This window comes from Vitis riparia, chromosome 1 (genome assembly GCF_004353265.1).
Source record: "Vitis riparia cultivar Riparia Gloire de Montpellier isolate 1030 chromosome 1, EGFV_Vit.rip_1.0, whole genome shotgun sequence".
Classification (NCBI taxonomy): domain Eukaryota; kingdom Viridiplantae; phylum Streptophyta; class Magnoliopsida; order Vitales; family Vitaceae; genus Vitis; species Vitis riparia.
Genome location: NC_048431.1, coordinates 10,807,118 through 10,948,759, shown reverse-complemented (window position 1 = coordinate 10,948,759; position 141,642 = coordinate 10,807,118). Strand labels below are relative to the sequence as shown.

General features: G+C 34.6%; 9 protein-coding genes and 1 long non-coding RNA gene across 18 annotated transcripts; 5 read left to right on the top strand and 5 right to left on the bottom strand.

Annotated features, from left to right (window-relative positions):
* Positions 1-6,596: 6,596 nt before the first annotated feature.
* On the bottom strand, positions 6,597-11,456 carry LOC117919624 (TORTIFOLIA1-like protein 4). Its single transcript, XM_034836828.1, has 5 exons — positions 10,457-11,456; positions 10,070-10,178; positions 9,161-9,750; positions 7,953-8,380; positions 6,597-7,274 (listed from the first exon to the last, which is right to left on the bottom strand). Exons 1-5 carry the CDS (start codon positions 11,252-11,254, stop codon positions 7,262-7,264), a joined length of 1,938 nt encoding a protein of 645 aa, XP_034692719.1. The 5' UTR covers positions 11,255-11,456; the 3' UTR covers positions 6,597-7,261.
* A 16,576-nt stretch (positions 11,457-28,032) lies between these two features.
* Positions 28,033-43,024, top strand: LOC117915591 (paired amphipathic helix protein Sin3-like 4). 6 transcript variants are annotated; one of them, XM_034831210.1, is made up of 25 exons: positions 28,038-28,266; positions 28,385-28,415; positions 28,539-28,673; positions 29,250-29,402; positions 29,492-29,678; positions 29,758-29,856; positions 29,987-30,151; positions 30,231-30,570; positions 31,792-31,928; positions 33,605-33,680; positions 33,761-33,790; positions 33,990-34,270; positions 34,890-35,044; positions 35,357-35,484; positions 35,583-35,837; positions 37,681-38,376; positions 38,528-38,619; positions 39,857-40,501; positions 40,611-40,711; positions 40,799-40,937; positions 41,060-41,212; positions 41,330-41,490; positions 41,565-41,676; positions 41,844-42,025; positions 42,670-43,024. In XM_034831210.1, exons 3-24 carry the CDS (start codon positions 28,597-28,599, stop codon positions 42,012-42,014), a joined length of 4,353 nt encoding a protein of 1,450 aa, XP_034687101.1. In that variant the 5' UTR covers positions 28,038-28,266; positions 28,385-28,415; positions 28,539-28,596; the 3' UTR covers positions 42,015-42,025; positions 42,670-43,024. The 6 variants fall into 6 exon arrangements, with proteins under 6 accessions (XP_034687119.1, XP_034687101.1, XP_034687109.1 ...); XM_034831218.1 differs by having other exon boundaries at positions 30,228-30,570; positions 34,008-34,270; XM_034831203.1 differs by having other exon boundaries at positions 30,228-30,570; positions 42,729-43,024.
* LOC117915635 lies at positions 31,935-32,806 on the top strand. Its single transcript, XR_004651425.1, has 2 exons — positions 31,935-32,435; positions 32,526-32,806. It is a non-coding gene; the product is annotated as an uncharacterized LOC117915635 (long non-coding RNA).
* Positions 43,025-43,210: 186 nt separating the features above from the next.
* On the bottom strand, positions 43,211-57,673 carry LOC117915625 (DExH-box ATP-dependent RNA helicase DExH15 chloroplastic). The gene is made up of 16 exons (XM_034831239.1): positions 57,166-57,673; positions 56,871-57,046; positions 56,551-56,664; positions 55,971-56,079; positions 55,785-55,871; positions 54,927-55,045; positions 53,843-54,023; positions 53,067-53,666; positions 52,701-52,979; positions 52,003-52,209; positions 51,009-51,374; positions 50,433-50,669; positions 45,330-45,550; positions 44,928-45,027; positions 44,685-44,831; positions 43,211-44,546 (listed from the first exon to the last, which is right to left on the bottom strand). Exons 1-16 carry the CDS (start codon positions 57,643-57,645, stop codon positions 44,448-44,450), a joined length of 3,522 nt encoding a protein of 1,173 aa, XP_034687130.1. The 5' UTR covers positions 57,646-57,673; the 3' UTR covers positions 43,211-44,447.
* Positions 57,674-80,415: 22,742 nt separating this feature from the next.
* LOC117915666 (pyruvate dehydrogenase E1 component subunit alpha, mitochondrial) lies at positions 80,416-96,397 on the top strand. The gene is made up of 8 exons (XM_034831297.1): positions 80,416-81,245; positions 81,334-81,413; positions 83,942-84,019; positions 94,080-94,175; positions 94,280-94,351; positions 94,651-94,704; positions 94,856-94,921; positions 96,069-96,397. The coding sequence occupies exons 1-8, from the start codon at positions 80,540-80,542 to the stop codon at positions 96,111-96,113; spliced, it is 1,197 nt and encodes a 398-aa protein (XP_034687188.1). The 5' UTR covers positions 80,416-80,539; the 3' UTR covers positions 96,114-96,397.
* Positions 96,398-105,675: 9,278 nt separating this feature from the next.
* On the top strand, positions 105,676-107,511 carry LOC117922613 (probable galacturonosyltransferase-like 9). Its single transcript, XM_034840779.1, has one exon. It carries the CDS (start codon positions 105,998-106,000, stop codon positions 107,156-107,158), a length of 1,161 nt encoding a protein of 386 aa, XP_034696670.1. The 5' UTR covers positions 105,676-105,997; the 3' UTR covers positions 107,159-107,511.
* Positions 107,512-107,860: 349 nt separating this feature from the next.
* Positions 107,861-108,827, bottom strand: LOC117922621 (germin-like protein 3-1). Its single transcript, XM_034840790.1, has one exon. The coding sequence runs from the start codon at positions 108,758-108,760 to the stop codon at positions 108,095-108,097; it is 666 nt and encodes a 221-aa protein (XP_034696681.1). The 5' UTR covers positions 108,761-108,827; the 3' UTR covers positions 107,861-108,094.
* Positions 108,828-121,642: 12,815 nt separating this feature from the next.
* Positions 121,643-126,976, top strand: LOC117918413 (protein WVD2-like 7). 4 transcript variants are annotated; one of them, XM_034835053.1, is made up of 8 exons: positions 121,708-122,162; positions 122,358-123,026; positions 123,164-123,619; positions 123,750-123,814; positions 124,491-124,584; positions 124,687-124,758; positions 124,984-125,094; positions 126,292-126,976. In XM_034835053.1, exons 1-8 carry the CDS (start codon positions 122,121-122,123, stop codon positions 126,322-126,324), a joined length of 1,542 nt encoding a protein of 513 aa, XP_034690944.1. In that variant the 5' UTR covers positions 121,708-122,120; the 3' UTR covers positions 126,325-126,976. The 4 variants fall into 4 exon arrangements, with proteins under 4 accessions (XP_034690968.1, XP_034690959.1, XP_034690953.1 ...); XM_034835062.1 differs by lacking the exon at positions 124,687-124,758 and having other exon boundaries at positions 121,655-122,162; XM_034835068.1 differs by lacking the exons at positions 124,984-125,094; positions 126,292-126,976 and having other exon boundaries at positions 121,650-122,162; positions 124,486-124,584; positions 124,687-124,730.
* Positions 126,977-132,851: 5,875 nt separating this feature from the next.
* Positions 132,852-135,675, bottom strand: LOC117911230 (formin-like protein 4). Its single transcript, XM_034825516.1, has 2 exons — positions 134,436-135,675; positions 132,852-134,341 (listed from the first exon to the last, which is right to left on the bottom strand). The coding sequence occupies exons 1-2, from the start codon at positions 135,533-135,535 to the stop codon at positions 133,021-133,023; spliced, it is 2,421 nt and encodes an 806-aa protein (XP_034681407.1). The 5' UTR covers positions 135,536-135,675; the 3' UTR covers positions 132,852-133,020.
* Positions 135,676-139,465: 3,790 nt separating this feature from the next.
* Positions 139,466-141,380, bottom strand: LOC117911310 (two-component response regulator ARR6-like). The gene is made up of 5 exons (XM_034825633.1): positions 140,821-141,380; positions 140,638-140,714; positions 140,458-140,535; positions 140,197-140,267; positions 139,466-140,123 (listed from the first exon to the last, which is right to left on the bottom strand). Exons 1-5 carry the CDS (start codon positions 140,984-140,986, stop codon positions 139,850-139,852), a joined length of 666 nt encoding a protein of 221 aa, XP_034681524.1. The 5' UTR covers positions 140,987-141,380; the 3' UTR covers positions 139,466-139,849.
* Between the last annotated feature and the right edge of the window lie 262 nt (positions 141,381-141,642).

The window sequence follows — 141,642 nt, the reverse complement described above, 5'->3', positions numbered from 1 at the left end:
TGATAGGTTTGAAGAGGTGGGGCAATGTACTAATGGTGGGTCTAAAGAGGTTGGAGACTATATTGATGGTGGGTCTAATGACCTAATATGTTGTACTAATGATGGGTTTATAAAGTGTTAGGATAAAACTCTTAAAAGTATGACATAATGTAATAATAAAAGGATTTCATTAATGTTTATATTATGATTTTGGTTTTTATTTACTATTCTATTTATGCATTATTTTTATGTTAAGTGTTTAAGTTTTCATCACTTGCATTGTAGATGAATTGGTTGTATTAAGAGTTACATAGAAAACTCAAGTCATGAGTTACTTACAAGTCAATGAGTTGTTCATAACTGGTTTATGAACTTAAGCAATTCATGTAAAGTTGTAATATATAACCTCCTAATTAAATGTATGATTTGTTTTGGTCATTGGGATGAGTTTCTCATGATGAGTGCACTAGTGTGTATGATTACACATTGCATGAAACCTATAGTGAGTCATGAAATTGACTATCAAGTAATCATAACTTCACCAAACTACTATATTGTTTGAGTTTTCAATCTTGAGAGAATATTAAGTTTTACTAAAGTCTTTAGTGGATTTGACCTATAAGCAAAACTTTGAGAAGTTTATATATTCTATATGAATTGGCTTACTATTGTTTAAGGCAAGTGAAAACAAGTATTTTCAATATAGGCACCATGATATCTCATGGGTTTGAGACAATGTATCCCTTAGATGATCTTAAGGACTTCTGATTATAAAATTTATGGTCACAATAATTCTTGTAATGGAATTTGACACATGCTCTTAATGAGTTGGAACATATTAGTTGATCACATAATAAGATGATTCGAGACTCAAAGATGGTAGAGGTAATCTTGAGAAGATGGTAATTACACCTCATTAGATTACAAACACCAATTCGTAGGAACCTTGCATGCAGTGGTTAGTAGATCACAAACCTAAGAAATAAATTAGATTTAACTAATTTATTTCTCGAAATAATTTTCATCGGATAGTGGAGTGTAGTTGATTCTCTATGGTAAGATGTTAAGTTAGCTTTAGAATTAGATTATGGGGAAGCCAATATTTTTCTATGTCCTAATGGTCCTTGCTTGAGCTCATACCCCTTAGTGAGATGTTATTTTCAAGGATTTATAGGTTTTTATTCATATGTGTACATAAGGGTGTATTGGTAAAAACATAATATTATACAAGAGCTTATGAATGGTCTTTCTAGATTGAGTTAATTACTTAATTGGAGCCTAATGGGGATAATTAATTAAGACCGACCAAGTGGGATAGTGTAGACCCTCCATTTTGTCCTAGTAGCATATGTTATTTTGTGTCTTCCTTCATTTCTTGTTGTCTTATAATCATCCCACAGTAGCTCATTGTCACTTATTTGGTACTAATTTTTTTTTTTTTTTGTCACCTTTGGAAACTCGTTGTTGAAGGATTTTTATGGATCCCAAATGTAACCTTCAGTAATATTCTAGATTTAGCTCACTTAGTTACTTTTTACCTTCATTAACTTAATTACACTTTACCTTAGTTCACTTAGATGCACTTTAGTTTTGTTCAGTTAGATGCACTTTAGTTGACTCACTAAAATACACCTTAATTTAGCTCACTTAGATGCACATTAACTTAACTCAATTTAATTAGCCTAACTCACTTAGTTGCATTTTAAAAAATTTCTTAATTATATCTTAGTTTAGGTGCACTTTAGAATAGTTCATCTAAATGCATATTTAGTTCATTAAATTTAAATACATTTTAAGTTAGTTCATCTAGGTGTATTTTAGAATAGTTTATCTAGATGCTTTTAGGTTTTTTTTTTTTTCTTTTCTTTTTAGGTGTACTTTAGGATAGTATCTCTTGTCACCTTGCATGGCATGTGCATGGAGTTGTTTAGGAAATCAAAATTGGAGATTGAGAAGGATTTTCTAAGGTGCACACAGCTTGGAGAGTTGGAGATTGGCATTTGAGATTTTAAATAAGAAAGGAAAACTTATTGAAAAATGGCTTTTGGAATTTTAGGAAGGCTAGGACTCTAGGAGAATTCACGCATTAGCATTGAGATTGGAAGACATGGCTATTGAGTTGGAATTGAGTGTAGGACTCTTTTTAGATTGAGATTGACAAGACTTTTTTAGGAAAGATAGGAGACTTTAGATGGAAGGTGGATTTCCATAGAACTTTTGGACAGAAAAATTCACGCACTGGAAGAAAGAAGGAAAGATTGGAGACTTGGCCATTGAGGGAAAGATTCTTTATGATCATGACAATTTGATTTGAGAAGTGATATGTATGGTTAAAATTGAAATTTTAGATAAGGGAGGAAGGAGTCCACACCTTGGGGAGTTAGAGATCAAAGAAAAATTATGGATACTTTGAGGGAAAGGAAGATCACTCATGATTGGAGATTTTATTTGAGAGGGCTACCATATTGGCTGAGGATAAAGTTTCACGCCAAAGGAAAGAAGATATATATGGGCTACCATGTTTGATTTGGAAGGAAATTGACATTGGAGGAGAGAATTTTTAGAGAGTTGGACTACCATAAGAGTTCTTGATGATTGGAACTCATGGTTGGGGATTTTCGAGGAAAAAATAACCCAGCTGCCATATTAAGGAGGAATCCACAAATTGAGGAGATTGAGAGAGAGTAGGGAAGCTTTCTCATCATAAGTTGAACAATCTTCAATATTTTAGACATAACTTTTGCCGCAAATATTCAAATAAGTTGGTTTTTTAAGCTATGAAAGCTAACAGAAATGGCTACACTTCATCTGTTGACAAATTTTCCTAAATCAATCTTCATTGAAGAGTAACTTTTGTGACAAGGTTCGGGTGAACTTTCCCATCATATGTTGAACATGCTTCAGTATTTTGGGCATAACTGTTGCTACAGATATCCAAATAAGTTGATTTTTAAAGTTATGGAAAGTTAAAATAAAAGGCTACATTTTGTAACAAAATTCAGGTGTAAGATTAGCCTAAGGAAAATATCACGACCATTTAGAGATTTTAAGGAGAGGTAGGCTGCCATTAGAGACTTGGAGGAATGAGATCACACCATAAAGGGACTACAAATTAGATTTTTGGAGACTCGTATACGCATAGGAGAAAATGTGAAGTTTTGAAAGCTTTTTGGAGGAAGAAAGAGACATCAGACATTGAGAGAGGGACTTAAGGTTGCCACAAATTAATCTTGAAGAAAAAATGGAGCATCTTGAGAAGAAAAGTTGAAGTCTTGAAGATCAAGAAGGCAAGACTTAGGCATAGGAAAACAAGAAAGAAGTAAGCTTGTATCTTTGAAAGAGAGATATGTTTTTATTTTCTTGCATACCTTGATTGTGATTATCTCTTAATTTATCTCTTTTTTGTCTTACATCTTGATTAGGTATAGGAATTCTCTTGATTTAGGGAGGATAATAAAGGTCACTTTGATTGTTGATGATATATTGATGAAAAGTTGATGAATGGTTTATTGATCTCACGTTGATTGATGCTTATTAAAATTGAAATCATGATTATTTTCTTTGAAATTATTTTCACTTGATTGAGGTCTTTTGATAATATATGATAGGTGGCTAAGAAATCCTCTATTTGATTTTCATTGCCTTTGATCTTTTTTTCAATCTTTTTTTTTTTATTGTGATGTTTAGATTGTTCACTTTGTCGCGGTTTTGTTAGAATTGTTGAACTTCCATAATGAAAATTTTGATTTGGGTTATTTAAAGTCTTTCTAAAAATTTTCTTATCATCGCACGACATTTTAAACTTCCCAAATGTATTGATAGAATTTTGCTCAAGTCCAAAGTCATTTTCCATTAAAGAGATATAAACCAATCTTTCAATAGGCTCATTTTTCACTATGTTATAGAAACCCAAATTCGTTTTGTAAAATTAAATTATTTGATAACCTCTTTAATTTTATTTTATCTTTATATTTTTCCCTTAATCAAATTTCTTGAATTTAATTTTAGGACCATGTTTTGTTGAAGACCGATTCCCCCAAAGGGAGAGAAAAAAAAAATTCTACACGTGTTGCACTAACCCCATTTTGTAGTTAGGGGGATATTTGGCTTGTTTTAAAACTTCTCCTTGTGTGATTAAATCAAGTTGTTATTTTTTCTATAAGGTAGATATATTGAGGGTTTGTACATTTTTTTTTTTATTTTTATCATACTTCTAAATTAGTCAAATAAATCTATTTTGAGTTGCTATTGAAATCTACACTGTTTCTTATCAATGTGCTTGTAATTAAACATGATATTAAACTAGACATAATTTAATGATTTGGCCTTTTAGTTGTATTCTAGACACATAGTAGATGTTGTCCTTTTTTTATGATAAAATTTCATCTCTAGATATTTTTTTAGGATTTATTTTGCAAGTGTTTCGACCCGTGTTGATTATTCTGTAAAGTGTTTTTAATGTGAATTAATTTGGGATTGATTGACACATAGTTAAATATTTTGGCTTTTTAGGTTGTAATTTAGGCTTTTTTTTTTTTTTCATATTTATCTTGTATGCTCTCATGTTCCACCATGTTGAATGTTTTGAAGATGATGACAAATTTGATTTAATTTGGAGCGATGGATGATTGATTAAAGTATTTTTAACACTTGGATTACATTTTAGACACTTGGAGGATGATGTCTAATTTTTATTTTGATTAAATATCATCTCTAAATATTTTATTCTAATTTTTGTAAACACTTCATTTCTACCCTATCACTAAGTACTTTGTCCATTTCAAATAATTTTACTTTTCTTATGTATAATTGTGAGTTCTTTTAATGTTGACCTATATTTAGTATTGGACAATAAAGAATTGCGGGCAACTTGTGCCCTTCCATCTAGTTAAAATCACATACGACTATTACGTCCTATAAGAAACAGATTTCCTTCAAATAAATGGGATTTGATTCGAACTAGGAACCACAACCATCATGTGTTCCATCAATTACTCCTATGCAATGTTTAAAAAGTGGCTAATATCTATTAGCGTATTTGACTTTTTCAAAACCCTCTAAAGTGTGAATAGCATAATCTTATGAATTCAACAATTTATCACCAAGCCCATAACCTATTGTAATTAGAAAGATAACTATTGTTGGCATCTATCCTCTTAACGATTAGGAACTTCCTTTTGTAGCATATGGTTTTTAATCATTTCCTAAATGTCCGACAAGGTTCTTTATCTCTATTTCTATTTATACTATTTGCAATAAATGGGTTACATAAATTGGAATTAAAATTGAGCAAAACCTAAAATTATCTCCAATTTAAATATTGTCCACCCAACCCCATGAAGTCACAAAACAAACATCCCTTATGGGCTAGATAAACAAAGTCTCATGTCAAAGTCGAGAATCAAATGTAATATCATCTATAACAGTTCACTCATTCTCTATAAATGTTGTCCACTCTAAAGTCCAATGAACTCTCTTAACTTTAAAACGTATCAAGTCACTTAAAAGAAACTCACTTCTTCCCTCATTCAAAGTGGAATAACCATTAGATCATCTATATTAGAGCTCTCCTATGGATCATAATCCCAAGTAAGGCTAATAAATTTAACACAACTTGTAAATATGACTCAAACAACAACCCTAGGTTAGTTTAGATTTTGTTATAACTATTTCAACTCATTTAACAAATGAGTTATATTTAGAGTTTGATGCTCAACTTGTATAGTTAATGTGCTAATATGACTCAAAACACAATATGAAGTTAGCAATTTGGGTTGAATATAATTATCACCGTGCTCATAAACCGTATTTAATAAACTAATTGTATGTGAACTTGGATGTTCAAACCGTTTAACTAATTTAGTCAATTGTGTTAATATCATATAATTAGGGTCTAACATATTTACCTTTTTAATTAATCATATTAGAAATAATTACAACGATCTTTTAAAAATAACACTTTGTACATTTTAAATCTTAATTAAGTTAAATGTTAAAGAATTTAATGAGCAAGTATGACAAATGTTTCATATTTATGTAAAGTTATCTTACCACAACTATTAAATATGCCATGACTAAATTTTCAATACTTTATTTTTTTTACCCCAATATCATACAACTCATCCTCACCCTTGGTCCCAACATATTACTCGTTGATCCATTGCATTTTTATCCTCTCTTTTTTTTTGTTCTTTTAAGGAGAGGTTTGAACACTAAAAGCTTCCATTAAGATAAAAAATTTCTGCATGCCCGTTGTTTTTTCTCGTTATTTTTCATAGATGGATATTATGAATTATTTTTGGCTAAGGCCCAAACTTTTTGTTCTCATGCCGATTCCTAGCTATAGAACGGGCTCGCCAATTAGATATGTGGGCTAGTCCGGATTCTAATCTCAACCTGACGCATATATGTTTCATTGTATTTTTCAGAAATGTAAATCAACATAGGCCCGCTGGATCCACCTACCAAACGATTCTGTCAGCCAAAAGATTTTATATAACCTCCACTCGACTCGTACCCAAAAGGACAAAGAACACAGCCACAATTCCAGTCATCTCGAAGACGTCTTAATTGCAAGTCGTCAGAAGTCTGGGGGAGAAGATCCTCTGGACTCACTGTACTCATTTATTATTCATTTATTTATTTTTGGGTCAGCTACTTGAATATTTCCAATCAAGAGTACGCAGAAATACAGATGCAGGAGGCACATTGAAACATGACTGACAATTGGCACGGCACGCCTGTCAACTTTGCCCAAACAAGAAACGGAAGGGATTTTGATTTCCTCTGCCGTGTTAGCAGGGCAAAGCAGAGGATTGTCACATGCCTCTGACCGAAGCGGCATGATTTCATTGGCTACCACTCTACATGGTATTTTCGGGAAGCAGAATGGAACCAGTGGATCGAAATCCAAGTCCCACAAACTCAAATTTCATTAAAGACTACAGCAGAGACTACCAAGGAAAATAAAAAACTGCCTGAAAACTTTTCTCTGTGCAAATGCCCAATTTTTTCTCTAAGGGGAATGGGAGAACAAAATCAAATAAGGAATGGCTTGCTCTGGTATTGCACTTAAATTACTGATTTGCTTCCTCTAAACCAAGGATTATTGAATGGATAACCCTCCTACTCTAAGTACTGAAGAAGGAAGTCATGGCAGGGTTGATCTACCAGGCAGAAGCAGTTCATTTTCCTGTCGTGGTCAAGCGTCGCTGATCATGAGTCCATGACTGCCGTCTCTCGATAACACTAGTCATCGGAACATATTTCACTTCCATCTTATCTATGCAGCTAATCTGTTAGATGAAGAGGAAAATTGATCACTAAGTTGATTTGAAAAACCAGTTTCAAAAGCATGAGCAAGCAACTTAGAAAATTAGAGCAAGGAAAACAAATCAAGCAAATCTGGATACCAACAGGGTCCTCAGTATGATTTGAATTTAGGGTGTACAACACCCAACTACTCAAATAAGTGTGATAAGGACCTGCGTCAGGAGCTTTGACGTTTAACATCCGATCCTTGTATTCCATTGGGCTATGCATATAGTGATGGCAGGACATGATCACTGTGGGGCCTATGTTGGATTTAGCTCGCTTGACACTTTCTCAGATGTACATTAAATTAAAAGGGACCACCTTTTGCAACATAGGGTAGATATTCAGGATTGGGAAGAACGCGTTGGCAGAAATAATACTAATTTCAAGAAGTAATCAGGAAAATATTGAGCAAAAAATATGCAAACTAGTGCTATTTTCGACAAGAGTCTTAAGGATTCGTTTGTTTGACAAGAGTCTTAAGGACTCATTCCAAGAATGTTTGGAATCATTTGAGATATTCATGAAAGAGCTTAAGTTAGGTATTCCTGAAAACTAGCAAGAGCTTAAGTTAATGGAAAGGTTAGTTATTATACCAGATATCCTAACTTAAAGAATTTTGTTAAAAGGGATGCAAGAAGAAATATAAAAACAATTACCTGCGGCTAAGGTTCACTGGCATTGTTTGAGTAGCTGGAGATGCCCCCTCAATTAGAGTTCTTGAAGTGCCATGAATATCAGCTAATGGATTTGCAACAAATCCATCCAAATTTTGGTGCTGAAGCTTTTGTTCATCTACCATATTGCTGGCATATTTATTGGGCATATTATTTATGGTAGTTAATGCTTGGATGCTGCCAGTAGAAGAGAATCTTGAAGTGGTATGGCCTTCTGTTCTCTTCCAAAACTTAGAACTCAAGAATTCTGCTCCGGGCAGCTTGCAACATGTGTTCCCTGCAGAATCAGAGTTTGATACCCTTCCACTTGATATTGCCAAATCAAATGATATTTCATCCAGTACCATCTCCAGGCCATTTACACGGGTCTCCAGAGAGTTTATCCCACTTTGGGAGTTGCCAATAAACCTCTAAATTCAAGTATAAGAAGAGAAACTTGAAATCAGCATACATTTCTTCAACATAGAACATATTGACCAAAATGTTGGTGATGAAACATCTATAGAACACCTTTTTATATAGCCCAAAGAACGGAATAAGAAATTAAATACTCAATGCAAAGTTTTATGAAGAAAGTAGGTCAGTAGATGGCATTTACTATAAGCAGGAAAACAAAACAATATGCTTTGTTCTATGCAGGAGTGCACTAAAATGCAAACAAATCAAATAGATCAAAGGCAAGGGTTCACCTTCTGTACTTAGGAATTATATAAATGAAGATTAGTAGAAAAAGGCCATTAACAAGGCTAGGAAGAACTAAAGCATGTGAGAGGCACTGTCCATCACAGTTAATCAAATTGAACTCGAGAAATTAAAAAATGCAATAAAAAGCTTAAGGATACTACCAAAAACAGGATATAGGATGGCTAATTACATGATAGATAAGGGTGTTGTTTTGCCTAGCAATATATATATGGGGCGTTGTTTCAAAAGTTGTTTTAAAATTGTTTGATGATATTCTTCTGTTATTCTTTAAAAAAAAAATGTCAAGTGCATTAAGCCAAAAAAATTTAGCAGCACATGCCACAAAAATTCATAAACAAAAGAAATTAATTAACTTGTAAACCACATAAAGAAATGTATCAGCAACAGAGAAATGGCACCCAGTACTACATGCATGGATATGATTATAAAATGCAATTGACTTGCACCAACTAGAGAGCAAAGAGAATCAAGCTTCACTAACACACCTGGAGGAGATTTAACATACTGGATTGCTGGTTCTCAATCTGGATAAGCTGTTTGCGAATCAAAGACAGATCCTCTATGTCCTTTTGGTTCTCATAGATTTCTTCTTCAGTAGCATTGCTATCCACGACAGCTGACTCAGAATTATTATTCTCATGAAAGGGGACAATGCGAGACCCAGATCTCAAGCAACCAAATTTATGGATTTTTTCATTACTGATCTTGCTAAAGAGGACACGGTTTGTTTCTGGTCTTGAATCCCCACAGTTTCCATTCTCCTCCAAATCTGAAACTCCGAAGTACCTCCTTTTAAGATCATCTTCACAAGCCACTTTTGAAGAGGATGGACGGGGAACAGCAACTTCAACTTTCCAATCAGAGGGTTTCTTGCAGTCTAGCTTACGGAACATTGCAGTAGTCGATTTCCCATTATTACTACTCTGTAAAGGGCTTCTCTTTCTCGCAGTGGTTACTAATGAATTATCTGATGGAGGTGATCTTGTGGGGATTATTTTCTTTGGCTGAGGAGTCTCAAAACCAACATCACAGGGAATTTTGGAGGCAGAAGGGAAGCATCCACCAGCACCATTATCTGGTCCAATGAGAAATAAGAAGAATGTAAAATGAACAAATTAGAGCCATACTGAATTTTTTTTTCTTCTTCTGGAAAAAGGACCCTGTTCAGTTTAATGTCAAACAAATTCAATTAAAAAGAAAAAAATAAAAATAAAACTAAAATTGCCCATGCTGTTGTATGAGGCAACATAATTTTATTGCTAGTAAGCTATATTATTGAACAATTTGCATAACATGAGATAAATTATGAAGGTGCCTCCAATGATAAATTCACTAACTAAAGAATGAAACAATAAACCAAATAAACCAAAGGCAAGAAGCCGGAATTCACTTGCCTTTTGAAGAAGCTTTAGATGGAGACAGGGGCAAGAGGCCGTTGGAGTCACATGGAAGCTCCTTCCACAAATCCAAGGTGCGATTCATAGTGTCCCTGACCACCTTGACCTGCGCCATCCGCATTTAATCAGATTGAAGTTCCCAAATTTTCCACAAAACATACATCAAATAGACAATAATGCTCGTGTAATCACAGAGGAAGCAAAATGAAAAAACAAAAATAAAAATAAACTAAAACTTTGAATCTCCTTTTTTTTTTTGTGTGTGTGTTGTTTCACCTGCTGAATCATTTGTATTTTATCCATCCCGAACAAGTAAGAATTTCTTAAAAACGAAGCAGAGAGTAATAAATCACTCTGAAAGAAAAGAAAACAAAGAGAAAATACCTTATCAAATCTCCGACTCTCCAAAGAAGACAAAGACGAGGACTTGAACTCGGTTGCCAAATCTCTCTCCACGAGAGCTAATCTAGCCAACGCCTCCGCCGAAGCCTTCCTCGCTGCCCAGTCCTCACTACTCAAAAACTCAACCAAGCACGGAACCAGACTATTCAACACACCACGAGTGGACGCCCCACCGGCACCAATAATGCTACCGATGAGCGACAACAATGCCGGCTTCGCTCTGAAGCTCTCGCTCTTTGCTAACTTCAGTAGTCTCGGCAGGAGCTTCAGCAGCTGCTCCGGCTCTGGATCGGGCGCGGCCTCGATCGCTGCCGCAATGCAAAGCGCGGAACCGATTTGCAAATTATAATCTTGCTCAAGCAATATTGAATCAGTCAAGGGCTTCAAAAATGCGGAAAATGGTGGTTTCGTGATCTGCGACGACATAACACCGACGGCGTCAACGCAGGCCAATCGGACGGCGGAATCGGAGTCACGAAGGCGACGAACGACGTTGGATAGCATTTTGGAGAGGTGAGGAGAGAGAGAGTCGCCGTGAGTCTCCGAGAGCACACCTAAGAGACGAACGCATTGCTTCCTTACAGGCGATTTCTCGGAGGAATCGGTACCATAGAGGCATGAGAGGAAGGGAGAGAAGGAATCGTGCGTGAGATTCCGAGCGATGGATTCGAGCTCGGCCGTCCCGACAGCGAGGGTGTCCCGGTCGGAGAGCTTGTTGAGGCAGGTGATGACTCGGTGCTTCAGATCACGAGTTGAGACGGTTTTCTTTGAGAGAGACATGGGCGAAGAGCGACGGTTGTCAAGTTCGGTGTCTCAGTTTTTGGCATTGGCCAAGTCGCTAGAAACGAGAGGTGTTGAGCCACCCGTCTTGATGGTGGCGACACCGAAACTTTAAGGTGTTTCGGGCGGTTTTGCCGGGAGACCAAATCAGCAACCCACGGGGTTCCGCATGTTAGTTGGCAAATGCTCCTCAGACTATTTAAACGTCCGAGAGAGGCTCGCGGGGAATTATCATTCGCAACATCAATCAAGGCGGTTGTTTGTCACTTGTTTCCCCAGTTTACCTTTTCACTTATTTTCATTAAATTAAATTTGGAATTTTTACAGTTAAAAAGTCGGAAAAAGTAAATAATAAGTGAGATTAACGGTTCAAAATGGACCAAACCCACACAAATACTCCTTCCTGCCAACAATCTTTACTATGGAACACTAGTGAATTAGGTACCTGTCCAATTTATTCTTAGCCGTCCTAAGATGTCAAATATAGGGGGGGAACTTCTCTTCAAATCTAAGTCCAAATCAAACCTCTGATTGGATTTTACAAGATGATCACAAATATTAGTTTTGCTATTTGATTGTAATAAGGAAAAAAAACCCAAACAAATCAAATTGGAATGACTCTAAATTTGGAAATTAACTTTTCTCTTATGTAGTAATTTTCAAATACCAAGATATGTCTTTAAAAAGTAAAATAAAGCCTTGTAAAGGAATCCAATTTCAAAATGAGTTGGAGGGTGGTTTGGTAACATTTCATCACTCTATTTCTTCTTCAATAATTTTTATTTATTTATTTATTTATTTTTATTTTTTTTTTGGCTTGCTAAATATAAACAATGATTTGGTGAGTACGTAGAAGTTAGAACATGAGCTTCCCACTGAAAGAGGTCACAGCCTCACAGGGGGATGTGCAATGGTCCATCCAAGTAACGTTTCATATCCTTCCCCATCCACCATAGCATATTCTATTCATAAACTTCACGAAATTAATACTTTCGTATCACGCATCTTGTCACCCATGGTACATAAAATTTATAAATTTTCATTCGAGAATCTACTTTTTCTTCTTCTTCTTTTTTACCATAAAGATGTTAATAATATATCAATTTAATCGATAATGGGACTCATGTTATGATGTCACGAGAGAAGCATCTGTTCGTTTATGGAGAGCCCAATGCCCTGTTTGGTGACAAAAAATGAAAAAGCCGAAAAAAGGGGTATGCAAATTGTGGAAAAGGAAGCTAGTTAATTATTGTGAGCAACTAAACCAAGTAGTTCAATCTACAAGGAAGAGATAAAAATGTAGAGCATGTGAGGAAGACATGGGAGGGAGGGAGGGCGGCAGGAATGTGAAAGCGCTCCAAGCAACAGGCGTTCACGTGACGCCCTGGTTTTGCTATTGAATGACCTGCAAATTGGGGGTTAGATTTGGGGAGAGCGTAGAAGAACCAGAAGATGCTCTTCTTCTATTACATTTATTTTGACTGGCAGTAGAGCTAGGACCCACTCACACTGCCTTGTTGATCTCAGGGATCGTCGGATATGCATACTTTTCTCATTTGAAAATGTGAATCCATGTGATAACAATGATGAGGATGCTTGGAGGGTCCTACAAAATTCGGAGCTCTAAGCCTCCTATCAATCTACCCACCAACCTACTAGTTGATATATAGCGCAATTGGCCTTTAAGGCCTACACTTTTAACTGAAAGAAGAGCGTGGTTGGCGTAAAAGAATACACAAGGCCCGTGAATGGAGTTAAAACGCAGCGATCAATAATAGCAAGAAGAGGGAGTGGATAAAGCCATAAAGGTAGAAATTTAGAAGAAAGGCGCTATAATTGTGGATCCCCTCAAGTTGAAAGGCAATACAGTGACAAAAATAAGTTAGAAACCATGTGAGCTCTCTGGATTGATGGCAATCAGTTGGCAGGTTGGTCCTTGTGCTGTTGTTTTCATATAGAGTCACAATTGGTTGATATTGGATGATGAAGAAAATCCCCACAATCAGCCACTTGGGCTTAAAGCCCTTTCTTTTTCCCTCTCTTTGATTTTGCATACCGACAGTTTACAAGGAAGTATCACTTGCACATACATCCTATTTTGATAAGGCTTCCAAGCCAAAATATACATAAAGCTCAGTTGAGCTAATTACCATGCATTTTGCTTGAGCTTTGGCTTGAGGATGCGAACAAGCTGAAGTAGACTAAGAAATAACGTGTGGTTCTCAACAGCGTATGAGAATTATGAGAAATTAATGCTTACTTCAATCAAAATGGGCAACTACTTCCCCTGCTGTCCTCTTCTTCCCTTGTCTGGTACAAAATTCTTCTGAGAAAACAAACTTCAGCTATTGAATTCACTTTGCCCAGGGTAGCTGAAAGTAAATGATAACAGATAGGTCTCCTCAAGGGTGAAAACTTTTTGTTCTCCTAGGCTGCAGTCTTCACATCACAATTGTACATGACAAATACCTCCTCCTAAAAGTTCGATACACCGAACCCCAACAACCGCTTTGTAAACTAAATGAAAAATAATTGCTGAGTTCTAAACTAATGAGGCACAAACTGCCAACTTTCCCAGAAATGTTAGGAAACCAGTGATGATTTTATTCGAACCAAACTGCTTGGCTGCATCACATGGGGTCCCGTGGGTACACCATCGGAGGTTAGCCATCAATTTTTGTCCATGAAAGCCCGCTGCTGTTATGTCATTGCATCTGCCCTAACAACAATTTTTTGGTTTCTCATTTTGCAATAAATGCTTCATATGGGATGGGTGGGGAAGTTTATGTGGACGTTGTGTGTAATGGGAGCCTTGGGAATTCTAGTAATGGGGTCAATAGATCTCAGTGCCCTTATTATAATGGGACATTTTGCGAAGTCAATTTCCATGTAACGGAATTTCACAGGAAGTACCAATAAAAATAATAATAATAATACAACAATGAAGAAAAATTATTTGAAAATTGTTTGTAAAGTGGAGTCACATGAGAGGAGTCTGGTTTTAAGATCCATGAAAGTAAAAAAAAAAACTCACGTGAGAATGGTAACAAGATGATGATGGGACAAAATTTAAAATAAAAAGCCTGTGGGTAAGAGATTAATATAAGGAAGCAGGAAGAAGGGAACCGAAGATTGAAGAATCTGCATGCATTTGCTTTACATGATTTTTCTTTTCTTTTCTTTTCTGTTTATCTGATGCCCAGAGAAGTCCTGATGGGGTCCAAATTCCAGAATGTTAGCGATTTGGTTCGAAGGGAGGCCAATAATTCAAAGGATGTATGACAATCAAGAATTTCCGGCCATTGGAAAGTAGAATAAATGTTGAAATTTTGAGAAAAATTAGAAGGCTGATTCATTTCTTGATAAGAATAGAAATGAGGGAATGTTGTCTAATTCTGATACAAATCAATTATGTGTTTCAAAAAATCAGCGCTAGCAGTCAGTGGTGATAAGTGAAGATAAGAATATGAGGAGACAAAGGGAGAAGGGTGGAGAAGAAAGGTGGGATATGGGTTGCTATGGTCCACATTAATGTTGTTTGACTATGAGGCAAGTCCCATCTGATAAGCCTGTCATTGGAGTGCTAGGCGTTTCACATGGGGAGTCCAAAAATATGACTAGAACCATGGAATTTTTTCAATATTGTTGTATTGGTGCCATGTGCCTTTTCCTTCCTTGGAGACACCATCACATGTAGGCTTGTGGTGAATTGCAGAAATCCAAGAACAGAGTATGGGCCTTTATTTATTTTTGCTTGTGGAGAAGAAGATAAGCTCATTTGAGGCATCCTTACAAAGACATTCCTCTGGTTGGGGCAGAGGTTGGCACATGATGGTTGGCATTTCACTCAATGGAACAGCGTCATGTGTCTCTTTTATGATCCTATCTGCATAAAATGAATCAATCCTGTGAGGCTTCACCCTCACTGGTCATGGATCTTGCATTAAATCCTGTTAAACGAGGATACAAAATCAAAATCGGAAACGTTCATGAATCTTGCAACATGATGCTGACTTCACAATTTTATCCTGACCCTTCTGAGAAAATTTATGAAATCTTCAAAATATGTTTTTGAATGTTAAAATACTATGCAATATGTTTGATGCATTTTAAGATAGAAGAGGTCAGAAAAATTCTTCTTTACTTGAGCAAGGAATGGAGAAGCTGTGCCATGATGAGGCTTTGAAACCTGAAATATATTTAGATATGGAATAATAATCCATTCTCTACCTAATTCAACGATCTATTTTATTACTGATCTAATTTATGGAGGTAGAGGTCTTTCTTCTTCTTCTTTTTTAATAAATTGGAACAGGTATTTGGTTGGGAAATTTAGAGAGCAGACACCTGAACATAAAAATGATTGCAAAGAGTGAGTTGATAAGTATGGAAAAACCACATAGAGTACAAGGTGAGAGCCCAAAAACAAATAGAACAGAGGGGGCTTCTCCACTACTTAGATGATTGGGGCCATGTGGTGGACCTGTTCTGAAGTTAGAGCCTAGAGGACACTGCAACTGGTGGTGGGTCCATCCTTCTAAGGAGAAGGGTGGCTCTGCCATATGACTTCTATCTTCATGTTACACATGAAGTTAATTAGTACTATACGTATCATCAACCGTGATAATTCCACATGGAGGAAGCAGGACAATCATGGATTGGTCTTTGGCTTCACCTGTTGTAGGAAATTTCTTTATTTCAGTAACGAAAAAAGAATTGGCTCCCTTATCTGTCAGATACCTATATTTTCTGATAACCAATAAGCACTAATCACTCTGACCTAGACAACCCAACAATTCTCGGATAGTAATGGCTATACAGATGTTTATTGATTTCTTTTTTATGTCTATGTTTTTAATATGGTGAGGATAATAATAAATATTTAGTTATACAACCAAATGAGATTAGATGTCACCAATCCATTTAAATCAAAAGTAGTTTTAAATAGAAGAAAGGAACAAGATGCCAACCAGGGGAGCAATAGTGATTTGGTTCCTAAAATGATTAGGTAGTTAGATATGAAAAGCTCACCTACAATCCAATATATGATGGTTGGTTCTTCTTCTTCATCTTTTGTTTTTTCTCTGTTTGTGTGTGTGTTGGAGCTGGTTATGGTGGGGAGGCAGGTGGTGGTGTGTGGCCTGAGACATTTGAACAAGAATATGGAAGGATGGATAAATTACAAGACAAAAAGTGGGGAAATATAATGAACTGCCTTGAAATTGATTTGCCCTTGATGAATCCCTGATGCAATTCTTCAGTTTATTGTCTCATTTGTTGAAGCATGAAGATCTAGTTTTTAAGTTCCCATGTTGTAACAGCTGTGATGACCAATGAATAATGCAGTGAAGATTCTTAGTGTGTCCACTAATGAAATCTTTTGACTCTTGAGCCTTGACCACATGGGAGCAATGATAAGATGTAGCCTAGCCATAGCCTTGTGCACCATCTGAGAAAAGGATTTCACCCACCGGATGGTTTTGCCACTGTTTCCAATTGCTTGATATTATTTATGAGCTTAGTCTGCATTACCGATGGTCTCGTACCATAATCCATAATTGGGGCCCAATTCATTACAATAATGCTTCATTTCACGGATAAGGTGTTTGCCACTTGATTCAAGTTTAACACATGGGAATCTTTACTGTGTTTCATCGAATGGACTCTTACAATAAAGTCAATATTAGATTCTCTTACATGAAACATATGGTAAGGGTGGGCACTTTGTGCGCATCTTGACTCGAAAATCTAACTCATACGCATCTACCTGTCTGTTAATGCAGATATGAGTCACCAGATTGAATAAAAAGACCCACATTTCAACCGAGCATACACTCTTAAACTTCACCCAATTGAGCAATGACAACTATTCTTCCTTTGGATTAGTTTCCTTGGAGCCTAGTTTAGCAAAAGAAATAGACTTGGACAACAAAGTCTAATGTAAGCAGAGCACGCATCCCCTTAATTAGTCGCAAGATTCCATTTTTCATTTTCTTTTCCTCTGTTAGGGATGAAATTTTGAGGGCTTGTAGACTCTGGGGAAATTATTCCTCCTTTCACATCATGCCAGAAACATGGAGGGAAAAGAAAATTTGAGAGGAGGAAGGTCACCAACACGCTCATCTATGGTACAATGCATTTCGTAAAGGGTGAAAGGAGCCAACGGACAAAGCACGATAGGCATGCAAGTATGCATGATAGACAAAAACAAAATTAAGTGTATACAGTGCACTTTTGGCAATCATACAAATTTACGCTACAGGTTTTCTTAATGCTTCCAATTCTGCTAGGGACATATGTCTTCTTTCTTTTTTCTCTCTTCTTTTCTTCGGGTAAGTGAGCTGGCACAGAGAAACCCAAATCCATAGCTTGGCAAAATAAAACAACAGAGTCTGGACCAAATTGGAAGTCAAGTGCAATGTCATGAATGTTTTAATGAAATGAAAATGGGGAAGTCAGTCCGTGAATGGGTCTATATAGACTCTATGCCCATTTGAAAATGGCAAATATGGAGGGTGTGAAGTGTGAACTGAAGAGTGATATTCTTCTGTCACGCCTGATTCTTCGGATTCACATCATGAATAAAGAAAGAAAGCTATGGTAATCTGCCAGAGTGCCAGGTTCAGGCTTAGGCCGTCAAGTCATGCAGAGCTAGCTAGACCTTGGATACAGTTTCAGAGAGAGACAGAGAGGACAAGGGGATTAGAAAGGGAAAAAGGAAGGAAAATGGGACGTATTGAATTCAGCACAGCGCGATGGGTTGGACTCAAGCCTGAAGCAATATAGGCCCAGGGTCAGTTGGTCTTAGGACCGAACGGTTGTCTGAAGCAAATTTTAAGTCTTGTCATTTTAGCCTTTGTACCTAGGAGTAGGAGCACTCTCCATCGTCCAATGTCTCCAAACTTTGGGTCAAATCAGCCTTTTAAAGTTTGTCCCCAACAAAATATAGATTAAAACTGTTTTTAAAATTTTTTAATACAAAATAAATTTTAAAGAATAAATATAAATTATTTTTAACTATTTTTAAAAATAAAATAAAAATATAAATTTATTTCACCGTATTTTTTGAAAATTGATTTTAAATTAAAGAATGAAAAACAAAATTTAGAAAACATAATCTAAGAAGCTTATAGGTTTTGAAAGTGTAATTAAAAAAAAACCTAAATATAAGAGCTTCCTATTTTCAAGAATTATTTTTTGTTCTTAAAAACAAAAAACATAAAAAACTTGTTTGGGAAAAGGGGGGTGTTTTTGTTTTTTGTGTTTTCTGTGTTCTCAAAAACCATTTTTTTGAAAACAATAAAAAGATATTTTCATTATTTTTTCATTGTTCAAATAATAGATTGTTTTTCATGTTTTTTCTTCCTTCTTTTTGTGTTTTCTTAGTTATTTTTTGTATTTTCATAAAAGTCTGTTCCACCCAACCACTACACCCTCACCCGCAAACTCTTTCTTCTTCATTAAAGTATTGAAATTAATATATTTACACATGATGATAAATTCATCATTTGTTTAAGAAAATTATAATTGGTGTAAAAATTTCAAAATGAATTTTTTTTAAATTTAAATGAATTGTGCATATGAAAATTATTTATATATTTATAATATCGAATTAATAGAAAAAAAATACTTTATTCATTAAAAAAATAAATTTCAAATATGTTTTTTGTTTTACTTATTCTAAAAAACTTTTTTATTAACTCAACCAAACATGGTTTTTTTTTTTTTTAAAACAAAAATTGTTTTTTAGAATTCAGTTCCCAAACACAATTTTTTTTTTCCAAAAACACAAAAAATTGTTATTAAAAACTATTCTAAAAAGCTATTTCCTATAACAGTTTTCAAAAACAATAATCAAACATACCCTAAGTTTTCATATTAGAAAAAAGAAATGATTATCTTTATGGGTAAATAGGTTGTTTTGAACCCAGACTCTATTATCTCACTATCCCCATGTTTTTTAAATAATGAAGCATAAAAATTTGTATGTCATAGTTAAATTAACTAGAGTCCATTTGGCAATACTCATAGAAATGCTTTTAAATCAGTAAAAAATGTTATGAAGAAAAATAAGGCATTCGTTAAATTTTAGAAAACACACGTTTTATTATTTATAATATTTTCTAGATTAATACTTAATAATTCATTATTTATAAAAGAACACTTTTAAATAAAAACTGAAAATAAATTGCTTCCAATTAAAAGTTAAAAATCAAATACCCTCTAAGCTTGCTTTTGTCTCACCAAAAGAAATACCTAAATCCATATTGATAAAATTATTCAAACACACGTACAAATCTTTATCAACCTTGAAAGAGAGGTTTTGACTTCTTAAAAAGTCAATTCAAATATCTTACAATTATTTTTTATGCACACATAATTGCATAATAGCGTTAGATGCCATTAAACATGTGATTGGTATGGTTGGTGTGGTGTAAGGATTTAAAGAAGTTATACAAATTAGTAAGTAATTAAATAATGGAAATAATTAATATGATTAATTTTCATGGATTTTAGCCTCATTTGGGAAATTAGAGTTAAAGTGAAGTCATGATTTAAAAGAAGTATAAAATAATAATTGTTTTGTACGAGTAAAAGAAGAAAGACTCGTGATATTGTATTTAATTGTTTATTAAAGATTTTTTTAATTTCAAAGTTCCTTTAATAATGTCAATTAAATACATGCAAATTTTAAATTTATTGAATTTTTAAATATTATTTTCACTTATAAACACAAATCCAAACAAGATTTTTAATGCTGAATTGGGCCAAAGCTCCATCTAAACTCGGGCTATACTAGGCCCAGGGTTTTAGGACTTGAGCCCACCCCCCCAAGCCGGATTCTAGGCTAAGCCCAAAGTTAAAAAGATCTAAAAGGGTAAAAATAAAAATAACAAGGGAAAGATGAGACCAAAAGAAGCGGGAAAGAGGCTGACGAAAGATTGAGAGAATGGCAGTGCCGCAGTGCCTCATCTGGCAATTTCCATATTTGCAAGAAAATACCTTAATATCTTTATTTCCAAAACAAAATAAACTATAAAACTGATAATTACTATCCAACCTCATTGAATTTTTGACATGTGGCAAATTAAAATATGTACATGCCTTCACACGTGTATAATGTATTTGAAATAGTGCCTTTATTACCAGTTCTGATATTATATCGGTCTGGTTAATATCAGAACTGGTAATAGGGGAGATTTACAATGGTTGATAGCAGGCCAGCCCACATCACTGCATGCCTATAAGCCCGACAGGCCCTACTCATCAACCATGACCCAAAAAGCCTTCAAAGCCCAAGACCAAAGTAGCAAGCGGTGTCCAACTAGGGGTACAAATAACGTTGGTTTGGTCGGTTTTTGGTAAAAAAACTAAACCTAACTGATATCGGTTTTGTATGTGATAAAAATGTAATTGACCAGTTTTAAAGTAAAAAATTGAATCAAGTCAAACATTTTAAGGTCAATTTGATTCAGTTTTTGTAAATCTATTTCGACTCAACTTAATGATATTTTTTAATCTTTAATCCAGTCGTAAATTTATATTTTTTTTAAACCCAAAACCATTAATTTGAGTTTATATCACACCTAAGTCTAATTTGTTTTTAAAATGAATTAAAACCCAAATGTCTAACCTCGCAACAGTCATCTACTTTTCCTTCCAGGCTCGGATCCTTTTCATGTTTTGTCAAGCCCAAGAAGGCCTAGGAAGGGAGAGCATCTGACAGTCGTAGTTTGCGGGCCGTGGGCTCGCCATGTGTCGAAGTTTGTTGTATTGTACTTGGGCCCTACGTTTTTGGTACGGTGGTGATCTGGCGTCTGATGGGTTCTTGGAAAACGGTATTAGCGAGTACGGGTCGAGTCATTGCCAATGCCACACCAGTAGCAGTAAAGCCCGTTTCGGAGTGATGGACCGGCCCACTGAAATTGAGCCCGCATCTCCAAAGGGATACCCAACCCGATAAGGTGTCGGGCCGGGTGGAGTTTGTAATGTGCACGTTGCCTACCCATCCAGGCCCAACGTTGACATATTCAACGCCTTCTCCCTCCGCATGGAGCCTCAGAAGTCAACAGCTTTGGTGGGCCCACTGCATTGACTAAGTCACCTTAGTCGGAAATCCTAAAAGTAAACGTGGATCAAGCCATTTTACCTTATTACATCACTTAATTAATCCGAGTTTATTTTCTTTCCTTGTTAAACAAGTCATTAATAATTTAATATATGCCATTAATTAAATTAAACATATTTAATAAAATAATTTAATGTTACCATTTAAATTAAAATAACTTTAATATTAAGTTAAAATAATTTAACTCAAAATCAAATTAACAAATTAAATTATCAAATTTTACGAAACACACTAAATGACAATTTGTATCAATATTGGGTCTTTTAATTTGTAAATTTAAAAACAATTATTTTCAACCCTTACACTATGTTTGATTTTTAGAAAATTTTAAAAAAATACAAAAAAAAAATGAAGAATATGAATAATCAATAAATTATTTTTATATAATAATTTAAACTTATTTCACATTTTTTTTTCTATGACAAAATTAAATAATTTAAAATTTTAGAAAATTTTAAATAATTGCAATTGTATTTGATTTTATTTCATATTTTTTATAAATAAATTATATATGTTTCTTATTATTTATTTATTTATTTTTCACATTTCTCGAAAACTAAATATAATCGTAGTTTAAATCATATTTATTATCGGGTAACCCATCTATATCATCTTATTTTATTATTTAAATGGGGTGGAGGATGGGAAGTGAGTGAAAAAGAAGAGAGTAAGATAAGAAAGGAGGTTGGGTTGGGGTGGTGTTTTGAACGGGGGGTAGTTAGATGTTGAAAAAAAGTAGGAGTTAAAATAGACTTACAAAAAGTTGAGAGGAAAATAAATGTACCTACTACCTCTCAACTCTCCTTTCTTTTTTTTAAAAAAGGTCAAATGTGGTGTTTAATTCATATTTTATTCTTTATTTATAATAGATGTTATTGGAATGTAATAAATTGATTAATCGAATGATATCCCAATGAGTTTATCCATAATAATATGCATTAACAAGAATGACAATGGGGAGAAGGTTCATTCCTCTTTATTTACATCTATTCTTATATTTATCTATAAATAAATAAATTTAAATAGTATTTATCATATTCACTTTCTCTCGTTGAACCCTTTTTTTTAAAAAAAAAAAAATTATAGTTTTTTAAAATTTTCTTTACTTATAAAATTTTAAATTGTAATAAAATAAATATAATTTATAAATCAATAAATGTTTGCAATTTATTTTTATAAAAAGTAACATTTTTATATATTACAAAATTGAAAAAAAAAATCAATTAAACTAATTATTTTTAATATTATATGTAATCAAGCGGAATAAAGTCAACTTCAAAATGTTACAAGTTTGAAAAAAAAATTCAAACTCATTCCATTTGTTCACATTTTTTTCAAACTAATACATCCCTATATGTACGGAGCAATTGGTGTTTGTATATTAACATGTGAAAATGGTAGGAAGGTACAAAATCCAATCACATATTGGGTTAAAGGGTAAAACTTCTTCATATATTTATCATTATTATATAAATATGATGAAAGTCAACCCACTTTTTAGTATTTAATGTTGAAGATGGAGGAGACGCGTCATCATTAAGGCCTCAAGTGTCAAAAATGTTTTGGTCCATGGTAAGAATTTTTTTTAAAAAAAATAAATAAATTAAGTAAACAATAAATGAATACAAAAGTTTTTAAAAATAATTTCAATAGTACGATCCTCAAAAATATTTGGAAAAAAAATTTTAATTATTTCTAAATAAGCATTTTAAAATTTGAATACGATGCAAAAGTAAACATAAATATTGGATTTGTTGTTATGATATGTAGTATATTTTATTGACATGGATAATGATGATTGTGAGTGAGATGATAGATTTCTTTAATGATTCAAAGAGGTTTTTGGCCTATGAAGGGGTGTTGAAAAAGATATAAGACGTCACTAAAGCATGATTAATTCAAAGGGATTCAACAAATAATGATAACTTGTCATTCCCTTGGAAGATGATATTTATAAGTTATTTTATCATAAATTTTTTATAAACTTGTCTTTTTCTTTTTATAGATTTTTTTTTTTCTAGTGTTTAATGCATAGAAACTGTTAGACAATTATTTTCAATAGAAATATTTGATTAAAAATAATGAAATAATCATTAAATTGTGAATGAGTTGAATTTAATATTTCTCATATTTTTACTTGAAAAGTAACTAATTTTTAACATTTTTATCATTTTAAGTATTTAAATATAGATTAAAAAAAAACGATGACATTTTTTTCAAAATAAGTCAAAAAAAGGGACATAGGGTTAAATTTAAAAAATTGTTTTTCATTTACCTTTTTAATCAAAAAACCCTTTTCAATACTTGATTTGGGTTAGGTTAGATTTTTTCAACTCGAACTCAATTTAGGTTAAGTTTGGGCTAGGCTTCAGATAACTCAAGCCTAATTCGAACCTAATTTAATGTTTTTATAATATTTATAATACATATTATTTAATGCAATAATATTCATTTTTTTCTATTTTTAAGAAAAAAAATCAAATTATATTATATTATATATATTTTCACATTTTTAAATATATATATTTATTTATGTTTATTTTTTGGTTACTATGTTAAAATTTTATCCTATTTACTATTTAAAATTTTATATAAACATTTTACAAAAATGTTTTTTACAATATATAGATGAATTTTAAATTATGTAATTCGATCAACTTAAATTCAATTTGATTAATTCAAATCTAACTTAATCAGCTTGAGTATATTTTAAATAACTCAAACTCAATTCAATTTTAAAAAAATGAAATTGGATTGAACTTGAATTGAGTCTAGAGTTAGAGTTTGAGTTGATTATTTATTCATTTAAGTTGAGTTTAACTAGTCATAACCCGAAGAACCCAACCACACTACAACCCTAGTATTTGTTGATATCTTTTAATGGCCTGTACAATGTTTTTTTTTTTTAAGTAATAGATTTTTCTCAAATGAGAAATATGAATTGAATGTACTTCTTTTTCATTCGAGTTGATTCAAACTTTAATCCCTTTATCAAAGCAACTTTGTTCTTTGGTGTTTACAACTTTACACTGTCGGCCGAATGGACGGAGGATTGTGATAAACTTAGTCGAGTTTCACAAAAAAGAGGGCACTATTTTTATGTCATTTCAACTGCCTTGGGATAGAGTTTTGTCTCCTTGTGGTAATATTTTTGGAAGCAGTGACTTGGTAATAGTGGTTTCATTAATTTTGTTTTGTCACAGCAGTGACTTAACATTAAATTGTCAAGTCTAGTTGTGACAGTTTTATCTTCTAGTGCCAATAATTTTGACATACTTGATGAATTCTTCATCTCCTCTTGACCTTCTTATACTAAACTTTTTCTTATGGCTAAGCTTCATTTGATTTTTGATAGATTTTAAGGACAAATTATAATCATGCCAGTGTTGAAGTTATGCGTAAACTTTATATGTCCCTAACCCTTTAAGTTTCTTACATATATCTTATATATGTCTTTTATGATGTACATCACACGTCATGCCTAGCACATATGTTTGACATAATTTTGTATATACCTTATGTTTGGCACAATAAGCATAAATATATATAAATAAATAAATAATAAAGAAAATAATCTTTTTATTTTGCTTTACTATAAAAAAATAGTAGAGAATCAAATTTTAAATATTATAAGAAAATAAAAGTCTATTTGGCAGTTTTTTATATTTTTTAATATAAAACTATATTTAAAAACAATTTTTAAAAATAAAGTGAATAGATAATAATTTTTAAAAAATAAGTAAAAATTATCTTCATCAAATTTTAAAAATAAAAGGAAAATATAAGTTCGTTTAATCATATTTTTTAAAATTTGTTACATATTTTAAATGCTAGAGGATTAGTTGAATTTATAAAGGATAATATTTATATGGAAGAAAAGTCATCATAAATAACATAAATTCAATCCATCATTTTTTCAACTTGAGTTGAAGATTTTAAAATGGGGTTACATATTTTTAACGCAGGAGGATTAGTTAAATTTATAAAGGATAATATTTATATGGAAGAAAAGTCATCATAAATAACATAAATTCAATCCATGATTTTTTCAACTTGAGTTGAAGATTTTAAAACGGGGTTGACTTGGATTGTCAACCCAAATAACCTTGGAAAATAAATGGGCCAAATCGAAGTTTCATTTCCCATTTCCACTAACAAAATCCTAATTATACATGATTTTAAATCCCATGTCGAAACACCACTTTCAAAGAAGAAAATGTTTAATGTCTAATATCTATATTAACTCAAATTAGGAATTTTATGAAAAAAAATAATTTGTAATGACCTTTTTCTATACAAATTCCCAACCCTCCAAAAATAAAAACTACTTCTTCATAGACCGGGTTTAATACCATTTTACTTGAAGTGTTTTTAAGTTAAATTATTCTAGAAGCTTGCGTCAAATTCCATCAAAACTTTTTATGATGGCTCCTACATAGGAGCCTTTAGGTCTGGTCCTTTGTGAACTAGTGTAAGTCAGAAGGCAACTCGATGCCATTTTGTAGGAATCAATTAAAGGTTTGTCGGAGAAAAAAATGTGTAAATCAATATGGTAATTGGATCTCGATGGGACATAACAATGTAACGCTTGTTGGGCTTCATTTTAGAAAACATTTTTAAAATTTTGAAAGATCGGATATGATATTGAGAAATCACTTATAGTGTTTTTTTGGGAAACACTTTATAAATAATTATTGTAAAAACGTTTTTAAAGAAAATATTTCTATTGAAAACACTTTATAATTGATTCTTTAACATTATAAAAGATTTAAAAAAAATTTAAAAGTGCTTTTTAAATTTTACTAAATATTTAATTTTTTCAATACAATTTTTTGCTAAAAGGATATCCTAGAATCATTGTCTCAAACGTAATCATAATCCAATTATTGGCAAGAAAATCATTCACATAAGCATCAGTAATGGTTGTGTTTTATTCATATTGGAAAAAGAAAGAAAGAATTGGAAAAGGAAAGAAAGAAAAGGAGAAAGAAAGGAACAAAGAAAAAGAGAGAAAAAAAAGCTTTTATTTTAAAATTTAACTTTATTGCGCGCCTAGATGTTTTTGTTGCATGGAAATTCAGATTTCTGAACTAAAGGAGTTGAGAAGTCCAAGTAAAGGCAAGATTCTTCTGCGTGTAACGGAGAGATGCTTTAAGGAGATGACATGTCCAAACGCTGCCTTATCATCCGTTTTCAATGGGATAAGGTCAGCAGGTGGGTGCTGGAATTGGGCTACAAACATGGTCATTTCAATTAATTGGAGTCAATTCGTTAGAAAAATCACCCCCAACTAATTTTAAACTTAAAAAAAAAAAAGAAAAAAAAAAAGGAGAAATCCCTCGGGAGTTTCTGAACTTTCTTCGCCCGTGGGCGTATCCCAGTACGAATACGATCCATCTGCAAGCGGCCCAAATTGACTTGGACTGAAGAGCTACTCCTAATAAGAAGGAGAGGCCCAATTTGGGATGTGTTGAAGTACGACATGGATTTTGATGGAGCAGTTGTCCGTTTAGAACCGTTGCAAGTAACAAATTAAGGAGTACTTTATTCTATTTCACAAATAGAACGGTCCACCTTATTACATTGCAAAATAATTGGGTTTGGCTGCATGAATCTAATGATTAAATTTTGATTTCTTTTTATTGAATCCAACTATGGAAAATAAAGCTATGGTTGCTCTATCTACTGCGACATAACACTTACCACTACAATTCATAACAATGAGGGATTTATTTATTTATTTAAATAATTATATTTTATAAAATATTTATTATAATTTTCAATTTTTACGAAGTGCTGTATTTTTAAAAATAGATTTAAGCCTTAAGGTGCCCACACTCTAACCCCACACCAATCCGAAACTCGTGTTGCATAGCCGGCTTCGAATTTGAGGCCCAAATTGAAACACATTGTTACAGCAGAAGGCCCATTGTGGTCAGCGTCAGACTAGAGCCCCTCTACTTCGTAATTGGAACGGGCCGTACATATCGGCCTTGGAACAGGATTGTATCTTGGATTTTGTAGGTTTCAGTTTCCAGGTTAATTAGGCCAGGGCCCATCTGGTTTGTTGGACCTCGCTACTAACACCTAATTTAGAAACAATTATAAAGCTTAGAAGAAAATCATTTAAAAGCTAAATTATACAATTTCACCTCCCCGTTCGACAACTAATTTATTTTATAAAAACACTCCAGTTTTGACCTGGAGCCACTCAAACCAACTGCTAAAAAACCAAAAAGACCCCCATCGGGACACGCTTGCCCTAATCAGCAAAAGCATCACCCACAGAAATTGCTAATCCACGTACTCTCCGCAATTACGACCCAGTGACAAAATTACCCTTTTACGTCCATTATAATGTCGTTCTATTTTCAAAAAACACTCGTAAACTGACGACTTTACCCTCCATAATTGGACCGCCCGGGGCATCACCCATACCCAAATCGTGCCCTAATTAACCGGTAAGGCCGGTAACCATGCAGGGGGTGACCGGTAAACGGAGCTGAAAATTGCTGTCTCCACACCCTAATTCTCCGTCTCTCTCTTTTTTTTTTGGTTTTCTAATTAATTTTCTCTCTTGTGAGAGTGTTGCATATCCATCTCACCGGGTATATATTATGATAATATTTCACATATAAACTCTCTCTCTCTCTTCCTCTCTATATTTTGCATCCTCTGTTATTTTTTTTTCCTTTTTGTGTTTCTCTCTGAGAAAGTGTGGTTTGATTATCGTATTCCCTCGCTTCCTCAGACCATCTTGGTTACGAAACGTCACCGTATCGTGCGCAGAACACCTGTGAATCAACTCCTTGTTGCCGTGCTTCGAAAGCTTGTTTCTCCAAGATTTTGCTATTTCAAGACTGAACGATCTTTCTCGTTCTTCGTAATTTTCACCTTCACCTCTTATTTTTTTTTCTTTTTGTAATTTCTCTGCAATTATTTTACATTCCGTAATTTCCAAGTAATGTAATTTACTCCCTCTTTGTTGGTTTCTCCGGTAGGATTTGTTTTCTGAAGGTGATCTGCTTGAAGGTTTGGATTCAATTCTCTCATTATTTTATTTTATTTTTTCTATTTGTTGTTTTGGTTAGATCTGCTTTAGATATCTGGCTCTCGTGACGGTGAAGATTGTGAAGGAAGTTGTTGTGTTTGCAGAACTTTGATTTGTGCAGAGGATGATTTCGTGCTGAAAATAAAGGAGTTTGTTTCAGAGATGAAACGGTCAAGAGATGATGTTTACATGGGCTCGCAACTCAAACGCCCTGCCGTCTCGTCGCGCGGCGGCGAAGGGTAAGTTTATCTCTATTCTTCTTTTTCTTTTTTTCTTTTTAAATATTTTTTTCAAATATTTTTTTTTGGGATTTTTTTATGTGTTCTCTTTCCGTGATGTTTGATGCGTTCTTCGTTTTAGATTAGTGAATTTTGACGATTATTAGCAATGGGATTAAGCTCCTGAATCGTATGGTGGAAATTTGGGTAACTTTTTTTGGGGATTTGTTGAGCGTTTGTTAGTTTAGTAAATTTTATTTTCCCCTTATTTTGTTGTTTGGTTTGGGTGAAAGTTTATGAATCTCTTGTTAAAAAAAATATTTTGACTTGCTAAGAAAAGATCTAATTTTTATCAAAATTTTCTTTCAAAATTCCCTCAGAAGTTTATCATACAATATTGACATGACAATTGAAAGCAGTAATTCTTCTTCTTTGTATGCGTACATTGCCTATATATATCTCTTTCTTTTTATGTTTTAGTAGAGGTTTTTTGTTTAGCCTGAAAAATGGTTATCCAGGCACTGATCCATCTTTTAGTTTATCTTCTTTTTTTTTTTTTGGTAATATGTTTGCTTATTTAATGTTTGGGCAATGAAGGTCTGGCCAGCCCCAAATGATGGGAGGAGGTACCCAGAAACTAACAACAAACGATGCCTTAGCTTATCTCAAGGCGGTGAAGGACATATTTCAAGACAAAAGGGATAAGTATGATGATTTTCTTGAAGTCATGAAAGATTTCAAGGCTCAAAGGTTTGATCATGATACACTTTTTTTTTAGGTATTTTATCAATGTTTATGTTAAGTTGTTGACATGTCCCAATGTCTTTTGTCGATTGTAGAATTGACACTGCAGGTGTCATAGCAAGGGTGAAAGAGTTATTTAAGGGGCATAGGGATCTAATTTTGGGTTTCAATACCTTCTTGCCAAAGGGATATGAGATCACCCTCCCACTTGAGGATGAACAGCCTCCAGTTAAGAAGCCTGTTGAATTTGAAGAAGCCATCAATTTTGTGAACAAGATTAAGGTGAAAAGACTCTTGATAGTTAGTTTGAGATCTTAGTTTTGCTTGCTTGGGTTTTAATTTAATAATTTTTTATTTTCAGACACGGTTTCAAGGAGATGATCATGTTTATAAGTCATTTTTAGACATTTTGAACATGTATCGGAAGGAAAACAAGTCCATCACTGAGGTCTACCAAGAGGTTTGTTGCACCGTTTTGTGTTTTCCTTGTTATTTTCCGTTGTTTGTTTTTACCTCATAAATATTTCAGTTATTAGGGTATTGGAATTTCCTTTCAGCATCTTTGATGATTGAATTCGTTTCTTTTGCAGGTTGCTGCACTTTTCCATGATCACCCAGACCTGCTTGTGGAGTTCACTCATTTTCTGCCCGATACTTCAGCTGCCTCTACTCAATATGCGCCATCTGGTAGGAATCCTATGCACCGAGAGAGGGGCTCTCTCGTACCTCCATTACGACAGATTCTTACTGACAAGGTATGTTTTTCTCTGTTTTTTTTTTCTTTGGTCTTCTGATTTCTCGTTGATCATTGAGGGAACTTGTTGACACCAGAAGGAAAGGATTACTGCTTCACATGCTGACCGTGACCTCAGTGTCGACCGTCCTGACACAGACCATGATAGAATAATCATGAGAGCAGACAATCAACGGAGGGGTGGTGAAAAAGAAAAGGAGAGGAGAGATGACAGAGACCGGAGAGAGCGAGATGATAGAGACTTTGACCATGATGGCAATAGGGACTTTAATGGCATGCCACGTGTTCCCCACAAAAGGAAAGTTACCCGCAGAGTTGAAGACTCTGTTGCTGACCAAATAAACCAAGGTGGAGAAGGTGCTGAAAACTATGGAATGCGGCCAATGTCATCTTCTTATGATGATAAAAATGCCTTGAAAAGTGAGTTGCTAATTATGCTATTTGTGATTCCTGATCGTAATGTTTTGATTGTAGCACTATGGAAAGAGAAAAGGCAATGCATTGAATATACTATTGACTCTCCCAGCATGGAATATATTTTTGTCATTTTTTTTTTCATCATGGGGATATTATCTGCCAACACAGAGATTTTGTGGGACTTTGCCCCCCTTGTGTTAGTTGGATCTACTTTCCCATTTTTGGATATTTTCATTTACCTTTTTTTAAGAAGCTTTCTTCTTGGTAACTTCTAATCATATTCAAATTCTTGCAACTGATATTTCTGTCTTTATCATTTTTTTTGCATCCTGGAATCATGTTTGTGTATGAGTCTGCATTTAGGAATCTATACTTGCTACCCTTGGTAGGGCGATGCATCTACAAGGTCACTTTCTATTTCTAGAATCAGCTTTTAGTTTTGTAGTTTCTAATGTTCCAATACCATACATATAATTTTGCGTCTATTGTCATATTTCATTAGTCTAGCCTGGGGTGTCTATTCAGGGACATTGGAACACAAAATGCTGCTCTAGAAAGTTGTTGGTAAAGACGTGGCCAACCATTTATGTTCTTTATAATGTTTCAGGGTTCAGCTTGAAATGGCTTGAACGAGTACAGTTTTTAATAGTATGTCATTTGTCTCTACAATGAATTAGTTTTGGCCTAAAAACCTTGAATTTGTGATTTTGAGAACCAATTTTTAGTATGTCATTTATGTTTCCTTTTCTTTTTCCTCTTAAATCTTGAATTTTAAGTGGTCATTGAATCTTCCCCTTTTGTTTCTAGTCATATCTGTAAGACTGCAAGTAGCTAAATCTGAATGTCTTGTAATGCTTTTCATTTTGGAATATGCTCATGTGAAAACCGTGGTTTGGGTAGCTCTGTGTCAGAAATTACTTCTCCATTTCACTTGCTCCAGCACTTGCCATGTTCCTTGTAATTTCATTCCTTCAGGCTTTGAATTTTTTTTTTCCTGATGAAATTTATGTTCTCTTTTGTGAATTGAAGCTTTTATGGTTATAGTTAGTAACACCCCTCTCTCACCCTCTCTCTCTCAATATCTATCTATTTATCCATCCATCCATTGATCTATCTATCCATATATCCATTTATGTATGTATATATTACCTTAATAGTGTAGTTTTTCAGTCTCTTGTTTTTGTTTTTGGAGTTGCATGGTTGACTTGGTTTATGTAATGGCAGGTATGTACAACCAGGAGTTTGTTTTCTGTGAGAAAGTGAAGGAGAAATTACGACAGTCTGATAGCTACCAGGAATTTTTGAAATGCCTTCATATTTATAGCAAGGAAATAATTACTCGAACAGAATTGCAATCTCTGGTATGGTTTATATGTCCCCTGCTTTCTTTGTTTTGGTGGTTACTTGTTGTCTAGATTTTCCGAGGGCCTTTAATGTATTTGGTTGTATTGCTTGCATTGATTCTAGCACCAGTTTTCATTTCCATATTTTAATTTATTGAGATAGTTTTTTATAGTAGTAAATGTATTTTCTGTTGCCCTATGCAACAGGATACTAATATTGATTTGATATAATTATCCAATTCTTCAAGTGATGAAGCCTGCCAGGGTGGCTCAGTTGGTTAGGGCGAATGCTAGGATGTGCGATAGAGGTGCGGTCCCAGGTTCGAATCCTGCCGCTGGCTAAATACCCTTTTACCCAGTGTTGATTGTTTCAGGTGCAGTCATCCTGAGGTTTGGGTCCCCATGGAGACTCTCAAGTGCTTAGCCATGGAAGGTTCCTCGGTCATATTTAGAAAAAAAAAACTCCAAGTAATGAAATTTGGGCAGATCTATTAATGCATGAGTCATTGGGCTTACCATAGCTAGGTAGTCATATGCGTTGTTATGTGGCTTAATGATGCAAACAGGTTTCATATCTTCTCATATGTCATGTATTGAGCCTCATTCTGTGTGCAGCTTGTCCAGTTGCCCCAAGGCTGAAGAAGGGAGGATTGCAACAGATCCTACATTAAGCCTTTGGTTAAATCCTGATGGATATGGATCCCAAAAACCTTTATTCTCATATCCTGAAAGTTGATGTGATCCTCGATGGAGCATCTTTGTGCCTTGGAGTGAGACTTAGTTGAGTCAAATAAGCAGGATTATAGTTGTTGTAGATTATTCTAATATACATTGTATTTATGGAAGGCAGTGTCTTTTATTTGCTTCTCTGAGTAATATCTTAATTTTCTCTTTCATTCTCTCCTGCATTTTCTCTTATAAAGGAATATAAGTGATAGTACACTAAGATTTCTATATTTTGAAGTCACTTTGAAGTTAGACAAAATCAACTTAGGCATCTAACTAATGCAATTTTCTTGTTTGACAATATCAGGGAATGGAACAAAACCTGAAAATTTTTCCACAATTTTATTCTATAATAAGCAATTCTTTTTAAAACTTTTCTCTTTGTTCTAGTACTTTAAATGCATAAATCCCGTCAATAGCATTACTGGGAATTTGAGACTCAGTGGTACTTAATCATGGATCTACCTGGAGAGGTGATTATGATCAGTGCGTGTTTCAGAAAGATCTGCCCACATATTCAATGTGACCAGATAAGATCACATGAAAATGGACAGTTATAAATGCGTTAGCGCTGCATTAGCTTTACTGGGATTTTGGAGAATAGATGACATTTAATTATGGATCTACCTTGAAAGGTGATTAATGATCTATTCATGTTTCAGATAGATCTATATACATATTCAACAAGACCACATAACATCACTTGAGATGGGCCCTGCTGTCAAATTGTCGATGGAGGAGATGTCACTATTGTTACTATCAGATAAAATTTTAAGAAATTTCTTAGGTTTTCTGGAGTAGACACATTTCAAAGGCCTAACATCATTGAGAATTCCATTTTATTTCTGTTTTCAATTGACATCATAACCATAGACTCAATGGTAACACAACTTATTCAATTGATATATTTAGATAAATCTTATTAATGTGTGCTGGATCTGATTAGTGATTTTTTTCATTTCTGTCAGGTTGGAGATTTAATTGGAAAGTATCCTGATCTTATGGACGAGTTCAATGAATTTTTGACCCGTTGTGAGAAGATTGGTAACTATTGATACCATTTTCTTTTAAGTAATATGCTCTGAATTCTGAATCATTTTATCTAATTATGACCTTTCTTGCAGATGGATTTCTTGCTGGTGTTATGAGTAAAAGTACGTAAAAAAATTTTATTTTCTTTTTTGTGATCTTTAATTTAGTTGCCTCTTGTAGCCAGTGTGACAAATGTTCTAGAGTTGCTTTTATTACATTGTCACCTCATTACAAGAACTCGTTGTAAATCCCATTTCGAAATTCATTTTAAAATTTATGTGTTGTTGGCAAATTCTTAACAAGCTTTTTAACTAATCACAGAATCCTTGTGGAATGAAGGACATTTACCCAGATCAGTGAAGATAGAGGATAGGGATAGAGATCGAGATCGTGAAAGGGATGATAGGGACAAAGATAGAGACCGGGAAAATAGAGAGAGGGATAGACTTGATAAAAGTGGAGGCTTTGGCAATAAAGATGCAGTTAATCAAAAGATGTCTTTGTTCCAAAACAAGGAGAAGTATATGGCAAAGCCCATTCAAGAACTTGATCTCTCTAACTGTGAGCGCTGTACTCCCAGTTATCGACTTCTTCCAAAGAATGTATGCAATTATTTCTCTTAGCATTTTTGTCTTTGTTTTTTTGGAAGATTAGAATGTTGACAATTAGAAATATATCTCCATCCCGGTCCTGATCTCAAAGTAAGGCAGGGTAGGGAAACTGGATTCCCATATCTGCATGGCCCTGCCTTGGTTAAAAATTGCCTATTATATTAGAATAAATATAATTTATTAAGTTTTTCATAAATTTTTATATAAATTTGTTTAAGAGAATTTAACTTGCATTTTTATCTTTCGTGTGTTCAAAATTATTTTACATGCGTTTAAAAAGAAAAGAAAAACAATTGAAAATGGAATTAAATTTTATTTTATTCTCTCTGTTTTTACCTATCAAATTTTTTTTTTATTTTTTTATTTTTCATTTCATATGTGAACAACAGGGTGGGATGCTGTAAAACCCTAATCCGATCCTGGTTCTAAAATAAAACCCCTCCCAACTTGCCCCTACCTCAATTACACCTCCTCTAGACTCATCCTATCAGAAGCAGGGAGGATTGGATTCCGGAAAAAGACCAACCCTCTACCCCCAATTCCCAATGATAGATACATAAATCCTCTTACTAAGTTTTGTATTCATCTTGGTCTAATGTGTCTTATGCAGTATCCAATACCTTCTGCAAGCCAGAGAACAGAACTTGGTGCAGAAGTGTTGAATGACTATTGGGTGTCTGTCACTTCGGGAAGTGAGGATTATTCTTTTAAGCACATGCGCAAAAACCAATATGAAGAGAGTCTATTCCGATGTGAAGATGACAGGTAAGAGCTGGCTTGAGAATTTTAACATCATAACCTTTTTATCCTCACCTTCTTTGAGTACATATGTGAATTTTCACTGTGTTGTGCTTTCATTTTGTTTTAACCTCGTAATTGTAGTCGTCAACCATGTTCTCTGATGCTTGTGCATTTATCCAATGCTAAGCTTTTTTCAATGAAATATCTGATTTCAGTATAATGATGATAGTTCATTAAATTCTATTATATACAGATTTTTTTATTCTATCTTCCTTTTCTTCAGAGGTCCTGATCAGTTGCTTGAAATTATTTTGATTTTGCAATTTATGATGTTAGGTTTGAACTGGACATGCTGTTAGAGTCTGTAAATGTAACAACTAAGCGTGTGGAAGAATTGTTAGATAAGATCAACAATAATACTATCAAAACAGATAGTCCAATTCGTATTGAGGACTACTTCACAGGTGATAAGCTCGTTGATACATATTGAAATGTCAAGATATTGTTTCACTCAATGTGACCTCTCATTTAGCCATTTCCTTTTCTTTTCTGTGGTTTTCAGCTCTGAATCTTAGATGCATTGAACGTTTATATGGTGACCATGGGCTTGATGTGATGGACGTATTGAGGAAGAATGCAACTCTTGCTTTGCCAGTTATACTAACTCGCTTGAAACAGAAACAAGAGGAGTGGGCTAGGTGTCGTTCTGATTTTAATAAAGTTTGGGCAGAAATTTATGCCAAGAACTATCACAAATCTCTTGATCATCGCAGCTTCTATTTCAAGCAACAGGACTCAAAGAGCTCGAGCACAAAGGGTAATTTACAACGCTTTATTTTGGTATATACAGGGATTACAATATACTAAAATAATTTTTGCCAACTCCTGAATATCTTTCAAGGATAAAAGCGATTGCTCCTTCCCCTTCCCCCCTTATCTTTCAATCTCTTATTTCTTTCCAAATGTGCTGACCCGCTATTGAATATTCAGGCAATTCTACTTGTTTTCTTTTGAGGGAGAGTAGTACTTCTAAATTTCAGGAAACTTCAACTTTAAACAAATTAATTCAAGTTCTTGATTTGACTGAATCTGTTATGAAGTATTAAATTTATTCATGACTCAATCGTGTTTTGGTTTAAACTTGCTCAACTCCCGAAATTAGATGAGTGTTTGGTAAATCAATTTAATGACTTAATATGATTACATAATAACTTAATTTAAGTTATTATGTAGATTAAACATGTTAGATAAAACAACTTAATATTGCAATTTAAAGTTAAAACTAACGTTAAGTAATTAACTTATTTTAAATTCCAAATCTTTTTTGCCTATTTTGCTTGTATCTAATGAGAGTCTTCTTTATATTCATGAATCTACTTTCATAGATCATTATTATTATAGATATTTTATAGTTATTTTTTGTGTTTACAATGCTTTTAGTATGAATGTTTAACAAACAAATTTATTACTTAAGATTAGTAAAGGTAAATATTAGTTACACTTGATGAGAGTAAATATTAGTTATAATTAACGAGTGCAAATATGTTAGTTTGATAATTTGGAAAAAAATTAAATTAGCTTTACTAAACAACTTCAATGCTTAAAGTAAAAATTAAGTAATAAATTTTAAGTTAACAACTTAACAATAATTTAACTTAGAGTCAACTTAAATCATTAAATAATAACTATTAAGTTTTACCAAACACCTAATAGGTCTTGTGCTTAATTTTTTCCGAATATTTACTTGAATCCACGTTCAAAACCATTAGAGTTAATACCTATTTAGGGCTGATGTTGTCCATGTGATGCTTGAGAATATATTGTAAAAAAAATAAAATTACTACTTCAAATTTGTTGATAAGTGATTGCAGATTTCAATATAAAAAAAGGTTGTTAGCATGTAAAAAGATGTTTCTCATTATTATTAGAGGCAAACTGGTTTTTCTCTCTAGAAGTCAATTACACTGCCTAGATATCTCATATCTGTGAGATAGTGCCCATGAATAAGTTGATTCTAATTTGATGAAAGCACCTAATTTTGAGTATGTGTATGTGTGTCTATGTGTGTGCATGGTTGTGTTTTTGTTGACAGATTTTTTTTTTTTTAAATAATTATTATTGAGGTTTGTGGACTTCCCATGGGAATGAATCATTTGAACACTAACTTGGTTTTTTATGTAGTTCATCACATGATTATTAAAGTTAGACAGAAAATGATCTATTCTATCGTATTCAGTGAAATATGGTTTAGATCTCTGTACACTATTAAAATTTGTGCTATCATATGAAGCGAAATGTGGTTTTGACTACATGCCTCATTATGACGTTTTTGAAGATTATGTGCGTTCCACCTTGCATCCTCACTCCAAGTTTCCTGTCCTAGAAATATCCATCTATTCTCCTTTCCTCCACATTTGGGAATAAATTGCATGTGCATAACTGTGCCATTCCCTAGCTTTTGTTAACTTCCTAAATGTCTCTGTTTTAATCCAGTCTTGGAAAATAAAATAAATCAACTTATCCAAAATAACGATGAAAAGGAAACAATGTGAACTGACCAGATAATACTTGAAAGATGGTGGAATTATTTGAGTAGTGTCCAAATGCTCAGTATTTGCTTCAGTCCACTGTCTAATTTATCATGCTTTTTCACTGAGCAGCTTTATTGGCTGAGATTAAAGAAATTAGTGAGAAGAAGCGGAAGGAGGATGATGTGCTTCTTGCTATTGCTGCTGGAAATAGACGACCTATCATTCCAAACTTGGAATTTGAGTACCCTGATTCAGACATTCATGAAGATTTGTACCAGCTTATCAAATATTCCTGTGGAGAAGTTTGTACAACTGAACAGTTGGATAAAGTTATGAAAATTTGGACAACCTTCCTGGAACCTATGCTTGGGGTTCCTTCTCGGCCCCAGGGCGCAGAGGACTCTGAAGATGTTGTGAAGACTAAGAGTCATGCTGCCAAGAATGGTGCTGCAAGCATTGGAGAAAGTGACGGGAGTCCTGGTGGTGGTGCAAGTGCGACAAACACCAAACAGATTAATTCATCTAGAAATGGAGATGAAACTATTCCACCTGAGCAATCAAGTTCTTGCAGGGTTTGGATGGTAAATGGAGATAATGGGGTTAAAGAAGATGGTTCTCTTGATGCAGACCGTATGCCACGTAAGGCTGATACTTTTTGTGCTAGTACTCAACAAGGGAAAATGCAGACCAGTGCTGCTATGGCTGATGAAATGTCTGGGGTCAGCAAACAAGCTACTTGTAATGAACGGGTGACCAATTCAAATGCCTCCCTTGCTAGTGGAGCAGAGCAGAGTCATGGAAGAACCAACATGGAAAATACGTCAGGTTTGTAAAATGTTCTAAAACAGATGCAACTCATAGGCAAACCTTTATTTAGCTCATTTGAAGCTGAATGTTGCTAGTCTTTTTTCTTTTCTTTTTTTTTTTTCATTTTCTCAAAATGATGGCTGGAATTCTGGGACATTTTTCTTTGCAGGACTTAATGCTACTCCTTCCAGAGCTAGTAATACTGCTCTTGAGGGTGCGCTCGAATTGAGACCAAGTAATGAAATTTTACCTTCATCAGAGGTATGTTTAAAGTGTGGACATTACCTCTCTAAAGTTGACAGCCATTGTTTATCAAGATGAATGAATTTTCTCTTATTTTTTTTTTGTTGCTTTTCCCCACTATTTGCTGTTGTTGTTGTTGTGTTCTCTTTTTTTTCAGTTGTGTGTGTGCTGGAGGAGTGCTGGGTTTTGGGTTTGGGTCTGGAATGTATTTTTTTGGTTCCAAGTATATTTAAAAAACAAAAAGGAGGAACTGATCATATGGATTATTGAAAAAAAGACAGATGCTTTACAAATGTAGCAGGGGGATGGCATCCTTGTTTCATATGTGATAAATTTGGTGGATCGATTTCTTACTAATATCTTGGTATGGCTGCCTCATTCTATAAGCTAGTCGCTGCTCCTCAAAAGTTATTTGGAAAATTTATCTGTTTAATCTAATGATTTGAAACCAAAATTTGAAGGAATTAAAACTTGTCCATCAGGTAGCAAATGAGACCCTTGTACATTTTGACTTCAATAATAGATTATGAATGATTTCTTGATTGGTATCAGCTGACTACAGTACTTAGTTGAGACATCCAAAATGTTTGGAAGCTGAACTGACATGGGATTATCAGTACAGACCTTAATGTTGAGTCGTTGAAGAATTCATTTGATGTATTTTGGGTGAAGGGCTATTTTTAGTTATTTCTTGCCACCCAAAGTGTGTGGGGTACACATTAAGAAATAAATCAAAAATGAAAAATAAAAACCCAAATAAAAAACTTCACAATAAATCAGCCTATTCACATTTTTAGCTGTAAGCGAAATCATCAAGTATTAATTACATGCTACTGGCTAGCCATCAGCTGAATAGGCTATTGAAAGCTAGCAAAGTGCTATAAATTTTGTGTAACAGAAGACACTAATCAAAATATTGTTTATTTTTATTGATTTGAGATGCTACTAGTCCAGAAAGTTAATCAAAAGGTCAACCCTTGGATGGGCTGGTTAAAAGGTTTGGTGTATGTCATGTATTCTTGTTGACATTTTAATGTAAGTAGCTCATGTTTTCTGATTGTGTGCATTGAATAACATCTTTTCGCAATCAGAGATTCATGTAAGTAGAAATGGATAAATTATTGTGGAGTATTTGAACATTTGGGTGGTGGATTGATGGTCAAAATATTGACTGTTGTGCTTTCTGATGGTTGTTTTTTCGAAATGTTTTTGTTGTTTGTGATTCTTACTCTTAAATGTTTGCCTGTTCTGATAGGTTGGTGATTGTATCAGACCAACTATATCTACAAATGGTGTGATGACAGAAGGTGTCAAAGCTCACAGATATCATGAAGAATCTGCTGGGAACTCAAAAATTGAAAGAGAAGAGGGTGAGTTATCTCCAAATGGAGATTTTGAGGAGGATAATTTTGCAGTCTATGGGGATGCCGGTGTTGAAGGTAAATCAAAGGATACTGCTGCAAGCAGGCAATATCAAACCAGACATGGAGTGGAAGAAATATGTTGTGGAGAAGCTGGGGGAGAAAATGATGCTGATGCTGATGATGAAGGTGAGGAAAGTGCTCAGAGGTCATCAGAAGACAGTGAGAACGCTTCTGAGAATGGTGATGTTTCAGGAAGTGAATCAGGTGAGGGTGAGGAATGCTCTCGTGAAGAGCATGAGGAAGATGGGGATCATGATGAGCATGATAACAAGGCTGAGAGTGAAGGTGAGGCTGAAGGAATGGCTGATGCACATGATGTTGAAGGAGATGGAACATTGTTACCATTTTCAGAACGTTTTCTACTAACTGTGAAGCCTCTTGCAAAGCATGTTCCTCCATCTTTACAGGACAAAGAGAAAAACTCTCGGGTTTTTTATGGAAATGATTCTTTTTATGTGCTTTTTAGGCTTCATCAAGTAAGGCTTGCTTCATTGTGATTTACATTTCAGATTGTATTTTTGCTGGCTTTTTTGAGTTATTTATATGGTTGTTTTCACTCATTTCTTTTTTCCTCTAATGTGATAGACACTGTATGAGAGAATGCAGTCAGCAAAGCTCAATTCATCTTCAGGTGAAAGGAAATGGAGAGCTTCAAGTGACACAAATTCTACTGATTTGTATGCCAGGTGGTTTAGCTTCACAAGTTGTGCCTTTTGAACCACTTCAAAGTTATCACTGGATATTAACTTGGGACTCCTTTGCTTTTGGTACAGATTCATGAATGCACTTTACAATTTACTTGATGGTTCTTCTGACAATACAAAATTTGAGGATGATTGCCGAGCAATCATAGGAACTCAGTCATATGTTCTATTTACATTAGATAAGCTGATATATAAACTTGTCAAGCAGGTAAGAGTCTTATTACTACTTTTTTCCTGTTGTGTTTTTTTTTTCCAATTATTATTTCCTTTAGTTGTCCTACCGTTTTCCTCTTATCTCCTAACGTTGTATCTTCCTGGTATTTGCCTCAGCTGCAAACAGTTGCAACAGATGAGATGGACAACAAGCTCCTCCAACTTTATGCATATGAAAAATCAAGAAAGCCTGGGAGATTTGTCGATATGGTTTATTACGAAAACTCCCGTGTTCTTCTTCATGACGAGAACATTTATCGCATTGAGTGTGTATGTAATCAATTGTTTTTCTTTCCTTTTCTGTTTTGGATAGAGTTTATTGGATGTTAGAAAGGAAATCTCTTAAATATGGTCTTATATGTAAATATGTTTTCTGTTTTGTTGCAGTCGTCTGCTCCCACTCATTTGACCATTCAGCTTATGGACAATGGGCATGATAAGCCTGAAGTGACTGCTGTTTCCATGGACCCTAATTTTGCAGCTTATCTTAACAGTGATTTCCTTTCAGTTGTTAATGAAAAAAAGAAATCTGGAATTTTTTTGAGGAGGTGTGTATGAAATTGATAAAGTTGTTCTTGTTCTGTATTTGATATACATGACTAATACCAGCTTGTATTTGCAGAAACAAGCGCAAATATGCACGAGGAGACGAGTTTTCTGTTGCATGCCAGGCCATGGAAGGACTTCAAGTTGTTAATGGTCTTGAATGTAAGATAGCATGCAGTTCATCCAAGGTATCACATGTTTTATACAAGTCAATTGCTGTCAGCAATATTTTGTAGATATCGTAGTAAATTTACAGGATTGTTTGTGAAGCTTGAAGTATATCTACATGTTTGTTCTGCTTGTATAATTTGGACCATTACTTCTTTCTGTCAAATCACTGATCTGGATGTGGCAGGTATCGTATGTTTTAGACACAGAAGATTTCTTGTTCCGAGTGAGGAAGAAACGGAAAACTTCAGTGAGGAAGAGTTCATGCCATGACCAGGCAAAGTCTTCAAATGGCTGTTCAGTTAATGGATTCACAGATTGCTTTCTTCCTCCTAATCTGCCCTGCTGTGACTCTTAAAAGTAGATACGGTATGTTCTGATCTTTATTGCTAAAGCTCATTATCGGGAATCCTTACTTTCAAAAACAAGCATATGGAATATTAGATGAGTTTCGTATCAGTTTACCCTATCAAAAGCAGTGTATAAAAACCAAACCATAGCATTGGTCTAACTTGGTTTGACCTGAACTTGCCGGTCCTAAGATCCAGCCTAGTCAAGAAACTGAAGTACTAAAACCATAGATCTTTGGTTTTTTCAATTGAACCTGCCACTTTTAGTGGTCTGAAAGTTCAGTTGATTTGAGAAGAAATATAAAGTTAAAAATTTGACAGCAGTCTTATCAGACATGAGCACTGTGTTGTCCATGGCATATGACACATGTCATACATTTGGTGTGGATCAGTGGACTCCAACAAATTGGAAAATGGATAAACCTTTCTGACAGATGAATCCAAATCCTTTCAACTAGAATAATTTTTCTAGCTTCTGTTTTTGTATTATTATTATTTTGGCCAGACCATAATCCAAAATCCTTTTATTTTAGGAACGTTTTGGTTTACTGGATTGCTGGATGAACATTTTTTCTTTTGTTTTTGGCAATTATTATTAGTTTTTAATTCAGGGTAAACAACATGCTGATATTTGTGTTTTCTGTTTCTTGTGTTTTTCAATAGCCTTTCTCTCACACATTGGATACACTGGCTCTGAAAGTGGAAAGTCATTGGTGCTGCAGGTGTAAAAGACATCTTGGAGCTACTTTAATGTACTCTTTTATTTCTCACCGACCAAATAAAGAATGAAGGGAAGGGAAAGTGAAATGGCTCAAAAGATTGTAGTATACTGTAAGTTTTGTGGCTGGCATTTTGAGCCACAGTCTTGTAAATAGGAGGGGTATTTGTGATGTAAAACCTGAGATATATGTTCATTCAATTCATCAACTTTTCTTTATTAGTCTTTTTGCTTATAAACACAAACACAAGGCCCGCCCTTTTTAGTGCAATTCATGTTGACCCTTTCTGGTCCTTTAAATCTTCTTATGTAGTTAAACATTTTTGAATGTTCATACTAAGGATCTTTGAATGGGGTATACCACAGGAATACCCAAAAAGGGTGACTCCCTACTTGAACAGTGGCAGCCAAGAATGATTATCTCGATCAATATTTAATCTTGTTTTTCTCATATTTATGGTTCTAAATTTTAATAAAAATAACGAATGATAGACTGGGACTTGTCTGAATATCAAGAATTATACAACAGACCATCATCGTGAGCATTGGCAAATAAAATATCTCCTCTAACATACAGGGTGTTAATGGTCCCTTTGACATGAAAGCATCGAGAACAAGACATGGGACCCTGAAACAAAATACAAATCGGTGATGACGTCAATTTGTCTTTGTATCCTTGGGATTTGGGACATTGAACTCCTGCTGTTTCTAGGCCATCTTAGGTTTACTGACCTTCAGAGGCACGAAGCTGTTACAAATGTTTTGCATTTTAGGTTCTTCGACCCAATGAACCAAAAACCCACTTATTATATTTCTGCAGTCATCTAATTTATCCTTAAGAAGGAAAAATCTTCCCTGGTTGGCGTTTTTGCTTGGATCAAACATGTTATGAGGTCAGGAATACAAAAAAATGACGTTAACGGCCCTGCATCTCCAAAGAATTCCATATTTACAGATGGAGACCTGCAAAAGACCACCAATCCTTGCCACTGGATCTCCAGGTACACCTTTCAGAGAATTATTTCCAGTAGCTTTCAGGAGACTGATGAAGCTGCAGAGAGTGGGCTTGTATCAAGTTACTGGAATTTTGTTATGTAGCTTTCCAATGCCCCTGGGGATATTAGAAGTCAACTTTGTGGTAGATTTTGACTCCCTTCTGGTTCTCGTAAAAGCATGCCTTTATCCAACCAGGCCAAAATTTTCTAACCAACAATGGGTTGACTAAAGGCTTCAGGAAACGAGAATCCACCCCACTAGCTCCCCTCAAATTGCAAACCTATCAGAAGCATGAAACCTGGCAAAAGCCTCAAGCAACAGCATAAAAAGTCTTTGACAGTTTTCAAATTACAGAAAAATGATGTTTCTAACATTCTTAACATTCAAATGTTCAAGAGGTACATAAAACTAAAGCTAAACTGGGTGATCCAAAAAGTTGGGGGCAAAACTAATTAAAATTACAACTTTTTATTGTTTAAAAAAATAAAAATAATAAATCAGGGCAAAACTAATAAAACTAATAGTTTAACCGTTTACATTTGACAGAGAACTGAACAAATTGTGTGGTAATTTAACAAGGTTTTTGTAAGAGTTGCAAAAGGTTGAATTCCCAAATTTTGGTGGTTAAAGCTTAATTGAGTTGAGTTATATCAAATGCTATAAACACTGTGGATCTAATGTGCCAATTATACAACCTTTATGAAAACCTGTGGTGTTATTTACAATTTCATCCAGCCAGCTCACTTATTGGAGGGCGGTCCATCACATTGGATGCAGTCATTGCGTTGCTTTGCAGCGATGGGTCAATATCAGGCAATTTGGGAATCTGGCATTGAAAGTAAAGGGTGAGATAAGCAACACCATGGATTCAATTAGAAAGATAAGCTATTATAGAAGATATTTAGTTGTCATATCTAGCCCATGTTAAAATCAAACTAGTGAGGAGGTGTATGCAATATTGTACCTGAGCCAATATATCAATTGTACGCCGTAAGAGGCGAGCTAGGTCTCCCTCATCCATTGCACAATCCATCATAATTTCCCTCCAAGTTAAACCAGATGCCCAGGCTTCAACCATTCCAGAAAATTGGCTATCCAAACAGCAAGGTATCTGTATCCACAGGACAAGCTTATCTTGCTATAGTAACTAAAGCATTATACCAAGTGTTGTAAGACTAAATTTGCTTAATCCCACCAGTAGACTCACCTGTACATCATGTTTTTCTTGAAGTTGCAAAAGGGAGTTTCTTTGCTCATCCAAAAGACTGATGACATTGATTACAGTAGTGGAAGCTTCATATATATAGCTGCAGATGATAAATTAAAATTAAAATTTCAGTCCCTTGAACTAATTTCCAAATTCTGTTGACAGGATTTCAAGCAAAAGTTATACAGACTCCATGTTCTCTAGTCTATGATGCTTGTCCTCAATGAGGAAAGTTGATTATCCAAACTAAGTCACTAGTCAGATAGAGGATGAAACAAAAATACTACAAACTTGAGTTCCCATTTCATCTTGTCAGCTCACAAGAGCCACAAACCAGTCTCAGGCTAATATAAAAGAAATTAGGGATAAGAAATCCTCCACATCTGAAAGCAAGACAAATACCTGTTGTTTTTCCAAGGACGAACTTTGATCCCTTCAGAAACTAAACTTCCACATACTGCAGCAAGTTGTGCAGGTTTTAAACCCAGTAAGACTTTACTCCGAAGAACCATTGCAAGCCAGAGTTCATTTTCTCCCCGAATTGCAGCTGCAGTTTCCCCAAGAGGAAATATTATATGTGTATTGATATCCAATGCCCTAGTTTCATGTATGACATTGCTGACCTGGATTGAAGATTTTCAAAGAAACCAGTGAGACCACTATCTTTATAATTTTTAAGTACCCAAGGAAATACAAAATTAACACAAATTTTTAATTGAATGGAGAAAAGAATTCACATAATAAAAACTGAATTATACTAGCCACTTAGATGTTAGCGCCAATATAATTAACCCACAACTCAATAAAATGAAAAACAGAACATACATTTTCCCAATGGGCTAAACATGCATATATAACAATATTAAAGCCCCATTTTCAAATTGATAAATTAACCTTGCCTTGAAGTTTATATATTCGGCAAAACAAGGTTTAATTTTTAATTTGTGGAACACCCAAAGTTTATGTATTAATATTTGTGCTATTGGATTTCACATGAACATCGGAAAGCCCCACCTATGGCTGTGAAATTTTGGCTGTGGCAGTGGTGTATCCAGGAATTTTTCCTTCATAGGGAGGAGGGAGAGGAGAAGGTGAAGAAAACACCTTTCCAATCACAAATTGTGGAGGAAATCAGGGCATATTTTAAGGCATTTTTTTAAGGGTAAATTGCACAAACCTTCCCTGAGGTTTGGCCATATTACATGTATTACACTGACCTTCCTTCAGGTTTAAACAAATTGCTGATGGAAGCCCTTGAGATCAGCTATGCATATATATATATATATACACACTCACATTACCTTGTGCTAAAAACTTCAAATTAACACTCTGAATTGACTTCAAATTGGTCCTTCACTAACTTAAATTTAATGTCTTGTATTCCTAATCGTCAAGAAACATCATTAAACCCATAAATCTCACAAACTCCCAAAATTAAAAAACACTTCCTATTAATCATTAAATTTAATCAATTGAAACTAATCCTGATATTTAACTATTCATCATTTTCAACAACCCTAGCTTTTAATATATTAAATAAATTCTCAAATCTCAAAAATCGTTTCAAATTTATTGTTCTACTGATTTTAATTAATCCAAATTAACCTTGAAAAATTAATTGATAAAAAAACTAAATTAAATTTCATCTTCATCTTCTCCATCTTTAACAAATCCCAAATCCCCATATTTTTTATAAATCCTTAAATCTTTAACCCTTAAATTTCCAATAAATCTCTAGACCTTCCTCTTCCCATTCAACTTCTTCTCTCTTTTCTTCCACAAGGAAAAAAAAAAAAAATCCTCTTGCAATTGCCATGATTGAGTGACTACAGGAATCACCATGGCAGCACACACCTTCATGGCATACAACATTCACCTCCCTTCTTCTTTTTCTCCTTCTAACCCCTTATTAAAGAATAAGAAACAAAATAAAATATGATAAAAGACAGTAGTAAGGAGCAGTAGCAGAAAGTGGCCACTGTTGTGGCCGTTTCCCTCTATCTTTAGCTTCTTATTTTCCCTTTCTTCAAAAACGAAAGAAATCTTTTACCCTTTTCTTCTTTTCCTTTTCTTCAAAAACAAAGAAAAACACATAAAATAATAAGGAATAGCAACGCCAACTCACCAAGGGTGAGTGGTCATGGCTGCACCTATAATAAAGGTGAAGAAGAATCAATCGATCACATCCTCCTTTCTTGTGGCAAATAGCCTTCTCCTTATTTGAAATATAATGAATGATGCATTTTTCAGGAGTGATATTTATCAAAACAAAAATAATAATAATAATAATAATAATAATAATAATAATAAAATAAAAAATTCAGTAAGAGTGATCCTCTTTAAGTTGGAATAGATCCTTTGTCGGTCAGAAAGAGAACAAAACTAGGAAATCTACTCATTGTATTTGCTTTTGACTATTTTGGAGGGATAAATCAAGGGTCATTTGTCACTGTGGAACAATTGGTTCAAGTGTTCAAAACTTCTTTCATGTGCAACTTTTTGGAGTGAGTTTAAATAACGTGCCAATGTCAATGGTAGACTTTGTTGATTGATTAGGATTCAAGTAAGGGGAAGAATTTATTTTGTGATTCTCTCCCTTGTAGATATCAATGGAGACTCTGTTGATAGATTAGGATTCAAGGGGAAGGAGTTATTTTGTGTTTCTCTCCCTTGCATGTGTCCTATCTTCTTTCTTCTTGTTCTTTGCTTTTGGTGCCCTTGTATATGTTCGTACTTGAATGTGCTATTTTACTAGGTGCTAGTAATATATTTTCTTTCGCTTGCCTAATAAATAAAAAAAGGTTTTTTAGGAGAAGTTTGTGGGAGAAGATAATATTTATGCTATGTTTGGTTCATAGAAAATTCGAGGGAAAATGCAAGGGAAAAAAATAGAGAGGAAAAATATAGAGAAAGAAAAAGTGAAAAAATAAAAAATCAATTTAAACTATAAAGTCAATAAATTACTATTATATGCTACTTTAAACTCATTTTACTTATTTTAACTGTTTGATATAAAAATTAAATAATTTGAAAATGCATAAGTTTATAACTAATTTTCATTATATTTAATTTTCTTTCATATTTTCCATAGTATAACCAAACATGAAAAAATCATTTTCCTTAGAACTTTTTTTTCTTTCCTTAATATTTTCAGGGAACCAAACATAATCTTAGAATTTTGGGAAGAAAATGCACAAGGAAGAAAAAGATGACCAGGAAAGCAAAAATAAAAAATAAAGAAACAAAAAACCTTCAAAACAACTTCATTTTTCTCTTACTAAAAGGGCATTTTTAATTTCTACATTTCTTCTAACAGTCTTAAGAGATAAACTCTGATAAAGGAAGTTAGTACAGAAGTTTTTTTACTCATTTTTTCAATTTTCAAAACTTTTGAAAGAATGTTATTAGTTTTTGCACCCAAAAACTAGTCAAAGAATGTTTGCAAACTGGGAAATTTTTTAGGATTGCAGATGAGAGTGCCCTTCAAATCAGTGTCCATTTGGGACTCAACAGAAGAAAGGTTTAGGCAGAGGTTTACTCATTTTGTGCTTATGATGGAAGGCTGACTTTAATCAAAAGCACAATGTCCAGTCTCCCAATTTACTTCATGTTTGTGCTTATAGGCGGTCAAAACAAGATTGGAGAAGATTTGCAGGAATTTTCTTTTGGGAGGCAGTAAGTGTAAGAAAAAACGTCATTTGGTCAGATGGTCAACAATTTGCTTACTAAAAAGTAAAGGAGACTCGGGAATCAAAAGGCTTTTAGAGCTTAACAAAGCTTTACTAGCTTTGGAGGTACACAAAAGGGCTGGAAATTTTAAGGAGAAAGGTCATCCAAAGAATATTTGAAGAGATGTCGGAAGGACAGTAAGGAAGGGCCTGGGATTAGTCTTTGGATGTTTATTTGTAAAGAGTGGGAAGCTTTTCATGCTCGTAATTTTTATTGACAATAGTTCTCATATGAGGTTTTGGACTGATGCATGGTGATGGGATAGCCCTTTGAAAGAATCTCTCTAGTTTTGTTCAGTATTTCCTTCTTTCCATGATGCTTGGGTAACAGATTTTTAGAATGGAGAGGGTGTTCAGGGGAGTTGGCTCCCTCGTTTTAGGAGGAATTCTAAATAGGGAGTAAGGAATGCTGCAAGCTTTTCTTTACAGTGTTTGTGTGGTGGAGGCTAACTAGAAATTATAGTTTTACTTAAAATCTTACTACTACTTTTTGAGTCCAAGGGAGCAAGGCTATTTTTTCTCCTAGGAGGTTTGGGTTCCTTTGGCGCCATCTAGAGTTAGTTTCCTCACTTGGAATTACTTTGGATCAGCTTAAAAGGCGGGACCAACCTTTAGCAAGTTGGTGTTTCCTCAGCAAGCAGGATAAAGAATCAGCCAACCATATTCTCATTCATTGCAGGCTGGCATGCAGTTCGTGGTCCTCCATGTTCTCTAGTTTTGGTATTTTGTGGGTGTTACCTTGTTCAATCAAGGAGTTGTAGTTAGGTTGGCATGGAAATTATGGGGAAAGGGAGGCTGTTTAGGATGATTGCTCTTTTTTGTTTGTTTTAGTCCATTTGGAGAGAATATAATAAAAGGTGCTTTCAAGGTGGGGACAGCTCAACAGAAGTGACATTTAAAAATCTGTTTGCATTTACTTTGCTACCATGGTCAAATTTGGTATCAGACTGTACCTTTGATTCTTTCTGGATTTAGTTAACTGTTTAAGTGGGGTTTAAGATGTTGTTGGCACCTAGTATCTATCTCTTGTGTACATAGTGCATGTCCGCTTTTGTTAGGCACTTTTCAACAAAATTCATTATTGCCCCTCAAGGAAAACATTGCACCTGCCTCCCCCAAACCCCACCCAAATATGGGTTCATGCATGCATGTGACTGACAGTGAACTGTTCATTGGCAATCTTTTGTATTTTTCTGTACAACATATCATCTAGTGTACTGTAGGCTACAGTTATATTTTTAGAATAAAATGAAACAAGGATAGAAATATAGGCAAATATATATTAGAGTTAGATTAAATCCATGATAAATCTTGTATAGGGTGCTCTTATTTCTTCTCTTTTTATCCTCCTTTGTTTCTTTACCTTCCTACCTCATATTGCTTATTGAGAAGGATCCCCAATCCTTCTTTGTAAATTATTCCAATCTTCATATAATATTTCTTGTTTCTTATCAACACAAAGAAACAAACCTATTATAATGGTTATTTTGGAATGTACTAATGAAATTGATTTTTTTTCTTAGAAAGTGATGAAAACAGTTGTATTATGTTTACTGTAGGCAACACAAATCTATTATGTTTATTTCAATTTAATGGTGCATGTAGCATACGTCTATTATGTCAAATGCTAATTATATCTCTCCATCTAGATATGCTTGTGTATCATACATTTACTTTTAGAGTCAGGTTATATGGTACATGCACCTATAAATTGGAATAAAACTACTGTATAAATAAGTTATCTGAAAGTCACCAAATAAACTATCATCAATTTTACCTGCAGAAACTCCTTCCAACCAGATGGTTCAATTTGCTCTATTCGACTACTCAAACGATTTGATCTAGCCTTCAAGCGTTTAATCTTTTCCTCAGTGAACCTACTCATGTCTATAATCTTCTTGTACTCTTTAAACCCTTCTGTGCGTGCTATCTTTTTCTTCAAACGTGAAACTTTATTTCTTTGCTCCTTGTAGCACTCTACAGCTTCATAGTATGCTTGAGACATTTTTAACACCTAGCAATAAAAAGGTTAAGCAAATCTTGTAAGATAGTTTCTAGATTCCAAGAAAATCTTTAACTGTGAACAAATAGCAATAATTCTGTGAAACCATTCCTACTATCTCAGGATCACAAAGTCTGTTCTGAAGTTTCAGAGCAGTGGGAAAAAGGTTACTACCAGAAAGAAACCAGAAGGCGTAATTGACTAGCATACACTTGTCATGACACTTTAAAACTTGATTAAGGAGTAATTAAAAAAAATGTAATGTAATATAGGTTAATGCTTAATGAAGAAGAGTTCTTACAGGTAAAATATATGACCAATGTTATTAGACCATTATCGCCTACAGATTACCTCATCATCTTCAGAAAGGCTACTCAAAACTGGCACATTTAAACTCCAAGACCATGTCTCTAGGGATCCTTCAATACACCATAAACCTCCAAGTTCAGACTTAGCAAGCTCCTCCCACTGTATGTCTGCCTTATCAAGAAGTGCCCTCATAATTTCCCGAGGCAAGGCATCACCTTGAGCTAAGGCAACATTAGGAAAGCCCATTCTATAAACTGTTTTAATCCACTTTTCTGTAAATAGATACCAAGAGTTATCTGAACCAAGAGCCACATAATAAGATGGTTTGCCATTGGGTTGACTGTCAGTATCATCAACATTTAGCTCTGTCACTACTGCATTTAGTGCAAAACAATCATTGGTATAGACCTGTGAACAGGGGAATGATAAGTGCATTTCAATTGAGTTGTCATTCAAAAGGATAAAGTCTAACGAAGATGTGCATAGCATAATGGAAAATATAAACAAAAACTTTAAAGCTAACCAAAAAAGAAACAAAGGAAAAAAAAGATTATACAAAAATGTGAAAACTGAAAAAACCAGGGGTACAATTGAATCTCTAAATCAGTGTAACAATAACCAATAGAGGGTAAGTTGGGTGAAGAATACAGGATAGGAAATGATAGCAGAGAAAAGGTGAGTTTGCTAGCTGATGAAAACTATTGAAAAGAGTAATTTTGCCCACTTCGGTGAGGTATCCTCTCTTCCATGTAGTCAAGCTTTGTTTATCTTGCAATTAGCATGTCCACTTTAAAAACATTTTCTTAAGAGACTATTACTTAAAAATTTATAAAATTGCATTATCCTTTTCAAACTCCTCCCACTGTAATGTTGGCCTCATTTCTATGGAAGTAGCACTTTCCAGCATTCCAAATACCTTCCATCTATACTGAAAAAGAGCATTACTTGTGGAGGAAAAAAAGGTCAATAATCATTTTGATCATGAAATTGATGATTTCTCATGGCTATTACAAACAAAAGAAACGCATAAACTCACCATGTTCTTGACTTTTGAACCATCAAATGAATCAACCTTCCCTAAATAGACAGCAGGGACTGAGTGTTGAACATCCTCAGAATCTTTATATTGCAAACACACAAAAGGCAAATGTCCATTTTCTGACTCCTTCAATAGTAGTTTCAAGGCAGACATTCTTCTCAATTCCATCCTTCTTCGTAACTCAGTTCTCAAGCGTTTTTCTGCCTGCAAAAAAATCGGCCATCCTAGGTAAGATTATTAACATATGTATTTTACACAGACAACAAAAGAATAAATCAATGAAAAGTCGTCATCATTAGAAAGACAAATTCAACAACAGGAGTGGCAGAATGCAACATATATAGCATATACATTTATCCACTGTAAAAGCAAAGCCTTTTGCTAAAGCTCTGGCTTTTCAGAACAGACATACTAAAGCGAAATAAAACTACAAAAAGCCATCTCATGCAGAATGAATTTTGAATGTTTTTAGTTCTTGATTTTACTAAACCATGCAAAGTCACATTATAATCTGTTGTGATTCTTGAGAAAATTGTAGATATATATACACCCCAAGCAAAAGATCACCATAATAAAGGAAGTTTTATTAGTATGCCATTTTCTAAATACAGGACATAACAAGTATTAACTGGTAAATTTACTGCTGTACCCAAGAAAGATAAATGAATAAAGGCTGGAAATAAGCAATGATGTACCCTTAATTCTTCCTGCAGATTAGCAATCTCATTATAAGCCATCTCCGATAACAGCTTCCGGCTCTTCCTATCAATAGCATCATCAGTAACTTCTGAAGACAACACCTCAATCTCTTTCTCTACTTTTGTAAGCTCCTCTTTTGCAGCAAGCATAACATTGCTCCCAACATAGTTTCCAAAACTTTGCTCAACTAACTTCCTAGCTTCTTCCAGAGTTCGTCCTGCTTGGAGAACCTTCAAATCATTGGATTCACTCAATCTACGAGTAACTTTTGCACCCTGTAAATCCCTAACGTTTATCACTTAGTGAAGTCTATCAGCATAAAAAAAAATCAGAAGAAATTTATGACACAAGAAGGTGCATACTGCAAGAAGATTCAGAACCATTCCATATGAAGCAGTAAACTGTGAAACAAGAGGTTCAACCCCAGCAAAGAGAAGCTTGCAGCATTCTTCAGCACCATCGTAGGGGGTCTGAACAAGCACCGCATGTCCACTTTCATCAATACCTCTACGTCCAGCACGCCCAGCCATTTGAAGCAGTTCATTTGAGCTCAATTGAATACGTCCACTTTCACCCCTTTTGCTGAGAGATGAAATAACAGCTGTCCTAGCAGGCATATTGATTCCAGCAGCAAGTGTCTCTGTAGCGAAGACAACCTTAACAAGTCCTCGTTGAAACAGCTCTTCTACAAATGATTTCCACAGGGGTAGACATCCAGCATGATGTGCAGCAACCCCTTGCAGAAGGCCTTTTACAGCAGACTCCCTGACAGCATCAGGATACTGAAGACGGAACCTTTTCAAGGCCAGATCAACCTCACTCATTTCACACTCATCTAGGAGATTGCAATCTTCAAGATACTGAACAGATGCATCACATCCTTTCCTGCTAAAAATAAACCAAATTGCTGGCAGCATATCCCTTGCCTTAAGGTGCCATAATGTATCCATAACTTGAGGAACCTGAAAGTTAAGAACTTACTGCAAATAATTAAATTGCCATTCTTTAAGTCACAAGTCAGAAGTAGGGAACAGATGAACAAACCGTATAGGAAAAGAAAATGATAATAACAATAATAGTAAGAAGAAGAAGAAGAAAAGAAAGTGGTAACCACAAATAAATGCACTCAAGTTCATACTTGCGAACGACGAATTGTGTTTATGTCATTCTTTGAAAGAGAGGATTGTCCATGAATGCTAGCAAAACTGCTGTAGCTCATGTCACTTTCACGTTTTTTAAAATTCCTTCTTCTAGATCTCTCATCCTTGTAAGAGTTATCTCCTGAAGCATAATGTTGTAAATAACTGAGAGACAGCTTCCTGTTCCATTTTAAAACATAAAGTAAGAAATTTGTTGACATTAATAACTGGCCAATTTGTATATTCCAAGAGAGAGAGAATGTAGTACAAACAATTATTTGACGAAAAAAGAGTGAAACCAATTACAAGGGCTACTAAAAGACAATAACATTCAGATGCTGACAAATCCTTGGCATCGCATAATAACTTCATAAGCCAGTAATTCTGAACAATGTAATTGTTAAGCTCACCAATATGTTTTGGAGTGAGGAGGGAGGAAGAAAGAGAGAATGCAACACAAAAAAATTGTTTGAAAAAAAAGAGGTAAAGCCAACTACAAGTACTGAGCAAAGACAATAGCAATCACAGGCCTGCAAGCGATCCATGGTACACTACATGATAACTTTTCAATGTGAATTAAATGCAACCATTCTCATCAATGATTTTTTTCTTTTTTCATAGGCAAACAGGAAATATATTAACAGAGCGTAAGAAAAGGATGCACCAAAGGACAACCATTCTCATCAATGCTATTAAACATAATATATTTATCAGCAAGCCACAGAGAGGTCCTTTTTTGGAATGAAATTTACGTCTTGCTCCAAAAAGCTATTTCATCAAGAGTGAGGTTTCTATAGCATGAATATTGCAACCTGACATAGAACTCTCTCATTCAATTATTAGTGTGAGGAGCAAACAATAACTACATCTTCCTACCATAAGAGGTCAGGCAGATAAAAATTAAAATAAGGAAAGGCCTGCTGATCATGCTTACCACAAGAACAAGAAGAAATAACATAATGGCATGACCACAGTTTACTGCCACCAATATTGAGGGAATATAGATAACAATAGAGCCACGAAAACATTTGCTTGCATCACAAATAAGCTGAAAAAAAGTACTCTAAGGAAAATGGGTGGTACCTATTCATACTTTTTCCCTTCTCGTCAAGAAGAGGTAACAAAGAAGTCTTTGTAGAAAAGTGCCAAGTCAATGGAACAGGACGCTTTGATGATGTGACCAACTCAGTTTTACCATGTATCTAGAAACAAAATGGAAGTGAAAAGAACGTAAAAACACATCAGTCCACCAATTGGTCCTCTCACAGGTCCTCTTCATAGGCAAATAAGAGAGAATATATTAGAAGGCACCTAAAAGAGAAAAAAGGGGAACAACGCAAGCTCATAGGTTCAAAAAGCACTCATACCAAGATAGTTCAGATTCTTCAGAATATTCTCATTCGTGATAATCAATTAACTTTTCCAAAAGAAAGGTCAGTTCTTCTGAGATATGTTCTCCTATAACTAAAGTTTCATACAACTTAGGCAAATAAAAGGCCTTGCCTTAAAATAAATAAATAAATAAACCTAGGCATGTCTGAGGCCTTGGCTAAAACAATACAGAAATCACCAGTCATCAATTTTTGTCACAATTTTCATATCACAGAATATTTTTATATCACAGAATATTTTTATGGAGATCTAGTAAAGAAGTTTGACAGTGGCTGTGGTTGTATGCATAGTACTCTGACAAGCTATAAACTAGTTGAACCAATATGTTCTATCACAGCTTCTCAAAAAATGGAAGAAAAACTTCAGCATTTGATTACTCTGCTAAACTAATTCTAAATAGAGATACCAAGAATTTGCAACACAGGCTGAAATACGTACTAAATGAAACATCTGCTTGCAAGCTTGTTTTGTAGCATGAAAGTGCAGTTAGAAACTCACAATTTCCAGAGTAGTTTCAAGTGCACTAAAAGACTGGATAACTAAAGATACCTGACTAATCCAACCAGCCAGCTCATCTGGATTTGCAACTGTAGCTGATAGACAAATAAGTTGAACTTCTTTTGGGCAATATATAACCTAAATGATTGTGCATGGAGGTTAGAATATATTCTAGAAATTATAAGATGAAGGAAATAAAGAGAACAAGCAGAGAGCAGGGTGACATAAATCACATACTATCTCTTCCCAGACCGTACCCCGATATATGTCACTTAGATAATGCACTTCATCCAAAACAATTACATCCACATGGAAAAGCCCACTCCCAGAAGAAACCATTCCAACACTGCATGCAAACAAAAGTTATCATATAACTTAACAACTGAAATTACTAGTAAGAATATCACAAAGTTTAAGACCCAGTAATTTCAATGAGGAAACACTGAGCACATTAGAATACAAACAATTTTCTTCTTACAGAAGTACAATTCTGAACTAAAAGTGAATCCGATGATTTTAAAAATAATAACAATGATCACAATACTGACAACAATAGCAATGATGAGGCTATGCAGAAAAAACAACAAGCTCCTGATTATCTAACTAATGAAGATAGTTGTTCCAATTTTACAGAGAATAATATATCTATAATGGCTTCCAATATGAATTTATTTGGATTGCATCATTAATTGCACATGAAATCTCTTCAACATTGCATCATGCATTTTGTAGACTATAAATTAAACATCGCTGGACTAACTGCTTAAAATTTTCCCCTGTCTTAATGCGATCTAAGTTTAAATACAAAATAAAATACCTCTGATATAACATGTTTCTCAGGATCTCTGTGGTCATAATCAAAACTTGAGCATCTTTGTTGACTGCAGAATCTCCAGTAAGAAGGCCAACATTATTATCACCGAAGGTCTCACTGTAATGATAAACCCACCAATATTCATTTTTACTTAAATGATTTTCCAAATAGATCAGTTGAAAGAAAATTCTGAACAAGTCATTTATCTGTAGCCTGGCAAAATCTTACTGCCATGTAAACAAAAAGCATTTTAAAGCGGCATTAAATAAAACACGTAAACCTCTTTTTTTTTCTTTGTCAGAATTCAGAAAAACATTACATACCGGAACTCGCGGAATTTCTGATTCGATAATGCCTTAAGCGGAGTTGTGTAGAATAATCTCCTTCCCTTGGCTACTGTGGCAACAGCTGCAGATTCTGCAATCAAAGTCTTACCGCTGCTTGTCGGGGCGGAAACTACAACCGATGAACCTCTTAAGAACGCTTGAATTGCTAACCTCTACGCAATGAAAGCATAAATAACGCAAAACCTTCGCACAATGAGGAATTATGGATTCGATAATATGCACACGCTAATCAGAAAACCACACAAATTTTGGATAGTACAGAAAGATAAACCTGAAACTTGTCAATTCGAAAGTCGTAAATGGAGGCTAGTTCTTCGACATCAATCAGCTCTTCGCCGAACTCTCTGACTTCGTTGCAGAGCTTCTCCACTCTCTGCCACTTTAATTCATCAGACCGAGACGCAGGCGCCTCAGATGTAGCCATCGATGTTTCGATTTCTTCTTCCACTCCGTCCGAAGCTTCACCGGGGACGTCGTCGTATTCATCTGCGGCTTCGTCGTCATCGTCATCATCGTCCTCGTCGACATCGGATAGCTGAGGTTCCACCGGAAAGAGTGAGCGTCGAAACTTGTATGAGATTCGAAACCGAGATGAGATCTGAGCTGGTGGGCGGAGCGGTTTGGGGAAACAAAACCCTAGGGCTCGAGAATGGGAGTGAGGTTGGAGAAATGGACAGGCTTCGTCTGTGGAGAGGGTGGAAGAGCGGAGCGTGGTGTGCGGAGGATGTGAGAGGAGAGTAAGGGAGTTCATGGCGGGAGAGCTGCACCAAAGCTCTCAATGATGCTACTCTGTATGCGCTATGGATATAAATTATATAATTAACGGATAAAATTGGTTTCAGTTTTTACAATTGGATATTTGATTTGACGCAGGTAAACGACGTCGTATTTGGTTCCGGCGTTTTAATTGGGTGCTTTTGTTGCAATGGCCTAGTGCCTCCGAACATGGATTGAAAAATCGGAAAATGTCGCCGATATTTCGGAGAAATATCGGATATCGGGAGGCACCGAAACGATAATCGGCACCGATTATCGATCGACGGAAAAATCGGCCAAAAATCGGCAAAATCGCCGATATATCGGCGAAATATCGATGCAGAACCGAAAAATCGGTGAAAAATCGGAGAGTGGAGGCACGCGCGGAGAAGACGGAGGCTGACGGGAAAAAATCGGCGATTAATCGGTAAAATCGGCGATAAATCGCCGATTTTTTGAAGCTCCCATACTTTTGATCTGACAGCCAATTTTGAATTTTTGAGGATCTGATGGCCCAGATTTCACCCGTGTATTTGTAAAGGCCTCCAACGGTCAGATTTGTGATCCAATGGTGGAAAATCAATCTTCACTTTATCCAAGGGCTATGGAGTGTTTCCAACGGTTATATAAAGATCTAATGGTGAAATTTGAACCAAATTTTGATCCAACGGTTAAAATTAATTTATAACGGCTATTTGACCATCCAACGGCTAGTTTGACCAAAAAAATTCCTATAAATACCCACATTCCATTTCATTTCATACATCAAAATTCTTATATGATCTAGCAAAATTTTTTTATTTTGAAAATTTGGTGGTGAAGGGGATTAACTCCAAGTCAAGGCTAATTAAGGTATGTCTTACCTTTCATAAAATTTATTTTATTATGCATAATTCAATTTTATTTGTTATATATAGTTTAATTGATATTATCTAATTCATATGGAAATGTAATTGTAATGTTTATCTATTTCATATATGCATAATTCAATTTTAATTTTTATTAGTAATGATTCTTATCAATTTCATGAATATGCAAATTTAATTTAATTTAATTTATTTTAATTTAATTTAATTCTTATCAAAATTTTATTGTAATGTTTATCTATTTCATATATGCATAATTTAATTTTAATTTTTATTAGTAATGGTTCTTGTCAATTTCATGAATATGCAAATTTAATTTAATTTAATTCTTATCAATTTCATGAATATGCAAATTTAATTTAATTTAATTTATTTTAATTTAATTTAATTCTTATCAAAATTTTATTGTAATGTTTATCTATTTCATATATGCATAATTCAATTTTAATTTTTATTAGTAATGGTTCTTATCAATTTCATGAATATGCAAATTTAATTTAATTTAATTCTTATCAATTTCATGAATATGCAAATTTAATTTAATTTAATTTAATTCTTATCAAAATTTTATTGTAATGTTTATCTATTTCATATATGCATAATTCAATTTTAATTTTTATTAGTAATGGTTCTTATCAATTTCATGAATATGCAAATTTAATTTAATTTAATTCTTATCAATTTCATGAATATGCAAATTTAATTTAATTTAATTTAATTTAATTCTTATCAAAATTTTATTGTAATGTTTATCTATTTCATATATGCATAATTCAATTTTAATTTTAATTTTTATTAGTAATGATTCTTATCAATTTCATGAATATGCAAATTTAATTTAATTTAATTTAATTCATATTGAAATTTTACTGTAATGTTTATCTATTTCATATATGCATAATTCAATTTTAATTTCAATTTTTATTAGTTCTTATCAATTTCATGAATATTAAATTTCTTACATGTTTTATCTTTAATAATTTTAAATTTGATATTAGTTTCATAATTCAATTTTAGAAAATGGCTAGTGAAAGCGGTATCATGGGTCGAGATCCTTGTTGGAAATATTGTACACCTATGGAAGGGAACAAAAATGGAACAATATGCAATTACTGTGGGTTGGCAATAAAGAGTGGTGGGATTACTCGTTTTAAATTTCACCTATCACATACAGACCCTAATTCAAATACAAAAAAGTGTCCTAACGTGCCTCCAGAAGTGAAACAAGAAATAAGACGACTTCTAGAGCAAAAAAATAAGGCAAAAGCGAAGAAAGCTGCAGATATAGAAGAGATTCGAGCAGAACTGCGAGACACAATGGGAAGAAGACATAGACATGTAATTGATGAGGACGATGAGGAGAACCTTGGTGGTGCTGATGATGATGATGGAGATGATGATGTGCATATGTATCCGACTGACATGCACCCTGATGAGCGACATGCTTATAGAGAGGCGGTTCGAGCATCAAAAGCTGTTGAATGGAATCGACAACAAGAAGAACATTTTATAAAAGGCAAAAGAAAAACAGGTATAATATTAATTTGAATTATTACTGTTTCTTATCAACTTTATCAATAATATTAAATTAGCATATATGTTTAATTTTAATAATTATAATAAGTGAGTCTTCACATCCAACCAATCCAACAACAAGGCAAATGCGAAAATCGCAAAGTGTTCGATATTCAGATCCATCACTGCCTAATGCACCCTCATTGTACAAATCTTCAACAGCAAGACAGAAAACTGTGAAAAATCTTTTCAAAGGTGGTGCCATCAAGGAAACCATGGGACGTTTGATCAGTAAGTTCTTCATATATGAGAGTGTTCCGCCCAACAAAGCAGACTCTCACCACTTCAAGAACATGATTGTTGGTGCACAACAAGCAGGTAATTACTATAATTTTAAAAGTTGTATTTATTTTAACAATATCATTACTATTTATATAGTATGATTGACACAAATGTTCTTATATGTTTTAATTATATATGGATGGTAGGTATGGGTATAGAACCACCGTCTCCTTATGAAATCAAACACAAGTATTTGGATATGGAGTACAAAGACATGGAAGCTTATGTCAATATTCAAAGAGAAAAGTGCAAGACTTATGGATGCACGATTATGTCTGATGGATGGACTGGGCCCACGAAATTAAGCATAATTAATTTCATGGTATATTCAAAAGGTAGCACAATTTTCCTCAAATCCGTTGATGCATCAAATAATATAAAGGACAACAAATACATATATGGTTTGTTGAAGGATGTGATCAAGGAAGTTGGCAAACAAAATGTGGTCCAAATAGTTACAGATAATGGGTCGGCATTCGTGAAGGCGGGGAAGTTGTTAATGAAGAAATACAATCTTTATTGGACTCCATGTGCAGCACATTGCATCGACTTAATGTTCGAAGACATCGGTAAAAGGACGAGCGTTGCAGATCTGATTACAAAGGCTCAAAAGATAACCAACTTCATTTATAACCATGGTTGGTTGCTTGCACAGATGCGGAAGGTGTGTGGTGGAGACATAGTTCGTCCTGGAGCAACAAGATTTGCAACCAATTTTATAGCCCTCGACAGTCTTTTGAAAAAGAAAGCAAACTTGAAGAAAGTGTTTATCAGTGATGAATAGGCACAACACAACTTAAGTCGCACATTAATCGGCAAAGAAATTGAATCACTTATGTTTGACCATGCGTACTGGGAAAGAGTGGGAAAGTTAGTGTCAATATGTGAGGCGCTATACACAGTTCTTCGCATTGTCGATTCAGAAGTTGTTCCTACAATGCCATTTGTGTACGAATTGATTCGAGTTATGAAAGAGAACCTCTGTCGACTTAATGCTAAAGAATGGGTGTTAGAAATAATTGTAGATCGTTGGGATAGAACTCTTAAACATCCTCTTCATGCAGCAGGTAAGTATTATTCATCTTTGAAATTTATTGGTATTTAATACGTTTCTTTCATAACATTCTAATTTTACATTTCTACTTTACTATTGTAGCATTCTTTCTTAATCCAAGATTTCAATATAAACATGGAGTTGGTACTGATCCTGATCTACTTCAAGCTGTTCATGAAGTCTTTGCGAAATTAGATCCTACATCAGAAGGTCTTAGTCAATTTGGAAATGAGGTAAATTATTAGAGTTATAATATAAATTAAATAATCGAATTTCATTTACTCAACTTTTTCACTTTCAATTATTTAATATGTAGATTATACTATTCTGAGATGCAAAAAGAGGATTCGGTGATCGAGCAGCAATTGCTTCGAGGTCAGAAATGGTTCCCGGTGAGTATTATTTGTGAATTAATAATTCATTTCATTAGCATATTATTGCAACTTTCCAATATAAGTATTGATATCATTTATTTGGTTGTAGCTGAATGGTGGTTCATGTATGGACATCACGCTCCTACATTAAGAAGGTTGGCCATCAAGGTTTTATCGCAAACTGCATCATCTTCAGCTTGTGAGAGAAATTGGAGCACGCTTGCCTTAATTCATACAAAACAAAGAAATCGGCTTGCTTACCCGATGCTCCAACAATTAGTTTTCTGTTATTATAACATGAAACTAAAGATACGTGACATGGAAGCAGAACATGACAAAGTTGCAGAGAAAGATTACCTCGATTTACTTGACATTGCAACTGAGGTTGGTCGAGAAGAAGATAACCAATTGTTTCAATGGGTTAGACCTCTTCATTTAGATGATGAAGATGGAAATCCCAACCCACGAATTGCCGCACATGTCTGAGAAGCAGGTGTTGATGTTGATCGAGTGTTATCCGAAGAAGTTCATACTGATAGTTTCAGCCAAGACACGAGAGATTCATTTCAACAAGGAATTTCTCAGCCGGCAGTCATTTCTCGACCTTCTTTTGACTCCACGAGTTTTGAACATAGTAGTAGACCTAGTGCTACTGGTACTTCCGCTTCCGGTTATGATGGTTCAAGAGGAGAGGGGACCAATGATGGTAGCGACCCTGGAAATGATGAAGGGGATGTTAGACAACAACAACAAAGTGGACAACCATTGCCATTTACTTGTGAAGATGATTTCACACATTGTACTCAAGATGAAGACCACAGCTCTAGAAGAGCCGGTCCAGGTGTTGGAGCCATTGGAAAGCCATATAGAGGAAGACAACGAAGGATGATGCCATACAACGAGGACTCATTGTCGGCCAGTTTTGAGTCGATGAGTGTAGAGACTCAATTCAGTGATTCATCAAACGAAGCCAACATTTATGCCCCTTATGCAATGAGTTATGGTCAGCCTCCTCAAAATCTTTCAAGTTCCACTGATGAAGAGTATGAAAGGTATAACTATCCTTCTTCCACACAAATGCCATACTACCTTCCACATCAGTTGCAACAACAAGGATTTCAAATGAGCACATGGGAAAACCCTGGACTTCCTATCCATGGACAAGTTGTTGGTAGGACTCAAGAAATTTATGCATGGCATGTTCGTACATACAATCAATACTATCGAAACTCCATGTCCTGGTATGAATATTGTCTTCAACAAGATGGGCTCCCTTCATCTAACAATAACAATATGATGGAACCACATCGATCTTCATTTTGGTATTAAGGACCATTGCAATGTCATATGTATTATGTTTATGTGTAAATTGTTTTCATTTAATAAAATCAAATATTTCTTAACTCAGTTATAACTTTCTAAGTGTACAATTCCAAATTTCATATTTTCTATTCTTAAAATCCAAGTATCGTAAACTATTTACCGATATTTTTTCTTTGACCATATTTATGTCAATTACAATTATAAAATCTATATTCTTGCTTATTCTTGCTTATTTTATCATTCTTTGGATTTTTCTAAGCATTCCCATCAATTTTGGATAATTTTTGTCTCACCGATATTTGATGAAAAATATCCACCGATATTTCTCCGATATTTCCGATATATCTGTAAAATCCAAGTACCAATATATCCGTATTTACCGATATTTCAATCCTTGCCTCCGAATACACCAGTCGGATCATAGACGATATGAAAACAAAATCACTAATTTTAAAGAACATGTATTAATGTTAAATAATTACGCAGAAAAAATACAAAATAAAAGACATTTTATTTTTATTTTTTATGTATTCATGTCATATTTTATATTTATTTTTATTATTCTCTTTCATGTTTTACGAAAAAAAAAAAAACAAAAGAAGGTTTATATATATATATATATATAAATTATTACAAAACTAACTCGTCACGGTAATCACATGGGCCAAACATTTTGTGTGATTCTCTTGGAAATTTTATAATTGCATAGTAAATTAAAACTAATATTGGAAAAAAAATATTTAATTTAATTGTTCTTAAAGAGTAAAAAAAAAAAAACAAGAAAAAAAATATGTTTTAGGAAAAAAATATTGTATTTTTTGAAAATATTTTTATTTATTTTTTGAGGAAATTTTTAAAAATAATTATATAAATATGAAAAATGATTAAATGTTATAAATGAGAATTATATTTAAAAAATGCTTAAAAATATAGAAAATCGGCTAAGAGAATAAAGGACATTTATTAGTGTGGACCCCGCATTTCGGCTCATGCGTTTCCCACTCGATGACGAGCTTGATTTTAATTTGAAAAAATGATTTTTATTGATTAAGAAAATGACTTGGAGTCGCCACTTATTTTTGTTTTATTTTTAAAAGGGTAAACAAAATAAGAAAGAAAACCCTAAGTGCGACTCCTCATTTTGGAAAAGATGATTTACGAAAAACCAGATCGGACTCGGGGGTCAGATTACTTATCGGGAAGGTACGGTAAAGGACCATAGCACCCCTCTAAGTCCCTAAAGTCGGGTCTCTACTAATAAAATGAAGCTGACGTGACAATTGATAGGAAAATCAATGGGTACTCAAATCGATTAAGCGCATATGAGAATCAAAACATGCAATATAGAATGACTAGAATAGAAGTAGATGCGTACCTAGGCCACGAATGAGCAATGTGTTATCATAAAAAATGGGGTTAGTGCACAATATAGAGCACGAAACATATCACATGCATCACCAAACGGAAATCAAAATTGTTCGAAGGAAAGCTGGATTTCTGAAATTCATTTGAAAATTGGAGTCTTAGAGGTTATTCGAAAATTAGAGTTTTAAAGTTTATCTGAAAATTGGATTTGTAGGAATTAGATGTAAGAGTGAGAATTTTGGAAATTAAAATTGAAAGAGATTGGGATTTTGAGGGATTATTTGAAAGTTCGGGATTTTTGAGGAAAACTAAGTTACAAAAATTGGGGCTTTGGGAATTAAATTTTGAAAGAAAACAGAATTGTGAGTTATTTGAGAAGTAGAGATTATGAGAGTCGATTTATAAAAAGTTGGCAATCTTGAAAATCATTTGAAGGCAAAATTTATAGAAATAATGAATAAAACAATAGTGACAATGATAATGATAAGTAGCGGGATAAATACGGGAATTGGAGCATGAGACTGAAAATACAGTTCGGAGATAGGACAATTAGAATTTCGAATAACTAAATTTAGGAATCGGAATTTTGAAGAATTAGACTTTAATGATTGAAATTTTTAAGAGAAATAAATGGGTAAGTATGGAATAATTTTACTAATTAATCAAAACGATATTTGGACAGATGAATAGTGAATAGTGGGATTTTGAAAATTAATTTTGAAAGTCGGGCCTTTGAATAATTGAACTCTAATTATTGGAATTTTTAGAAGAAAGAAACGAGTAAACGTGGAATTTATAATAATGATAACAAAGATGATATTTAAATGAATAAAAGTGAATGATGGAAATTTTTTAGTCTAAAGGTTAAATTTGGAAATCCGGTTTTGAAGAGTTGAATTTTAATGATTGAAATAAATAAATGAACAAATATGAGTTACAATACTTATTAACAAAAATGATGTTCAAATGAATAAAATAGTAGAATTTTTATAATTGAAAATTTGAATTAGGGCGTTGGATTTTTAAAGGATTAGGCTTTGAATAAATAGGTAGGTACGAGATTATAATACTAATCAACGAGAATAATATTTAGGCGAATAATGGAATTTTTGGGATCAAAAGTTGAATTAAGACAGGGGGTTTTCAAAAGATTGGACTTGGAATAGATATGGAATAATGATTCTAATGGGTGAGGATAAAATTTTGACGAATTGTAGAATTTTTAGGATTGAAAAATTAAATTAAGACATGAGATTTTTGAAGAACTTGGTTTTAAATAAATAGATGAGTATGAGATAATAATCCTGATCGACGAAAATAAGATTTAAACGAATTACTGAGAAACTAAATTAAGACAGGGGATTTTTGAGGGATTAAACTTTGAATAACTAAATAAACATAGGATAATAATTCAATTTATGAAAATGTGATTTAAACAAGTATTTGAAGAATTAAATTAAAAACGTGGGATTTTTGAAGGGTTAGGCTAGATAATAAATAAATGTATAGGATAATAATTCCCATTGATGGACATAAGATTTAAACGAGTATTGGAAGAATTAAATTACTACATGGGATTTTCTTAATGGATTAGACTTCGAACAACTAATAATACGGGATGATGATTCGATTTATGAGATTAAGATTTAAACAAGTACTTGAAGAATTAAATTAGAGTGTGAGATTTTTGAAGGATTGGCATAGATAGATAGGAGAATATAGGATAGTAGTTCTAGTTGATAAATATGAGACTTAAAAGAGTATTTGAAGAATTAAATTAAAACATGTGACCTTTTTTATAGATTGGACTTTGAATAAAATAATAAATATGGGATAATGATTTGATTTATGAAAATAAGATCTAAACAATAATTAAATTAAAACTTAGGATTTTTGAAGGATTGACATAGATAGATAGGAGAATATATGATAGTAGTTCTAATTGATAAATATGAGATTTAAAAGAGTATTTGAAGAATTAAATTAAAATATGTGACCTTTTTTATAGATTGGACTTTGAATAAAATAATAAATACGGAACAATGATTTGATTTATGAAAATATGATTTAAACAAGAATTAAATTAAAACTTAGGATTTTTGAAGGATTGACATAGATAGATGGGAGAATATAGGATAGTAGTTCTAATTGATAAATATGAGATTTAAAAGAGTATTTGAAGAATTAAATTAAAACATGTGACTTTTTTTATAGATTGGACTTTGAATAAATAATAAATAAGGGATAATGATTTGATTTATAAAAATATGATTTAAACAAATATTTTGAAGTATTAAATTAAACTTAGGATTTTTTTCCTTTTAAAGGATTGGCATGGAGCCTATCATCCACACAAACTGGGCCTGGGCTCCAACTCAAGCCCAAGTCCAATGTCTTCATTGGGCAAACCTGATACAATAATCCATCACCAACTTGGGCCTAGTGCCCCAATTCAAGCCCCAAGTCCAAAGATATCAATGGGCAAGCCCAAGACAATTAAAGCCTTCACAAACTTAGGCTTCTCTTTTGGGTCCAACCCACTAAAATCCAAATCTATTCTCATTATCTTTTTGGGCCTTTCAGCCACGTGCTCATCTTCCTCACCTCAGGAAGACTATGACGGAGAAAGTGGAGGTGAGAGAGGCATCGCCGGAGGTCCTCGAAGTTGGCCCAGGCTGCCGACTTTCCGCGCTACCTCGACTAACGCCACCTGCGCTGTGTTCGCCGCCGTGTTCCAGCATCGACATCCGAGAGTGGAGCCAGCAGCTGCGGCCTGGCGTCGGCGTTCGAGGATGGAGCCAGCAGCTGCGACTTTTACAGGCGCGTGAGGGGCTTCCTCGGTCGAACCTGGCCGTCTGGGGAAGAGTTCGCCACGTCGTCGCCGACAATGCCGCGACCATCGAGTTCTTGTAGCGGGCGGGCTAGGTAGAGTGGTTTCAAAAGGCAGCAATGGTGAGGGGAGAGTTGATGGCGACGCCATCACGTGGAACGCGAGGTGCATGGGACTCGCCGGAGTGCCGTAAGAGAGCCTCATGCTCTAAGAACTGCATCCGGGGCTCTCCATTTGCTTTTTGGAGCTTTGGCGTTAGGCTCGAAATGGGGGTTAGAGCTTTGAGCATCTCCGACTGCTGTCCTGGTAGACGTCTTCTTTTGGTGTTTTGAGGAGTGAGAAGAACGAGAGGAAAATGAGAAGGGAGAATGGAGGGTAAGAGTGGGTGTGCAGTCCACGTGTGCATAAGCAAGGGGTTGGTAGCATAAGAAGTATGGAGGAGAAGATCGCTAAGAAATCAAGCAATGATGAGAGGTTTGAGGATTTGATTGTTGTAACCTCACTTCATGCATCATCAACAGATTGAAAAACCAATAGAACGAACGGAAAATGAGCTAATGCATGACCATCAATCACCACCTTGAGATCAAACATGAATCATTTTGCAACAAAAGAATAAGGAAATGTGAAAGGGAGTTGAAACAGAGCAGTACTCACAAGCTATCAGTAGAAAGATCCTTCCTCCTCCGTCACCAGTCATCTCTCCTGCCCAAAACCACCCCCCTCGTCGACGTCTTCTTCTTTCCTTCCTTGATCCTTTTCTTGCTTATTTAGCTATGGAGTACCCTCTCACTCGGATGCTCTCCGCAACCCTCTGCTCTAGATCCCCCGCTTGAAGAAAAAGCTTCCCCAGATATCTCCTTTTCTTTTCCTCTGTTTGTGTCTTCCTCAACAAGCCATCATCAGCTCCACTTCTCCTCTCGTCAGCAAGGATGGAGTCTCTGACCATCAGCATGGCTGCTGCCATGCCCATGCTGCTGATTTCTCGGGCGTAGGAAAAAGAGGGCCCCCACTTATCTCAAGTGCTGCCTGGTATACCAAGTGGTCAGGTAGCATTCCCTCCCATGCCATAAAAAAACTCTCAAGAAAAACTAATATCCTTTTGCTCCTCAAAGGGGGTCTACAATTAGACTTCTTTGGAGAGAGCATAAGGGATTGGCGCACAAGATCGACTCATTTAGCCACCTTTTACTCACTCGTACTTTCAATTGAGCACTTTCTTATATATAATACAATATATGACATAGGTGGACGCTGAAGTGCAAGTTTTATGGACACAATCAAATAGGGCAATGAGTAGGTTTGACACGTCAAACAAAGACATTTATGTTATCCAAGTAACTCCAAAACTTAGAGAAAAGGTAAAGGAAATTGAAGGAAGATTTTTTAGTGCAAACATTCCTTCTAAAGGAATAGTTGAGGGGATATTGTGTGGTGGAACAATCTCCTAACCCTAAGGGCTCTAATATGCTCTCGCAAGCATATGATCGTGTAGAAAAATAAACAATAGTGGGAACCCAAATGCATAGCCCTAAAAACATGACTAAAGCGATTGATATGTAGATAGTCTACTAAACATCCTCATGGAGTTGCAAAAAAGGGAGGGCAAGAAAATAAAAAAGAGAAGAAAGAACTAAAAAAAAAAAAAGGAATCACACAACCTAGGTTGTGCATGCCATGAGAGACTTGGAACTAGTGGACACCACATTCTAAGCTTTCTTGATCATCATAGACTAGCAACAAACTCCTTTTCTCTTAAGCCCTATCAGAGTTGGGAGTTTTGACACCATGCCTTCAATACTAGAGTTTTGTGTAAAATGATAATTTTTACCCTTCTACACTTTAAGCCTTCTTAATCATCATAGACCAACAACAAACTTCTTTTTTCCTAAGCCTTAGTAAAGTTAAGGAAATTCGACACCAGGTCTTGAATACCAGAGTTTGGTGCATACACACACACACACACACACACACACACACACACACACAAAACCTTGGATTGAAAATAGAATATCCATGAATGCGGGAAGTTCTTGTTTTGAATGAAAAAAGCATAAAACCAGACTCCCTTGAGAGATTAAGGTTACCACTCCATAGTTTAACTATAAGGATCTTATAAATGTGGCAAGTGGAATATGTCAACTTTGAATTACTGAACTTATTCGAGTTATATTTTATCTTAGCTGAATCAGTACCTACAAGAATTCGTTCATAAAAATTTTGTTGTGATCTTTTGGCTAATAATGAGATTTTAAAGAAAGTAGTGTGGGGTTGGTGGCCTCCACAACTTGTTTTCTTGAAAAAAAAGAACTTGAAGTCACTTCCTTTTAAGAGGAAGATGCCTTGGTAACTTACTTGAAGGTATGAGACCTTGAAATTACTAGAAAATGCATAGCCTTAATGGGTTCTAAATGATCCAAAAGATCATAGTAAACAAAGATAATAATCTATTAGAAATGGTTGGAATAGGGTCACAAGGGAAGGGGTTAGAAGAAGAATATTACCTCTTTTTTTTTGTTATTATTGAACCTGAAGACTCCAATGGAGTTTTCTAAGGGATGAAACTTGAATATTCTTAGAGGATTGGGGCTCTTGTGGTTTCTTAGAGGACTTAAGAGATTGGATAACTTTTTTAGGGGGCCATGATCTCGTGAATCCTACAAAAGTTCATGAGTTAGGAAATCAAAAATCGAGTTATTTTCTCTTTTGATATACTCGATTTGACTAGAAGAGATTCCAGTTAAATCATATATATATATATATCACTTCTTACTTTCATTAAGAAAAAAAATGAAATAAACAAATATACTTTTTTAAGAAATTCGTACCAAATACAAAATATTAAAATAAAACTTTAATAAACTAATTAATTTTAATGATATTATATTCAAATTATATTTAACTAATTGTAAAAATATACAAAAACATCATCATTTTTTTAATAAGTCTTTATTTATATCTTTTATATATTAATTAAATATATCATAAATATAAATTTAAAATAATCATACATATGTTATCATTTCTTTTGTATCCTTAAATAAATCTTAGATATATTTATATAAAATATATTTTCAAATTTTGTATATTATTGCCAAATGTGAAAAATTATACCAAATATATTAATTTCCTTAACAAAATGAACTTATCATTGATTTTCTAACATTTTTGGAAGTTTTTTTTCCCATTAATATTTATTTATCAAAATTTTTGTTTACATTTCCCTATATATCCATAAAATCTAGTTATTAATATTTTCATAACCAATATTTTTCATTTTTAAGGGGCAACACTCCCATCACCTCAAAAGGTTCCTTACATAACCAATCATTTGAGTGACGCATGGCATCTCTAAATCTTCCTTGGCCCTCGAGAATCATCCTTAAGAGGAAAAAAATGAGAAAAATATGGGGGCGCTTCCTAGAAGACCAAACACCAACCAAAGAATAGGTAACTAGAACCTTAGGTATGATTATGCCTATATTTGAACCCTTACACAAGTATCGAAAAATAGGTCCCTCACCCACAAATTAATGAGCATTAAGTATACACTTATATGACCATACCAAGGCCCATGCCTCCCTGTGAGAAAACCCAATTGTTATCTCAAAAGTCAAGTATAAAAGTGGTCATAACCTTTACGCATCTGTCTATCAATTCCTTAATTTTTCCCTACTAACTCAATTGTTAAAGGCTCTATGACTACAAAAGGCACAAGGTGCTCACTTAAGTTTGTTGTCATTGAAGTGGTCATAATCGTCCATTGAAAGAAGCTCATGAACTACAAGCTGACATTGCAACTAGTCATTTACTATTTTCTAGTTGTACTTAAGCAAACCTTTATATTGATCATTCTTTATAAAAGCAATTAATTGGTCACTTAAAAAACTTCTTAGAAGTCTTCTTACCTTCAATTTTTTGGTTTGTTTTCTTATATTTCATATGAATCTTTTAAAAGGTTATTTGATTAAAAGGGATGAAATCATCCCCCGTTTATAAATCTAACCCTCTATTTTTTTTTACCCTAAAAATGCTTATTTTAGACAAAATGTTGTAAAACAAAGTGAGAAAAGAAGAAAGCAAGAAAGAGAGAATAAATGTATGGGAAAACTCAATAGAATTTCATTATGGATCCTTCCATTTTATAGGGAGTTACACTAGATATTTATGGATGATCATCCACAAGTTACCATAGTGGTATAGAATCCCATATTTTATAACACTCCCCCTTGAATGATCATAAGATATGCCTCATTAAAACCTTACTAGGAAAAACCCTAGTGAAGGAAAAAGAGTACAATATTCTTTTGGATTACTACAACTGCATCATGAAAAACCTTGCTAGTAAAACCCAATGGGACAAAACCTGGAACACAACATAATTATTCTTATCAATTAGCTCCCTCTCATATTGACATGATTATATTTTTTCTAGTAGCACAACATGGAGATCTTTGAGTCTACGTATTCCAATGAGCTTCTTGAGTATTACAGTTGACAATGCCTTTGTGAATAAATCTACTAAATTGTCATTTGTTCTTATTCGTCGAATAACAATTTCATCACTCTTCTGGAGTTAATGAAAATAAAAGACTTGGGCAATATATGCTTAATTCTATCACCCTTAATGTATCATTTTTTAATATGTGCAATGCATGAAACATTATTTACTTGGTAGCATCCTTTGATGGAGGGTAGTCCACATGTTTCCATTATTTGCTTGATTGATCTTCATGATATTGTCGTACCACCATAGATAGATACATACCTCATCGAGCTTTGTGGGGGTCTAAAAGATAGTCACCATCTACATATTCAAGCAATTAAGATTTTGATCTTTTGGAATAACATAGACACATGTTATTGTAGTATATGATTGGTTTTATTCCAATGTCTTTGAGTTGGTGCATAACTATATCTCACAAGTAAATTAACAAGGAATACAATATATGGCTATGTATAATTTGCAAGATTCATCGATGCTCCAATAATATTGTAATATGGTACTTCTGGACTAAGTAGTTCTTTATTATCTTCTTTAAGACATAAGAGATCATTTTTCACTTCAAGTGAATGAACTATCATTAGATAATTTAATGGATGTGATTTATCCATATTAAAAACACTTCAAAACTTTCTTAATGTATGTTGATTGATGTACTAAAACTCCATTTGGAAAATGCTCGATCTCCAAGTTGTGACAAAATATTGTTTTTTCAAGATCTTTCATCTCAAATTCCTTTTTCGAGTAATTTGTTGTTCTTGTGAGCTCTTCAAGAGTTCTAACAAGATTTAAGTCATCAACATATACTGCAATAATTGCAAATCCGGTTTTTTGATTTCTTAATGAAGATGCATGGGCATATAGGATTGTTCATGTGTCATTCTTTTAACAAGTATTCACTAAGACTATTGTACCACATGCATTCAAATTGCTTTAATCCATACAAGGATCGTTGTAACTTGATTGATTACATGCTACGAGACTTTGTACAATTTGCTTCAGGCAATTTAAATCCTTTAGGGATTTTCATGTATATATCATTATCCATGGATCTGTATAAATATGTTGTAATAGCATCCATGAGACGCATATCTAGTCCTTCTAAAACTACCAAACTAATTAAGAAACAAAATGTGAATGTGTCCATGACGGGAGAGTATGTTTCCTCATAGTTAATACCAAGTCTCTACGAGAAATCTTGTGCTACTAATCGTGCTTTATATCTTATGATCTCATTATTCTCATTGTGTTTTCATACAAATACCCATTTGTACCCAACAAGCTTTACATCTTTAGGTGTTTGGACTATAGGTCCAAAAACTTCTCGTTTTGTTAATGAGTTTAACTTTGCCTGCATAGCTTCTTTCCATTTTGGCCAATCATTTCTATGTCGGCATTCTTCTACATTTCGTGGTTCAGGATTTTCATCATTTCTTATGATATCGGAGGCCACTTGGAAAGTGAAAATATTGTTAATAATAATATTATTTTGATCTCATTTTTCTCCTATATACATAACTTACTAAGATCTCACAATTTTCAAGTACTCATGCCTCTTCAAGGGCATCGTATAAAGTGTCATTCACATGGAATCAAATACTACTAGTGACATGGTATAAGCTTTTCTAGAGCATTTAATCACGTTTCTATCACCTGATATAGTATTAACATTGTCTATCATCAATGTTGTGCAATGAGACAAGAGTTTCATCAAAGTAACGAGTCATAAAACATTGTCATAAAGACTTGTCTTTATAAAGTTGAAGAAATATTATCATAGAGAAAGAGTTAAAATCAATGGAAAAATATTAGTCATTGATGATGACTTAACTTAATAATTTGTGTAAAAGCAATGAAAACATATATAACACAATAAAACAAATATGAAAAGATAATTTAAAGTTATATATTTCTTAAATAATCTCACACATTTGATTTTGTAAGTGTAGAGCAATTTATACATGAAATAACGAGGAAATATTTCAATAATCAAACTAATTATAGTGATAGATCAATAATTTTATTCAAAATATTATCATGATCTAAATCAATGTGCAAAAATTAATTTATAAATCAAAATTTTAAGAGAACATATCATGATTTAAAACATCTTGTTGTCTCAAAACTTTAATTGAAGCACTACAAATCCATCTAAACATATATGTAAAGATATAACATAATATATTGAGAACAATAGTTGAACCTATTGTAATTTCAAAATTATTTTTGGATAATGAAATTATTGCATTAATAAAAATACCATATATATATATGGCAACATGCAATAATATATATTATTTTATATAACTAAAAAATTTTCAATCATAAAAACATGCTATAAAGAAAATTGACATGCAAAATCAATTTATAAATCATATGATCAAGTCATATATTTCACATGTATCCAAAAAAATCTCAATTTTCTAAATTAAAACAACTAGAATAAAAAAAAAACTTCAAACTATCACCTCTAATACAAAAATATCATGCGATATGAAATTTCACATCTATATGTAAATTTTTCTACTAATGATAGTATTACTTCTAATAATATAAATTTATAAAAACTATCAAATACTTACTTATTTGTATAACTTGATATACAAAATATTAATCTTTTGATAATATGTAAATATTATCTATATGCTTGTTATCATAGCTTCAGACTATAATATATTTCATTATAACTTTTGGTTATATAAATTTCATAAATTTGTACAAAATTGTTAGTTAAAATTTTTGTTCTCTATACCTTCTGTCTATAAGAAAGTACATATTAACAAGTTTGGCATAACCTTTGATTAGCACAAAAAATATTAATTTTCTTATTTTCATAACTTCGGGTTATGAATAATAATATTTATATAACTTCTGGTTAGATAACAAAATTTAAAAAATTATGTATCTTCTAGGTACATAGTTGTTCATTGACAATTTTGTTTTGTATAATTTCTGGTTATACAAGAGAATTAGAAATTGTATGCATAGTTTTTTGCTATGAAACAATTGTTAATAAAAATTATTTTCCATAATTCATGTTGTGAAAAATAAGTGAGTACAAAATAAAAATTAAAAGCTAATATTTTTCATAACTTTGAGTTATGATTATTTTGTCAAAACAAGAAAATATGCAAATTTGTACATAGCTTCAGATTATGAACTATTTTTTTTTAATGTAAATTTGTAAATAACTTTAGGCTATAAACTATTTATGTATAACTTCTAGTTTACACAATATAATTAAAAGAAATTAAAAATTAATATTTTTCATACCTTCATACTATGATTATTTTGTCAAAACAAGAAAATATTTAAATTTATACATAACTTCAGGCCATGAATTGTTTTTTATATAAATTTGTGCATAGCTTCAAGTTATGAACTATTCATTATGTAGATTTGTGCATAACTTCGAGTTATGAACTATTCATTTTATAGCTTCCAACTATTTAATATTATTTTGTATAACTTCCAATTATATTATATAATTAAAAACAAATAATTAGGGATCATATAGATAACTTTTGGTCATGTATTTTTAATTTTGTAATTTTCCCATAACTTTTGATTATGGGGATTGCACATATCTTTCATAACTTCTAGTTATAGGGATTGTACATATTTTTCATAACTTCTGGTTATGAATTTACCTTATAATTTATAATTTATCCCATGACTTTTGGTTATAAGGATTGTACATATTTTTCATAACTTCTGATTATGAATTTACCCTATAATTTATAATTTCTAGTTATATGAATTATACATATTTATGCATTCAAATAAAATAAGTGAAAATAGAAAGTCAAAGGTAATAAAGTAGAAAATCATTATACAAGTTTATTACATACGTTTTTCTGAGAAAGAAGAAATAAAGTTTTTCTATTTCTTTGAAGGGAAGAACGTCTTTCTATTTCTCTTAATAGAGAAAAATATTTCTATTCGTGCTGATAATGTATTGTAAAACAAAGTGAGAGAAGAAGAAATCACCAAAGAGATAATAGAATGCATGGGAAAACTAAAAAAAAAAATTCATTAAGCGTTCTTTCATTCTATAGGGAGTTACACAAGATATTTATAGATGATCATCCACAATTTATCATAATGGTACAAAATCTCATATTTTATAACACAAATATATATATACCACACATGTAAATAATCAAAATGTTGAAGGACATTTATGTCAAAAATAGGTTATTCTTCAAGTTAAAAAATGGAAGAGGTTAGTTTTATAAATTTGGGATCTTTCCATCCCTCTTAATCAATTAATCCATCTTTTAATCACTTAGATAAGTTTAATTGATTGGATTTAGCATAAGATATAATGAGAAAAAGAATAACATATTATATCCTATGTTTGGTTAGTAATGAAATATGATAAGTTATTCTATTATTTATCTTATTCTATATTCAACTAAAAGTATGATAATTCTAAATAGATAAATATATTATCTACAATCTTTTTTATATCTCTTTAACTTAGGATATGTTAATCCCAAATAAAAATATAAAATATGCACATCCTATGTATTATAAATTTATTTATTTAGTTAGTTTTCATATTTTTTTATTTTTTAAAATAAAAAATAAATTGATTAAAATTTTAAATTTTTGGTTAAAAAAACTAAAATAAAATTTATAAAATAATATATGTATTATTTGACATATAAATACATATGTAATTTTTATATATTGAATAACATAAAGTAAAAATTCTTATTTATAAATTTTAAATATTTTAATGATGAATATTGTTAAATGTAAGAGAAATTTCATATATGTATTTATAATAGTAAATGTTGGAATATAATATAATTGTTATTTTAAACAAATATTGAATATTAAAAAAATAATATAGATATATATATATATATATATATATATTTAATTTCTTTTTTCTTTATTTATTTTACAAATTAAATATAATCATACCATAATATATCTCATTGCATATATATATATCCTAAAATATCAGGCCCATTGGAAATGACATCTTAAGATATGCTATTCTTGTCTAATATCATAAGATATATACATATTTTATTCGATCAACTAAACTTAGTCTTAAAGTCGTCCGCAATCAACCGACCATTTAGGTAAATGTCAAATTTCAAATTAATAAAAGGATCTCATTTTCTTTTTTTATTTGAATATTAAATTTATATTTGGTTCTTAGAAAATTTGAAAAAAAAATGTAAAACAAATAAAATAGAAAAAAATAAAATAAAAAAATAAAAAATAAATTCAATATTAATAAATTATTTTTATATACTTCTTTTACTTCATTACACTCAATTGTCTTCTTTTATATAAAAATTGAATAATCTAAAAATATATAAATTTCTAACTAATTCTAATTATATATAATTATATTTATTTATTTATTTATTTTTTATGATAATTCGAATATGTTAATATTTTTTCAACATTTTTTTCTTTAATACTTTCCAATAACCATACACACCCGAAGCTCCCTCAAAAGTCCAAAAAGAGCAAGGGCTTACTAAGTAGTCAGAAATAAGAATACACTTAATTCAGTTTGGTGCAAAAGGAGAATAAGATTTTTTTAGCCCCACTAAAAGCCCATTTTATTTCCTGGAGCACAAAGGAGTCGGAAGCTTGACATGAAAAAAAGGTCAATTAATGGATTAGCATTTTTATATTCAAGTTCATTATTTTATTTATACGAGTATATTGCAACTATCCAGTAAATAATGCTAAAAACTTTTTCTTCTATTTAATATGAGATATTACAATTACTTTCAATGTTCTTGTTATGTTTCATGAGATTCCGGGATCAATGTCTTTATGCTTATAGCTTTAAAACACGTTCATAAGATTTCATATGTGTATAACATCATAAATTTTTTCTCATATTCATGTGAAATATCAAACAAACTCTCACACTACCATTTGTAATGATGTACAACAACCATGTAGATATTATTTAACTCATAAGGTTTCAATTGTAGGACTTGGTTGTGTATTAATGCAATATGAGAAGGTTATTGCTATACTTGTTGGCAATTGAAATCTTATTAGCGAAATAATATCTACACAATTGTTATGGGTCCTCATATATATATATAGTTATTCCTAATAAATAAAATATGAATATATGTAATTAAAATTGTATTTTAATTGTATAAGTACGTGGTTAATTATAAATATTAAGTTCCAAAATTGGGTAATTATATTACCATATTATATTATATAAATAATGAAATAATTTATTACTGTCTTATAATACTTATTAATTACTTAAAATGGACCATTTTATATATGGATATTTTTATAGATAAATTTTTGTTGTCAAATATCATAAAATAGTTGAAATGTTACTAAAATTTTGGTATATTTATCATTTGCAAGCGTTAAATAAAAATATTGAAAATTGATTGTAAATATATATATATATATATATATATATATATATACATTGTAAAAATTTGTTTTCTAAAAAAAATGAAATTACTTTAAAATGGATGCATATAATTTTAAAAATGGATGAAATTATTTTTTTAATGTTTTTATTAAGTATATATTTATAATTAAAATTTTTAATTTTATAAATCGATAAATTATTTATTTACATCATGATTTATCCATTTTAGAAGACAACTTGGAATAAAGTTTTTGTACTTATTTTATTAATTCAATCAAACAAGTCTTCTTAGTCTTGAGAACAAAAAATTATTTTTTAGGATTTAGTTCCCAAACACGGTCTTGTTTTTGAAAACAACATAAATCTATTTCAAAATTGTTTAACAAGAAAATGCCAAACAAAGCTTGAAGTGGTGCCTAGGAGACAAGGTCTTGGGTTTTGTTTGTGTTCATTTATTTTGTTTTATTTATTGCTTCTTTTGCTGGGGGCTATGATTTGTACGGATTAATTAAGTTGATAACTAATCTTAGTTCAATCTGAATTATGAAATAAGCAATCTGAACTCTAATTCGAGGTATTCAACCTAAGCCCAACCTAACTTCATTTTTTTAAACTTTGGTTAAACACGGATTGTTCAAATTAGATTCCGATTGATTGGGTTGTATAATTCTAAAACTATTTATGATATTATTTTTAATGTATTTATATGAAAATTTTATGATATAATATAATTTAATAATGTTTCTTAAAAATAGAAAAAGAAAATTAATACTATTATGGAAGATAAGATTCATTATAAATATTATAAAAACATCAAATTGAGTTTAAATTAAGCTCGGATTGTCTAAACTTTAGTCTAAACTCAACTCAAATTGAGGTCAACTTAAAAACAAATTTAATCAAAATCCAACCTAAGTATTGAAAATGATTGTCTAAGTTCACCTAAACATTTAGTTGGATTTGGGTTAGATTCTCGTCCAAATTAAATTTATATAAAATTAGCTACATCTTTATCATTTCCAATATGTGATTAAAGACGTCAATAATAAATTATGAAGTTGAACAAATTGTAGTGATAGTATCTATTTTTTATTTTATTTTCTTATTCCAAATGCTACCCTCACCCAATCATATGGGAATATGCCCATCTTAAGTCGTATCTAGGTGCCAACCCTTCTAAACTGGAGGCTGAACCATACTCCTAATATTAATAATCCAAAACACTACTTTCCCTCTCGGCCGCCTGCGCAGCACATCTTTGTTTACTCCAACCCAAAATCTCTTCCCATGAAAAGGATGTGCCAGAAAACGACACCCAAATTTCATCTTCGTGGTTATTACAACATCTGCACCCCCTTAAATATCAGTCAACATCTGCTTATTCGGGTTTACCTAACCTCATTTCTGGGTTCAATTTATACAAATTTGATTGGTCCCCAATTTCATGTCTCCCAAGGCTATGTTTGGTTAAAAAATTTGAAAGAACGTACAGGGGAAAGGAAATAGATTGAAAAATTGAAAATAAACAAAAAATGAAAAAATAATAAAAACTGAAAAAATTATTTATATATATATATATATTTAAATTCATTTTAATTTTTTTCATTTATTATATAAAGATTAAATAATTTTAAAATATATAAACTTTTAACAAATTTTAATTACGTTTTATTTTATTTTATATATTTTCTATGATGAAATTAAATATTAGAAAATTATTTTTTTAAATATTTTTTTTACTTAATACTTTTTAAAAATCAAATATAGCCTAAGATTTTTTGTTTTATATTTCAATTTAAATAAAATTCAAGTTAAAATATTTTATTTTATTTTAGGGTTAATTTCAGTCTTCTAAGGTTTTGATTAAATACATTCCGTCCTCATAGGTAGAAAGAATTAAAACTTATTTAGTAATTAATTTCTAAAACAATTTAAAAAATGGTTTTTAAAAATCGTTATTTAATTTTTATGAAATAAAAGTTTATTTAAAAATTTAATACTTTTAACCTATTTTTAATATTCTTAAATATTGATTGTCAAACATATTTACTTATTGTATTTTTTATTATAGATAATAAAAAATTGTTTCAAAAAACAATCGCCAAACGTAACCTTAATTTTTTTGTTTTCTTTAATACATCTGAAAGGAATTAAGAAAAAGAAAGGAAAAATTAAACAAAAGCCCATGCGACCGAATATTTTTTTATGTTCCTCCTACTTCCCCTTCCTCCGCGCCTCCTTCTGCCTCACCAACCCCCTTTCTCTGGCCTTTGAGAAACACATCAGTCGTTGCAAATCACAGGTCAGTGAATCGATCCAACGAACCAGATGGCTCTGTCGACATCTTTTCGTTCCAATCTCATCAAACCCCTTACCGCCCTCACCGCCTTATCGTCCACCCAGCATCTCCGCCGTCCCTTTTCCTCCTCCGCCGACGACAGCACCGTCCTCACCATCGAGACCAGCGTCCCCTTCGTCGGCCACAAATGCGAGCCACCCTCGCGCAATGTCGAAACCACTCCCAAAGAACTGCTCGGATTCTTCCACGATATGGCGTTGATGCGGCGGATGGAGATTGCTTCCGACTCCCTCTATAAATCCAAGCTGATCCGCGGTTTCTGCCACCTCTACGATGGACAAGAAGCGGTGGCCATTGGTATGGAGGCCGCAATTACCAAAAAGGATTGCATCATCACAGCCTATCGCGACCACTGCATCTACCTCGGCCGCGGCGGAACCCTAGTCGAGTGCTTCTCCGAGCTCATGGGCCGCCAGGCCGGATGTTCCAAGGGGAAAGGTGGCTCCATGCATTTCTACAAGAAGGACAGCGGTTTCTATGGCGGCCACGGTATCGTCGGAGCTCAAGTTCCTCTTGGTTGCGGGTTGGCCTTTGCGCAGAAGTACTCCAAGGACGAGACTGTGACATTCGCGATGTACGGTGATGGAGCAGCGAATCAGGGGCAGTTGTTCGAAGCACTTAATATGGCGGCGCTTTTGGATTTGCCAGCGATTTTGGTTTGCGAGAACAATCACTGTAAGAAATGAGGGATTCTATAGTAATTGGAATCGGGTTGTTGTGTGAGTTCGATTGAATTTCAATTTCTTTGAACTTCTTTTGGCAGATGGGATGGGTACGGCTGAGTGGAGAGCAGCCAAGAGTCCAGCATATTACAAGCGCGGGGACTATGTTCCTGGTTTGAAGGTGATTTTAATTTTTACATGCTTCTGATTGGAGTCTCAGGATTATGGATGGCCATGGATACTTGAACTTTTTTGACTTTTGTCGTATTTTTTAAGTGATGTTTGTATGATTGCACAGAATTGGTGATGGTTCTATTCAGTGGGGAGTAACTATTTTGTAATCAATGGTGGTTGTCTGTTACTGAAAGCTACATAGGTTATTTTCTTTTAAAATTCAAGTTTCGACGGGCCAAATAGCAATACAGTGGTTTGTTCAAAGTTGACCAAAGATTTTATAATTTTCACGGTTGACTTTGTGATTGCAAATAGATTTTCTGTTTTAGTGAGCGACATCACTTTTTATTTTATTTTATTTTATTCTATCTTATCTTCATGAAAACTTGAACTTGCTACATCAATTTTCATTTATTTTGTTCTATCTGGACTTTCAAGGTACTTGAAAAGTTATTGTGACCAATGTTTTCATTGGTCGACTCATCCTGGTTTCCTCATGATATTAGGTAAGACCAATGTAAAGATATAAAAGACGGCGTTTCAAAGTTTTTAGTTTTGATATTTGGCATGCAAATGTTGTGTAAAATATAGTAACAAAGGAAAATAAAATAAGTTGTGGAATATGATGTACCTATCAGCAACTATGAAAAGTTTTAGCTAAGGTATTAAGCTGCTTAAAATGGGCTGCATGGGATGTATGCTTGCTTTTAAGTTGCATGGTTTATATGTGGCCCATTGGGCCTAGTTAAATGTTGATTAAGTTTACAATATATTTAGTTGTAACTATTTTTTGTGTTATGTTGATGTAAAGGCCATTTTAAGTTCTAAAATTTTAGAGCAGAATGATGATAACCTTCTTTTACACTGTTTCTTTGCATAATTACACCAACACTTAGAATTTTGTCTCACTAGATTGGGACTTCTTTGGTGTCTTCTCTGACATTAAAGGTTCTTGGTTTCTTGGATGATGAAAGGATGGTGTAATTCTGCAAAAATTAATTCCCTTTTCTCTGTAACCTTTTTTTTCCCTCAAGAACCAAGCAACAAAGTATTGGAAATATTGGTTTTAGACATAGAGTTCATTGGGTTCATTCACATTGCTTTTTATACGCCATATAATTGGTCATTTTTGTTGTTTTCTTGTTGTTTCTCTTGTGTTTGTTGCTTTGTTATCTACATTTTGCCCTTTTAAACTGTTTTCTTATACAAAAAGATATAATCACTTCTTGGGGATCCAAGCCTTGTCTTCTTTTTAATGGTTAAATCTATTTTTTAGACACTGATTTTGTTTGGAGAGTTTTCTCATATTTATCTGTGCTTGTTTTTTTTTTAATCAATAAAATTTCAGTTGCACCGCCAAACGCTTGCATAAGCATAATCGCTATTGCCTTCAAGAGCTTATATTAGCTGATTTTTATTATATTGTTGACATTGAGATCAAAGTTAGAGGATTGAATGGTGAAGAATAAGAATTTTTTTTTTTTTTTTTCTTTTTTGATAGGCGATAGAATAATTTATTAAAAATGCCAATAAAAAAGGGGCAGAATCGAAGTACACAGACAGCATACAAAGGTCACATCCATTTTTGGGATTGTGATTTCTTTAGAAAGGTTGCAGATTCTTATGGTGGTTTTTGGCTGTAGATGAAGATACAACTCTTTGTAGAAACCTGCAGTGGGCAAGGATTTTGGTCAAGTCCTTTGGCAAATCTTTGCCAAGCAATCTTAATATGGTAAGTGATGCTTGCTATGCAATTCAATTTCTGTGGTAGGTCCAGCCGTGGTTGTCTGAGGGGCTTCTGGGACTGCTTGTTCAAGAGGTCTGAAGGTTTGGGAAGAAGGAATCTCACACGCCAAGGAGAATGGGCGCCTGGGTGAGTCTGCTGGGGTAGAACAGGTGTCTCATCCTAGGGAAGTAGAATCTACTACAGGATCTGCAAGGCAATATTTTTCTGATTTTCGACATAAGAAGTGGGGCTAGAGTTTTTCAAATTTAAAATCTAGCAGGCCTGTATCTTCTTGCCCTGTCCATGGGAGGTTTCTCGGCCCGAAGGGACTTGTAATAGCAGTAAAGAATAAGAATTGTTTTAAGGACTGTGGTACAGGATGTTTTTGGGCACTATATGGTTGTGTACGTAAAAATTTGGATGGCCTTACAGGTTTCATGACAGACTTCAGTAGAGTTAATTTATTTTCCATTTGAATAAGATGAATTGTTTGTTTATGCTTGGGATTGTGGGTATGTAATTAGTTTATTTTTTGAATTTGACTAGCATCAGACTCCTACCAGAGGGAAAAGAGTAGGAGTCTTGGACTATTAGGGTGTTTGAATGAAAGATGGTTTCTTGCACATGTTAGTAAATACTGGGCCTACAATATTAGTGATGATTGACAGCTTTGTTTTTGTTGGTTATAATGTATATCATGTTTGTTTTATGGTTAGGTGCCTTTTGTATGCTTTCCTTCATTTGCTTATTAAAAAATATTATATTTCTTTTGTGGGGTGTCTTGTTACATGTTTCACATCTTACTACAGGTAGATGGTATGGATGCTCTTGCGGTGAAACAGGCATGCAGATTTGCTAAGGAGCATGCTTTAAAAAATGGACCCATTGTAAGTTTACTTATCCTGCTGTTTACATTTTCTATTCTTAAAAATTCTTCTTTCAAACTACCATTGCTGTAGATTACATCTACTATCTTCTAATTCTGCATCCTGTCATTTTAACTTTCACATACTACAAGTTGCCCTTTTTTATTTTAATCTTTTTTCTTAATAGGCAAATAGAAAATAAGATTAAGAGCGTCTAACCAAAAAGGGGTGCAATTCCAGTGCATTGGAAGTATATAGAGAGCATGATAACAAACAAGGAAACACAAAACCAGTACTAAGACAACATCTATACAGCCTATCTTTTACCCAAGCCAACAATGAAATCCATCAGGGAGAAGTTAAACACCCAAAGGACCCAAGCCCAAAAACAAAAAGTGATTCAGGAGTAAGTCCTTAAATACTTGATCTAGATGCTCCTCATCCCTGAAAATTCTGTTGCTTTGTTCATTCCTAATAAACCAAAACAAACATTTTGGGGTGGGGGCACTTTCCACCACATTTTTCTTCTTTTGTTTTTTTTGGTGATTCTTGTACCATGCCATATTAAGAGAGTCTCTTTGATAGACTTTGGGAACACCCATTTGTGACCTAACAAAGCCATCATAAGGTTGCAAAGCATTTGGGCTTTGACACAAAGGATTAGATTTTGACATGCTATTTCCTCCTTGAACTTACATAGATGATGTCTATTTGCCTACTACCAGCCCCCTTCATAAGCTAATCAACCATCAATATAACAAACAAAAAAACAAACCCACAAACCTTTAACAAGACCCCACAATTCCAAATCTCTTTGGCCAGAAACTTCTCGGTGATTTCAGCAGAAGGGAAGAATAATAAAGCTTGGCAGAAAAGCTGTCATTCTCCACTCCTTTCCATGCCAATCTATATTCATCTGATCCTCCAATAGTCACTGCAGGCATGTGCTAAAAGAATTTGCTTACTTTCTCCAACTCCCAATCATGAAAGCCCTTAGGAAAACAAGGGGTCCAAAAACCATCCCCATCCTTCTCCATCCAAAGATCCTTTACCCTAATCTTCCTATTAGAAGCAATTTTGGACAAGGAGGGGAAGCAATCCTTTAATAGGGACGCTCATTCCATCTATCTAACCAGAACTTGGTTTTAAGCCCATTTCTAACACAGATGCTAGTCCTATGCTAGACTCATTCCACCTATGTTTAATATCTTTATAAAGCTCCACATCAAAGGACTTCCCTACGCCTTTGGAACCCCAATCACTATCACTTTTACCACATTTGTCAACAATAATCTATTTCTAAAGGCAATTGTGCTCCGCTGCATGCCTCCAATTTTCCAAGAAGAGCTTTGTTAAGGGCTTGCAAGTATTTTTAAAGCATGCCCTCCATTATTCTTTTCCTGACAATCCATGTCCCACTTCAAAAGAAGCATCTTTCTTTGACAGCTCACTCCCTTGTAGGAAGTCTCTTTGAATACTTTCCAATGGTTTTTCCACTGCCTTAGAAATGATGAACAAAGATATCTAACAAACTGTCCCACTCAAAAGGGTGCTTGCTCTTAATAAAGGGTCAGCCTACCTTTTCTAGACAAATGTGGCTTGTTCCAAGAGGTTGATCTCCTATTGTTTATTTCTTTTTTTATTTTTTTATAGGCAATAAAAAATTTATAGATAACAAAAAAAAAAAATAGTACACCAGTGTCCAGGACATATAAAATGACATTAAAAGGCTATGCGAATAAAGAAAGAATACAAAACACAACTCTCTCTCTCTCTCTCTATCTGTCTCTCTTGCTCTCTCCCTCTACAAGATTCCAACCAAACTACAAGATCAATTAAAGGCTTTGAGTCTTCTATGTACAACTTAACCTATAATAAAAGGTTATGTATGTTGATCAAGAGCACTGTATCCAGCCGTTCCATATGCTTCATGGTCTTGTTTAGTATTTGAAGGAAAGTCAGATTGGGACTTGAAAATTCAAAGGGACTTCCTTTAGGATGGCAGGGCAATGGAGGCAAAATTGCATTTAGTAAAGTGGTCAATTGTTTGTACAGAGAAGATCAAAGGAGGGATGGTGTTAGGCATTAGATATTTTTCTACTCTTAATAGGGCTCTTTTGTGCAAGTGCAGTTGACATTATACAATTGGAAGGGAAGCCTTCTTGAAATTGGTCATAAGGGGGAAATATGGGAAAGATAAAGGAGGGTGGAGATCTTGTGAAGTAAGAGAGGGATCTATGGTCAGGTTATGGAAAGCAGGCAGAAAGGATTGAGACACCTTTTAGAGCATAATGTGCTTTGATGTGGGAAATGAAAAGAGGGTGAAATTTTGGAAGGACAAGTGGTGTGGGAAGGAGTCTTTGTGTGTATCTCTCCCATTCTTGGGAGTTGGACAATGTAGCGGCTATCATTTTCTTCCCCACCAACTTATCTTGCAATCTTGATAAAAAAGCCTCTACATTGTCCAGGTCCCAACCATTTGTGTTTATTGATATAAGGATTCTAGTGACCCTCTCATTTATCTTGTCCCATAAATCTACCACCCAAACTTCTTTTGAATGAGACTAAGGCATACAATGAGGAAAAGACAGACAAGGGTTTATCCCCACCTGCCTATCACTAAAAGGAAAAAAGAAAAAAACCAAGGGTTCATCCTTGCTTTCCAAGGAGAGCCTAATTAAGTGTAGAAAGACATCACAAGGCCAGCTTAGTCTTGTCCATGCAAACAATCTCCTATTGTTTGTTATTCGTACCGTCAATCAAATTTCCAGGTTACAGACTGCCTAGAAATAAATAACATAAAGTATGTACCAAAAGATCTCTAAATGATAATACATTTGATGTATACTTGCTTTACAACTTTGAAATAAATAATAGTTTGTTGATCGATAATAATGGGATTTTTGTTATGAAAAGGTACTGAGCATAGTTCCTCCAATCAAAATTATGCCAGGATGGGTGTAGGATTTGATTCTTTTTTTTTTTCTTCTATTTTTAAGAAATATCTTGAAGCTTTTTTCATGGGGATGATCACAGCTATAGGACAGCATTCCTTGGACACATGGACACTATGCAAATGTGTCCCAAAAAATTAATTTCTATTTCTGTTGTTTGCATTGTGTACACAAGTTAAACATACTTTAGCCCCAAATGTGTATAGCTTAAAAAACTTAATGCAGATGTAAAGAAAAAATTACTATGAAGTGTGTCCCCAAAAAAATAATGTACAAACATGCATTATTCCTAAATATATATAGTTTTAAAAAATTAATGCAGCTGTGAAGAAAAAATTACTATGAAGGAGAGTCAGGAGACCAATGGTAAGGAATTTAGCTGTCATGAAGACATGCTATTTGTCTAGCTTCTTCCAGGTCTTACTGATGAAGTTTCTACAATTTAATCTGATGTATATATTTGTTAGATACAATAAAATTAGTCAATTTGTGTCAAACACATCATTGTTGTGTCTTTTGCTTGCACAGCAGAAGTATGATTTAACAGAGGGCATGACCTTGAGTTGAATGGCAATGGATGGTTTATGCTGCTGCTAAAATAGTTTTTTTTTTGATAAGTAAGCACAGAATATATTGATAAGAGACCAAAAAGCCACACGTATACAGGGGGTATACAAATTAGCTAAGCCTCTCCACCAAAAAACAACAGAAAACCCACCATCCCTTAATTGGAGGCTATCCACTCCAACGAGCCTATAAGAGACATCGACCTCTCTCCACTATACATTCTCGCCCAACACCATAAATTACAGACAAAAGAATTTTTAAGTTTCTGAATATCTATCATCCCTCCCCTAAAAGCAAGCCTATTTCTTTCCTTCCAAAGGGTCCAAAAAATGTACAACGGTATAGACTTCCATATCTTTTTCCTTTTTTTCCCTACAAAAGGGCCCCTCCAGCTTAACAAGACCTCCTTTACAGTTTCTGGAAAGACCCACTGAACACCAACCAAAGCACATATCATATCCCATAGGACTTTTGCCACTATACAATGTATGAGGATGTGATTTACAGTCTCCTCTTCGCAACCACACAAGAAGCACCGATTAGGGAGGTGCCACCCTCTTTTCTGAAGCCTATCAAGCGTAAGCACCTTACCCCAAGTAGCTTCCCAAGCAAAAAACAGAATTTTTGTTGGGACTTTATCCACCCAAATGTTGTTCTTCGGGAAATTATTAGCCACGGTATTTACCACCAAGTTGTATGCTTCTTTTACTTTAAACTGTCCGTTTCTCCCCCCTTTCCAAAAAACAGCATCCTCTTCTAAAGTAGGCTTGAACCCCCTCAAAAAATGGAGCATATTACCTACCATTTCCAGCTCCCAATCATTGAAACCCCTCACAAATCTTAAATCCCAATCACCATGGCCACATTCTGGTCCCACAAATCTGCTACTGTGCCATTCCTATTAGCAGCCATCTCATAAAGGTGAGGAAACCTTTGGGACAGCACTGTACAACCGCACCAAGAGTCATTCCAAAAGCTGATTTTGGAACCATTCCCCATATTAAACGCCATGTTTTCCCAACACCAATCTTTTTCCTTCATAATTTCCTTCCAAACCCCTACTCCAAACGCCCCATTAGCCTTTTTTGGTCACCCAACCAAGACCTCTTGCCCGTATTTCGCCAAAAGCACTTGCTTCCACAGATTTTCCTTTTCACAAGCAAACCTCCAAATCCATTTTCCCAACAAAGCCTTGTTTAGCGGGGTTAGCTTCCTTAAACCAAGCCCCCCTTTTCCTTCTCCGTACACACAACCTCCCACTTAACAAGGTGCACTTTCCTTTCCAAGTTTCCTCCTCCCCAAAGAAAATCCCTTTGCACTTTTTCAAGCCTTCTCGCAACCGACTTTGGCATACGGAAAAGAGACATTTGATACAATGGTATACTAGCCATTGTGCTCTTAATAAGAATAAGTCTCCCGCCTTTGGAGATATATTGACGCTTCCAATGCGCAAGTCTTCTTCTCATCTTCTCTTCCACCCCATCCCACACGGCAACGCTCTTGTTAGGAGCCCCCAAAGGCAACCCTAGATACACCGAAGGCAAAGAGCCCACCTTGCAGCCCAATTCCGCAGCCATCTCCTCCATCTCTTCCACCTCTCCAACCGGGAATATTTCACTTTTATCCAGATTTATCCTTAATCCTGAGGCGGCTTCAAACCAAAATAGAATCCAACCCAAATAAGTTAGGCACTCCTTCTTGGCTTCACAAAAAACTATAGTATCATCCGCAAAAAGTAGATGGGAAACATGCACAGGCTGCCCTCCTCCTCCTTGGATCCTACATCCCGACAAAAACCCCCCTTCAACAGCCCTCCTAATCAGATTGCTCAACACCTCCATCCCCATCACAAAAAGGTAAGGGGAAAGGGATCTCCTTGCCTCAACCCCTTAGAACTAGGAAAGAACCCAGCCGACACACCATTCACCAACACCGAAACTTGGCTGTGGATATGCAACTCCACATCCAACCCATCCACTTTGGACCGAACCCCATCTTTCTCATGACTTTCATCAAAAATTGCCAATTTAAACTGTCGTAGGCTTTCTCTATGTCCAGCTTACAGATAAGACCTCTCTCTCCCCTTTTTTTGCCATGCATCAATTACTTCATTTGCAATTAAGGAGGCATCAAGGATCTGCTCCCCATTACAAAAGCATTCTGATCAGTTGATACCACTCTCCCTATCACTTTTTTGAGTCTATTGGCTAACACCTTGGCCAAGAGTTTGTACAGCCCCCCAAGAGACTGATTGGCCTAAAATCCGCAAGATCCTCTGCCCCCCCTTCTTGGGAATCAAAACCAGAAACGAATTGTTGATGCTCTTGATGAAGGCCCTTGCTCATAGAACTCTTTGAAAAATTCCAGCACCTCCTCTTTAACCAGGCCCCAGCATCTTTGCCAAAAAGCCATAGTAAAGCCGTCCGGTCCCGGGGCTTTGTCCCCATTCATCTCCAACAGGGCACTATGGATTTCCACCTCTGAGAAGGGGTACTCCAAGTTCTCTGCCTCTTGCTGATTTAGATGCTCTAACTGAAGCATTTCAATATCCGCCTTCCAATCTGAGTTTTCCATAAGTAAATGTTGGAAAGCATTCACAACCCCTTCTCTCACATCCTTCTCCTCAGTCATCCATACCCCATTTATCTTAATTCTGTCCATATGATTGAATCTACGATGGGCAGCCACCATACGATGGAAGTAGCCTGTATTTTTGTCCCCTTCCCTTAGCCATAATTCTCTGGAATGCTGCCTCCAGTGAGTTTCCTCCAATGAGACCCACTTAGCAAAACTGTCCTTTGCTTCCTTTTTTGATATTGTTTCCTCCTCTGATAGTCTTCTCTCACATTCCACCTTGTCCCAATGATCCACTAATTGAAGGGCAGCAGCTTTATTATCTTCCAATCTCCCAAACACTTCCCTATTCCACACTTTAAGCTTTTGCTTCACTGCCTTCATTTTTGTAGCCAGCCTATAACTGGCACTGCCTCTCACCTCCACTCCCTGCCACCAGCTATGGATTAACTCTTGAAACCCTTCAACATTAAGCCACATGTTCTCGAATCTGAACGGAGAAGGCCCTCTTCTCACAGTTCCACCCTCCAGCACCACCGGAAAATGGTCCGACACAGGCCTAGACAACCTTTTTTGAGTCACGCTACTGAATTGATCTAGCCAACTAGAAGAAACCAAGAATCTATCCAACCTGGCCAATACAGATTATTAGGCCCCCCACTCCACGTATAATCTCCTCCTTGCATCGGGAGATCGATCAGCCCTAGCTCATCTATAACCTGAGCAAATTTCCTCATTGCTGCAGAAATTCTCCCTTGTCTATTCCTCTCATTTTGAGAAAGAATAACGTTAAAGTCCCCCCCTACACACCAGGGTTCTTCCCATACTCCTCTAATAGCCCCTAACTCATCCCACATACAGTCCCTTTCATTTTTGGTAAACGGACCATACACCCCCGTGAACACCCAGACAACTCCATCATCCACCTTCCTAAAACGACAAGAGATAGAGAATTGTCCCTCCTCCCACTCCAACAGCTCCAGCAGCCTTTTATCCCAACAGACCAGAATGCCTCCTGCCGAACCACACGCATCCAAAGCCTCCAATCCAAGAATCTCCCCACTCCTATACTTCTAACCACCCACTCAGTCATCAATTGAATTTTCGTTTCCTGTAAACAGAATAAATCTACTTTCTGACTTTTCACAACGGCTTTAATTAATTTCCTTTTAGAGCTATCATTAGCTCCCCTCACATTCCAACACATAATTTTAAGCTTCATTTACTTCTACAATTTGACACCCTCTGTCCTGTGAAGGACTACTCTGCTTGCTCCCTCCCTCATAATTTATTGAGCATTCCAGCCTTTTCAACTCCCTTTCAAATTTTGTCTTCTCTAAAACACCTCTACTGTATATCTTTTCTCTTCTTTTTCTAATTTTTGCCAGGAAATTCAAGATCTCCTTCTCCAACCCTTCTGTCGAGAAGCCCAAAAACTGGCTAAATTTGGCCAGATTGCAATCCTCCATCCATTCTCCCTTTCCTCTCTAGCTTCTTGAGTCACAGCCAACTGTGATCCTCTCTCCCACTCCTTGTCGTTATTATTCACAATGTTGACTTCGATCAAATCCCAGCTCCCACCTCCATTATCCACAGATTTACCCCTACTCAGCGGGGTATCATTTTGAATCTCCTCACAAGCAACCCCAGAATGATCGTAAAACTCCCCCTCCGGAGCCCGATCAAAAGGAAGAGAGGAAAAGCAGAATACCCCGAGGCCCTAACCCCCCTTTGAATCTGAATAGACCCATACCTCGATTCCTCTTCAATTAAAGCCCGATCAGTCATTGAATGAGACGGTGCCATTTGCTGCTTCCCTCCGTCTTCCATCTCCCTTACTTTGACAAAATCATCTTCTCTATTTCTTCCCTCACTGTACTCGTCCCGCGCCCATAGAGAAGCCCTCTCTAACTTACCATTTCTGCTCTCAGGCTGGGACGGGCTTAAATAATCCCCCACCAGACCATTATTTCCAGCCATATCTGGGTTTGCATCAGCCCACCAACCTGGCTTAGAATAGGATGGCCCAATCCCAGGCCCATCCTTCTCAATCACCACCCCTTTTAGCTTTAGCCCTTTTAGATGGCTCACTATCATTTTTTCCCCTCCTTGGGCCTTAGGAAATAGCGGACCCTCATCAGGCCCAGCCCCATCAGACGCCACCCCATGCCGATTTGGAAGAGGGCTGGACCCATTGGACTCCTTCCTGCCCACAGACGGGCCTGACTGAGGAAGCCCATCCTCCTGACCCAGATCCGCAGGAGACGGGGCTCCAGACCCTACTCTGGCCCGCTTGCCAGTCCTATCCCCACCCACTCCTCTGACTTGCCCATCAGTCGCGTCAGCAGGCAGCAGCAGCGTCTCGGGCCTTGCACTGTCCAACTCACCAACGCGCGGGGTAGCGCGTGCCGCAGCTTCACCCCTGACCTCCTCGCTGTGTTTTCCTTTCATACGGCTGCCCGACATCACCTTCCTCATCTCCGGCCTCACTTCCCACCAGAGAATAAGGGAATAACACACCTCCTCCACCATTATGTCTAATCTGCTCGGCAAGCTTCCATTCCTTCTCTTGACACGGATGCGAGCCCATTCCAGTTCCGCCATCTTCTCCGTCTTGGAATCCATTGCTACGAAACCTCCACACTCGTCCCCCACTTTCCGCAAGATGGACGGAACCCATAATGAAACTGGAAGCCCTAGGATCTTTACCCATACTTCCTTCCTGCTCCCACCTTCGTCCTCACATCCACACCTAGGACTCCATCGTTCCAGCCCTAACTGGACACCTCCCACCCGCCTGCTTCCAGAGGACAGAACACGATCGGCTTCCCCCTCAAACTGGAACTCCAAGAGAATCCTGCCCTTTTCCATCCTTGCCAGCCCTAGCTTGCCCTGCAACCCCCAGGACCTCGCCATCACCCATCCTAGTCTCTCCATGTCCATTCCATTCTCTGAGTTAGAATTCCAACTACCTACAAGGCAATGTTCCAGTTTACGCAGATTCCCCCTAATCTCTTCTTCTCTGACTTCCACTCTTATCACTTCCCCCTCCCTGCCATTCGCCCCCTTTACCATATCTGCAAACGACTGCCCCATACTCGCTTTCAACATGCCCCTTTCCTCCTGCTTGTTCTCCTTTTTGCCATTGCTTCCTACCACCTTCTTTAACATCTCCGCCATAAGGTTCCACCCCCCTCTCTCGCCTCTCCCTTTTGGAATAAAGATATTGAAGCTTCTCTTTTCCTGTTCAACCACCCCTAATTTAATGAAGGCCCCTGCTTTGTTCTCATCCCGCACCATGGAATAGGCTCTCCCATTCTCCCTCCAAACTCTTTCCCATTTTCCTTTATCCTCTGCCTTAATACACTGGTTCAAGCTGTCCAGTAGTATTTCTACACTCAACAGCCCCAAACGGACCCATGAAGAAACCCCTCCCTTGCTTTCCTCAATAACGATTTGGGTTTTGCCCTGTTTCTCCTCCACCCCGATCTCGAAAGTCTTTGACTCCACCCCAAAACTCCCCTCTTTCCTTCTTCTCCTTCTTCGCTTTCCTTCGCGAAACCCTCCCTCATCGCCCTCGCTCTCTCGCTCGCTCTCTCGCTCCATCGTGTCCCAGTCAAGATCTTACAACCATTGTTGTTGATCCTTGCTGCTGCTAAAATAGTTGGGATTTAAGGTTTCTGTCTGTGTTGAATCAATAAAATATTTCTTAGGTAGTGAGTGTATTCTTTGTCATTTTTTTGTTTGCGTTTTTCCTTTGTGTCATCCTTCCCACCTGCAATTTTTTCATTCTTTTTAATAAAAGATTCTGATCTTGTAGCATTTTGTTCTGTTCCCTAATTTAGTTGCTAACTTGGTGACTACTTTCTCTGGTACCATTTCATGTCTTTAATGTTGTTGCTAGTAATTTCTCTCTTTTGGCATTGTCATCATTTTATGTGAGATTGACTAATTGCTTTATTTTTCTTCTAAATGCTGGTGTTCAGATTCTTGAAATGGACACTTATAGGTACCATGGTCACTCCATGTCTGATCCTGGGAGCACCTACCGTACACGTGATGAGATTTCTGGTGTGAGACAGGTGTATATGATATGATATTGACATTTTTTTTGTTTGCTGCAAAGCGTGTTATCAATTTCCTAGAAGTTCCATGCATTAAATATTTTTGGCGGTATGTTTTCTAGGAGCGTGATCCAATTGAAAGAATAAGAAAGCTGATCTTATCTCATGAGCTGTCTACTGAAGCAGAGTTAAAGGTATTTTATCAACTTGGTCCATCTATACATTTGGTGTTTGAAATTTCATGTTTTGCCATTGGATGTGAAATTTTTGTGATTGGCGATAGAGTTTATCGTCGTTGTCTTCTTTGTTTGTGTTTTTTTTCATTTTTCCCTTTCTTTTCTCTCTCTCCTCCCAACTTAGTTTTGGGGAGTGACTCCAGCACTGTGTTTAGGAAGAAAAGCTTTGTAGAAAAAAAGAAGTTTGGAATTTGGATATGACAGTGTCGATAATGTCAGAGAAACTGCATGCTTATAATATATATGTTTTTTGACAGAGTATTGAGAAGAAAATCAGGAGTGAAGTAGATGATGCTATTGCACAAGCCAAGGTAAGAAGCATCTTGCAATGTTAATCTTGATTTTTCCGTAGCCCTAGTAAAAGAACTTCCGCTTGCCCACATGTTATAGCTTGCACAGTAGGATCTTTTTCAGATATTGTTCATATGCTTGATGCCCTTTGCTGTTTTTCTGTTTTACCAGGAAAGTTCAATGCCGGAGCCTTCTGAACTCTTCACCAATGTATATGTGAAAGGTTTTGGGATTGAGGTAAATTTTATGTCCCTTACCTTATATTGGTTCTTTTCTTGTTCCAAATTTTTTTTTTCCTTACTGTGCCCTTTCTGGGAAGGTTGAAAACAAGCTTCTTCCTGATTTTATTTGCTTTGAACAGTATTGATTTAGATACCACTTACTGATAAGCATGGAACTCTCTCTACATTTTGTGCAAGCTATTTGGGTTTCTTGAAAGCCAAAATTGCTCTTCCAGTATAAACTTGTGTTCTATCATGTGGAAAATATACTGGAGGTGAACCTGTGCTATGCACAGAAATTGCAAGGAAAAAAGAAAAAAAAATTATTAGTTCAGAGGCGTCAATTCATTGAATATAATCTAGTGAAACTATGCAATTTTCACGTTGGCATACACCTGGTAAGCCAATGCAAAAACCCTTCCAAGTTGAAACTTGTTTTCTATTGCAAGTTTAATAAAATTTTAGACTTGTATTACAATCATACCTCCAATGCAAATCCACGACATCATTCTCAATAACTTACAGGTTCACATGCAAATATGAGTTCAAACATATGCCCACTTGCACAAAAATTGATTTTGACAATAGAAAGTTTGAAAGCGCAGAGATGAAACACAAACATACATGCACATGTGAACTCAAAGCCATCATAATAATCAGCCTATCAAGGTGCCCATTTGGTTAGGGTGAATGCCAAGATATGTGGTAGAGGAACACGATCCCAGGTTTCTTTTCTACTGTTGGTTGAATGCCCTGGATTACCAAATACTGATTGTGGTGGGTGTAGTCAAAATCGGGTTTGGATCCCCATGGAGGGTCTGAAGGGCTCGTCCATGGAAGGTTCCTCAGTTATTAAAGAAAAAGAAAAAAAAAAAAGCCATCATAGTAATTATGATGGGATTTCTGGAACAAAGTATCAGTACAGATCTAATTACAAATTCATGCCTTTCTGCAACAAATATCATCTTTGAAGCATAAATACCAAATACGTTAAACTATTGAAGTTCAAAAGAAAAGAAGCAGGTGAAGCTTGGAAAGAAGGCAATACAAAGGCCCTGATATCTTGTTCCTGTTTATGCTTTCCAAATTGAAATTAATGGAAGTAAACATTCTTTTTGCTATAACTAGATGGTGTAACTCTGTTATTCTCTTCTCTGTTGCAGGTGGCAGGAGCAGATAGGAAAGAAGTTAGAGGGGTGCTTCCATGAGTCCAAAATTCTCTGAAGGTTCCAACAGCCCCACCAAAATAAATAAAAGGTTTAATTGAAGAGGATCATGTCTTGCTGGATTCTCTTTGATCCTTATTCCCTGTATAGGAAATTGATTCTTCCCAAGTCACGGTGTAGAATTTTTACCTTCAAGGTATGTAGTTTTCTGGGGGATGTTTGCAACCCAACATTTCTATGATTAATTTGAATGTGTTACTTTTGTGCTTCTGGCATCACTGAAAATTAAATTTCAATTTGATTAGTGAAAAGATTTTTTGCATGAATCTATTGGTGATCTGCCAAAAGTTTAGCATTTTGATTTTCACTTTGTCGCTTAATTGTTGTTCATCTCCATTTGTTTATTAAGACTTTATTTCATCAATTGCTTTTGTGAAATAGATGTCAGTTTCATTTCCTGTAGGCTTTTTCATTGATCAAACAAGTTTATTTAGATAACTGTAGTACAACTCTTAAAAAATGCCTCTTGTATCCTCCAGAACTACTTTAACCTCATTCCTTGCAAACCTTTGAAGCCAGACTCCATTTACATGTCCCAAAATTTTATGATTCACCTGTCTAAATATATGAGAAAAAAAAAAAGACATTAACCTCCCACTCAGTACTGTAAACATATCATGAATTTTAGCCTTCAATCACAATCTTAGAATCTAATATAATTCCTATACTCCTCAATCCCATAGTTGAGTACCATATTAAGACTTTCCTTAAATCTGATGCTTCAGCCAAGAGCATAATCATTCTAGCAGTTTTCTTACCCTGCCGATGGTGGGTTCAACTCTACTGGAGAACTTGTTGTTTTACTGGTTTGCGAAACTCATTTGTTACAGAATGAGGGATGAATTTCCAGTTGATGGGTTGACAATGCATTCCATCTCTTCTCAGAAATTTCAAATTAGAAACTTCTTCATGAATGTTTAGAATTGGAATCTCAAATAAAACCATGTAGTTTAGATGTCATGGGAACTGTTTGGAAAGAAAATCCTCTTTAAGAGGAATTTGTTGGGACCTTCTCTAGATAATTTGAACGAATGCAACTTCTTTGGAGTGCCTGGCATCCTGGTAGTTGAGGTTTAAGTTTGAAAGTCTTAGCAATGGCTTGTTGATGAAGACAGGACAGGAGGATAGGTGAAAACTCTTTATATATTGAAATAGCAATCGATGCATTGTAGGGATATTGGTGTTGTTTTTTGCACTGATAGCCTGTTGTCTCGTGGAAGTTTTTATTTCATAAATGTATTTTTGGTGGCTTCCATGGAGGGATTAGCAGCTGTAAGCTTACAGTTGACCTGAGTGCCTTGCTTGTCATGTAAATTACATAGCATCTTCGGGGTTTAATCATTAATGGTAGGGCCTCTTGCTTTTAGTGGACCTGGAGTTGCCAATTGCAAAGCTTGATGGCTAATAGCTTTTGGTTTTAGTATCCGCTCTAAGTGGGGGTCACCCGAAATCTGTATCTCAAGGAAGTCTGTTAGCGAATTTGGGAAATATAGAGTACCACCCTGAAATTTAAATTGAAAAAACCAGTAGGAAGCTGACCAATTCAAGTTGGAACCTTCTCTTTTTCACGAGATGGACAGCCACCATTCTCAGTGCTGTCCATTCCCCATTTGGGGAAAGTATAATCATACCTTTTGAGGTTTATGGTAGATCCCGTCAGAGTTGTTTGGTTCCTAGAAAATGCTAGGAAAAGGAAAAAAAATACTGAAGAAAATCATTTTTCTTAGTTTGGATGATATGGAAAATAAGGTGAAAAGAAAATGGGAAGGAAAATGTTAAAATATTTGCCCTAGTACTTTCCTTACAAAATGGTGAGGAAAATACGAGAGAAAAGGAAGGGAAAGTTGGGGGAAAAAATTATTAAGTTCAATATCTTCTACACCGAGATTCCTATTCGCCTCAACTCCTCTCCACCAATGGCTATGGCTTCCCCACCACACCAATGACACTTTCAACTAACCACTATCACTACGACCACTTTCCAGAGAATGCAGAACACCTCACTCCTGCAACGGCTACTTAGAATTCAGATGCCCTTGAGCCACGTCACCCAATAAATGCGAGCTCCTCTATTTTTACTTTTTTACAACCACACCCTACCCTTTTCTCCCATGTGGGGGTCCAACCAATTGGTGCCCATGAGTTTTGGGTCAAAATGGTCCATTTATAAAATATATATAAAAGATGTAACTATTAGATGAAACTTATGTTCAAATTAGTCTCTTTATTATCATGTATTAGTTATGTCATAAAAATATATATATATATATATATATATTCATAATTTTAATATATATTTTTATAATTTTAATTAAAGTCTCAATTGACAATTGAGACTTCATTTTTGAATTGAAACCCTAGTTGCCCATTGAAGCTTCATTTATTAATTGAAACTTCAATTGGTAATTGGGGCTTTATTTTTTAATTAAAACCTTAATTGACAATTGAGACTTCTATTATTATTTTTAAAATTTGAAATTTAATTAAAAACTATTAAATTATAATTTATTATTTAAACTAAAAATATATTCTTTAATAATAAATTATTTATATTTAAACTTAAGAATTTAGTATTACTTCAACAAACATAAATTGATAGATAGGAAAGATTATAAATGAATATTTTATTTATTAATAAATTAATAATTTTAAAATAATAAATTTATATAACATATAAATAAGATATAAAATTGTATAATTTATTAATTTAAGATATTTAATTTGTTTTTTTTAATATATTAATTTATTTGTATTATAACAAATTTATCTTTATTGAAATAATAGTATACTCTTAAGTTGTCATATATAAATTTTTTGACAAAATTAGTTAATTAAATTAATTAAAAAAAATTACTACAAAATGTAATTTTTAATATTTTCATCGAAGTCACAACAAACATAATTTCACATGCTTTTGATAAGGAGAGAACCTATGCGTAATTAGTATTATCTTCCTTTTTGGTTGCTCCTCTCTAACTGTAGCATGTACTACATGTGACACATGAAGAACATTTGTTTATGATGGAACTGGAGTTGGAACTAAAAGTGGTGGTGGAGGTAGCAATCTAGGTCAACGTAGGTCACGCCTACCCCTCAAAATAGTTGGGGGTAAATCTAGCTGAGTAGATGTATCAGTCTGCATAGGTATATGGACAAATATAGATGACTTTGGTGATGATAGAACTGATGTCCTAAACTCAGGTCCTAGTGGAGTAGCTAAGGAAGCATCTAGGTGTAATGAAAGGGGATCGTCATATGGGGTAGCAAGCACTGAAAGTGGGTCTGAAGAGGTAGGTGGTTGTACTGATAACGGGTTTAAATAAGTAGCGGGTTGCATTGAGTGGGTCTGAAAAGGTAGGGGTTGTACTGATGGTGGGTTTGAAGAGGTATGGAGTTGTGCTAATGGTGGGTCTGAAGAGGTAGGGGTGGTGTTGATAGTGGGTTTGAAGATGTAGGGGGTTGTACTAATGGTGAGTTTGAAGAGATAGGAGGTTGTACTGATGGTGGGTCTAAAGAGGTAGGGGGTTGTACTGATGGTGGGTTTGAAGAGGTAAGGGGCTGAGCTGAAAGTAAGTCTCAAGAAATAGGGGGTTGTATTGATGGTGGGTCTGAAGAGGTAGAGAGTTGTACTAATGGTAGGTCTGAAGAGATGGGTAACTGTACTAATCGTAGGGATAGAAAGGTAAGGGGATGTAATTCTGACACGAGGTGATAGATTGAGAACTAATTTGTTATTAAAGTATATATTTTAATTTTAATAATAAATTACAATTTAATAATTTTTTATTAAATTTTAAAATTTTTTTAAAAATTAATTGAAGTCTCACTTAACAATTGAGACTTTAATTTAGGTGGCACCAAAAAGGTTAACTTGAGCATAAGTTTCATAACTTGAACATAAGTATGTATATTTTATATAAATAGGCCATTTTAACCCAAAACTCCGTGAGATTACCATTTAACGTGCGGGTGGTTTTTCTGAAAGAGTTAATCGCAAGTTTGAATTGGGTCTAGATTTTGATGCCAGAAGGCTTATGTGTTGCTGTCTAGCATAATAGGACGGTGATATAGGAGGGAATAGGGTGGTGAGTGCCGTAACATGAAGCCTAATGCTAGGAGGGTTTCCACCTAATTCAGTTGCCTTCTATCATTAGAATTCTTCACCCATATTAGATACAAAACATGCCAAATTTTGTTTTTTTATATTTATGCGGAGATTATCCATCGTATGATAAGATAAGTTTTCTAGAGATAAAATTATTAGTATTTGAAATGGAAGTGAAAAGAGCAAAATAGCATGATAAGTTTTCTATACATCAAATTATTAGAATTTGAAATGGAAGTGAAAAGACCAAAATATTAGGTTATTTTAATTTTCCTTTTTATCCATAACCTTTGATTTTTTTTACCTCGGAATGAAGAGACAGAAATTGGATGAAGAGAAGAAGATGAACAGTGATGAAGAAGACAAAAAAAAAAAAAAAAAACTTTTTGTTAATTAAGCTTAGTATAAAGTTATTTTTATTAAATATTATTTGGCAACCTTAATTCACAATAATTTAAGGTTAATTACCATAAGTCATGTTAGCTAAAGATAATTTGAGATTAATTTAACAAAAATATTTATGATTAATTAGAAAATGATTTTCATTATAAGATTATTAATCTCTTTTTAATCCAATTATGATAATTGGAATTAATGTAAAATATTTTTAAAAAAAAATTTATTATTTGAGATTTATATTTAATAAAAAATTAATTATGATTGAATAGAAATTTATATTTGAAATTGCACTTACATGGGGATGATGTAAGCTGATATGGGAGTTTGTGTCATCCAACAACTGGTCAGGGGAGTGTAGGTTGACGTGGTTCGATTTTGAATACTGAAATCAACTTAATCGCCTTGATTGATTGTTAAGACTTAAGATTCCAGATCCATTTTTGACACTTTCCATGGCAGGGTGATCATGTATGATGTAACACGGGTGATGTGATATAACAACACTTTGGCAAACTTTAGAAGTGTAGGTTAAAAATATCATTTTTGTAGTCCGGCGGTTGTATTCGAAGGCGCGTCCGTGAAGAATACTGTGATAGGCGTATGATGCGTGGCTTGAAATGGTTGGTTTGCGCATTGTGCTGGCTTGTATGCCGGGGCTTTACTGGGTCAGGGTCAGGGTCAGGCTCAAGCTCATGCACTAGAAATTGTTGGTTTGCGCATTGTGCTGGCTTGTATGCCGGGGTTTTACTGGGTCAGGTTCATCCACTAGCTAGTGCCTATGAAATCGGACCATGAAAACATGACTCTTTTATGAGATTCAGTAAAACACCCTCCCTGTCTCCTTCACTTGCGAATTTTTCTATCTTTTTGACTTGTATTATAATGGTTGTCTTGACTTGATCCACGGCTTGTGTTGTATCTAATTATGCTCACCATAGAAGTAGTAAAAAGGAGTTGGACGGTGATTTCCTTCTTGAACACTCAACTCTCAGCAGGCTCTATGACATTTTCCCACATACATATATATATATCAGCCAAGCTGAGAGATGTTGATTGATATTAACATTTTACCACCGCCTCTTCTTCATCTTCTTCATCACAGACTTTTGTTCAAGTTTCCACTTTTGTGAGTAATTAAAAAGGAAGGATATGGACAACCCACACCGTCCATGTGGGCTGAGTGGCTTCTACTTTGAAGCATTTTTATCAAAACCCGTGGCCTATTTCCACTCTCTCTCTCTCTCTCTCTACAGAATCCTATGCACCCCTTCACCTACTTTCCCAACTTCCTACCTCCCTATTCTTCACCTCACTCATATTTCACAAAACCATTTTTACTCTATTTATTTTCTCATCAACCACTCCCATGACTACCCACACCTCCTCTCATTTTTTTTTCCTTCTCTTTTCTTTTCTCTCTTACATTAAATGATCCCGGTGATACTAACCGTAAATAAAAAAAAATCAATTTTCCCAAAAATTTAATCGAGTATAGAAAGAAGCCATAGAATTATAAAAAGGTAGAAACCAAATAAATGAAAGAAATAAACATATAAATTGTAAAAGACAATTCCAAGACATAACTTGTTAATCAAATCACACACAAATAAAAAATAAAAAAGATGATTTAATGATTAATGGAGTCCCTACATTTTCTAAGTACACTTATACTGAACAATCCATTAATAAAAAAAAACAAGGAGAGTTAATAAAAAGGAACAAGAAAAGCTACACTAGTAAACCTCTCAAAAAAACACTTCTTAATTGTTATTGTTTTGAAAAAAATATCCTAGAAAATAAGAGTTAAAATATATAATAGAGGTAAACTTATTAATCATCATGTAAAAAAATTACTCTCAATATCTCAACCAAACTTAAAATTATGGGATTTGAGATCAATATATCAAAATTAGTCTTAATTTTTTCAAAAAATATTCTCCACTGCAGTGAACAAATGTCCTGGGGTTTTCAGAGATACTCTTTGGAACTTTAAACAAACCGTTGTTGGGTATGACTAAAAAAATCAATTGGTGGCCAAACCAGGTGTTGGGCAAATAAACTGATTTTATTTTACCCAAGTTGGTATTGAGAATCACCCTTTATCCACCCAATTCCAAATTAATTAAGACCGCCCAATCACTCCTCTCTCCTCTCTCTGCCACTCCCTGTTATGCATTTTCTTCACTTTCGTACAAAAGAAATCCTAAAAAAATTAAATTTAAAAAAAAAAAAAAGAAAGGTAGAGGAGGGTGAGCTTTTAATGATGTAAGCGCCTCTTCAATATTGAAAAGGACATGAATGCACTTATCTTATTGGTCATTAAAACCCTCTAGCAAAAATATTGGGAAACTCCACTTTCCCATAATGCCCTGTTTCTCCATTTTTTTTTCTTCGTTGACCTAACCCCTATAGCTGACGTTGCTTTTTTTTTTTTTTTTTTTCAATTATTATTATTATTATTTAATTGTTTTTTGGTTTTTTTTTTCAAATAAATCTACTTTATAATTTTTTTCACCAAATTAATTAATTAGTGGCTTTATTCTAATCCTTCGAAATATTTTTTACTTTAAATTAGACTGAGTAATAACAAAGATCGTAAAATAATAAAAGAGATGATAATGATAAATAAAAATAAAAAATTAAATAAAAATATAAACTTAAAAATAGATTAATTATTTTTATTTATTATTTAATTATATTTAAATAATATGATTATATTATTTTATTAAATATAATTAATTTATTTAATAATTTAAATTAAATTATTAAGTCATTTTTAAATTATTAAGTTGGTTAGCGAAATGTTCATTAACTTTTCAAATATCTACTAAGTCAAAAACTTGAAATTAAAGAATAGTTATAAACTGTTGGAGGATATTAATTAATGGAGAATTAAAATATTTCAAGTTGAATGATTCCAATTTCCAAAGAGATGTTCCTGAGGTTTGTTGAGCATCCAAAGTGCTAACCGCTTTGACCGACTCTCAATTGATTATCCATCCGAATATTTTATTTTTCTTACCCTTATTTATTCATTTATAATAAATGAAATCATAGTTTTATTATTATAATTTATGACAAATGGAAATATTAAATATTTATCCATGAGAGTAGTTTAAGAAATTAAAATAGCAGGCCATTGAAAAAATTTAAAATAAAAAAAATTATCAATTTTCATATATTTTCATTATTAAAAATATTTAATTATCAGGTAATTTATAAAATTAATTTCTTGTAGAGAGTAGTTAAAAAAAAAAAATTGAAGGGTTAGGTCGTGGGTTGTCATTGTATAAGAAAAAGTTCAAATATTCAAACAAATTTATATATTCAAGTAATTAAAAATTTTAAAATAATTATTTATAAAATTAATATTTTTAGAGAGTGTTTTAAAGCAAATAAAAATCCAATGAAATATCACTTTTGGCAATAATTTTACAGGTTAGGTAATTAGAAGGTGGATTGTCGTTGTATAAGAAAAAGTCTAAAATATTTAAAATTAATGATAATATAATATCTCAATATTTTGTTTTAAAATAAGGTATGGATGACATTACTTTTATAAACTTTGTGAGGGAAGAAACAAGGAAACCGACGATAAAAGTACATCTTTTTTCTACCATTTCGACTTTTTAATTAGTGATGGTGCATGATTAAAGGGAAGTAATATTTTGTAAAATATGGGAAATGGATTTTGTGAAATTTCTAGAAGTTTGGAATTTAAGGTCATGTGCGTGTACAGTACACCTCACGTTGGCTTCCTTCAAATGGAAAACCATTTCACACTTTCACGCGGGTTTGTCCCCTGAAACTCCTGAACCCACCACCAAACACAACTCATGTGGCTGGATTTGGGGTGCCAAACACCCCCCGTGATTGTGATTAAGAGTTTATGGTGGAAGGCTCGGAGATTCGGAGTACATGAACTTGGGTCGTCGCTGATCTGACGTTCATTTGGATGACTTCGTGGGGCAGCACCAATCAGTAGGGTGGTCCAGGCTGTAGCGTACAAGTGGGGGGAGGAAGGAAAAGGTCGTCCACTGAAAGTGTTGGAACTTCGGAGCACGTGATCACGTGGTGAGACGCCAGTGGATGGCAGCCGTCAACATCACTCAGAACACCAAACAGCTGGCTGCATTGGATGCACAGCTGGCGTCCCATTACTGGAGGAAAAGAATATTACTTGTTTCGAGCGCCGATTACCTCACCCCGCTACCCCACTCGCCACCTCACCCCACCTATTTTCCCTGCATGACACCTGGCACCCCCACTCTTTCCTGCATTTAAAGTTAAAGAATGAAAAAGCCAAACCAATTACTGCAAGTCAAGTCAACTAATTTTTCTTGATGCCCACCTCGCCGCGCTTTACTCCATCGATGTAAAGAATAGAAGAATGACTTTGTGTGGAAGCCATGAAAAGTAGAAAATTTATTCTTTTTTATTTTAGAAAAAATATCAACAAAAAATCTTTTAATCTAATGCGAATCAAGACACGCAAACACGTTGAATCCATATTATACATTATAGTTTTTTTATTTAAAAAAAAGTAATTAGAATATTAAAATTAAAGAAAAACCAAATATACGAAGTTTGAAGTTTGATAGGAAAAGAGAAAATGTTTTATAGTAAAATGTTTGGAACATGAAGGTTGGTATGACATTGATTTTGTAAAAGATGGTCCAAATATGAATATGGAACATGTTTATTATGGCAGCAAATACGTGTACAAGTAGAAGTGTGGGGGCTCAGAGGGAAGACGTGTGTTTGTGTGCAGTAACTGCAAGTCTAGATTAAATTTTAACAACAATTAAAGAAAGATTGCATAGTGTTGTGGGAAATACACTAGGCAATGGAAGCCGTCGCACTAATAGTTGTGTGATTGGTGAGGAGGATGCCAGCGAATAATTGTTAATAAAAATGAAATTACAAAGAGGGTGGCATTTTTCCTTTTTATTTTTTATTTATTTTTTTATAGTGGATATATTAGAAGCATGTATATGAGGGAAGGAAAGGAAGGAAAGGAAAGGGGTATATTTAAGGGGGAGAAGGCCAGGCCAGTTGAGGAGAGCGGGGCAGAAAAAGAGAGAGAGAGAGAAACATCACAACATCTATCATTGTATTCTCTTCTCTCTCTCTTTCTACAACCGCGTTGTATGTGAGAAAAAGAAAGATCACAGCGGAGAAGGAGAAAATAGCAAAACCGCGTTGGGCTAAACTTTTTAACATTTTTTTAGTGGCTTTTCCTCATTGCCCTTATCTCATCTCAAGAAACCTTTCTTGTTATTAATTTTTTTTTTTTTTTTCGTTTTCGTTTTCATGTGGATTTAGTATAAGCTTGCTTTATACACTTTGGTTTCTTGGTACAATGCTGGGCTTTGGATTAAACCCCGTCCATCTGGCGGTTCTTACTTTTATTCTTTTCTCCCCCGTGTGTCTCGGGATTCGTTCTTTTCCGGGGAGAGATGTCGCCGGCGGTGATTATGGGTACGAGGGTTTCTTCCGATTTGCAGAAGCGCCGGACTACCGTAACGGAGAGGAGTGTCCGGCGAAGGGCCATAAAGGGTATGTGTCGTCGTGTGATCCGTCACTGGTTCACATCGCCATGACTCTTGACTCGGAGTACCTGAGAGGATCCATTGCAGCGGTCCATTCCATTCTGCGCCACTCTTCTTGCCCAGAGAACGTCTTCTTCCATTTCATCGCCGCCGAGTTCGACCCAGCGAGTCCGCGAGTGCTGACTCAACTCGTCCGATCTACGTTTCCTTCTCTCAACTTCAAGGTCTACATCTTCAGAGAGGACACTGTAATCAATCTCATCTCGTCATCCATTCGCTCAGCGCTCGAGAACCCATTGAACTACGCTAGAAACTACTTGGGCGATATTCTCGATCCGTGCGTGGAGCGAGTCATTTACATTGACTCGGATCTTGTAGTTGTTGATGACATTCGCAAGCTCTGGAACATCACACTCACTGAGTCGCGAGTCATTGGTGCGCCGGAGTATTGCCATGCCGTCTTTGAAAAGTACTTCACCGATGAGTTCTGGTCCGACTCGGTTCTGCCAAGGGTCTTTGATTCGAGAAAACCTTGTTATTTCAATACGGGTGTGATGGTGATGGATTTGGTGAGATGGAGAAAGGGCAATTACAGGAGGAAGATCGAGAATTGGATGGAATTGCAGAGGAGGAGGAGGATCTACGAACTGGGTTCGCTTCCGCCATTCTTGCTAGTGTTCGCCGGGAATGTTGAGGCCATTGATCACCGGTGGAACCAGCACGGTCTTGGCGGGGACAACGTGAAGGGAAGTTGCAGGCCACTGCACCCAGGCCCTGTGAGTCTGCTGCATTGGAGCGGTAAAGGAAAGCCATGGTCGAGGCTCGACGCGAGAAAGCCCTGCCCTGTGGATCATCTTTGGGAGCCCTACGATCTATACAAACCCCATAGGAACCACAGATTGAATCATCAACAGATGCTCCTTTCGGCTTCTTCGTCAACATTGGTTGGGTATTCAAATTACTTCATTTGATTCTTGTCAGTTTTTTGTTTTTTGTATTTTTTGTATTTTTGTTTTCTAGATCCTGGCAGGGAATTCTTTGATAGTCGTTTGTACAGATTGATTAGAAGAAATTGGTTGAGCACTGTGGTGGGAGGAGATTATTCTTTTGTTGAATTCTTTTGTTAAAGACTTCAAAAACATGATTCAGTTTGTTCAGAGTCCCTCAGTTCCTCTTCTTGGAACAATTTTGGTCGCTTCATTTCTTTGTATGTAGCGGAATTTGGATGGATTGGGGAGTTGAAGAGGAATAATTGTCAGTTGTTCTTGGTAGCTTCACTTGTACTATTTTCTTTTAATCCAATTTACAATTAAAATTATGACCACCTTTGGTGCAGCAGTGATAGTAATTCATAAGCTTTTAGAAAATAAGACAAGAGGATTGGGTGGGGGCAAATAATAAAGCAGATTTAGTTTTGGCAGCGAGGACGATTGACAAGTGGGGAAGGAATATCATAGAAACTACAGAAAGTGAGAGGGGGAATATAGCCAGCTCACCTCTCCTCACGGATGGCTACCCCACTTTGGCCTACTCGCCTTGTCCAATTTTATTTATACAAGTATACAACCATTCATCTTCCCAACTTTTCAAAGACGACAAATTGGAGTGATCTAACACCATTCCAGGAAGGCATTACACTCTTCCCATACCATGCGGCTGTCCTCTTGGTTGCCATCATAATTTTGATGGAATTCATCTTCACACCATCAAAAACACAATCTTCAGGTTCAAATAATTCAAATTACAAATATGAGAGTTGTCAAGTCAATTTTATAGTGGTGCACCCACCAGCCCCCTCAAGCCAGCAAGCACCATTCAATTCCTGGAAACTATCACAATCATACATTCAATTCCTGGAAACCATCACAATTATGATAATCATAAATTATTTGAATTCAACAGCACAATCACCCTCCAAGGTTCCTCCGAATCCTGGCGACATCCTGCCCGCTAATCTGAAATGCCTTCTTCAAAACCTCATCCGGTAAACGTGGGTTTGTTGCGAACGCGGCCGTAGAAGTTAGTTGTGTACCAGGGTTCTGGCTATTGAGGCCGGCCAACACCACTGCTGGGGCTAACGAGTCAAGATTATAGAGAAAATGGATCATCCCTTTTGGGAACACAAAGGAGTCACCGGGCCTTAATAGTTGTGTGAATAGACGATTACTGGTGTCGATGAACCCCACTAGGAGCGCACCCTTTAGGAGTGTGGCCACCTCCGAGGCCCTCGGGTGGCTGTGGAGTGGGACCAGCCCATTGGCTGCTATATCTGCCCGAGCCATGGTCAGGCCCATTGTGTTGAACCCTGGCAAGTTCATGGTGTTGGTGAGTGTGATACTGAAACCGAAGGGGTTGGCACTTGTGTTTCCGGGTTTGGACAGTGCTGATGTAGTGAAGTGTGAGACCTGTGCTAGCTGTGGGTCAATGCAGGGCACACCATTGATGAAGAAAGCTTTGGACCCTTTTGTATCAGCGATGCAGTAGTCTTGAAGTGGCTCAGGATCAGGTTTGACGAGGCCGGATAGAAGAGCTATGGCAATGAATAATTGTGGCAAGGTGGAAGCGGTTCTCATGGTGAAGTTTATTAGAGAATGGGAATTTGAAGAGAAAAATGGAGGAATTATATACAGTTGTGGGAGAAAGATGGTTAACATAACTAATATTAATGGATTGAATGGGGTGATGGAGTAGCTTCAGAGCATCAAAGGAGGAAGTAGTAAGGCAAGTCAAGGGAGTTGTAGTGAAGACATCACGAACCCCACTTGTATTTGTTCTTGCGGAGAAAGTTTTGGTTGATAAAGCACATTGAATTTTTAAATTTTTTAAAAAAATTCGAGACTAAATTTTGTTGCAATTAAAAATCATGTTTGTTGAAGCTGCTGAATCTCCCTTTCCTTCATGTAAATCAGGACGTCACCCATCTAGGGTTCCCTTAATGATCCCCTTTTTCGGTCTCCAGGCTTTTTTTCACGCTCGTGGGACGTGGGTGGTAAAGTTTTCAAATTTGGCGCCTCGCATCCACATTTCATTCTGGGATCTTTTTTAGCCTGTAATTCTGAAGTCACAATAAATGTCTCTGGTGGTGCTGTTTCTGCCTATGATTAAGCTGTGCGAGAGGAAAATACTCCCCTTTTCCGTTATATGTAACACCACCTGTTTCAACATCTACTAGTTTCGCAATTTCGCTTCTTGGAGGCCGGAGAGCACCATGGCTTGATACCTTCATCTTTTGGGTTTTCAACTTCAAAGGGATGCATCTTCATTTACAGGTAAGATTTTTTTTTTCTTTTCATGTGTGTTTACACCCTTTAAAGTCTGACAGAGTTTTTTCCCTATTGGTAATTTTGTGGCAAAACAATGTTACCTAGACCCATTCAAATTCTCGTAAAGGAGTTTGCATAACACACATTAACGTTCAATTAAAAATAACTTGAGGGAATACATTTCATCATCTTGTATTACTTTTCTCCTAAACATGTAACCTGCACAACCCAAAGTAAAATAATATGTGGGATAAGATAAAATCAAAGCAATAAAACAAGATAGTGGGAGGTTTTGCTTAATGCATTGTGAAAGCATGAAAGATAAATAGGTTCCTATAGCGATACTAATATACAATGCAAAACTCGAGAGGAATATAGATGCATGCAAATCAACCAAGCATAAAAGAAGTTTGATAAGACACAATAGATCAATAGTAAAGTGTCAAGTTTTTTCACCAAATAGAACATTTGCAGTGAAGAACATGAGAAGAAACTTTTATGACTTAAAATAGTTATGGAGATATAGACAAATAAAAAAGAAATGTTTTTGAAGAAACATCCATGTCAAGTATCTCTCTTAAAATTCTAAGACATGTTTTCAATAGTTGATTTGGTTTCCTCCAATGTTTTAGGATTAATTTCCTCCATTATTTCAATTAATTTTCATCAAGAATTAAATCTACATACAAAAAAAAGAAAAAAAAAATTGAATTAGACAATGCAAATGGATTGAGCAATTCAAAAAGAATATCTTCCCCTAAAGAATATCTCCACTTTTCGTAAAGAAAATCTACTCCTTTTTGTCGAGAAATGTCTCAAATATCTTATCTCAACTAGTTCCTAAAGTTTTATATTAACTTCAATAAATATCTCCCAAGAGTTTCCAAAAATTTTAATATTGAGAAATATCCCCTTTTTGTCAATTATACAATGATTAGAGGCGGAGGAGGAGTGAAGCTTGAGGTGCACTAAAAGTGTATCCAAGATATAATATATGTAAGTTGACCTTGGATCTCATAGAGTTGAGTGTCCTATGAGTCCATCCTTAGGTGAAGAAGGGCCATGAAGTCCATAATCTCCTGGAAAGTCAAGTTGGTCAAAGTCGATGCGGAGTAAGAAGCTTAGGATGAACTAGCACGATCGTGACTAGAGCGAGTCCTTGGCACAAGCTCCGAAAATTCAGCCTTGAGAATTAGAGTATCCTATTCCATTGCTCAGATCTCATTCTCCTCAATGAGGGCCTCCTAAGTTGCCTCTTAAGCTAGTGTAGCTGCTACAACTACCTGTGCACCATGAGGAGTAGGGGGAACGATGGGATCGTGCACATGACTATAGTGTTTGGCCCAGGAACTCAAATCTAAAAAGAGCACAAGATGCCTAAACCCCTTTAGAAACATCAAACTTGAACCCGACATCATCCAAGATCCGAGAAACAAGAAGGGCAAAAGGAAAGCCATCGAATCTAAAGGAGTGATTATGATAAGGGGTCTTAACGTCGAGAATGACCCACCCTATATCGAACTATTGGCTAAAGAGAATGACAAATGAACCTAGCAATCATGCTACAAATCTGGGATAGTAAGTGGAGGGATAGAAAGTACAAGTGAAGAATGTAGTGAGAAGTCTGATGGCTTGGTAAAACTAACTATGGAAATTTATGAGGGAAGAGGACAAGAAACACCATGGAGAGAAGTAAGAATGACATCAAGCTCCTCTCGGTTAAAATCTTATACCTCTTGAGAAAATGAAAGAACATGCTTAACAAGACGAGGCATGTCGAGTACATGCTTGATGGACTAAGAAGAAGTGAGAAAATATTGTACATGGTCACTCTGAATATGACACCAACAACAATTGAGTGCATGTTCGTGTAAAATATTTGCACAAGATGAGACTAATAAGTTTCTCAGAGGGAGAACAAAGTCTTCTTCCTCGCTCACAAATGATGGTGGGGAGAGGAATATCTTAAAAAACACAAAGATTGATAGATCGCTTGACTTCTATGCGATGATCATGAAAGGAGGCATAAAAGTGAGTATGAGCATCCTCGTAGTGGAAAAACTCCACCGAAAAGTCATCTAAGTTGAAAAGATCTTGAAGAGGAATGTCTTGAATGGGCTTTGGTGACCTAGGAGAGATTGCCTCATGCTGACAACAATGACTAGCCATCAATAATATAGAGAATATGTAAAGGCACAAAAAATGAAGAAAACTAAATCGCTAGAAATGATCTAAATGACATCCTAAACAATACCATACGAATGAAAAATGTGAAACTAGGAGCAAACTGACCTCAAATGGACGAAAACAAGAACCCAGAGCGCTCGAGCTAACTAGGAATGAGAAAAGTGCAAATGACATGTTGGAAATGGTATTTATAGCTTGTAAAAGCACTTGATGAAGATTAGCACTCGAGTGTCGTGAGCACTAGAAGTAGAATTGAAAACAACTTATAACACTTGAGCAGTCTTATCGCTCAAAGCAGTATTAGATACAACTCATGGTGCTTGAACGCTTGATGCAGAATTTAAGCACCAAGTATGAGTAAAGGGCTTTCCAAAAGACTTTGAAATTAAAAACTAACTAAACAAAGTATAAATTAATCATGAATTTAGGAACAATATTAATAAACATCTAAGGTAGAATCATAGAGCTCATAAACTTGCAAAATTAAGTTGAAAAGTAATATACCAAGTAAAGTTTCTAGATCGTATATGTCTATCATAAACAAGAATGAAGTTTTCAGCTCCAAAAAACAAATTAATCCCATTCTTAGTTTTAAAAATTCAATGCATAACAATCAATGTATAAGAGGATCAACATGGAAACATAAGCATTAATGTTTAAGAGAATACGCCTTACTGTTCAGTTCTATATTTCAAAATTGATATCTTAGAAGAAATCCAACCATGCCTTTGGTCATATCAAGAACACATCCAGTCAAGTTGTTCTAAGATCGTTGGATTTCTATTTAACACAACCTCGTTGGTCTATATATAGCACAACTTAACTCTCTTTAATTTAATCTCGTATTTTTCTTTTTTCTTTTTTCTTTTCTTTTGAATGTGAAGGCATTATACACCATGATTTCTTTTTAATTTTATTCATGGTTGCCTTTGTATCCACTTTGGGGTGTTTCCAAATATTGTTAGCAAGCAACATATATTTAGGGAATGAATCTTGGAAAGTGTATAAGAGTTGATCTTAGCCAAGTATTCAAATTTTGCACTAACTCACTTCAAGAAACAATAATAGTGATCTTAGTCAAACTAGGTATATGGATAATAATATTTAGGCATGACGATAGATCCTTCCAAAAAATCCAAAATCTATTTTATGGGTTAAACTTAAGTTCCCCTTTTGATTAATCACAAAGTGTAACTTACATTGAATTTCCATCATACAAAAATTTTCAATTATCAAGAATCATGTATCTAAAAAAATGATTAATAAATATCTAAGGAAAATCAATATCAAATCTTGTAAATTTAATATATTTATCCAGGTCATAAACTCAAGATATTACAAATCATACTAATAAGACAAGTAACCAAACAATAATCATATGCCCAAAGATGAAATTTAAGAAGGCAAAAGGAAACAAACAAAAAATAGATGATAAAAACAATCTTTTTAAGGCCTATAACTCTGGATGATTAATTGAGTAGGCATATGTTGAGGTATTTCCTAAGGAATTCAAACCTAAGAGAATCCAGGGATTTTGTAAAGATATTTTCCAGTTGATATTCAATGGGGATAAACTCTAGAGAGACAACCTTTTTTTCAATAAGATCCTTAATAAAGTGATGATGAATTTCAATGTGTTTAGTATGGGAATGAAGAACAAGATTCTTTGATATATTGATAGCACTAGAGTTGTCATAATGTATATTCATGGTCTCTTGCTCAATCTTATAGTCACACAACATTCGTTTCATCCATAAGAGTTGTGTATAACAACTTCCATTGGTAATGTATTTAGCTTTAGCAATAGATAAAGATATTGAATTTTGTTTCTTACTAAGTCAAGCCACAAGACAATTACCAATTAAAAACAAGCATCAGATGTGTTTTTTCTATCCTCAATATTTTCGACCCAATTAGCATCGAAATAACTAGCAATCACAAGAGAACAATCATAAGGATACCACAAACCATAGTTTAAAATCCCACAAATATAATGTATAATCCTTTTAACTAAAGTTAAGTATGACTCTTTAGGGTTTGCTTGGTACCTAGCACAAGCTCCAACACTAAAAGATATATCAAACCAATTAGTAGTGACAAGCTTCCCATCATACTTTGATAAAGCCTTTGCTTAAGATCTTTTCCAGATATATCCTTGCTAAGCTTTATGATAGTGCTCATAGGTCCCTAAAGTGTTTGGTGGATTTTAGATTGATTTTCTTTACTAACTCCCTAGAATATTTGGACCATGAAAGAAAGATTTCATCTTTAAGTTGCCTTATTTGAAGTCCTAGAAAGAAAGTTAACCAAGCATACTCATTTCAAATTCAATCTTCATTTCCTCAACAAAACTAAGGGCAAGTTCACTAGAGGTGGCTCCACAAATTTGGGCCACTAGTAACTCATCATTGGACCTATGAATAAACAAGGTTCTATCAACTCCCCTTCTCTCAAACTTTTTCTCCAAAAGGTAAGTATTAAGCCTCTCATACCAATCTTTAGGAGTTTGCTTTATTCTATAAACAATTTTTTTTTTTTTAACCTATAGACATGATTGGAGAATTTTAGATCCTTGAAACCCTTAGGTTGCTCAACATAAACTTTTTCATTTAGAATCTCATTCAAGAAAGCACTCTTGACATCCATTTTATAAAACTTCATCCTCAAGGAGCATGCTATGACCAAAAGTATCCTAATTGATTCTAACCAAAGAGTATAAATGTCTCTTCATAATCAATCATCTTTATTTGTGAATATCCTTGGGCTATTAGTCTCGGTTTATTTCTTATAATGACCTCATTATCATCTTGTTTGTTTTTTAAAATCCATTTTGTACCTATGTCATGTTTATTTTTTGGTCTAGAGACTAAATAACACACATCATTTATAATGAATTGATTTAACTCTTCTTGGAGTGCGGTAGCCCAAGACTCATCTCCTAAAAGCTTCCTTGTAGTCTAAGACTCATCTCTTAAAGCTTCTTTCACATTCTTTGACTCCAATTGGGAGGCATAGCATACAATACCCATCTCAACTTTTTTTTATTGTCTCCTAGTAACCACACATTCATTTATGTCACTTATAACATTTGAGATAAGGTGGTTCTTAGTTACTTTGAATTTATGCTTATTCCTTTTTTTTTCAAATATGTCTTCTTAAGTTATCCTTGCTAGGGTCAACATTACTTTTAGGGATATCATTAAGGTTATCTTTTACACTTTCCACATTTTCAAGGTTCTCCTAAATTAATTCCTGGGTTCAAATTTGATTTTCAATTACATATTGATCCATACCCAATGTCATTTATAACCACATTAGAGGATTTTTGGATAATCTATGCATTTTGATTGTAAGGCCTATAGGCTTTACTTTTAGTAGAATAGCCTAGGAAGATACCTATGTCACACTTTGAATCAAATTTCCTTAGGTTCTCCCAATCCTTGAGTATGTAGCACTCACTTCCAAATGTCTTAAAGTACTTAAGGTTAGGTTTTCTCCTAGTCCATAGTTCATAAGATGTCTTTTTTGTTCCAGACCTAAGAAAAACCCTATTGGTAGTGTAACATGTAGTATTTATTGCTTCGGCCCAAAACTGTATAGGGGTATTGTGCATATGTAACATCACTCTAGTCATTTCTTATAACATTATTTTTCCTTTTGACCACTTTATTTTGTTGAAGAGTTATAGGGGTTGAAAATTCATGTTTGATATCAAAACACAAAAAAGGTCAAAATCCACATTTTCAAACTTTCTCCTCCTATCACTTTTATCTTTACAATTGCATGGCCTATTCCCACTTGTATTCTAGTGAACAAAGACTTTAAGTGTTCTATGGTTTCTGACTTCTCTATAAGAAAACTCACAAAGGAGTGCCTTGGAAAGTCATAAAAAAACTATTATGACATATCTCTTCCCACCTCTACTCTCAGTGCGCATGGGACACATAAGATCCATATGAAAAAAATCTAAAGGTCTGGTGGTTTTAATTTCCTTAACCTTTTTGTGTGAATTTTTTGTTTGTTTACCTTTCATACACTCACCACAAATGGGTTTAGGTTCACTACTTAGTTTAGAGATTCCTCTAACTTTCTTATTATTCACTAAATGCATAAGATCCTTATAATTGATGTGACCTAATCTTCTATGCCAAAGTTCAGTAAGGTCTAGTTTTGTACTACTGCACATAAGAGGTGTTTCAGAATTTGGATTTATTGCATAACATTTGTCAATTGTCCTATCTCTCGTGATTATGATTTTTCCTTCTTTGTTGATTACTTCACACAAGTCTTAGCAAAAATTAACCCTATGCTCATTGTCACAAATTTGACTAATACTTAGGAAGTTTGCCTTGAGTCCATCTACATAGAGAACTCCATCCAACTTGGGACAACCAAGGATAGATATACTTCTTTTACCTTTCACACAAGCTAAGCTTTCATCCCTAAAGGTGATTGATTATACCACCATTATAGCCTTCAAAAAATGTGAAAAAAGACTTGTCTCCTTTCATGTGTCTAGAGCAGCCATTATCAAAGTACCATTCATTAAAGGATCTAACTTTTAGTGCAGTGAAAACAACTTGACACTTCGCCCTATCCTTTCTCATCTAGGTGGTGACTTAGAGGAGCTTTGTTGAGATTTAAACTTTTAATTAGGTTTATTTCTCTTTCATATTATTCAAGATGTTATTTTTAAGAGAATTAAAGTTATTCATTAGCTTACTTATTTAAGACTCAAACCTCTCTAAGAACTTAGTGTGGCATTTATTCTGAGTATGTCAAATTTTCTTGTAATGGGTGCATAGTGATGGATTTCTAAGAGATATAGTTTGGTTAGGAGTTTCATTTTTACCTTTGATAAGCATAGTTTCTCTACTAGTGGGAGTTTCATCTTTATTAACACACCCCAAACCTTTTTTTTCATCATGAATTTTACATTTATCAAGTATTTCATTAAGCTCTTTAGTTCTAGAGTGAAATATCTCATTCATGGATGAAAAGGGCTTATTACTTTTTATTTCTTAAGTAAGAACATTATTTTTCTCAAGAAAAGAATGATGTTCAAATTTAAAAAAATCTAATTTGATTTTTCATGCTCAACAACAACATTATTCAGAAAAGCAGCTTTTTGATCATCAATGAATTCATCATCACCATTACTATCACTTACTCTCATGCATAGATGCAACAAAAGATAAAAAGTCATTATAATCATACCTTTCATCTTCATAAGTTATGGAATCACTTTCCTTAGAGTTTGCGTCATTTCATGTAGTTTGCATATACTTTTTAATATCTTTGGGATTTGGGACTAGACAACAAATTGCAAAATCCTAGACCACCATAGTTAAAGCATTCTTTTTTCTTACATTTGGAGAAGCCTTTATCATTTTCTTTAGAGGATTTATTATTAGGTCTTTTTTCCTTTTCAAATTCTTGATTTTTGAAAATTCTTTTATTGAATTTCATGACTTTTTTTAATTCTTTAAACAATTTGAGCCAACCCATCATTTGTTATGTTATATGACATTTCAGTTTCTTTTTCGTCATTCTCAGAAGCCTTGAAAGCACAATCTTTAGACCTTTGAGAATTAGGAAAAGTCATCTCATTTGTTTGAATGGATCCAACAAGTTCATCAATCCTCATTGAATCAATGTTCTTACTTTCTTCTATGACGATAACTTTTGGTTTAAATCTCTTTAGGAGAGATCTCAAAAATTTTCTTACTACCTTTGAATCCGAAATAGCTTCTCCAAAGTTAAATGATGAATTAATAATATCACTCAATTTAGAATAAAATGAAGAAAGTTATAATTTTCATGCATCATAATATTCTCAAACTTAGTAGTAAGCATTTGCAATTTAAAAACTTTAACAACAGATGTACCTTCATGAGTGATTTGAAGTATATTTCCTACTTCCTTAGCACGAGTACAATTTGTTATCTTGCAAAACTCATCTAGACAAACTTCATTAAAGATACTAAATAAAGCCCTAACATTAGCTTCACTCCTTTCATTATCCACTTCATCCTATTCTTATTTAGGCTTAAGTTCTCTAGTTGATTTTCCATGGACATCAAGAATCAGTGGTGGTCCTCATCCATATTCTACTTAATTCCATACTTGTTTACCTTGCATTTTAAGAAAAAATTTCATTTGGGCTTTCTAGTAGGAATAGTTACTCCCATTGAAGTAAGATGGACTATTAAGAAAAAACCTAGTCTTTTATTGTTCCATACTAGACTTATAGGATCAATAAAAATTTTATTTTTATCCTACTCTAATACCAATTGAAAAACTAAAATCTAGTAGGATATCACCCAAAGATGGGTGAATAGGTGTAATTAAAAAAATTATGGTTTATTACACTTTACCCTCTCCCCCCTCATTTTTCCTTCCTCTAACCTGTATCGTGTTTTGCACATTACCCCTTCGAATTTAAAATCAAGCAATGTACCCTCCATGTTATATAATGACATGCAATGTATATTTTTTAATTCACGGTGTTACTTTTTTGGATAGGAAGGCATGTGTTGTCCGCGTGATTAAGGGCAAAAATGTTAATTTCTTTATATACCCCCAACCTCCAACTCTTTCGTTCTTCCTTCCCATTCGAAGCCCTAGAATCCCAATTCCACAAAGCTATTGTTGAAACCCCATATAATTTCTCTTTCTCAGTTGTTCCTCTTTGCCTAAGATATAGTTTCCCCAAATTTCCCTAAAAATTTCCTCCAATTCTCTAAATCATCAAACCGCAACTCGAACCCAAAAACCTTAACCCTTAATTTGGTCGAGTTTTATTTTCCCCAAAATTTTCCTTCAATTTCCTAAAACATCAAACCGAAACCCTAACCCTAAAATGAAAGCATAACATAAAATTTTAAACCCTAACATGAAAACCCCAACCCTCAATTTTGGCCAAGTCTTATTTTCCTCAAAATTTCCTCAAATTTTCTGAAACATCAAAATGAAACTCTAACCCTCTTTCTTGACATGTTTCTACCCATTAAAGAAATTTCAAGAGAAAGAAATACCATTGAATTCCATGTCTTTTCTTCGATGTCAACCCTGCATTAGTTTCCTTCGGCTTCTAAGGTTTTGACTTTGAGATCCAACACGAGCAATAGGGAGGACGGTCAACGGGGAAGAAGAAGGTTGGAATTTGATGTTTTAATATAACAATGACTTTTTTGTCTTCACTTAAAAAATGACACTTTTGTCTTCGGTCACACGGAAAGCACATGTGCCTTTCGTCCAAAAAAGTAACATCATGAGTCAAAAAATATACATTGTACGTAATTATATAGCATGAAAGGTACATTGCTCAATTCTAAATTTGAAAGACAATGTGCAAAAACACAGTTAGGTTGGGGGATAAAGCATAATAAACCGAAAAAAATTATAATGAAGATTTATAAGTTATGCCCAATTTTTTTTTTACCCTGCGAAATAGCAGGAATAACCATTAAATCCAATCAACCAATAAAATCAAGAGACATGCAAAACAAATATAAAAAATATATGCAATGGGCATATAGATTTTTACATGGAAAACCCTTATACTAACCGTGGAGATAAAAAAATCATAAGGTTTAAAACCATTGATCTAAATCCACTATATGATATTAAGTTACACAAATTTACTTGGTCGCTTCACTCTAAAGACTTACTCTCTAGTACTTACAACTTGATCCACGTCTACAACGCAATAACCTCTAATTGCTTTAGTGAATACACTTTAGCCTTGCTGAAATGATACAGGTCTTCAACCTTAGATTCACGAACAATCATTTGAATGAGAGATCAATAATGGTATGGTTTGTTTGGATTTTTGCTCAAAGAATCTCTTAGTATGTTGAGATCTTTAACCTTAGAAGGGTTATAATGAGGTATTTATAGGCAAATATGTTGTAGAAGTTCAATATCATAAGGTTTCCAAATATAATTTGTATGAAATTCTCAAAAATATTTTCTTAAAACTCGGAAAAGTAGGCATGAGTGCTTGAGCACACTTAACCATTGTTTGAGCGCCTTGGGCACTTGAGCAGTCTCAGCACTTGAGCGTTGCTACTCACTTGAGCATCCTTTGCATTTTAATTCCGAAAAAATATTATTTCTTTTTATACCTTATAGGAGTCTAACTTACCATAAGTCAAACTTTCTTAGACATACTTATGGCTTTCCAATTTGATAAATAACAACCCTAGATATTCCGTAAAGAGTAAATCACTTATCTAAAATGATTCTTAAATCCAAAAATAAACTAGAACAAAATTATCAACATACAAACAAGACTTAATGTCCTAACAATTGGAAATAAGCATAAAATGTATAGACTAAAGAAAGTTCTTTATGGATTAAAACAAGCTCCGCACACAGGCTTGATATAGTTGCATTAAGGCTTATTTTTTGAAAGAAGGTTTTCATAAATGTCCATATGAGCACACACTTTTTGTTAAAGTTGGGGATGGAGGAAAAATGCTCATTGTCTGCTTATTTGTAGATGATCTTATATTTACTAGAAATGATAGTGTCATGTTTGAAGTGTTCAAGAAGTCTATGATGATTGAATTTGAAATGTCTAATCTTGGTATGATGCATTACTTCCTCGACATAGAAATAATGTAGTTGCTAATGGAATCTTTATTTCTCAAAAGAAGAATGTGCAAGAAATTTTGGACGTGTTTTAAATGAAGGATTGCAATCCTATAGGCACTCCAACTAAGTTTAACTTGAAGTTAAATAAAGATCATGAAGGAAAGAAGATGGATAACACACTTTACAAGCTGATTGTGGGTAGTTTGATGTATTTAAATGTAACAAGACCAGACATAATAATGTATTCTTTGACTCTAATCAGTAGATATATGGAGAGTCCAATAGAAATACATTTGTTAGCAGCCAAGAGAATCTTTTGTTACTTGCAAGTAACTAAAGATTTTGAGTTGTTCTACAAGAAAGGTAAAAGATTATATTTGTTCAAGTTTACCGACAATGACTATGTAGGAGATCAAGATGATAGAAAGAGCACTTCAGGTTATATTTTATGATGAGCATATGAGTTGTTTCATGGTCATCCAAGAAGCATAGTTATTAATTTTTTTACTAATAAACTAAGAAAATGACAAAATATTCAAACAAAATCTGTCGCTAGGTAATTCAAATTGAAGTCCTTTGAGTTCACTGGGATCGAACCCACAGGATCAACGCCCTTCTATCATCTCGTGAGCATTTCTATGGGATGATCATGGTGACTGCGATGGGGACTTGTTATCTCGTTAGATGGTAGGAAAATAGAAAGTGATTTAAATGAAAAGGTTGATGAGCCATTAAAAAAGAGTAGTAAATGAGTAGCTGCCACGACCACCCAAAGCCCAGTCCCACATAATGGTCCTCAATTCCACCTTATTAATTCTCACACGGGAAAATTCAAAGATATGACTAGAGTTTTAAAAAATTAAAACATGATTTATATATTCTTATATATAAGCCACATGAATATCAAAGGTGTGTTGGTGAAGGTGGTGCAGAGGAGGAACCGTGAACTAGGGGAAGCGAGGGTTAGATAGGGAGAAAAGACAACTTCTTATAAGGGAGGCAATACGACGTCGTTGGTCATGTTGCTATCACTTATCGAACCATTTAGCTCAACTGCTCAACCAATTAAGCAGCAGGGGTCCACGAGGGCCCAAGTAGGCTGAACCAATCGATTCAGCCATCTGTCACATGCTGGCGTGTAACTCTCTCTCTGGCGCCAACACACATGACACACACTCTCTCCACCAATTTCCCAAGTGGGCCTGGCCTCCCCTCATCACTCTTTGTCTCAGACTGTTGGATTTTTGGGGGGCTTCAATTTTCAAGTCCGGTGAGATACAAAAAGGGAAAAAGAAATGCTTTGATTTGTTTAATTATGGGAACTGCCCATGGGCTTTTAGCTCAATCTCCATAATTGAGCCAGCTAATGTTTGGTCTTCCATTGAATATTTTGTAATGGCGTGCTAGCTTTTGACCTTATCACAAACTTCTTTTTTCACCATTTTTTTTTTGTGTCCAAAACAATGAGCAGTGTTAAAAGATGAAGCATCTTCGGAGTTACCTGCAATTTATTTTTATTTTTTTTATGTTTTTCCCAGACAATTTGGCTGTGTGAATTGTGTTGATGATTGAGGTTATGATTTAGGAGATTCTAGAAGTACCAGAAACAGACAAGGTTTTCATAACTGTAAAAAGTTGTATAGATAGAAGTGGAGGGGAAAGAAAAGCAATAATAGAACATATCACATGCACATGACCTCCATTCTTCTTCACTGGTTGCATTTTTTATTTTTGTTTTTTTTCCCAAGTTTTCTTTTTGTCATCATTGTGATCTTCTCACTATTGCTTCAGTGGATTGCTGAAATGCCCATGCCGGTTACAGGCCTTGTCCTCCACAGTCGGTGTTTTGTGGTGGTAGCTCTGTGATATTTCACTCCAAATTATGGGGGAATCAATAGTGGGGGCTCTAAAAGACGAAAACAAGGTACACCCATATGTCTTCTAACCAGTAAAAACGATCCATTTGTTTAATTTGCCTCAAATTATTGGCGTTTGGATTCCTGAATGATTTCCCGTTCATAATTGAAGATTTGCCATACTGTTTGTGCTGTTGTGAGTTGTCTTTCTGGTCCTTACTTGCAAAATTGCATGGGTTTTGGATTATGTGTTGTATAAACAGATGGGGGAGTCGGCTGCTTCTGATGATGTTCTTGAAGTGTCAGTGTCGTTTGGTAGGTTTGAGAATGATTCATCTCTATCCTGGGAGAAATGGTCTTCATTCTCCCCGAACAAGTACTTGGAAGAAGTTGAGAAGTGTTCGACGCCTGGATCTGTAGCTCAGAAAAAGGCTTACTTTGAAGCCCATTACAAGAAGATTGCTGCTCGGAAGGCTGAGTTACTGGATCTGGAGAAGCAAATGGGAACGGACCCCTTGGGATCAGATGATCCTAATTGTGGAGATCAGATCAGAAATACTGATGGGAATAATACTGAGTTTGATGTATCTAATGGTCAGAGTTCTGCAGAAGGAGTTGACCAAGACACCAACTTGATCAGTGTGGTGACTACCACCCATGTGGATGAGCCCAGTGAGTCAAATGAGGGTGCTCCAATCACCATAGAATGCCAAAGCTCATCAGTTGAGGAGGCTGAAGAAGAGTTGGATAGCAAACAAGGTACCCCCAAATTGAAGGATGGGGAAGAAACTGTTTCGATAAAGGAAGAGGCTTCTCCAATGGGGTCTCAGAATGCAATGGAACTTCCCCCAAGTTTGGACAATGGGACAGGGAACACTCCAAGGATTAAGAAGGAAAGACCAAAATTGGATCCACCAAAGGAAACTAAAAAGGTGAAGTGCTTTAAGTTTTTGCATAAAGTGGTTTTATAGGAAAACTAGGACTTAGAGACCACATCTCATATCTCTTGAAACTTTTGGCTGCCTGGATCATTTATGTGTTCATTATTTTTTAATTTTTGGTAATTTAGATTACTTTGGCGAATAAGGAGAGGAAAACAGCATCAGTAATGAAGAAAGCAGTATCGCCTATAGCCAAGTCGCCACAAATTTCCAAACCTAGAGATTCAAAGCCGACACCAACTTCCAAAATGATATCTTCATCACAGCCATCAATAAAGAAGGCAAATGGATCATCTTTACCAAAGAGCAAGAATCCTTCTGCAGGAGAAATCAAGAAACCATCTCCAAGGAGCAAGATTCCCTCTGCAGGGGAATGGAAGAAAGTAGCTCCTACTTCCCTGCACATGTCCCTTAGTCTGGGTCCCCCACATTCTGATTCAGCATCCTTAACAACGACCAGAAAATCACTCATTATGGAGAAAATGGGGGATAAGGACATTGTTAGACGAGCCTTTAAGACATTTCAGAATAGTTTCAACCAATTGAAACCTTCTAGTGAAGTTAGATCTTCTGTACCAAAGCAGGTTTATCTTTTCATTATGTTTGGACTACTTAATTATCTACTTTCATTTCCTCATTAAGTGCTCATGAGTAAACTATCAAATTTTTTGGTTCTTCAATTTCTGGATTTTCAGTTTTCAACCATCTTGGCAGGTGTCTGCAAAGAGCACAGAACCAAGGGTTTCCACTTCTATAACTACACAAAGAGATGAGGAAAGGTACTGTTTTGGAATTGCTTTGTGTCCACTTTTATATACTTGTAGTTGTGTTTTATGCATTTGTTGCCTGCATATTGACATTATGTCATCTACATGTGCCACCTTGATTAGTCCTATTTATGAATTGGTTGATGAAATTGAACTGTGAACTTTACGTTAATTTGCTTGCATCTTAAACAGTCATTTTTTAAATTTCTCTTGATCGGTATGCTGTTATATGCAACTTAAATTATTCAGGAGGTACTATCTGTTTAGAACGTAAAATGCTTAAATATTAGTTTAGAACCAACCATAAAATGCTTAGATACTTGTCAACCTTCTCTGATCTTGTTCTCAGATGATGACTACCTCTAATTATCCAGGAATGCTTTCATTTACAACTCTATTTCTTTTTTTGTCTTGTCGGCATCACTTATTTTACGAACATTTTTTGCTTGATTGTCCAAACAAACTGTTCTGTAAAACATCCCTTAATCTGTAGCCATCTTTAATAATTTCCCTTAGTTTTATGGGCATGCATCATTCAGAATTGTATTTTCTCCATTCTAATTCTAAGAGCAAAATGTTCTAGAAGAATGCTTTTCACATGATGAAGATATGAAAATCGGAGTTCCTTTTAAATTTTTGTTCAGTATTGTGTTGAAAGCTCAATTCTGTGTTGGTTGTTTTAGGACAGGCCGCTCAAAGCTGGTGTTGTGGATCAAAAAAACACCAAGACTGCCCCAACTTTTGGCTTGAGAAGTAATGAAAGAGCAGAGAAACGGAAAGAGGTAAACTTCTGCCCCATACACAACTTCCTTGACACTTAGAAAATATGTGGTTGTCTTCCATTGGCCTCATTGCTTAACATTTTGCTTCACAATTTATTTCAGTTTTTCAAAAAATTGGAGGAAAAATCTAATGCTAAACAGACAGAGAAAACACGCCTTCAATCAAAATCAAAGGTATAATATTGCTTTCTTGGGAGGCTGTATTATTTGCTTTTTGATGTTGATCATCTATGGGCTGAAGATAATCATAGATGGAGCAAGATAATTCACAGGAAAGAAAACTTTGTAGGAATTTTTATTGTATGGTTATCTATGGATGATTTCTCTTGGGTCATGAATATGACTAGATTTATTCAATCTACATATTTGTCATGGCTCAACACCCCATGCCTGATGCAGGAGCAAAAGGAGGTAGAGATCAAAAAGCTAAGACAGAGCCTTAATTTCAAGGCAACACCTATGCCAGGATTTTATCAGGGACAGAGGACATCAAAAGGCAATTTGAATAAGGTATGTGCTTCCTCCATACTTCCTGATTAAAATGGTTGGTTGGATAATTGATCCTCATATGATGAAAGTTCCATAATGAACAAGTTTACCACATATATGGAGGTGATGATGTGAAGATAGACCTTTTCCTTTATCTTGATAATATATTAATGTCATTAGCAACAATGTTTTTAGTGACGGTAGTTGAAGATGGTGAGCTAAACATGTCTATATTGTCTTTTTGTCTCAATTCTATGAATGACTCAAAAATTTTCTGTTCTTTTAGGTGAAAGGTGAAACAAAAAATGTAATTCTTAAGTTGAAGCCAACTTCTATTAGTGTTCCACAAGTCATTATTAGTGGAGGTAGATGAAATGGAGTAGCCCCGATTATCTTGCTTGTCTAGTAACATTGAAATTATTATTTGTCAAGTGGGCATGATATTCAGTGGATCAAAAAGAACATGATTGCCTCGTAGTGTTACTATTTTCAACATTTAATTTCTTTGTTCTTGGAAAGTAAGATCCATTCGTCGGCTAAAAAATATTGCACATCTCAACACTCCTGGATCATGTTTGTTTGGTGAATGAAAAGAAAACTTTTAAGCTTGAATCAACAGTCTTCATTTAAAATAAAAAATAAAAAAATTTTTAAATCTGAACCTTAGCACAACTATGTAGATTAGTGGGGTTGATCTGTTCTTTTTTCTTCAACAACAAAAGGCATTAAACTCGAATGTGGTTTCCTTTTTCTTTTTCCCTTTTCTCACCAACCAAATGGAAGGCTAGTGAGCCGAAAAGATGATGCCCCTGTTTTTCCAATCTCTTTTGGAATAAAGTTAAAATGGGCCATTTTGGGTGATGAAGAGAAGTATTTCATATGCCCAAGTGCTAAATTTTCCTCTTCACCATTTGTCTTACCTTCAAAATGTGTAATTATGGACCACTGGGAAACAATCTTTTTCTGAAGTCCTTTCTGATCATACTGTATCCCCACAAAATAAGCTCCCAGGCCAAGCAAGTTGGAGGGACCTCCTCAATGTAGAGTACATTGAGAACAAAATTAGAATTACTGAAGAGCATCATATATGCTTGCATTGAATTCATAGTGACTAGCAATAGGGACCAAAATATGTATTATGCATTCATATGAGCATTTCTGTGTGTATAACGAGTATGAGTGGCTTATTTTTATTATGATATGTGTCCGATTACACAGGAGGTTGCCAAGCATGGTTCATCATTGGCCTGAGTTTGACTGGTGAATCATGAACATCCAGATGCCATCATCGGCATTCAACATAAACAGCAATGGTGGAAAGGGGATAAATATATATACTTTGGAGGCAAATGTGCAAATGGAAAAGATAATTTCTTGTGGGCGAGGACCGATCCCATGGTATTGTTGCTCAAGTGATGGATGAGTTAGAGAGGCAGTGTCTCTAAAATGGGTACAACAGATGAGGTTTATGGTCAGTCTTGTTGGTTTGGTCAGTGGGAGATTCAAGAGGCCAGGCCTATGTACATCAGATAATAGATAGTACTCTCATCATCTTTGCTGCTGGTTATCTTTTCCTCTCACTTCTACTTTTGGAGAGACATGTATTTAAAAAATTTTTTTAAAAAAAAAAAAAAACAATAAGGAAAATGTTGTGTAGAAAAAAGTGTTTGTGTTGTTGACAAATTCTCAGACTGTTTAAGGGCATAGGATTCTTGTTGGTGGCACCTTCCTTCTTATATCGTACTCTGTAGTTGTATCATGTATAAGAGGTTATGATTTATGCTTCCAGTCAATTCTTGTAATACTAGATTAGATCATATATATGTACATTTCTGAAAATCATAAACTCATAGTCATGCAGTCTTAATTGGAAATCAATGAAGTGTAGGAGAGTATTATAGTGTGCCTTATTGAGTTATTGTAACGATGAAAATAAGGTTTCGGGTTACCTTTTGAAATGTCCAAAATTTTGATTTGATTATTTTATTGATAAATTTTTTATTTCAAGTCATGAATAAAACTATAAAAAATTGATAATCACTCTATTTTCATAGCATAAACGTCACAATGCCTTAACTTTTGTTTCCAAAAAAAGAGAGAGAAGAAATTCAAGAGAAATAAGTTTCTCGTAAAAACATATTCTTTCAAACTTTTTCTCGAGGGACTGAGCAAATGAGAAAGAAATTTTTTTTTATGATTATATAGGGGTAGTTTTTAGGTAATTTTAACTCCTAATTCCCAAAAATTGTTCTTCCATTTCTCATTTTTGTTGGGTCAATCCTCCATTTGTACATTCAAACCTAACTCCAACAAGTAAAAAAACAAAAAAAAGAGGGTGAGACCGTGAGAGAAGGTGAGAATTCAAGAAGAATTTCATTAACCATTTAGGAAAGTGTGGGGAGAGAGGAAAACGGTGACGTTTTAGGGAAAAAAAGTCGCTGACATTTTAGGGGACATGGTCTGAATTATTCACTCCACAGTCGTTTCTCACTGGGTTGTCGGTTGTGTTCCATCTAACCAATCCATGGAGTGAAGAAGCAGTCAATACAAGGTACGCGTTTTACTTTTACCACTACTTTATTGTTCTTATCCTAAGGGTTTTTTTCTCAGCAACCAAACAGAAAGAGCATGGAAAATTCTAGGGTACCTCTTCGATACCTACCCAAAAAGCTTTTCAAGCCATTGGATGGCCAAGATACATCTTGGCCATCCATTTTAAATTTGAAACACTTAACCAGTTAAGGGAAGAACCGGTTGTGGCATTCTTTCTTCCTCCATTCTCAACAATTTTGAGTTTAAATAAAATAAATATTAGATAAAAATAGAATTGGAAAAAAATAAAAAATAAAATGATATAAAATTTGAAAACATATTTATTAACAAAAAAAAATCATCATATATCATAATTACATTATTTTATTTTTAACAAATTATTAAACATTTAAATTCAACATAAAAATGAATATGGTAATATTTTAATATGAAATGAGTATTTTCATAAAAATTCAACATTTTGGTAATCATATGTAAAGTTTAGGTAATTAGATCGTCCTAATTTTTTTCCGTACTCTCCAATTTTACATTTTTTGAATTTAAGGTTTTTAAAGTTAAATTACAATAAAATAAATTGCTAATACTCTTTTAAGTTACTAATGATAGTATTTTCGCAAATAAATTTGTAATTTCAAAATTTTAAAACTAAAAATCAATATGAAAAATGTGATAAAAGTACCAAACATGTATTTATCACATTTTTGATACCGTTCTCATATTTTTCGTACCCTAAATTATTTATATTTTTAAAATTTTAGATTTACTTTTTAACTTGAAATAACAATAACATAATTTAATAATATTATTTTGAGTTATTATTGATAGAATTGTTAAAAAAAATTAAGCATTAAAAAATTTTTAAATTGGAAATAATGTAAATTATCCTAAAAAATTAAAAAATTAAAACACTAAAAAATTAGAGAGGATATGAAAAATGTGAGAAAAGGTATGAAGATTATGAGAAATCCTCACATTCTTCATACCTTACCTCACATTCTCCGTACCCTAAAATTTAACAATTTTTCGATTTTTTTCCACTTAAAAATATAAATAATATTGTTTATTGATATTAATCAAGCTTAGAAATGATGAATATTACTTTTAAGAAAATTAAAAAATTAAAACACTAAGTAATTGTAGAAGGTACGAATAATGTGAGGAATTATACAAATAATGTGAGGAATCCTCACATTCTTAGCACCCTTCGTCACATTCTCTTTACCCTCGAAAATTTTACAAATTTTCAAACTTTTCAATTTTTTTTTCCACATGGAAATATAATAATATTATTTATTGATACTAATTAAGCTTAGAAATGATGGAAATTACTATTAAAAGAAATTAAAAAAATTACTATTAAAGAAATTATGGAAGTTCGTACCCCATCTCACAAAGTTCGTACTATCTCTCACAAAGTTCGTACTCTTTCTCACAAAGTTCGTACCCTCTCTCACAAAGTTCGTACTCTCTCTTAGAAAGTTTGTACCCTCTCTTAGAAAGATCGTACACTCTCTTAGAAAGTTTGTAAGTTCGTACCCTCTCTTAGAAAGTTCATACACACTCTTAGAAAGTTCGTACCCTCTCTTAGAAAGTTCGCACCCTCTCTTAGAAAGTTCGCACACTGTCTTAGAAAGTTCGCACCCACTCTTAGAAAGTTCGTACCATCTCTTAGAAAATTCGTACCCTGTCTTAGAAAGTTCGTACACTGTCTTAGAAAGTTCGCACCATCTCTTAGAAAATTCGTACCCTATCTTAGAAAGTTCGTACCCACTCTTAGAAACTTCGTACCCTTTCTTAGAAAGTTCGTACCCTCTCTTAGAAAGTTCGTACCCACTCTTATAAAGTTCGTACCCTCTCTTAGAAAGTTCACATCATCTCTTAGAAAGTTCGCACCCACTCTTAGAAAGTTCTCTTAGAAAGTTCATATCATATCTTAGAAAGTTCGTACCATCTCTTAGAAAGTTCGCACCCACTCTTAGAAAGTTCTCTTAAAAAGTTCGTACTATCTCTTAGAAAGTTCGTACCCTCTCTTAGAAAGTTCGTTTCATCTCTTAGAAAGTTCGTTCCCTCTTTTAGAAATTTCGTACCCATTCTTAGAAAGCTCGTACCCTCTCTTAGAAAGTTCGTTCCCTCTCTTAGAAAGTTCGTACCCTGTCTTAGAAAGTTCGTTCCCTCTCTTAGAAAGTTCGTTCCCTCTCTTAGAAAGTGTGTACCCTCTCTTAGAAAGTTCGTACCATCTCTTAGAAAGTTCGTATCATCTCTTAAAAAGTTCGTACCATCTCTTAGAAAGTTCGTACCATCTCTTAGAAAGTTCATACACATTCTTAGAAAGTTCGTACCCTCTCTTAGAAAGTTCGTACCCACTCTTAGAAAGTTTATACCCTCTCTTAGAAAGTTCGTACCCTCTCTTAGAAAGTTCGTATCCACTCTTAGAAAGTTTGTACCCTTCATACCCTCTCTTAAAAAGTTCGTTCCTTCTCTTAGAAAGTTCGCTCCCTCTCTTAGAAAGTTCGTACCCATTCTTAGAAAGTTCATATCCTCTCTTAGAAAGTTCGTACCCATTCTTAGAAAGTGCATACCCTCTCTTAGAAAGTTCGTACCCTCTCTTAGAAAGTTTGTATCCACTCTTAGAAAGTTCGCACCCTTCATACCCTCTCTTAAAAAGTTCGTTCATTCTCTTAGAAAGTTCGCTCCCTCTCTTAGAAAGTTCGTACCCATTCTTAGAAAGTTCGTTCCCTCTCTTAGAAAGTTCGTATCCTCTCTTAGAAAGTTCGTACCCATTCTTAGAAAGTGCATACCCTCTCTTAGAAAGTTCGTACCATCTCTTAGAAAGTTCGTACCCATTCTTAGAAAGTTCGTACCCTCTCTTAGAAAGTTCGTACAATGTCTTAGAAAGTTCGTACCCTTTCTTATAAAGTTCGTACCCTGTCTTAGAAAGTTAGTATCCTCTCTTAGAAAGTTCGTACCCTCTCTTAGAAAGTTCGTACACACTCTTAAAAAGTTCATACCCACTCTTAAAAAGTTCATATCATCTTTTACAAAATATTGATGACAATTTCATAACAAATTACTAAATGCTCTCAATTTGATTAAAAATAACTCAGAAAAAAAAATTTAAAAATCTAGATATTATAAATCATTACATATTTAAATGTCATTTAACATGACATTTCTATCTACAATAGTTATATGTAAATGGAAAAAAAAAATCAAATGTTACATTTTAACACTTGTAATCACTTGACATCCTTCAAGACATATAAAGCTTCATCTTTAAATTTAATCTATGAACAAAAAAAAATTATATAAAAATATTAATAACAATTTGATAACAAAATTTTATAATAAACTCATAAAAAATTCTAAAATTGTTATTTAACATCACATTTCTTCCTACAACAATTATATTTGGATTAAAAAATATCAAATATTACCTTTGACACTTACTTGAAATCCTTCATCTTCTTCATATAATACAAATTTTAAATTTTCTCTCTCAAAAAGTTTTAAACTTAATTTTGAAATTTGATTCATCAAAATACATCTTACATATTATGTAATTTGGTAGTTGAAATTATTTAATTTTCATATTAAATTACTATCCTTTTTTATATATATGAATAATGAGAGTATAAGAGTAATTGGTAGGATTTTCTTTTTTTAGATAGAGTTAGGTAATGCATTAAATAACAAATTATATTTGATAGTTAATAATAAATTATAAAAAAGTTGTAATATTTAGATATATATGAAATGCATATAATTATTTCTCACCAACAAGTCATCTTTACCGGTTTGATAAGTTTTTATAAATTTTCATATTTTTATTGAAGTCAAATGTGGGTAGGTACCCCAAAATGAAGGGTGGGTACCCTATAACAACCCAAAGAGCATTAGTCGTCGTGTCCTATTCTTACTCCGACAATTTAAACGCTGCATTTAATGAAATACCACTTCCTCTTTCCTTTCTGGGCCTTTACCTAATACTTGGAGGACTGTTGAAGTCATCATTTTTCTGCATTTTCAGTCTACCATTTCGCATAAATTTTACCCAATTTGGTTGTGGTGACTCCTAATGAAACCAGTAACTTGCCCAATTAAGAAGCATGCTCCTTCATGGGTGTGGCAAAGTAAATGTGTACTTCAATGATATGCGATTGTCATGTCTTTAGATGTGTAAGACTGGTTTTAAATTGAATTGATTTAGTTGTTTCTTGCTCATGGTAGTTTTCTTCTTTGTTCAAATGTGCGTCTGTATTTGTATAAAAACTGCAACCAGTTTTAGGATGTAGGACTATGCGGTTTGTGCAATTGAATAGATATATAGGTTGTATATAGGCGTTGCCTGAATGTTCTTGTGTATAAGTTTTGTGATTCTAGTGACCAAATTTCAATTGATTTAGTTGCATATAGCTTAAATTTTGATTCTTGCATTATGTGAGAAATTATGTGTACTTTGTTTCCTCTGGTGGGGTGCCTTTCCCCAATTGATCTGCTAATCACTTGGGATGGACTTGGAAAGTTTTTAAATTTTTATTATTTTAAATTAATTTTCTAGGAACACCAATATGAATGCTTTGCCTGAGTAATTTATGTTATCAGACCAAATCTTATGGTCTTCTACATGGAATATCAACTTTAGGTACTTTTCATTCTTCATCTATGAATACCAAAGACATATTGAAATCTCTTGCGTTAAACTGGGATATTCCACTGGGATATCTCATATCTAGATATCATTTTTCCTGAATGTGGCAAAAGCATTGGATGATGTTTGAATTTGGCCCATCAAAGATTCTATGTTAACCACCGAAATAGGGTTCATGTTTATAATTCTGCTATGTTAATATTTTTAAGTTATTATTTTCATACTAATTATTTATGTTCAAAAATATGTAAAGACCACTGAACAATGAACACTTATCATAAAAATTGGTCATATGCAATTTCTTAGCAGCCTAAGATTCCATGAACTAGAAACAACTCAAAATGTTTGTTGTAAGTATGATATGATTTTCCTTAGGTTTCCTCAAGAGCTTGAGGCTACTGATTTGGAACCAGTTTCTAAGCTTTCTGGAGCATCCCAACACTTTTGTGAACTTGAAACTATAGCATTTCGTCCCTTTGATCATGCCAATCACATTTCTTGATTCCTGTGGCTGCTAAATGTTTTGAGTCTCCTAATATCCTCTTCCTTTCCAACAACTTAATGAAAAAGGAAAAACTCAAATGAACAAAACTAAGAACTTTAATGCAATCACCTTTTTACAAAAAAATTGAAAAAGAAAAAATCAACATGTTCAAATAATCACTCACTCTTATACTTCCATATCCTGTACTTTGGATCACTTCATCAATGTACATTAATTTATTCCCTCTTGTGGTGTGATCTATTCAGAACTCATCTTCTGAATCACTAGAAGAAGAGTTCCTGGACTTGTCTGACATGAAATTTGGTGGCAAGTTTGGAAATTTCACTGGAATTCTTGATGGTGGTGACTTTGTTGATGATGACCCCAAATTTGTTGTGGTTGTTTTCCTCCGTTGTAGATTTCGAGCAATATCAACACAGACCTGATCGACCATACCCAGGAAATTTTTTACTATAACAAATAATTGAACCGGGCTTGCCTCTTTGTTCTTTGAAGATCGTGGTTGATAATATTCTGTTGTTCTCCTTACCAGATCCATTACCCTTGTTTGCTCTTCTCTCACTTCCCTTAATTCTTCATCAGATGCTTTGAGAAAACTTTTCATCTTCCTCAAAAATCCTCCATCACTGTTGGCAAATTGTGCCACAAATTGCTTGATTTCAGTGGAATGGGCTGTGAGAGTTGAACATACGCCAGCAAAGGCATTGTAGTCTATTACAGCTGCTTTCTTTACATTAGAGAATTCAGCACTTAGGCCTCCTACCACTGGTAAACCAATCATTATGTATTCCTTTTCTCTATCCTCTCTTGATGTTGAGTTCTCAGAATACAGACTACTGTTGCTGCTGCTCTGACTGCTGCTGCGACTCAAGCTGCGATTTCGGTTCAAAACACAACGTTTTCCCTCAGAACGGACTACTTCTTCCACAACAAAGTGAAGTAACGTAGTTTTTCCATCAGTGCTTTTAACATCAGAAAGCTTTTGAAGAGCAGCAAGGTTAAAAGCGTGGGCATTCCCTCTGGAAGTTCCAGCATTCATGCGATTGCCTGCCTTGAGTATGGCTTCCAAAAGTTTTAAGAAAAGTCCTCGAGTTCGAAGCTCCTTGCAACCCAATTCAAGTGTTTGTAAACATTCCCTGAGATGGAGAATCTCTGAGTCATAATTCAATCTGAAAAACATGGCACTGAGACGATCAAATGCTGATGGAACAGCTTTTAGGATATGGTAGAGGAAGGATTCAGCATCAGCCAGTCTTGTGGGGTCTCCCTTGAATGCAAGGATTTGGGATTCTTCTTCTTTAGTTGGGGCAATTTTTGTAAGCTTTTCAAGAGTATCTGCATTCAGGTCTTGGCCCTCGATGAGTGCGTTGAGGATCTCTTTTCGCGAGATTGCTAAAGATCGGAGCACAATTGCTGTGTTTTGGGACTTTCGACTATCAAGGATGAAAATCTGAGCCGATTGACTTGAGCTGGCACCATTTGGGTTGTTATGGTTTCTTTGAGGAGATCTCCGATTAGTAGCAACAAATCCAAACAGTGCTTCCATGAGGTCACCATCGAAGCTGAGAAATCAAATGAAAATTTCAGAAATCCAGTAAAATACCAAACACAGGTGGTTATATAATTCAAGAGACCAAATTGGAATAATATTATTACCTGAAAGAACCGCCATCAATTTTGTGCCACACCATTGAATGATCAGCGTTAGTGTTCACTTTATCCCAATGCAATGGCTTCAGCGCCACCTGACCATTTCCAGTCCCTGCCTTGCTATATCCAGATGAAGACTCTCCTAGTTTACTGCCATTAGGCACCCCTTTGGGCACCGATGATGCTTCTTTTGTTGATGAAGTAAAACCACCTGCCTTAGGTGGTGGTGGTGGTGGTGGTGTGGGATTTATCTTAGCTGGGATTGGTGGTGGGGGAGGTGGTGGAGGCCTTGGCTGCCGTGGAATTGCCAATATAGGTGGTGGTGGTGGTGGGGGAGATGTGGATGGTTGAATTGATGATTCTGGTTTTCCCACAGCCTCAAGAGAAATCTCAAAAGATTGTGACAAAGGAGGGGGGGCTGAAAACCGATTCAGATTTTCCACTTCTTCTTGAACTTCATCATAGGAAGTTGAAGACTTCCCTCGTAGCAAAGGAATTTCTTGTATAGGCTCAGGCTTTGCCCTCCGATCTCCATTCCGACTCATCCTTTTTTCGTCATCTTTCAGATTATGTAGAGCCTCTTTACGGAAACTATTCTTCCTGTTTCCCTCTTCAAGCTGCTTCCAATAAAGCACGTCCAAACCATTCTCATCAACAATCAGCCCCTTGAGATTTCCATTGAATCTTGAGAACTCAGTATGATGCACCACATGTTGACCACCTTCTCGTGGATCATTACCCTCTTTCTGTCTTCTCCTCCTTGCAACCGTGTACCTTTGGAACAGAAGGAAGAACAACCCGGCAACAACTATTGTGCTGGCTGCTGTTGCAGCGACTGCCTTAGCAACAGCATTGCTTGATGATGACTTTGATGATGGCGGTGGTGGCGGTGACAGCAACAGTGGTGGTGGTGGTGGTGGTTCTATGGGAGTTGATGGTGGGGAAATTTGAGGATTGTCTGGAGTTGGATTTGGAGGAGGCTGGAATGGATAGAAAGTTTCAATATTCCGAGGGGAATTGGGTTGACAGGCAGATAAATGAACAAGAGAAAGGAGGGGAACAAAAAACAGGGAGATGAGATGCCATGGCTGAATTGCAGCAGCCATGGAGAAAAGTTTAGAAACAATTGCAGAGAGGATTAAAACGGACTCTGTTGCTCTTTTCTTTATTTTGGGCAATTCTAGTTGATGTTTTGTCTTGTGCTTTTTGGGGTTTGGTTGTTGACAGTTTCAAACAGGAGTAGTTATTTGGGTCCGTTCTCATTTTGGTATTTCCCGGGCTTTTGTATGCAAAAAATGACAAATGCTCATGTATGGGTTAAGCTAAATGCTGCAATTTAGTAATAGCATGTGACTATACTATATAATTTTGATTAATAAATTGTGAAATCATAGGGAGGTGGCGGATATGCAGGTTTACTTTGTCCAAATCCGTCATCCAGTAGGTGAGGTGTTGAACTGGTTGTTTTGAAACTTTCTCGACAGTGGGATGCTGCCGTACTGTAAATCACGGAATATTAAAGTAGAAGAATTAGTTAACAACTATTACGATTTCTTGCAAGTCACATTGAAACTTTCTTAATAATGGGATGCTGCTGTAAATCATGTAATGTTTTAAGTAGAAGAACAAAATTAACAACTACTACTATTTCTTGTCATAATGAGCGAAGGTCAGAAGGAAGACTTCCTCAAACTCCAGTCACGTAATCATTTGTCGTAGTGGAGTTTGACTATGTAATCAGCTCGAAAAGTCTACACGTTAGATGGTAGCAAACGAGGGAAGGGAAGACATTGTCAGCCATCTGATGTAAAGCTGAAAATGGGTCTCATAATCAGTTTCACTGTCAAAGGATTGGGATGGCCCAAAGAGAGTATTTGTTAGGGGCATACCTAAAGTATTCGGTCAGGAATCTTATCCAATGCATTAAGCTTGTGAAATGTAGTGGTTGAATTGGAAGGAAGCAATCGCAAATTTGGTAGTGATGCGCTACCTATAATGCTGGCGCTTTAAAGCTTGGATGGTTGGTCAATTTACTGACTCTTAAATCTCAACCTGGTGTTTGCGAAGAGTGCTTTGTTGAGGTCAATAAAGGAAGAAGAGTGCTTTGCTGAGGTCAATAAGGGAGGAACCGAGGAAGAGAGCTCTGCTGAGGTCAATAAAGGAGGAAGAGAACGCGCATAGCTTTTACTGTGAAAATGACTTGCATTGGTCACAGAAATTGTAAATTTTATTAGTAGAGAGTTTCCATTGGTGGTGGATTTTGAAAAGGGAAACGACAAGAGCTTTTGGGTACCTTTCTTTGGGAACGTTTTCAAAATTGATTTTGTGATTTGATATATATGCCCTTTGGAAAAGACTAAGGCATTTATTGAAAAATATAAAGGAATACAAACAATGGAATCAAGTACAAAGAAGAAGGTGAAAATGCAAAACAATGAGACCTACAAGTCCTTTTACTCGAATTTTAATTTGACGTGTTTCTAGAAGCTGGATTCTCTTTCTCTCAGCAAAGCTGACCAAACCCATAAATATGTTGTGGGCCAAAGCGTTTTAAATTGGAAAACAATTATCAACACGCTACCAAGGATACCTTAATCAATGATTTTTCTCAAAGTCTTTTAAAAATTTAATAAACTTGTTATTTATTTTTATTAATATTAATTTTGTTTTTTTAATGGTGATGAAAATATTAAATTTATTTTTTTATCTTTCAAAAATAGATAATTAATCCTTTAAAAATGTTGAAATTATCCCTATCTCCGATAAAGCATTTTTTAATATAAATCTTAAATATAGAATCCAATTGTATAAAATCGATGAATATTAATCATGAAATATAAAAGATTGCTTGTGTGATGTCCCAAAAGCTCCTGTTGTGGTGGGTTGAAGTGGGGTTTTTTGGCTTTGATTTGGTGGGGTTGGGTGGAGAAGATGGAGTTTGATTTCTACATGAGTCTCAATTGAGTTTGGAGGATTTTTATTTTATTTTATTTTTTATGAATATGAGGGCGACCACGGTAAAACAAATTCAAACTTCATCCCCATTAATGCTCCATGTTCATTTATCCTATTCTAAAACCTTCTCATAATATATATATATATATATATATATATATATATATATATATAATTATACAACTTTTTGCGTGTGTCGTGTTCTTTGTCTAGCATGGGTGGTTCATGTAGCTGGATGTCAGTTGTCATTTTCATAGTGGTTAGTCAAGTGCCCACTTCAATCCCAATATTGATTTTGGAATTGGGTCGGTCTAAAACTCTTGGTTTTTTGTTCACTGTATATGGGGAATGGTAGTGTTGTAAATAATTAAACAAATATGGATAAAGAAACAGTTACAACAAAGTAGGACCGAGACTCTTGTTATGTCGTACAGAAAAAAATTAAAAATTGATTATAGGGTAGAAAAAGGAAACTACTTATTTAGATAAAAATAATATATTTTCTAAAAATAGAAAACCTTATTCATATCCCTTTTTCTATTTTTATTTTTATTAATATTTATCAAATGCAAATAATAGTAATGGTAAAATTAATATTTATCAAATACATGAGATTGAGATATAATTTTTTTTAATCTAAACTGTTATTTTTATTTTAAAAGAAAAAATAAATATAATATAATAAAATTTATACACACAAAATTCGATTTATGAAATTAAATAAAAAATAAATATCAACAAATTTATATTTAAAAGAGAAAAAAATGTGGGAACACTCTTTTAAGATGTTATTTTTCTATAAATAATTTTTTTTATTTATATAAAATTATAAATTAAGATAGAATGATTTTAAATTTCAAACAATAATTTGAATTTAAATTTTAAGTTTTTTTTTAATTTAAAACTTATTTATTTTCTAATTATAGCATGTGTCATAAAATTGTGTGTTTATCCTTTTTTGTTGTTTATATTTATAAATGCTCTTTATTTCATACCTAATTTTGATATTTTTTAAAAAAAATTGCAATTAAAATATAATTTCTTTTTATTTTAATTTGATAAGAGTTAGAAATTTCATTTGAATATAATTATTATTTTAGTTTTTAATAAAAGTTTAGAAATATTGTATTTAAAAAAATTATATTTAAACAAGATTAATACATTTTTTTATTTCTTGAAATTTAAGGAAAAAAAGTTGTCAAACAAATAATAACATATGCTTATTTATTAATAAACTTAAAATTTTAGAAAATTATTTGCTATACTCACCGGCTAGACATAAGTTTATTTATTAAATAAATAAAAATAATTAATTAATTTTAATTTGTTTTCAAGAATTTTTTATTACAAAATAAATATATGCATAGAGATGTCATAACATTATAATATTTTTTAAAACACAAATGCTTAATAATACATAAAAGTTTAAAAGTTTTGTTTTATTTTTTACTAAATTAAAATTTTTATATTTTTTATTAAATAATTTAAAATACATATAGCATTAGATTTATTACCCATTTGTTCACGTGCCTTGCACGTGGAACAAACCTCATTAACCAAAGCATGGACTCTTTTTATTTGATAGGGAAAATAGAGGCCGGCAGGGCATGTAAGGCAAGACTTAATATTAAATTGGAGGCCCAATTTTTTTTATTTTAGCTTTGATGGGCTCCATTTTGGGCCTTGAGCAAGACATTTAGAGCCAAAATACCTGAACAGCCCCAGCCCTAAAAGGCTAAAACGAACATGTGTAAAAGGGGAACACACGAAACCAAACAAATGGAAGTTGGTAGTGGTGCACAAGAAGGTGCCTGTAATCAAATCTAAATCTAATTGGTGCTTTATGACAACATAACAGAATAGATGGGTGAAAATATGAGAATAAGTAAGAGGAGGAACAAACCCCACACCTAGAAAGAAGCATTCCAATTGAAAGTGCCCTGTCTTTCCATCTATTTATTATCGTGTCCCTACGCTATGGGCTCCCGTCTAAGGGTCTTTTTTTATATGTGCAGGCTGTCATTTGGGTCCCAAAGAGACAATGGGGGCATACACTGCAGTTTTATCCCCTAGCTCGTCTATTAGGGAACATCTCTAACATATCCACTTTCATATCCTCCAATATTTTTTTTAGCACACAAACTCACCCGCACCACCCTCCCTTCACCAAACCATATCTATTGATTCAATTCAACGGCACCCACAAATCCCCAAAATTAAACCACTGCACCGTTATTCCATTCAACTACAACAGATGCCGTCCAATTTAGGATTGAGGGATAGGATCCGTTTTAACAAGTGAATCAGTATTATAAATTGGTAGCTCTCAGTCATTAAGAAAAAAAAAAAAAAAAACCAAAAAATAACAATGCAACAAAAACCGTTAAAAGGCAGCGGGTAATTGCAGGGATTACAGGGATTGCAGGCTTTTTTTCCCGGGTGGGGGGAATGGAGAATGGAATGATCTAATCACATGTGGAGGTTTTGAGCCGTCTAGTGGGAGAGTCTAACGACGTGGGAGAAGATGGCGCTGACCATGATGAGCATGATGAAGATATGGACGGTGGTGATGATGATAAGGATGGAGAGACATCGCATGCCTCTCCCAGCTTTCTTTTATTGATGCCTCTGCCCTCATTGCCATCTCTGTCTTCTCTGGTCATGTAATCTTTCAGCCGCTTCACGTCCGACAATTTTACGGGCTTTACTATGAAATCCTCTGCACCTTCCTCCAAACATCTGCTACCAACAAATATATTTATTAAAATAAATAATTAAAATACAGGGTATGTCTCAAGCGTGCGATATAGACCTGTCTATTCGCGTTAGGATGTTTTCTGATGACATGATTACCACCGGAGTTTCCCGGAAAGTGGACGATTCCTGTACACAGTAACAAATTTGAATGAGCTTAAAAGAAGTGAATCACAGAATCAGAAATTTCAATTCATCAGAGACTAAGTTTTTATATTATTTTATTTTATTTTTCCTTTCCTTTCTCTTAGTTTTTCTTGAGAAAAATGCAAACCAACATGCTGTTTGAAAATACTGGAAAAGGGGACAAGACAAAAACCTTGATCTTCTTGAGCAATTCATATCCAGTCATTCCAGGCATACAGTAATCAGTGATGATTAGATCCACTTTCAAACCCTACAAACATGTAGAGTTAAAGAATCAGTAAAGCATTTCCATACAAAATGATTTTCAAATTGACTAACAATCAAAATTGAATTTTGCTGTAATCACTCTTACATCAAGACCAGCTGAGTTCTTCTCCTCATCTAAACCAAGAAATTGCAGAGCTCTCCTTCCGCTGTCCACCGCCGTCACTGTAGCATTTCCCCAAAAGCCAATTTAGGATCACTGACCAGTATTACAACCGAAACAACGTAACAAAAATGTAAAAATTTTTTAGAAAAAAATCAATATACAGACCTTTACAAGAAGAAATTTTGAGCAGTCGTTCAATGACCTTTCGGTCAACTAGACTATCATCAACAGCGAGAACATGAGCCTCTTCTTCAGAGTGGCCAGGTGAAAGATCGAAACCACCGATCTCGTCCGGCATGTTTCGCCGAGAAAGAACACCGCTTATCTCCATATCCAAAATCAACTCAAAAAAAAAAGAAAAAAAAAGATAAAAGTGTTGAAGAAGAAGAATGAAAACAGGGTTCCGTGATTCTGTGGTTTAGCTTTTATACGGCGTAGGCCTATCTGTCTCTGTCGATTGTGTGTTGCTCTCTCTAAAACGAGTCCCTGTCTCAAATCTTTCTCTCACTAAGAAATCTGAAATCTACTTTTATTTTAAGCTACGCTCAGATTCTGAAATCCACTTTGGTGCGATCTCCATATCTGTCCACCTGTCCGACCCTTCCTCTCCAAAATCTCTAGCGATACGAGATTTTGGTCAATATCGCAGGGCATAGGAATGAGAGGTAGTTGACCTTGGTCAAATGGAGGACCACGCCGTCAATTTCGCTGTTGGAAATGATCAACACGGCTCCCGAACCAGCGGCACCTCAACCCTTCTTTGGCCCCCAACAGTAACTACACGCATTCAGAACTCGGGTTCTCAGACCACTGCTTTCATCAACGAATATAAAGAGTCTTCAGTCTTCAGTCTTCACCCACCATCCTTCGAATTTAACTTTTAACCCCATTTTCTTTTATTTTTTACTTCAGCCTTTTCGATTTGATTGGCACACTTAAAGTAAAGTGACTTTTTTTCTAACCTTTCTTTTTTTTTTTTAAATCTAA

Coding starts and splice junctions, on each gene's coding strand:
- LOC117915591 (XM_034831195.1), top strand. CDS start 28,597: ATGAAACGGTCAAGAGATGATGTTTACATGGGCTCGCAACTCAAACGC. Junction 40,712..40,798: donor TCTACTGATTTGTATGCCAG/GTGGTTTAGCTT, acceptor CTTTTGGTACAG/ATTCATGAATGCACTTTACA. Junction 41,677..41,843: donor TAGCATGCAGTTCATCCAAG/GTATCACATGTT, acceptor TGGATGTGGCAG/GTATCGTATGTTTTAGACAC.
- LOC117918413 (XM_034835053.1), top strand. CDS start 122,121: ATGGGGGAATCAATAGTGGGGGCTCTAAAAGACGAAAACAAG. Junction 122,163..122,357: donor CTCTAAAAGACGAAAACAAG/GTACACCCATAT, acceptor TTGTATAAACAG/ATGGGGGAGTCGGCTGCTTC. Junction 123,815..124,490: donor ACACAAAGAGATGAGGAAAG/GTACTGTTTTGG, acceptor GTTTTAGGACAG/GCCGCTCAAAGCTGGTGTTG.
- LOC117922613 (XM_034840779.1), top strand. CDS start 105,998: ATGCTGGGCTTTGGATTAAACCCCGTCCATCTGGCGGTTCTTACTTTT.
- LOC117922621 (XM_034840790.1), bottom strand. CDS start 108,760: ATGAGAACCGCTTCCACCTTGCCACAATTATTCATTGCCATAGCTCTT.
- LOC117915625 (XM_034831239.1), bottom strand. CDS start 57,645: ATGAACTCCCTTACTCTCCTCTCACATCCTCCGCACACCACGCTCCGC. Junction 45,028..45,329: donor CGTCCTTGGAAAAACAACAG/GTATTTGTCTTG, acceptor TATCATCTGCAG/CTATATATATGAAGCTTCCA. Junction 44,547..44,684: donor CAATTGATATATTGGCTCAG/GTACAATATTGC, acceptor TTTCAATGCCAG/ATTCCCAAATTGCCTGATAT.
- LOC117911230 (XM_034825516.1), bottom strand. CDS start 135,535: ATGGCTGCTGCAATTCAGCCATGGCATCTCATCTCCCTGTTTTTTGTT. Junction 134,342..134,435: donor ATTGATGGCGGTTCTTTCAG/GTAATAATATTA, acceptor TTGATTTCTCAG/CTTCGATGGTGACCTCATGG.
- LOC117919624 (XM_034836828.1), bottom strand. CDS start 11,254: ATGTCTCTCTCAAAGAAAACCGTCTCAACTCGTGATCTGAAGCACCGA. Junction 10,179..10,456: donor AGAGTCGGAGATTTGATAAG/GTATTTTCTCTT, acceptor CGGATGGCGCAG/GTCAAGGTGGTCAGGGACAC. Junction 9,751..10,069: donor ATCTAAAGCTTCTTCAAAAG/GCAAGTGAATTC, acceptor TCATTGGACCAG/ATAATGGTGCTGGTGGATGC.
- LOC117911310 (XM_034825633.1), bottom strand. CDS start 140,986: ATGGAGATAAGCGGTGTTCTTTCTCGGCGAAACATGCCGGACGAGATC. Junction 140,536..140,637: donor AGAACTCAGCTGGTCTTGAT/GTAAGAGTGATT, acceptor ACATGTTTGTAG/GGTTTGAAAGTGGATCTAAT. Junction 140,268..140,457: donor AATTGCTCAAGAAGATCAAG/GTTTTTGTCTTG, acceptor TACTGTGTACAG/GAATCGTCCACTTTCCGGGA.
- LOC117915666 (XM_034831297.1), top strand. CDS start 80,540: ATGGCTCTGTCGACATCTTTTCGTTCCAATCTCATCAAACCCCTTACC. Junction 94,705..94,855: donor ATGCTATTGCACAAGCCAAG/GTAAGAAGCATC, acceptor CTGTTTTACCAG/GAAAGTTCAATGCCGGAGCC. Junction 94,922..96,068: donor TGAAAGGTTTTGGGATTGAG/GTAAATTTTATG, acceptor TCTCTGTTGCAG/GTGGCAGGAGCAGATAGGAA.